The 144,179-nt window shown below is 36.8% G+C and overlaps 1 protein-coding gene and 1 non-coding gene across 2 annotated transcripts; both read left to right on the top strand.

Annotated features, from left to right (window-relative positions):
- The first annotated feature begins 55,465 nt into the window (after positions 1 to 55,465).
- On the top strand, positions 55,466 to 55,629 carry LOC145271545 (U1 spliceosomal RNA). Its single transcript, XR_013865955.1, has one exon. It is a non-coding gene; the product is annotated as a U1 spliceosomal RNA (small nuclear RNA).
- Positions 55,630 to 59,583: 3,954 nt separating this feature from the next.
- Positions 59,584 to 132,545, top strand: LOC145270340 (uncharacterized). The gene is made up of 4 exons (XM_080125988.1): positions 59,584 to 59,871; positions 67,229 to 68,533; positions 73,712 to 73,755; positions 131,603 to 132,545. Exons 2-4 carry the CDS (start codon positions 67,742 to 67,744, stop codon positions 132,543 to 132,545), a joined length of 1,779 nt encoding a protein of 592 aa, XP_079982114.1. The 5' UTR covers positions 59,584 to 59,871; positions 67,229 to 67,741.
- Positions 132,546 to 144,179: the final 11,634 nt, after the last annotated feature.

Here is a 144,179-nt window from a genome sequence, read left to right as displayed (position 1 = left end):
AATATTTACATAATTTACAAGTTTTTTTTCCTTTTTGTTTTATTTTACTTCAGCCGTAGTTATCAGAAATCAAGTGTTAGCCAATCACTACTACCTGGGGTTAACACTTGCATTCTTTATGAAATACATAGTTTAAATACATACATACATGTGTGAATTCGAACATGCTTCTTTAAACTTGATTTATAAAAAAAGAATATTCACATGAATATGGTTTTTTATCAGTTTTCAAATGTGTGTCGCATGATTTTGTGTTTTAAAAACTTGAATATTTTTATATTATGTTTTTTTTACTTCATTTTTCTTAAAATTTTTCTTCTAGGGGATGGGACATCCAACCAGATGTTTGACATTTTCCCCTATTTTAGTGAGTCCAACCAAGAGATCTTTTCAGGATTCTAGCCGTCCCTTTCAGTGCAATCGTTTTTATTTCACTTACACTTGGTTCACCGTGTATGCTTGCTATGTACTTTTTAAAGTTCTTTTTCATAAGCCCAGTTGCTCCTATGATGACTGGTATAATTGAAACGTTTTTTAATTTCCAATTTCGTTTCATATCATACATGACCTTGATAATTTGTTATCTTTTCCCTCTCAGCTCTGTTAAGCCCTGTATCATTGGGTACACTGACCTCTATTACGGTCGCTTTTTTGTTTGCTCTGTCCCAAATCACTATATCTGGTTAAACAGCTGCGTTTTCTAGATATGTAGCAGTAGGGATTATGTAGTCATAGTGAATAGTGTAGTTGTCATTCCCAACTGTTCGTTCGGGTATATGTTCCCAGGATTTTTTTTACTACACTGAATGTTGAGTTTCTTACATGTCTTCCAGTGAAGGTATTTGCAAGCTCCGTTATGGCGGTCTGTATAATAACCATCTCCAAGTAGGACTTTGCAACCAGAAATCAGGTGGCCCACACTCTCAACCTCAGTGCTACAGAACCTGCATTTATTATTGTTGCTTAGACCACACATCGTTTTGAAGGCGTTTGTCATGAGGCCCTGGTCTTGTGCAGCCAATATCAACCTCTCTTGGTCGTAATAGAGGGATCCTCTTTTGAGCCAGTCCAGGGAACCGTCCCTATCCATATATTCTTGGGATATTTCAGTTGGTAGGTATTTTGCCCGTTTATGGTTGGTCCATTCTTCTGTTTTAACATTATGGAACTGGCTAGTGTATTTTTTCCGACTTTTCTGGGCTGTGTCAGTGGCAGGCTTGTTTGGGTTCTCAGTATCATTTGTAAGGCAATCTTTTCCAAAATGAGTGGCAAGTTGTGTTATAGATGTTGTACTACTTGCTCGATTCTGATAATTCTCTTTAATTTTCATAAGCTTGGGGTTACAGGAACTTATTATGTACTGACCTATGCTGACGATTGTGGCTCTGTGTTGATGATTGACTTCCGAGAGTCCCATACCTCCTTCTCGCCTGGGTTGGTACAAACGAGGCATGCACTGGTTTCGATAAATAACTCGGTACAAGGTTAACATTTTCCTTGTCTTTGTGCCAAGCCAATTTATGTCTTTCTGAGGCCAGTCAATAATGCCAAAACTATATGTTAGTACTGGCATGGCAAGTTGGTTAATTGCCGTAAATTTCTTCTTGTTTGTGATTTCAGTTTTTCAGATTTTTCTTACTCGGCGTAAATATTCTTGGCTTAGTTTCTCTCTCATCTTGGACTGCTGGATGGACTCATTCTCATCAATGCCGAGGTATTTGTATGTTTCCTGTTCATCCAGTTCTCTGATTACAATATTTTCATCGTGCTGTATATTTTCAGTAGATATCTTCTTGCCAGCTTTCAGAGTACACATAGCACACTTATCCAGCCCGAGCTTCATTTTGATGTCATTAGAAAAAGTGTGGACAATTTTCAGTAGATGATCTAAATCCTTATCCGAGCTAGCATAGAGCTTAAGATCATCCATGAAAAATAAATGGTTTATTAACTTAGATTATAAGAACCTTGGCAGTTCTTTAGAAGCTTACTTAGAGGATCAATTGCCAAGCAAAATAGTAGAGGAGATAAACTGTCTCCTTGAAAGATTCCTTTTTTTATTCTTATATTTGGGATGGATATCCTTCCCCCGTTATGGTTTAAGGTAATGGATGTTTGCCACTCCTTCATTTGGGCAGCTAAAATTTCTCGTATGGTCGGGTGGATTTTATATAATTCAAGGCATTTTAGTATCCACGAATGAGGTACACTATCAAATGCTTTCTGATAATCTATCCATGCCATATTTAGATTTCTTTTTCTTTTCCTGTAATCTTCCAAAATGGTCTTATTGATGAGCAATTGATCTTTGGTGCCCAGGCAGTTTTTCCTACATCCTGTTTCACCGGATGAAAGGTGTTCATATATGCTGTTAGCTATTAATCCAGTGAATAGCTTGTAAGTTGTGGTTAGACAGCATATTGGGCGATATTTGCTGGGGATTTTGGTTTCTGTGCTTTTAACTATTAAGCTTGTATCGCCTTTTAATAGCCATGATGGTGTCGCTTCATAAGCTTTCAACATTCTGGTGAAACATCTGCTATAATGATCATGCAATGCTGTTAGCTGTTTTAACCAGAATTTAGATATGTTGTCGATGCCAGGTTTGTTGTGATTTTAAGCTCGTGCCAGCTTTGATCTTATTTTATCTGGCGTCATTTCTGGCTCTGGCATTTCTCTTTTATTTTTGTTTGCATTGATAATATCCCCGATCCACTGGGCCTCTTCGTTATGTACTTCCTCTTTTTCAAATAATGGTATTCAGTAATCGTCTAATTCCTGTTTACATGGAGGATCTTGGATTTTAACTTCCTCTTTTATTAGATTCCTGTAGAAAGTTCTGGGATTGTTTGCAAAAAGCTTATTCTGTGTCTTTGCATGAATCTTCTCCATGCGATGTTTAATTCTTTGGGCAATGGCTGGTATTTTGCCTTCCAGTTCCTTCACTATGCTTCTGATATTTTAAAAAATTGTCTTAAATTTCGCACAGATTCTTTTGACGATGTTTCTAAGTCTACCTTCCACTGTGGGATTATTCATGAACTGCTTTAATTGGCTAAGTTCCTTTCTACAGGTGTTTATTTTTTTATCAGCTTGGCTTTCCATTTTGGTGTTGCTGTGGTTACATTAAGTGTTTTATTTCTATTTTGGTGTTTATTCAGAGGAAGTATTCTGTTGCTAATGTACAGCCCAGCTGCATATGTGACGTTATTTAGCTGCCTAAGGTCTATTTCTTCTGTAACAAGCCTGTAAAGCAATATTGACTTTGATGATCAATGACTTAAAGAATCTTGAGGCTTGTATTTTAGGCAACCTCGGCCTTTCTTCCATGCTCATATTGTTAACTTTTTCTATTGTGTTACAGAGTTCCTCTTTTATTTCCAATTGCTCATCATCTGGTTCTGGAAGCTAAACACAAGATGGAGTTTTTCCTGGTGAAGGAGATATTTCACACATTGATGGAAATGCAGATGTGTTACCTGCTTTATAGTGAGAGTGAGCTGGTGTAGAGGATTCTGTAGGTATTTGAGTTCCTGATATAGAGTGATGCACTTCTGTTGGACTTTGTGCTGTAAGAGTTATCTGTTGGGTAGCTACCGACAACTGTTGCACTGATCTAAGGTGGTGGTGTTGCGGGCTCACATTTGCGGTCTCATCAAATTCGGTGGGATACAGAATAGGTGTCTCTAGTGGGTTAGCCTGTGTGTTTATTAGGACTGTTATTTCATCTTTTATGTATTTTTGTTCTTACTCATTAAACACTCGTTCTTTTAAGATATTATATTTTTGAGAGGTTAAATTACTCCGTGGGACAATCTTCTCCCATGGACAGAAATGGAAGATTTTCCTCCAGGTTTCTGTCCTTTGCTTCTGTTTTACACATTTACTCTTAGCGTATTCAATGCCCCAAATTTTCTCCAGTGTGAGTTCTCATATGACTCACTAATTTTTGATTTTCAGTAACAGAATATCCACACACTTTACAAGAATGTGGCTTTTCACTGGTGTGAGTTCTCATATGTCTTACTAATTTTGATTTTTCAGCAAAAGAATATGCACACACTTTACAAGAATATGGCTTTTCCCCAGTGTGAGTTCTCATATGACTCACTAAGTTGGATTTTACAGTAAAAGAATATCCACATACTTCACAAGGATGTGGCTTTTCCCCGGTGTGAGTTCTCATATGTCTCACTAAACTTGATTTGTCAGTAAAAGAATATCCACACACTTCACAAGAATGTGGCTTTTCCCCAGTGTGTGTTCTCATATGTGTAACTAATGTTGATTTTTGAGAACAAGAATATGCACACACTTTACAAGAATGTGTCTTTTCCCCAGTGTGAGTTCTCATATGACTCACTAAATTGGATTTATCAGTAACAGAATATCCACACATTTCACAAGAATGTGGCTTTTCCCCGGTGTGAGTTCTCATGTGTGTAACTAAATTTGATTTTTCTGTAAACGAATATCCACACACTTCACAAGAATATGGCTTTTCCCCAGTGTGAGTTCTCATATGACTCACTAATGCTGATTTTTTTAGTAAACGAATATCCACACACTTTACAAGAATATGGCTTTTCCCCGGTGTGAGTTTTCATATGTCTCAATAAATTTGATTTATGAGTAAACGAATATCCACACACTTTACAAGAATGTGGCTTTTCCCCGGTGTGTGTTCTCATATGTGTAACTAATGCTGATTTTTGAGAACAAGAAAATGTGATTTTTCATTAAACGAATATCCACACACTTCACAAGAATGTGACTTTTCGCCAGTATGAGTTTTCATATGTCTCACTAAATTTGATTTTTCAGTAAAAAATATCCACACACTTCACAAGAATGTGGCTTTTCTCCGGTGTGAGTTCTCATATGTCTAACTAAATTTGATTTTTTAGTACACGAATATCCACACACTTTACAAGAATGTGGCTTTTCCCCAGTGTTAGTTCTCATATGACTTTGTAAATTTGATTTTTCAGTAAACGAATATCCACACACTTTACAAGAATGTGGCTTTTCTCCGGTGTGAGTTCTCATATTTCTCACTAATGTTGATTTTTCAGTAAAAGAATATCCACACACTTTACAAGAATGTGGCTTTTTCTTCATATGTTTATTCATATTTAAACCAGTTGCTCCTGGAGCAAGATTATAACAACCAAGCTATAAACAAATTTTAATCTGGAGTTGTTGATGCAAGTTAGATTTTATGCTAAATAAATTTCAATTTGTATCACTTACTTTATATGATGAAATATTTCGTTGTGTAAAAGCTAAAATATTATATTTTTTAAATTAGCAGATTTTTCTGAAATGTTAAATTCGATAAAAAAACATTAAACAAAAAATTCACAAATTTAAATATGTGTGATGTTCTTATTACTATTTACTAAACAATCCAGATCAAATAACTCTTCACACATATATGTCTAATAAAGTTGTGTGCAGCCTTTTTATTGTCAGTCAGGTTAGGAAATAATTGTGTATAAAATACTGTTTAAGGAGAAGGATGGTCCCTTAATATTCATTAAAAACATTCAAGCAGGAACATCTGCAAATAAAAAATAAATGAAATTTAATATTTTAAATATCATTGTTTATTTAATCGTGCCAACAAAACAAGAAACATAACTTTATAAAACATTTAAAACCACAGGCATAAACACATAATTCACATTCATATTTTTAAATGTAAAATACTATTCATAGTATTTTGTAATAGATGAAGACATTATGCAATTAATAAAGTAGAATAAGCAATAATATAGTAAGAATTTGTAGAAACAATAAACATATAACTACCATGCTACTACTGATAATAATAAAAATATATTTCTAACAATAGAAATATAAGTGTTTAATACAGGAAAAATGATTTCAAATACTCAGCTTTCGTTTTAATTCATGTGAGTGCATTATTATCATTCCCATATTTTATTATCCAAATGATAAAAGCAGTATAATAATAGATTATCACAATTTCATTTTTTTTTAATTAACGTCTGATAATACATATTTGTATACGAAAAAAGCCACCGAAAGTTGTGAATTTGGTACCTTACCTAACCTTACAGAATTGATATTCTTAGTAGTTATTTTAATTTTGATTAAAATATTGTTTAATTTTTTAAATTCAACAAATTGTTACTAGCATTCAACAAATTATTTCATCCACGTTTTTAGTGTATTTTTATTATTTATATTTTTTTTTATTTTCTTTATTATTTTTTATCAGAATAATTTTCACCTTCTAATAGTATGCATTAGTAAAATGTATTAATGGTGAAATCTTTCTATTTTTTTCATTTTTCTTCATCTTTTTCTTCTAGGGAGGCGAACAATCAACCAGATGTGTAATATTTAGCCTATTTTAGTGAGTCCAACCAAGAGATCTTTTTATGATTCTAACCGTCCCTTTCAGTGCAATCGTTTGTATTTCGCTTGCACTTGGTAAACCAGGTATGTTTGCTTAAAGCTTAATATGAATTCAAATATGGCCTGTAAAATGAGTCTATTCAATTAATGGTCTACGAACTAATCTTCTTTCATTCTTCTGCATATTAATGTTGTATCTATAACCAGTAGATATTTTATTGTCGGTAAAGCTTTTTATTTCGTTTTAAAATTACGTTTCCTTTACTCTTTTCTTACTGGAATTTGGATTTTGATGTTTTTAAAACCTTTCTAACCAGCTTAAAAATTACGTTTCCTTTACTCTTTTCTTACTGGAATTTGGATTTTGATGTTTTTAAAACCTTTCTAACCAGCTTAAAAATTACGTTTCCTTTACTCTTTTCTTAATGGAATTTGGATTTTGATGTTTTTAAAACCTTTCTAACCAGCTTAAAAATTACGTTTCCTTTACTCTTTTCTTACTGGAATTTGGATTTTGATGTTTTTAAAACCTTTCTAACCAGCTTAAAAATTACGTTTCCTTTACTCTTTTCTTTACTGGAATTTGGATTTTGATGTTTTTAAAACCTTTCTAACCAGCTTAAAAATTACGTTTCCTTTACTCTTTTCTTACTGGAATTTGGATTTTGATGTTTTTAAAACCTTTCTAACCAGCTTAAAAATTACGTTTCCTTTACTCTTTTCTTTACTGGAATTTGGATTTTGATGTTTTAAAACCTTTCTAACCAGCTTAAAAAGTACGTTTCCTTTACTCTTTTCTTACTGGAATTTGGATTTTGATGTTTTTAAAACCTTTCTAACCAGCTTAAAAATTACGTTTCCTTTACTCTTTTCTTTACTGGAATTTGGATTTTGATGTTTTTAAAACCTTTCTAACCAGCTTAAAAATTACGTTTCCTTTACTCTTTTCTTACTGGAATTTGGATTTTGATGTTTTTAAAACCTTTCTAACCAGCTTAAAAATTACGTTTCCTTTACTCTTTTCTTTACTGGAATTTGGATTTTGATGTTTTTAAAACCTTTCTAACCAGCTTAAAAATTACGTTTCCTTTACTCTTTTCTTACTGGAATTTGGATTTTGATGTTTTTAAAACCTTTCTAACCAGCTTAAAAATTACGTTTCCTTTACTCTTTTCTTTACTGGAATTTGGATTTTGATGTTTTTAAAACCTTTCTAACCAGCTTAAAAATTACGTTTCCTTTACTCTTTTCTTACTGGAATTTGGATTTTGATGTTTTTAAAACCTTTCTAACCAGCTTAAAAATTACGTTTCCTTTACTCTTTTCTTACTGGAATTTGGATTTTGATGTTTTTAAAACCTTTCTAACCAGCTTAAAAATTACGTTTCCTTTACTCTTTTCTTACTGGAATTTGGATTTTGATGTTTTTAAAACCTTTCTAACCAGCTAAAAGATTACGTTTCCTTTTTTAGAGCAAGTAAAAAGTGAACATTTTCTTCTTTGATTATTAAAAGTCTATTGATTTGATTGGTTTATGCAATGAAACACGTGAAAGTGTAAATCATTTTCATTTAGTTTTAATAACCGTCGCAATTTTAAGATATGCTTATTGAATATATACATTATAAACGTATTTTGTTTTAAGGAAAATGTGTACATGCGCGCGTGTGTGTGTGACAATCTTGATGTAATATTTGTCATTGTTATAATATATCTAGGTTCATCAGAAAACGTCTGTTTCTTGCCTTTCTAATGCACATGCATATACTGTATATAGGGATACTTGATAATTTTGATAATGTTTTCACAAAGTTAAAGCATATTATTAAAATTTATTAGATTATTTATCATGGAAATTGTTGCTACTACATGCGTTTAACGCATCAGCGAGTTAATATTTAATCTTTTAACTATTGATTACAACAAAATTAACTTTTGGTTAAAACCAGATTGTTATTTAATAATTTGTTAATACACAATTAACATAGTAAGGATGTTACAAAGCCTGCTTAAACCTTGCTAGAAAATTACATAAGAGTATCCTATACGTAAACAAAGCTAAGATTACCATATGTATTGTGTATTGTTGCCAAATATGGCTTCATGCAACTACCAAGACCATATTTGTCTTAGAATTCTAAAAAAGTCTCAAGTATACGCTCTGCACCAACGTACTTACTCCTGACCAATCGGACAAACATCAAAATCCAACCATTCTCCTTTGTTGATGATTGTAAGGCTTCTATTGTTTGAGATGAAAATAGTGAAAATTGGGGTTGGAATGTTTTATCTGAAAATATTTGTTCATTCTTAATTCATCTGAACGTTAAAATTATTTGGAATCATAGACGTTTAACTTATAAGCGAGTTTAATGTTTTATATTTAAATATTAGTAAGACAAAATATCTAAATTATTATTAACATATTACAAACATTTATCCTAATTATATTATTTTGATATTTAACTAAACATTTGATAACAATACAACTACCACATGTAGATTGATATTTTTTTTGCTTGGGACAATTACATTTTCTATTTCTTCTCGTGTATTTCTCAATGTGTCAATTCTATCATTCCAAACCAATGAAGAAAAATACCTGTTCATCTCTAATTCAGCTTAACATATTTTTTAAAACTTAATCACATGTAAGATCAGCACATTTAATAATAAATCACTAAAATTGTTTTATATTTAGAAATTTAATTCTGTTTTCTATTTTTAAGGAATATAGTTTTTAGAGACTTTATAGTGAATTGTTATAAGCAATAAAAACGGACGGAGTAGAGCTCCACTTCTACAGCTTTGAACTGAAAGGTACTGGAATATGATGATGTATTATAACGAGGTACGGGAACGGAGAATTGATGAAGAGCAACACTAGATCAACAAGTCAAACAAGTTAATCTTTGTTTCTGTATCTTACCCATAATTAATGTACATCAGTTGTAAGCTGAACAGTGAATTAATTAACTCTATATCAACAAGTCACAAACTTATAATTATTGAGTTTTTTTATTTAATAAAACAAGATTTCATATAATTATCATTTCTTAACGACTTTTAAGCGTTTCTCCCTTTAACATCGAGTGTTTTCAGGGTTGTTACACCTAAAGTTTTATCTGCTGCAATCAATTTTGAATGTCGTTAATATTTATGTGTTGTATCAATATTAATCAATCTTTACTTAATAATCAGACAATATATATATACTGTGCGGTTGTACTTTATTGTTTGTATTGGATTAGATAAGCTTTGCTAACATTTCTGAGCTGGCACTATCCATTTTGTGTGTGGTTTATAAAGTGCAGACTTAAGAGATATAAAGTTATTTAATTACAACTAAAGTACAAATTGTTCACGGAAGAAACTTTATAGAATTTTATGATCTCTACAGAATATGTTTTTACAAAGTGCTGAAACATGTTGGATTTAAATTTTCGACCCCAGTTTTTGATAGTTTGTAACAGTTGTTATTTTTAAAAATTGATTTTTACACAATAATTAATACATTTTTTTAAGTTTAAGAAAAGTTTTAATTTATTATTTTTTAAAAGATGTTTTTACACAATAATTAATATATTTTTTCAAGTTTAAGAAAAGTTTTAAATCATATTTTAGAGTCTGAAAATGTTACGTTTGAAATTTTATATATCTACGTTTAACTTATGTTTTTTACAAAGGAATCACAATTTATCAAGGACAATATGCCAGTCGAGGATAAGTCTTAATAAGCATACAGTTGTCAATGGAACATTGTCGTTGTAATAGTAAATGGAAATTCGTTAAATGGGATTACTTAAGGGAAACGGCTCATTAAGAACGTGTTTACATTGGACTTGAAAATGACCGATATTGTAGTCAGCTGGAAAGCAGGCAAATGGAAAAGTCTCACTGGTGTGCATTCTAAGAAAGAAACATTGTTCATGGAATCTATGTTTTTGTTTAGGCACAGATAAAGAGTGAGGGAAATTATTGATAGTTTTTCAGCTAGACGAGTGTTTCTTGTGAAAGTTTGGCGAGAGAGACTATAGACTGGATCTCAGACGAGCACTTGCCATGGAAATAATGATAAAGCAGAGACAGGATAAAGAGATTACAGAGAAGGAAAATGGCACCCCCCCACTAGGCTACGGAGTCTACTATTAACTCTGTCAAGGCAGGGAACATAACTTGGAATAGATAAATCAAGATCATTGCCAAGACTGCTGCGAAGAAGGTGGGCTCTCTCTACCCTGCTAGAAAGTTACTTACACTTGAAAATATCCTATACCTCTACAAAGCTTCCATTCGCCCCTGTATTGAGCATTGTTGTGACATTTGGGCTGGTACATCTGCTACTAGCCTCTCGCTCCTGGGCAGGGTTCAAAAGAGAGTCACTCACGTGATAGATCATGAACTGTCATCTAAGCTTTAGTCGCTGTCCCATCGACGAAATATTGCATCCCTCCACTTGTTTTACAAGTATTTTAATGGTGGATGTTCTGACGAACTATAAGCTCTTGTCCCTCCTTAATGAAAATACCTTCGACAACCAGCAAAGTCTCACCCCATACACAGAAGAGATCCCTAGATATATGAAAGCCTATATATATATATATATATATATATATATATATATATATATATATATATAGACACCGCCAAAAATGTCCGAAAAATCAAGTTGTTTTTTAAACGAAATATCATTTATGAAAATCCATTATTTCTGAGTAACTTTTTTTTCCAGAAAAATAAAACCCTGAATTTTATCATATAGAAAGCAGAATAATATAAAACTATTTCTATTATTTTTAATTAAATTTTAAATGTAAAAATTTCCCCAAAAGTTAACAATTTACGTATATATATAGCTAAAAGCAAGGTTTTTGAAAGAATTAATTTGTTTTTTTCTTGTCTAACTAAGATTTAGGGTGATTTTCTACCAGAATATGCAAAAATATTATAATATAAGTACCTGGATTTCAAATTTCAACTTATTCATATAGACAAGCAGTTACTTCGCGTCGATTTGATTACAATGTTCACATTTGTACTTGATAAAAACTACCGAAGACCAAACAGGCCAAAAAAAAAACTTATTTTTCAGTGACGAAAATTTCAATGTATTATTAACACTGAGGCTGGGCAGTACCAGATGGGTGACCATTTGTATGAGTTTGGTTTTTAATGTGTATGTGTGTGGGGGTCAGGCTCCCCAAAATGGGGGGGGGCATTTAAAGAAAAATAAAAAAAAATATTTCAGCGTGTTTGGTCGACCGTATTCGAAAGATTCGAAACATTTTCAAACGGGTTCGAAAAAATGATGATATTTTTAACACAAAGGACACAATATTTATCGATGTTTTTTTGTATCGATTCTTTAAAGCATGCCCTGTTTAATAATGGTAATGCATTATTCGGCTTTCTAAAAAAAATTGTTAATTTATCAAAGAGTTTAAAATGGCCTTTTTCGTATAAATATTAAATTCTTTTGTTTTTGTTTTGCTTAACTTAAATTAACTATTTTACTTAACGCATTCACTGAATTTCACATTTCAAAACTCAAAAGAGGAATAATTAAACACAATCGAATTTCTGATATTCTGACGTCAACATAAGGTATACAAACAAGTTTTATTTTGCTTTGTTTAATCTATAATCCTGACTCTTACAACAAGACAATATGTTTTGTTCAGTTTCAGATGATTATTTTAAGCATATTTGGAACCCCCTCAAAACAAGCAAGAAATATGTATATGAAGAATAAAACATGTATAAATACATTTGAAGCCAAATTTTACTCAACGCGTCTGACGGATGTTATGTTACGAAGCGTATGGTGACAAGCAAAAAGAATAGACAACACAGGATTAAGATTTGAACGAACTCAACAATTTATTTTCTAATAAATAACACAGAATAATAACGAGCTGTCCTTGGGGTTAAGATGGCAGATTGTTGTTAGTTGTTGTTATTGTTGTTATAAGGCACGACGAAACCTTCGTTTATAATAGTAGTAGCAGCAGTGCTGGTCTGGTTATAATCCTGTGTCAATGGCGATAGTTGTTGTTAGAAGGCGCGACGAAACCTTTGTTCGTTATAGTAGTAGCAGCAGTGCTGGTTATAATCGTGTGTCAATAGCGATAGTTGTTGTTGATAGAAGGCGCGACGAAACCTTCGTTGGTAATGGTAGTAGCAGCAGTGCTGGTTATAATCGTGTGTCAATAGCGATAGTTGTTGTTGTTAGAAGGCGCGACGAAGCCTTCGTTGGTAATGGTAGTAGCAGCAGTGCTGGTTATAATCGTGTGTCAATAGCGATAGTTGTTGTTGTTAGAAGGCGCGACGAAGCCTTCGTTGGTAATGGTAGTAGCAGCAGTGCTGGTTATAATCGTGTGTCAATAGCGATAGTTGTTGTTGTTAGAAGGCGCGCCGAAGCCTTCGTTGTAGTAGTAGTAGCATTGGTCACGACAGCCGTAGCGTTGTGGTGATGGCGAGGCTGGTGGTCCTTCTTCTGTCTTTTCCTTGGCTTCGCTAAATATAGCAAGCACGCGGACGTAGTTGTAGACAAACGGTTAGTGATGAAGAAATTGCCTCCATGTCGAGAAAACTGTGTTTCTTTTGGGTTGTTGTTTTCGCTACGGTGTGTAAGGCATCTAAGCGTTTTGCCCGTAATTTTGTGGAGGTAACCATGATCATGTGCCTCGACTTTGGTGCCATGGTAGCGATCGTAGCGTGAATCCCTACGTAGTCAATTTCTCCCCAAAGCGGTCAGGAATCATGAAACTTGAGTGGTGGTTGTCACGGTGACACGTGGCAGACAGTATGACGGCGTCCCCAAGTCAAAACGAGATCTAAATCATAACATCATAACACGGATACACACAAAAATTACTACCCATATATATATATATATATATATATATATATATATATATATATATATATATAAAGTTGATGAAAAATGAATACTCTGTTATAAAGTTCATGCTTCTCTTAATCGCTGTAAATTTCGTATTGATTGGATAATTACCTGATTTTTGGTAGATTTTTAAAAAGACGATCTGTCAGAAAGTACTTACCTGCCCCCCCCCCCCCGGTTTTGGTGGTGCTTAAATAAAGTTTCGTGTTCAATTGTCTAATAATTCAACCAACTTGGAATCAAATTATTGTGTTTATGGTAAAGATAAGGATTTTCGCAAAAATCACATAAATGTTACTTAAATATACATATTTTTTATTCACGAAATCAATATTTTTTTTTTGATTGCAATAAAATTAAACCTTTTTTATGTTTAATATTATTTTAAGAATCAATATTTTTTAGGGAGATTGAAAAAAACTGTTTCAGATTATTTTAAAAGTTATTGAATGGGATATTTTTAAAGCGTAAAAAAATAACTTACCTTTCATATTGTAAACTTATTTTAATATTTAAATTTTACTTAAACGCATTTCGGTCAATGTCAAGTTTCTTTCCAACTCCTCAAAAAACTTTAAATGACGACGGTTTTTGGTGATGCTGAAAACGAATATTACATTTAAATTTGGGGCAAATAAGTAGTTTTCATGATATGGGGATCACTTTTCTATATAAAAGTAACGTGAAATGAGCACCCACTTTTTAGTCACTTAGTAATTTTTTCAGATCATAAAGCAATTTTTAAGTGTGATATTCGTTTTCAGCACTCCCCAAAACCGGCGCTGTTTTTTACTAAGAGATTCGTTTATTTTTTTTTTTTTTCAAGTTTGTTTTATATGACCAAATTATTAGGTGACCAGAAGGCGGGTGCTTTTTTTACGTGAATTTTACATAAGACAGTGATCCCACACTTTAAAAAAAAAGTAATTTCTTCATATCATGAAAACTACTTATCTGCCCCAAATTTACATGTGATATTCGTTTTCAGCACCATTGAAAACCTAGAAAAGTCGTCAGTTTAAAGGTTTTTGAGGAGTTGGAAAGAAACTTGACATTGACCCACATGGTCACATTTCATATATATTTTATTCACGAAACCAATATTTTTTATTGGATTGCAATAAAAAATAAATAAACTCATTTTAATATTTAAGATTATTTTGAAGTTGTTGAATAATATTGTTGTAAAGTGCAAAAAAAAAAAAATAAATAAAAAAAAATAAACTTACCTTCCATTCCAGGAATTTCATACGAAAAAAAAAAAAATCGTTTTTCTTTTGTGTCCAACGCAGAAAATTTGTTTGTTAGGATTTCTTAATATAATCTTTAGTAAATTGATACAAATTTTGTCTTGTGTGTCCAATTCATTAAGCAATTAAATATATGAAAATATAAAAGAATCAAAATTAAAAGACAAAAAAACACGATTTAAACGTGAAATTATTATAAGAAGAAAAATTCAACTGCTCCAGAACAAAGAACTTATGTTCATCGTAAAACGGTATAATCATTATTTTGTTCCTCGTGTAAAAGATTGAACATTTCATTATGATTTGGATTAGTCGAACTACTGTTTGAGAACAGTAATCCAAATAATCCAAATATAAAAAAATGCAAAACTGCACATTTCACATAAACAATTAAAAAAGGAAGGAATTGAACAAATAGCGAAGTCAATCAAATAACAAAAACTAGATTTGAACCAACAAGAAACAAAACAATAATCACATGATTACATTATGAAAATTGCGACTTATTTTTATCAGATTCGATTCCGTTAACTTTACGATAACCTTAACTTATAATTCCAGACTTAAACCTGATGTTTTACATGCAATCAACGACTAACGATGGAAGTGTAGTACCAGTTTCTAGTTTGTTTGCGCATTTTAGCCATGTGTCGCGTTGTCACCATTCTGGCTTTCCTTGTAATGTTTTGCGCCATCCCATGTATTACCTCCTCCTTTGATAAAGAAGTAGTGCAATGTTGTAAAATGACCCCACTCACAGATGGGAATATGAGAAAAAATATGCAGAACACAAATCAATACTGAACAACATTCAGTTCGCCTTGTAATTTGCTTGCACCCTACTGTCATATTATGAGTTATGCCCCCTTCAGTCAACTCTTTAATATAAAAAAAATACAAGAGTTGCGTCCCTTGTGGTTAGTAAAAATAAATACATGGGCTTGCTCCATAGCTTATCACGCTTAAATTTATCTTGTCTTCTGGTGTCTTTTTTTAATAAGGTTCATCCCATATCATATAATGAAACAAACATAATCGGACATGGTGGCAGCTACGGGGATTTTCTTTAAAAAAAAGAAAGAAAAGAAATCCATCCACAAATAGAATGAACGCAAAAGAAAACATCAGTCTTCGTGTTGCGCGTAAACGCACGTAGTGACGACGACAAGCACCATCTTAAAAAAAAAAAAATCGATGCACGAAGTAAGTTCGTCAATTTCATTCAGTCATTGTTTTGTTTTCTTTGTTTTTTTTATTAAAAAAGGTATAAGTATAATAATAATATAAAAAAAAAAACAATAATTAAATTAAAGTAAAATGAGTTCTAATGCAAGCGAACCCGTTATGCACTGGGGGTCTGAGAATCTATTTGAATCGTTCAGATTCTTCAAGCAACGGTGTGCATTATATTTCTCAGTAAAAAACATTCCCGTCGAGAAGCAGGTCGGCCACATTGTACTGCTTTCTGGTGAGGAAGGGTTACGGCGATATAACGCCTGGACATTTGACGATGATGCTGACCGGACGAACCCGAAGGCAATTTGGTGTAAATTTGAGAAGCGTCAAACCAATTTTCGTATTGCATGTTTCTATCTGTGTGAATATAAACAGAAGAATACGGAAAGCATCGACGACTTCATGGCGAGATGTAAACTACAGACAAAAAAAATGCAGGTTTAGGGATAACCAAGAGACTGAAGAACGTCTCATTGAACAAATGATTATCGGCACTAGACACCCGGAGTTACAAAAACTTCTACTTTTGAAAGGCATGGGGCTTACACTCCAAGAGGCCTTAAATAGTGGTAGAACGCACGAAGCGTCCCTTAACCACATGCGAAAAATGAATGAAATTCGAGGTGATTGTCAGAAAATTAGTGCATTAAAAACAAGCTAATGTCGACGTTGTGGAAATAAACATGAAAAAGAAAAATGTCCAGCCTGGGGCACCACATGCTCAGCGTGTGGCAAAAAAAAACCACTGGGCGAAAGTCTGCACTAACAAAAAGGAGGGCACAAGAAAATACAGCCAAACAAAAACGACGAACAGCCAAAAGCAGCCGCAAGAAAACAGATACAGAAAGCGGAACAGTAAAATCTGCTCAGTAAAATCTGAGCCCAAGGAGATGTATAGAGAATTTGAGCAGTTAAACTTTAATGCGATTCATCAGCCAAAAGACGAGCGTACTGAAACAATAACGGAACTTAAAATAAAGCTTCCCAATATACCAGGCACTCGTATACTCAAAGCAAAGGTGGATACAGGTGCAGAAGGGAATACGCTTCCTCTACGAACTTTTCAGAACATGTTTCCCAACAGAGTTTATGACCTAGGACAACCCATTCCAGGCTCCACAAAGAAAGAGCACACGATTCTGACAGCATACAACGACTCAAACATAATACAGCATGGATCGATCTACATACAATGCGGACACAAAGACAAGTTGAAAACTTTAAAATTCTTTGTTGTCACAACAGAAGGGCCTACAATCATAGGATTACCTTCTCTCAGAGACTTGGAGCTGATAAGCCTCCACTACTGCACCATTCAACAAAAGAAAGATCCGATTAACTCCGTCATCGAATTAAAAAATGCATATGCAAGTCAGTTCGATCGCATAAGACATTTTAAAAGTGACTACCACATCGTCCTAAAATCTGATCATCCCACAAAACACTGAACACTCATCCTGGAACTCAGAAATTATCCAGATCCGGTCGTATAATAAGCCCACTCAAAAATTTTTCTTATGATGAGAACAGCCCTTAGTTGGACTCTCACACTATTGTACTAGTGTCAACGTTCCTTCCTTATGTAATTTTTATTCTTTTTGTTTTATTCTTTTTGGGAAAAGAGGGATGTCATATTATGAGTTATGTCCCCTTCGGTCAACTTTTTAATATAAAACAATACAAGAGTTGCGTCCCTTGTGGTTAGTAAAAATAAATACATGGACTTGCTCCATGGCTTACCACGCTTAAATGTTTCTTGTCTTCTGGTGTCTTTTTTAATAGGGCTCATCCTGTATCATATAATGAAACAAACATAATCGGACACCTACTATATACACACACACACACACACACACACACACACACACACACACACACACACACACACACACACACACACACATGTGTGTGTGTTTATGTGTGTATGTGTGTGTGTGTGTGTGTGTGTGTATAGTAGGTGTCCGATTATGTGTGTGTGTACATTAAACTGTGTGTGGCGTACTGAGAAAATTTTTTTTTCTCAAAAATAAAAGTGAATAAAATTTATTTTTACAAAAATATGTATACATGATTCTAGTGTATAAAATAATTACACAGAAAAATTTGGTTATTTTTCATTTGTTTCTGAAAGATCGCTAGCAAATTAGCAGAATAAATAATTGGTGTTTTTTTTTCGTAATTACATTAAAATTGATAAACTAAACCTTTTTTCCTTCTGTCGGTACAAATACAACTTTTAAAAGTATATTTCATATCATTTACATTAATTATAAGCGTTGTTTGCCTTAAATAACTGTTATAGTAAAGCCAGGAACTATGCTATATTATCGATTACCTCGACGACGACGACGACGCAAATTATTCTATGAGATTAATATATGAAAAAAAAAATATAGCGTCTATTGGCATTTTTTTTAAATTACTGCTCATGTAAGAGAAAATAACTCTTTAGATCATAATTTTTATTTTATTTTTGTTTCATCCGTGCTTTGATATGATAATGGGTGCTTGTACACTTTAATCAAGACATCAAAAAATAAAAATATAGAAAAAAATATATTGTGTGTACTCGTTATGGATTAAAGTTTTCATGAAAAAAAGAAATCACTTGATTTGGTCCAGCAGTTATTTTTTTTTATTTTTATGCATTTTTTTTGTTTTACGAAGGAAAATCAAATTTTAATGAGATCGATCAGGTAACGGCCATCTTTTTTTTCGCTTAGGAGAAAGGAACGCCAGGAGAAGATAACTCCAATCATCGCTTAGTTTGTCAAATTTTGACGAGATTATTTTGTTTTGAAACATGAGCAGAAAAAATGCTTAGATATATATTTTTCACTTATTTTACAGAATTTCTGTGTTTTTTTAAATCATTTTTTCATTTTGTCATTTGTATAAAGCCACCCCTCCTCGTGTCCCTAAATATCCAAATGGCGGTGATAGATCGATTACAATTAAAGTTGATTTCCTCTATAAAAAAAGTAATTGATCAAATTAAGTTACTTTTTTCAGAAAACTTCATTCCATAACGGGTACGTACAATATAATTTTAGTTCCGTTAAGAATTGAGTTATTTTGTGAAAATGTTGGTAAGTTTAAATGATAGTAAATTATTTGTTATGATTGTTGTTATTAGTGAATGAAATGTTGTGATATACTAATATTGGTGAGAATTATGTGGAGGTATTTTAGTTTTTTATTGGTGTTTGTTGTTGGTTAGTATAGGAGTGTGATATAAAAACAGTGGTGGCCGCATAAAAAAATATACTTACCTTGCATAGAGGTTACGGAGTCATGATCAAAGTGTAGTATCTGTTCCAAGACACTCACTAGACCAGACAAAGTGCTCTATAGAAGGTGCCCACTTGGTCAGCCTTTTGACCACTTAAGGGTTTTATTTGTCCAGCCAAAAAGGACCGACCCCTTCTTTGGGAGAGTGGTCCTTTCGGCTCACTAACTGTTTGCTTTTCTTTCTTTTTTGCAGGTCCGTCCAGTGTCTGGATCCGACTTAAGCAGCCGGCAGGACTAGAGGTTACCCACGTACCCTTTTGTGGTGAAGGCCCTCTAGCTCCGAATCGGCGGGTCGGTGAAGGGCACTGGGCCATCTTTACCAGGAGGCAGGCCTCTGCCTTCTAACACCATGGGGGACGCCCCTGGTGTTGTGACGAGGAGGGGGAGTGCCACATCCGGTGGCACTCCAGTGACGAGAAGGGGGGGTGTCACATCCGGTGACACCCCAGTGCCGAGAAGGGGGGGTGTCACATCCGGTGACACCCCAGTGCCGAGAAGGGGGGGTGTCACACCCGGTGACACCCCAGTGCCGAGAAGGGGTGGTGTCACATCCGGTGACACCCCAGCGCCGAGAAGGGGGGGTGTCACATCCGGTGACACCCCAGTGCCGAGAAGGGGGGGTGTCACACCCGGTGACACCCCAGTGCCGATACCTGGGGACATCACCTTTGGTGATATCCCTGTGCCGATGACGGGGGGCACCACACCCGGTGGTGCTCCAGTGCAGTGGGCTGTCCCGGGGGTCGCCACCCCCAGTTCGAGAGCGGTACCAGGGGTCGTTAGGTCGAATGCTAGTTCGGGGGCTACTGCCTGGGTGGACCTCGACAGGCCAGAAACGTCATCCCAATCATCGGTCGACTCCACGAGGGAGGAAGAGCTGGCTGCGTGGAGGAAACTCGTCCAGGGCACACCTGGTGGAGAAGGCGCACCCGGCAAGAAGAGGAGACCAGTAAAGAAATGGTGGGCCCTGGACGACCAAGCAGCCATTAGGCCATCTCAGTCGGAAGCCAGCAGCCCCCAGAAAGTCGAAACCGACCTTAGGAAGACCAAATCACTGGATGTTATTGTGGTAGATGGGTGCTCCCCGGGGGGGTGGAAAGCCAAAAGCGTCGAGCCGGCAGGAAAGGAGGAGTGGCCAGCCCTCGCAGGCACAGATTCGCCTCCAATACCGCAGGAACAAAGGACACCACCGGCAACCCCTGCGGCGCCAGGGTGGACAACTCAACAACAACAACAAGAACAGCGGAGCTGGGGTCCCCAACCAAAGGAAACAAGATCCCCCCAGTATTACAAGCAGCTCTTCGATGAGAAATACAAGAACTACGTCGAGGGCAACAACATCTCAGTCATCCCGGAAGCCCTCGACAAGATCCGGGAAAGGTCCGTATCCCTGTTGACCTTAGACGCCAAGGGCAAGGGGTTAAAAGGAGTGCCCAAGGATAGGATGATGGTGCTGCTGGGCGAACTAAACATCAACGCCCAATATGCAGTCAGGCGTTTCAACGCAATGTGGGAGGTACTCTTGCCAACAAAAGAAGATGCCGAGAAATTGGCAAGAGGAGACGTCGTCTGGCAAGACATTAAGATTCGCCCAGAGTACCTCTCCAAGAGGAGAACCACCGTAACGGTAACAGGGGTACCGTGCTTCCTCATCGAGGAGCAGCTGGGGGCCATCTTATCCCAATATGGGGACGTGGAAGACATTCAACCCATAAAAGGACCCAGAAACATCCACACCGGGGACTACCGGCTCCAGATGCGGTTGACCCGCAAAGAATTCTTTGCAATTCCAGCACAATTTACCTGCGAGGGCTGGTCGATGGTCGTCATTGTAGAGGGCAGAAGGCCACAATGCTGGCAATGCCAGAAAACGGGCCACGTTGCCAAATTCTGCCCTCTAAAGAAGACAACGGCCGAGACGACCAAAAAGACAGAAGAAGCCGCTGGAAAAGAAGAAACACTAAAAGAGGCCAAAGCTAGCACCAGCAAATGGAGTACGGTCGCAGCAAAAAAATCGAAGAAGGCCGAGCCGGCTCCACAATCACCACCACGACCGACGGCAACCACGACAAAAAGAAAACAAAGGGGCAGCTCCTCCGGCTCCGAGAGTGAAGAAGACCAGCACCAGGAGAAAAGAGAGAGAAAGGAGGAGCAAAAAGACCAGCGCCCTGAGCTTCCTGATAAAACCACCCCCCAGAAAGAAGTTCAGCCCACCCCTCCCCTGTTCACCACCCAGGATTCAGAGATGGAGCAATCGGGAGCTCCTGAAAATCCGGAACCCAGCCTAGAAGCACCGAAAGAAAAAGACCTGACAAAGCCGGCGGCCCCGAGGGAGGAAAGGACCAGGAAACTCCCTTTCTGGCCCGGGGAAAAAATCTGCTCCGCCGACCTAAGCCACACGGTCAGTGACCTCAACGGCCGTCAGAAAAAATTTCTAAAAGAACTGGAAGCCCTAAAGGTCGTTGATGGGAAGGAGGTCACTGACCCAAAGAATTTCAGTGAGGCTCCATCTCTTATAACCTTCGTCCGTGTGAACAGGGGAGGCAGAGCAAAAGCTCTTTGGAAAATGATAGAAGAAGGCAAAAAGGCCTTCAAAGAATTTAAAATTGTCGACGGGGAGCACCCATCACTAGGCAAGATAGCCAAACAGTGTGAAGGGACGGTCCCACTTTATGTTCACCCTTCCTTTTATAGGGCACTAAAGATGACGTTCCCCCTGGACGTGGGAGGCCTGGCTCGAGACGGACGGCTTACGTCCGACCTGCTCACGGGCAGTCTCGGTCAGGCCTTCGACGTCCTGACCCCCGAGGACTTTAGACCCCTAGTAGAGGAATACTACTAGGTAGTGGAAACATGGAAACGAGCTTAAATTTAGCTAGTTTAAATGCGAGGGGCATGAGATCCCGAAGCAAGGCTGTTCGCGTGCTGAGGGATCTCGTGGCCCTTGAGGTAGACATAGCCACCTTGCAAGAGACCCACTTTGTTGGGGCCGGGGACTGCGATGTGCTGGTGAACGATTTTGATGTTTACTCAGCATATGGCAGTCTCTATAGCCGGGGGGTTTCTGTACTAGTGAGTCGCACTCTGTCTGCGACGGTTACACTTGTCCACGCGGACGCTCATGGGAGGTTGGTCGTGGTCGATGTTGCCGTTAAAAGCGGCGCGTTTCGGATCGTGGCAGTTTATGCGCCTAACATCCCCAGCGAGAGGGTTTCCTTTTTTCGGCGGGTGGAGGTGTTTCTCTCTTCGGGTCCGGAGCGGGTAGTTTTAATGGGGGACTGGAATGCCATCCTGGACCCCAGCATAGATAGGGTCGGGGGGGTTAGAGGGTCGGGAGGGTGTGAAAGCAGCCTGTCTGACCTGATGGCCTCGTGCGATCTGGTCGATAGGTTCCGTCTGGATCACCCCGGGAGGGAGATGTGGACGTGGCAATCTAGCTCGGCCGCCTTTACAAGTTCATACTTGGACAGGATGTTAATTAGAAGGGGCGACATAGATTTCCTATCTTGTCCCACGTTCCACTGGTTAGGTCATTCGGACCACAAACTTGTTTTGGCCCGTTTGAAATTAGGTAATAGGCCTAGGTTGGCCGGCTACTGGAAGATGAACGCCTCCTTATTGGAGTCGGTCGACTTCCGGGAGCAGCTGACATTACTAATTCAGAGGGAGTTAGTGGGGGCGGTTACCGGGAGTAGATGGTGGGTTAACCTTAAGGCTACCATTAGGCGCTTTTGTGTCCAATACAGCCAACGCCTCGCGTTAACTAGGGCTCGGACCAAAAGGCACTTAGAGGATAGATTGACCCGGGCGGTGGCAGGGGGGGATTCCCTAGAACTAGCTCTAGTTAAGGGGGACCTCAATCGCTTGGCTAGCGAGCGATATGAAGGTCAGTTAATTAGGGCTAGGTTAGAAAGAGTTTACAACGAAGCCGTGAACGTTGACGCTGTTGAGCGTAAGGCTGCCCTAAGACGTGGCTCGGACGGGTACATTCGGGAGGTGAATAACCTGGGAGGGCGTCCTCTCGTGTCGACACGGGAGATCTGCAATGGGTTTCGGCAACATTTGGAGGAGCGCTTCACCAAACTACCCAGACTCCGCAGCCAGGAGTTTGGCAGCTATTTAGCTGGCTCGCCCCGCCTTACTGCGGCCCGAGCGGCTAGCTGCGAGGGGATGGTTACGGAGCGTGAGGTCATTACTGCGTTGAAGCAGGTTGGCCGCAACAAATCTCCGGGGCTCGATGGTTTACCTTACGAACTGTTCTTGAGGCTGTCGCCCATGTTTGTGCCCCTTCTGACGGGCGTGTTTAACCACTGGTTTGCCCAGGACTCGATCCCGAGGCAGGTAACCAAAGGAGTGGTCACGCTTCTGAAGAAGGGGAACCAACATGGAGGGGGGAATCTAGATGACTATAGGCCCATCACTCTGCTTAACGCAGACTTCAAGATTTTGTCCCGCGTTCTTGCGAATCGACTGCAGGCTGTTATCGGCGACTTGGTCGAACCGGATCAGAACTACGCTGTGAAGGATCGATCGATTCAAAACAATCTGCACTTGATTCGCACGATCTTAGAGGGGGTAGAAGACGACACAGAAGCCGCGCTGATCAATTTAGATCAGTCCAAGGCGTTCGACAGGGTGGACCATGGGTTCCTGAGGGCTGTTGTGGAAACCGCCGGCTTTGGTCCGGACTTCCGCAAGTGGATCTCCGCCCTGTATCGTGATCCCGCGGTGGTGGTGCAAGTTAATGGTAGGTTGTCGGAGTCCTTTGGGGTCTCCCGGTCGGTGCGGCAGGGTTGTCCGCTGTCGCCTCTGCTTTATGTCCTGGCGTTGGAGCCTTTCCTTCGCAAATTAAGGGACGAGGCGGCGAGACCAGTCCTACGCGGCATAGCTCTGCCTGGCGGCAAAGTTGCCAGGGTGTCCGCGTACGCCGATGACGTCACCGTGTTCGTCGCACGACGAACCGACATTAAAGCGGTGGTAGAGGCGATCGCTGAGTATGAAGTTGTCACAGGGGCCGTGATCAATCGCAGCAAGTCCGTTGGCCTGCGGTTGGGCGCCTGGACCGGGGTAAACTCGCTTCCAGGTGCGTTCGGCTGGACAGATGGCCCAGTAAAGATCCTCGGTGTGTGGTTCGGGCCGGACCTCCAGCTGGACAAGAATTGGTCGGAAGTACAGACTAAGGTCGAGTCGTCAGTAGGGACTTGGATTCGGAGGAAATTGTCCTTGAAGGGTCGTGCGGAGGCATGTGCTACATACGTGTTTCCGCTGATCCTTTACCGTTTATCTGTTCTTCCCCTGCCTGCGGACCGCTGTAAGGCTTTAGAGCAACTCCTATTCAAACTTCTTTGGGTAGGAGGAAAGCCGTATGTCCGTAGACAGGTCTGTACACAGAAGCTTAGCGAGGGAGGCTTGGGGATGCCTGATCTGCTAAGTCACAAGCACGCAGAAAGATTGGCATTCCTGAGTCGGACACTGATGGAGGAAACGCCCTGGGTACCAGTCGTGGAGCAAGCTTTCCCACGGCTCATATCCAACCCTGCCGCTGAAGGTCGCAGAAGACCGGCGGGGGAAAGGTGTTTCCTGACCGAATGCCGAGCCGCCCTTAGGGCATTGCCGGGGTCCAGTGACCTTGCACGGCCTAGGTGGTTGCTATATAGGGATGTAGTGGAGGGGACTGCAAACGACCCGCTGGTGGAGCGGCTACATCTGTCGAGGGGGGAAGTTCTCTCGCTGTGGAGTTGGGCGCCTGCCAGTAGCTACATCAACAACGCTGAATTTTCTATTACGTGGAGGCTAGTCCGAGACGCGCTGCCACTCTTTGGCAAACTAGCTAGGGACGATCATGATAGGGATTATTACTATCCCCCGTGCCCACGCTGCAATGATGAAGAAGAGGAGGAGACGAGAGAACACGCGTTCTTTCTTTGCAGCGGGGTGCGGAGTCTCTGGGAGTATGTCGAAGGGGTAACGGCTCGCATCGACCCCGAGCGGTCGGTGCCACTTGATTTAGCGTACGTAGTCGATAATGTGGATCCGCCGTTTGACAGGGAGAAACGGTTGGGGTTTCTAGCGATCCTAGCGGTGGCTAGGTTAGTGACGTGGGTTTCACGTCTGGACATTGTCTATAGGGGGCAGTCTGTTTCCGATCACGATCTGGTTGTTCGTTTTAAGCATCAACTTAAAACGAAAATCAGATGTGATTGGAAAAGATTGCCCCACATCGACTTTGATAGAAGATGGGTGCACAACACTAGTTTGTGCATCCGACGAGGCGCTAGATTTAAGTTCGTGTTTCCACCCTAGTGGTATTGGTCCTAGGGTGCTGAGGTTTCTTTTTTCTCGGAACCCAGCCCAATCAAGACAAGTAATATAAGGTTTACCTTATAATATTGGGTAGTTTTAAGGCTAGATAGGCAGTAACCACCAAGAGTGGATAGCTTGTGCTTTTTATAGGGCCTAGATTAGGGTAGTATGCGTGTGGATCCTGTTCCCATAGCTTTTTATTTTTTTTTTTGATAGATTGGCACTAGGAGAGCTTCCAAAGATGCCCAAAAGTCCACTTGTTTTATTTTGTCCCAGGCCTATTTTGCCCATTACGTACATTATCTTGGAAGACGCCATCCATCCCTATTATCCCCGACCCTAATTTATTTTTCCATACATGTCCCTAGTTCCTCCACTCCCCTTTAGGGAACGACCTGCTTGCTTTCACCCTTTCCCCCCGGGGGAAGAGGACCGGAAGACAGTGGGCGTTTCATATGACAGACCAGCCGTTAGGTAGGGAGGGTCCCCTTATTAACCCGCCCCCATAGGCATTTTGTTAATTTGTTTTCTTTTTTTCTTTCTTTTTGGGTGTATTCTAGTTTGCCCCCCTCCCCATCATCTCACCCCCATTACAAAAAAAAAAAAAAAAAAAAAAAAAAAAAAAAAAAAAAAACCTCTTTAGTTTGTACATATTTTTCCCTTTTTATTTCTTGTATATAATGTTATATGTTCTTTTTTCCTTTATCACAGCGTGAATGTCGCCTGCCATCCCGTAAGCTGGGGAGCTGTTATTTTAAGTAGGTCCGGGTAAGAATGTTAGGCGAAACAGTGTATGATAGAAACTCTAGTGTAGGTTTTATAATAAAGTACTTGCTATCTTACGCAAGTCTAGCTAAGGACTAGAAAAGACCCCTTTTTTCCCCACTCCCCCTTACTGGCCTTTGTGCCTAAGCTTCCTCGTACCCCAAATGAGGCCTTGGCAGTAGATAATGCCAAGGCCGGGGACGAGGGGCTAAATATCATACTTACCTTGCATAGAGGTTACGGAGTCATGATCAAAGTGTAGTATCTGTTCCAAGACACTCACTAGACCAGACAAAGTGCTCTATAGAAGGTGCCCACTTGGTCAGCCTTTTGACCACTTAAGGGTTTTATTTGTCCAGCCAAAAAGGACCGACCCCTTCTTTGGGAGAGTGGTCCTTTCGGCTCACTAACTGTTTGCTTTTCTTTCTTTTTTGCAGGTCCGTCCAGTGTCTGGATCCGACTTAAGCAGCCGGCAGGACTAGAGGTTACCCACGTACCCTTTTGTGGTGAAGGCCCTCTAGCTCCGAATCGGCGGGTCGGTGAAGGGCACTGGGCCATCTTTACCAGGAGGCAGGCCTCTGCCTTCTAACACCATGGGGGACGCCCCTGGTGTTGTGACGAGGAGGGGGAGTGCCACATCCGGTGGCACTCCAGTGACGAGAAGGGGGGGTGTCACATCCGGTGACACCCCAGTGCCGAGAAGGGGGGGTGTCACATCCGGTGACACCCCAGTGACGAGAAGGGGTGGTGTCACATCCGGTGACACCCCAGTGCCGAGAAGGGGTGGTGTCACATCCGGTGACACCCCAGCGCCGAGAAGGGGGGGTGTCACACCCGGTGACACCCCAGTGCCGATACCTGGGGACATCACCTTTGGTGATATCCCTGTGCCGATGACGGGGGGCACCACACCCGGTGGTGCTCCAGTGCAGTGGGCTGTCCCGGGGGTCGCCACCCCCAGTTCGAGAGCGGTACCAGGGGTCGTTAGGTCGAATGCTAGTTCGGGGGCTGCTGCCTGGGTGGACCTCGACAGGCCAGAAACGTCATCCCAATCATCGGTCGACTCCACGAGGGAGGAAGAGCTGGCTGCGTGGAGGAAACTCGTCCAGGGCACACCTGGTGGAGAAGGCGCACCCGGCAAGAAGAGGAGACCAGTAAAGAAATGGTGGGCCCTGGACGACCAAGCAGCCATTAGGCCATCTCAGTCGGAAGCCAGCAGCCCCCAGAAAGTCGAAACCGACCTTAGGAAGACCAAATCACTGGATTTTATTGTGGTAGATGGGTGCTCCCCGGGGGGTGGAAAGCCAAAAGCGTCGAGCCGGCAGGAAAGGAGGAGTGGCCAGCCCTCGCAGGCACAGATTCGCCTCCAATACCGCAGGAACAAAGGACACCACCGGCAACCCCTGCGGCGCCAGGGTGGACAACTCAACAACAACAACAAGAACAGCGGAGCTGGGGTCCCCAACCAAAGGAAACAAGATCCCCCCAGTATTACAAGCAGCTCTTCGATGAGAAATACAAGAACTACGTCGAGGGCAACAACATCTCAGTCATCCCGGAAGCCCTCGACAAGATCCGGGAAAGGTCCGTATCCCTGTTGACCTTAGACGCCAAGGGCAAGGGGTTAAAAGGAGTGCCCAAGGATAGGATGATGGTGCTGCTGGGCGAACTAAACATCAACGCCCAATATACAGTCAGGCGTTTCAACGCAATGTGGGAGGTACTCTTGCCAACAAAAGAAGATGCCGAGAAATTGGCAAGAGGAGACGTCGTCTGGCAAGACATTAAGATCCGCCCAGAGTACCTCTCCAAGAGGAGAACCACCGTAACGGTAACAGGGGTACCGTGCTTCCTCATCGAGGAGCAGCTGGGGGCCATCTTATCCCAATATGGGGACGTGGAGGACATTCAACCCATAAAAGGACCCAGAAACATCCACACCGGGGACTACCGGCTCCAGATGCGGTTGACCCGCAAAGAATTCTTTGCAATTCCAGCACAATTTACCTGCGAGGGCTGGTCGATGGTCGTCATTGTAGAGGGCAGAAGGCCACAATGCTGGCAATGCCAGAAAACGGGCCACGTTGCCAAATTCTGCCCTCTAAAGAAGACAACGGCCGAGACGACCAAAAAGACAGAAGAACCTGCAGAAAAAGAAAAAGAAACACCAAAAGAGGCCGAAGCTGGCACCAGCAAATGGAGCACGGTCGCAGCAAAAAAATCGAAGAAGGCCGAGCCGGCTCCACAATCACCACCACGACCGACGGCAACCACGACAAAAAGAAAACAAAGGGGCAGCTCCTCCGGCTCCGAGAGTGAAGAAGACCAGCACCAGGAGAAAAGAGAGAGAAAGGAGGAGCAAAAAGACCAGCGCCCTGAGCTTCCTGATAAAACCACCCAGGATTCAGAAATGGAGCAATCGGGAGCTCCTGAAAATCCGAAACCCAGAATAGAAGCACCGAAAGAACAAGAACTGATAAAGTCGGCGGCCCCGAGGGAGGAAAGGACCAGGAAACTCCCTTTCTGGCCCGGGGAAAAAATCTGCTCCGCCGACCTAAGCCACACGGTCAGTGACCTCAACGGCCGTCAGAAAAAATTTCTAAAAGAACTGGAAGCCCTAAAGGTCGTTGATGGGAAGGAGGTCACTGACCCAAAGAATTTCAGTGAGGCTCCATCTCTTATAACCTTCGTCCGTGTGAACAGGGGAGGCAGAGCAAAAGCTCTTTGGAAAATGATAGAAGAAGGCAAAAAGGCCTTCAAAGAATTTAAAATTGTCAACGGGGAGCACCCATCACTAGGCAAGATAGCCAAACAGTGTGAAGGGAGGGTCCCACTTTATGTTCACCCTTCCTTTTATAGGGCACTAAAGATGACGTTCCCCCTGGACGTGGGAGGCCTGGCTCGAGACGGACGGCTTACGTCCGACCTGCTCACGGGCAGTCTCGGTCAGGCCTTCGACGTCCTGACCCCCGAGGACTTTAGACCCCTAGTAGAGGAATACTACTAGGTAGTGGAAACATGGAAACGAGCTTAAATTTAGCTAGTTTAAATGCGAGGGGCATGAGATCCCGAAGCAAGGCTGTTCGCGTGCTGAGGGATCTCGTGGCCCTTGAGGTAGACATAGCCACCTTGCAAGAGACCCACTTTGTTGGGGCCGGGGACTGCGATGTGCTGGTGAACGATTTTGATGTTTACTCAGCATATGGCAGTCTCTATAGCCGGGGGGGTTTCTGTACTAGTGAGTCGCACTCTGCGACGGTTACACTTGTCCACGCGGACGCTCATGGGAGGTTGGTCGTGGTCGATGTTGCCGTTAAAAGCGGCGCGTTTCGGATCGTGGCAGTTTATGCGCCTAACATCCCCAGCGAGAGGGTTTCCTTTTTTCGGCGGGTGGAGGTGTTTCTCTCTTCGGGTCCGGAGCGGGTAGTTTTAATGGGGGACTGGAATGCCATCCTGGACCCCAATATACATAAGGTCGGGGGGGGGTAGAGGGTCGGGAGGGTGTGAAAGCAGCCTGTCTGACCTGATGGCCTCGTGCGATCTGGTCGATAGGTTCCGTCTGGATCACCCCGGGAGGGAGATGTGGACGTGGCAATCTAGCTCGGCCGCCTTTACAAGTTCATACTTGGACAGGATGTTAATTAGAAGGGGCGACACAGATTTCCTATCTTGCCCCACGTTCCACTGGTTAGGTCATTCGGACCACAAACTTGTTTTGGCCCGTTTGAAATTAGGTAATAGGCCTAGGTTGGCAGGCTACTGGAAGATGAACGCCTCCTTATTGGAGTCGGTCGACTTCCGGGAGCAGCTGACATTACTAATTCAGAGGGAGTTAGTGGGGGCGGTTACCGGGAGTAGATGGTGGGTTAATCTTAAGGCTACCATTAGCCGCTTTTGTGTCCAATACAGCCAACGCCTCGCGTTAACTAGGGCTCGGACCAAAAGGCACTTAGAGGATAGATTGACCCGGGCGGTGGCAGGGGGGGATTCCCTAGAACTAGCTCTAGTTAAGGGGGACCTCAATCGCTTGGCTAGCGAGCGATATGAAGGTCTGTTAATTAGGGCTAGGTTAGAAAGAGTTTCCAACGAAGCCGTGAACGTTGACGCTGTTGAGCGTAAGGCTGCCCTAAGACGTGGCTCGGACGGGTACATTCGGGAGGTGAATAACCTGGGAGGGCGTCCTCTCGTGTCGACACGGGAGATCTGCAATGGGTTTCGGCAACATTTGGAGGAGCGCTTCACCAAACTACCCAGACTCCGCGGCCAGGAGTTTGGCAGCTATTTAGCTGGCTCGCCCCGCCTTACTGCGGCCCGAGCGGCTAGCTGCGAGGGGATGGTTACGGAGCGTGAGGTCATTACTGCGTTGAAGCAGGTTGGCCGCAACAAATCTCCGGGGCTCGATGGTTTACCTTACGAACTGTTCTTGAGGCTGTCGCCCATGTTTGTGCCCCTTCTGACGGGCGTGTTTAACCACTGGTTTGCCCAGGACTCGATCCCGAGGCAGGTAACCAAAGGAGTGGTCACGCTTCTGAAGAAGGGGAACCAACATGGAGGGGGGAATCTAGATGACTATAGGCCCATCACTCTGCTTAACGCAGACTTCAAGATTTTGTCCCGCGTTCTTGCGAATCGACTGCAGGCTGTTATCGGCGACTTGGTCGAACCGGATCAGAACTACGCTGTGAAGGATCGATCGATTCAAAACAATCTGCACTTGATTCGCACGATCTTAGAGGGGGTAGAAGACGACACTGAAGCCGCGCTGATCAATTTAGATCAGTCCAAGGCGTTCGACAGGGTGGACCATGGGTTCCTGAGGGCTGTTGTGGAAACCGCCGGCTTTGGTCCGGACTTCCGCAAGTGGATCTCCGCCCTGTATCGTGATCCCGCGGTGGTGGTGCAAGTTAATGGTAGGTTGTCGGAGTCCTTTGGGGTCTCCCGGTCGGTGCGGCAGGGTTGTCCGCTGTCGCCTCTGCTTTATTTCCTGGCGTTGGAGCCCTTCCTTCGCAAATTAAGGGACGAGGCGGCGAGACCAGTCCTACGCGGCATAGCTCTGCCTGGCGGCAAAGTTGCCAGGGTGTCCGCGTACGCCGATGACGTCACCGTGTTCGTCGCACGACGAACCGACATTAAAGCGGTGATAGAGGCGATCGCTGAGTATGAAGTTGTCACAGGGGCCGTGATCAATCGCAGCAAGTCCGTTGGCCTGCGGTTGGGCGCCTGGACCGGGGTAAACTCGCTTCCAGGTGCGTTCGGCTGGACAGATGGCCCAGTAAAGATCCTCGGTGTGTGGTTCGGGCCGGACCTCCAGCTGGACAAGAATTGGTCGGAAGTACAGACTAAGGTCGAGTCGTCAGTAGGGACTTGGATTCGGAGGAAATTGTCCTTGAAGGGTCGTGCGGAGGCATGTGCTACATACGTGTTTCCGCTGATCCTTTACCGTTTATCTGTTCTTCCCCTGCCTGCGGACCGCTGTAAGGCTTTAGAGCAACTCCTATTCAAACTTCTTTGGGTAGGAGGAAAGCCGTATGTCCGTAGACAGGTCTGTACACAGAAGCTTAGCGAGGGAGGCTTGGGGATGCCTGATCTGCTAAGTCACAAGCACGCAGAAAGATTGGCATTCCTGAGTCGGACACTGATGGAGGAAACGCCCTGGGTACCAGTCGTGGAGCAAGCTTTCCCACGGCTCATATCCAACCCTGCCGCTGAAGGTCGCAGAAGACCGGCGGGGGAAAGGTGTTTCCTGACCGAATGCCGAGCCGCCCTTAGGGCATTGCCGGGGTCCAGTGACCTTGCACGGCCTAGGTGGTTGCTATATAGGGATGTAGTGGAGGGGACTGCAAACGACCCGCTGGTGGAGCGGCTACATCTGTCGAGGGGGGAAGTTCTCTCGCTGTGGAGTTGGGCGCCTGCCAGTAGCTACATCAACAACGCTGAATTTTCTATTACGTGGAGGCTAGTCCGAGACGCGCTGCCACTCTTTGGCAAACTAGCTAGGGACGATCATGATAGGGATTATTACTATCCCCCGTGCCCACGCTGCAATGATGAAGAAGAGGAGGAGACGAGAGAACACGCGTTCTTTCTTTGCAGCGGGGTGCGGAGTCTCTGGGAGTATGTCGAAGGGGTAACGGCTCGCATCGACCCCGAGCGGTCGGTGCCACTTGATTTAGCGTACGTAGTCGATAATGTGGATCCGCCGTTTGACAGGGAGAAACGGTTGGGGTTTCTAGCGATCCTAGCGGTGGCTAGGTTAGTGACGTGGGTTTCACGTCTGGACATTGTCTATAGGGGGCAGTCTGTTTCCGATCACGATCTGGTTGTTCGTTTTAAGCATCAACTTAAAACGAAAATCAGATGTGATTGGAAAAGATTGCCCCACATCGACTTTGATAGAAGATGGGTGCACAACACTAGTTTGTGCATCCGACGAGGCGCTAGATTTAAGTTCGTGTTTCCACCCTAGTGGTATTGGTCCTAGGGTGCTGAGGTTTCTTTTTTCTCGGAACCCAGCCCAATCAAGACAAGTAATATAAGGTTTACCTTATAATATTGGGTAGTTTTAAGGCTAGATAGGCAGTAACCACCAAGAGTGGATAGCTTGTGCTTTTTATAGGGCCTAGATTAGGGTAGTATGCGTGTGGATCCTGTTCCCATAGCTTTTTATTTTTTGATAGATTGGCACTAGGAGAGCTTCCAAAGATGCCCAAAAGTCCACTTGTTTTATTTTGTCCCAGGCCTATTTTGCCCATTACGTACATTATCTTGGAAGACGCCATCCATCCCTATTATCCCCGACCCTAATTTATTTTCCATACATGTCCCTAGTTCCTCCACTCCCCTTTAGGGAACGACCTGCTTGCTTTCACCCTTTCCCCCCGGGGGAAGAGGACCGGAAGACAGTGGGCGTTTCATATGACAGACCAGCCGTTAGGTAGGGAGGGTCCCCTTACTAACCCGCCCCCATAGGCATTTTGTTAATTTGTTTTATTTTTCTTTCTTTTTGGGTGTATTTTAGCTTGCCCCCCTCCCCATCATCTCACCCCCAAATAAAAAAAAAAAAAAAAAAAAATAAAAAAAAAAAAAAAACCTCTTTAGTTTGTACATATTTTTCCTTTTAATTTCTTGTATATAATGTTATATGTTCTTCTTTTATCACAGCGTGAATGTCGCCTGCCATCCTGTAAGCTGGGGAGCTGTTATTTTAAGTAGGTCCGGGTAAGAATGTTAGGCGAAACAGTGTATGATAGAAACTCTAGTATAGGTTTTATAATAAAGTACTTGCTATCTTACGCAAGTCTAGCTAAGGACTAGAAAAGACCCCTTTTTTCCCCACTCCCCCTTACTGGCCTTTGTGCCTAAGCTTCTTCGTACCCCAAATGAGGCCTTGGCAGTAGATAATGCCAAGGCCGGGGACGAAGGGCTAAATATAATACTTACCTTGCATAGAGGTTACGGAGTCATGATCAAAGTGTAGTATCTGTTCCAAGACACTCACTAGACCAGACAAAGTGCTCTATAGAAGGTGCCCACTTGGTCAGCCTTTTGACCACTTAAGGGTTTTATTTGTCCAGCCAAAAAGGACCGACCCCTTCTTTGGGAGAGTGGTCCTTTGGCTCACTAACTGTTTGCTTTTCTTTCTTTTTTGCAGGTCCGTCCAGTGTCTGGATCCGACTTAAGCAGCCGGCAGGACTAGAGGTTACCCACGTACCCTTTTGTGGTGAAGGCCCTCTAGCTCCGAATCGGCGGGTCGGTGAAGGGCACTGGGCCAACAAAAAAAGAGGCAGGCCTCTGCCTCTAACACCATGGGGGACGCCCCTGGTGTTGTGACGAGGAGGGGGAGTGCCACATCCGGTGGCACTCCAGTGACGAGAAGGGGGGGGTGTCACATCCGGTGACACCCCAGTGCCGAGAAGGGGGGGTGTCACACCCGGTGACACCCCAGTGCCTAGAAGGGGGGTGTCACATCCGGTGACACCCCAGTGCCGAGAAGGGGTGGTGTCACATCCGGTGCCACCCCAGTGCCGAGAAGGGGTGGTGTCACATCCGGTGACACCCCAGTGCCGAGAAGGGGGGGTGTCACACCCGGTGACACCCCAGTGCCGATACCTGGGGACATCACCTTTGGTGATATCCCTGTGCCAATGACGGGGGGCACATCCAGTGCAGTGGGCTGTCCCGGGGGTCGCCACCCCCAGTTCGAGAGCGGTACCAGGGGTCGTTAAGTCGAAAGCTAGTTCGGGGGCTGCTGCCTGGGTGGACCTCGACAGGCCAGAAACATCTTCCCCATCATTAGTCGACACCACGAGGGAGGACGAGCTGGCTGCGTGGAGGAAACTCGTCCAGGGCACACCTGGTGGAGAAGGCGCACCCGGAAAGAAGAGGAGACCAGTAAAGAAATGGTGGGCCCTGGACGACCAAGCAGCCATTAGGCCATCTCAGTCGGAAGCCAGCAGCCCCCAGAAAGTCGAAACCGACCTCAGGAAGACCAGGTCACTGGATGTTATTGTGGTTGATGGGTGCTCCCCGGGGGTGGGGGGAACTAAGCATGTGGAGCCGGCAACAAAGGAGGAATGGCCAGCCCTCGCAGTGTCCGACTCCCCGATCCCGGAAGAACAAAGGACGCCGCCAACAACATCGGCAGCGGAGGTAGCAGCAGCAACACCTACAGGAGAGACATCAAAAGAACAGCTGAGCTGGGGACCAAAACAAAAACAGACCAAGTCCCCGGAGTTTTACAAAGAACTGCTGGAAACAAAGTACAAGGGACTCATAGAAGGCAATAACATCAAAGCCGTGCCACAAACCCTGGAAACGATAAGGGAGAGGTCGGTCTCTCTCCTTACGCTTGATGCCAAGGGAAAGGGATAAAAGGCGTCCCGAAGGACCGCATGATGGAGCTGCTTGGAGAGCTCCGAATTCCAGCCCAGTATGCGGTCAGAAGATTTAATGCGATGTGGGAGGTCCTCTTGCCAACGAAGGAAGACGCGGAAAAGCTGGCAAGAGGAGACCTCACGTGGAGAGACGTAAAAATAAGACCTGAATACCTCTCCAAAAGGCGAACAAAAGTAACTATTTCTGGGGTCCCCTGCTTCCTAATTGAGGAACAACTGGGGGCCATAATGTCCCAATTTGGAGAAGTAGAAGACATAGAGGCAGTAAGGGGACCCCGAAATATATTGACCGGGGAATACAAACTCCAAATGCGCCTCAACCGGAAGCAGTTCCACGAAATCCCAGCTCAGCTGACCTGTGAGGGCTGGACCATGATAGTAATTGTCGAAGGCAGAAGGCCACAATGCTGGCAGTGCCAAAAGACAGGCCACGTGGCACGATTCTGCCCTCAGAAGAAGACGAACACGGTAGAAGCAGAAGCAGGAAAAAGGCCAGAAACGGAAGTGGGATCCAAGAAGGCCGAAAAGAAACCGGAAGAACAAGACTCCACTAAATGGAGTACGGTTGCAGGAAAAAAAGGAAAGAAGCCTGAGCCGGCTCCACATGCCGCAAACAGAAGTATGCCCACAGCCGTTAAAAGAAAAGCCAGGGTCAGTGGATCCGGCTCGGAGAGCGATGGTGGAGACGAGGGCCAAAAAGGCAAACGAGAAAAGAAAGATAGAGAAAAGGATCCTGAACTCCCGGAATCACAACCCCCCCAAGAGGAAGTTCAGCTCACCCCTCCCCTATTCACCACTCCGATTTCCACGATGGAGCAAGTGGAAGCTCCTGAGGAAGATACTACCGTGGAAAAAACCCTAGAAAACCCGGAAAAAATTCCAATAGATTCCGACCAAGCGGAAAGTAGTAAGACCCAGGAGAAACAGGAGGAGCAAGAAAAGGCGGCGGCCCCGAGAGAGGAGAGGTCCAAAAAATTCCCCTTCCTGCCCGGGGAAAAGATTTGTAATGCAGACCTGAGCCATGCGGTCAGTGACCTCAATGGCAGACAAAAAAGATATTTGAAAGAGTTAGAAGGCCTTAAATCCATCGATGGCAAAGAGGTCACTGACCCAAGGAATTTCCGCGATGCCCCATCATTGATCACTTTCGTTAGGGTGAATAGGGGGGGTAGAGCAAAGGCGCTGTGGCGCATGATCGAAGCTGGAAAATCCGCATTTGCGGGATTAAAAATAGTGGACGGGGAGCACCCATCACTCAGTAAGATATCAAACCAGTGCGAAGGGAGGGTCCCCATTTATGTTCACCCCTCCTTTTATAGGGCACTAAAGATGACGTTCCCCCTGGACGTGGGAGGCCTGGCTCGAGACGGACGGCTTACGTCCGAACTGCTCACGGGCAGTCTCGGTCAGGCCTTCGACGTCCTGACCCCCGAGGACTTTAGACCCCTAGTAGAGGAATACTACTAGGTAGTGGAAACATGGAAACGAGCTTGAATATAGCTAGTTTAAATGCGAGGGGCATGAGATCCCGAAGCAAGGCTGTTCGCGTGCTGAGGGATCTCGTGGCCCTTGAGGTAGATGTAGCCACCTTGCAAGAGACCCACTTTGTTGGGGCCGGGGACTGCGATGTGCTGGTGAACGATTTTGATGTTTACTCAGCATATGGCAGTCTCTATAGCCGGGGGGTTTCTGTACTAGTGAGTCGCACTCTGTCTGCGACGGTTACACTTGTCCACGCGGACGCTCATGGGAGGTTGGTCGTGGTCGATGTTGCCGTTAAAAGCGGCGCGTTTCGGATCGTGGCAGTTTATGCGCCTAACATCCCCAGCGAGAGGGTTTCCTTTTTTCGGCGGGTGGAGGTGTTTCTCTCTTCGGGTCCGGAGCGGGTAGTTTTAATGGGGGACTGGAATGCCATCCTGGACCCCAGCATAGATAGGGTCGGGGGGGTTAGAGGGTCGGGAGGGTGTGAAAGCAGCCTGTCTGACCTGATGGCCTCGTGCGATCTGGTCGACAGGTTTCGTCTGGATCACCCCGGGAGGGAGATGTGGACGTGGCAATCTAGCTCGGCCGCCTTTACAAGTTCATACTTGGACAGGATGTTAATTAGAAGGGGCGACACAGATTTCCTATCTTGCCCCACGTTCCACTGGTTAGGTCATTCGGACCACAAACTTGTTTTGGCCCGTTTGAAATTAGGTAATAGGCCTAGGTTGGCAGGCTACTGGAAGATGAACGCCTCCTTATTGGAGTCGGTCGACTTCCGGGAGCAGCTGACATTACTAATTCAGAGGGAGTTAGTGGGGGCGGTTACCGGGAGTAGATGGTGGGTTAACCTTAAGGCTACCATTAGGCGCTTTTGTGTCCAATACAGCCAACGCCTCGCGTTAACTAGGGCTCGGACCAAAAGGCACTTAGAGGATAGATTGACCCGGGCGGTGGCAGGGGGGGATTCCCTAGAACTAGCTCTAGTTAAGGGGGACCTCAATCGCTTGGCTAGCGAGCGATATGAAGGTCAGTTAATTAGGGCTAGGTTAGAAAGAGTTTCCAATGAAGCCGTGAACGTTGACGCTGTTGAGCGTAAGGCTGCCCTAAGACGTGGCTCGGACGGGTACATTCGGGAGGTGAATAACCTGGGAGGGCGTCCTCTCGTGTCGACACGGGAGATCTGCAATGGGTTTCGGCAACATTTGGAGGAGCGCTTCACCAAACTACCCAGACTCCGCGGCCAGGAGTTTGGCAGCTATTTAGCTGGCTCGCCCCGCCTTACTGCGGCCCGAGCGGCTAGCTGCGAGGGGATGGTTACGGAGCGTGAGGTCATTACTGCGTTGAAGCAGGTTGGCCGCAACAAATCTCCGGGGCTCGATGGTTTACCTTACGAACTGTTCTTGAGGCTGTCGCCCATGTTTGTGCCCCTTCTGACGGGCGTGTTTAACCACTGGTTTGCCCAGGACTCGATCCCGAGGCAGGTAACCAAAGGAGTGGTCACGCTTCTGAAGAAGGGGAACCAACATGGAGGGGGGAATCTAGATGACTATAGGCCCATCACTCTGCTTAACGCAGACTTCAAGATTTTGTCCCGCGTTCTTGCGAATCGACTGCAGGCTGTTATCGGCGACTTGGTCGAACCGGATCAGAACTACGCTGTGAAGGATCGATCGATTCAAAACAATCTGCACTTGATTCGCACGATCTTAGAGGGGGTAGAAGACGACACAGAAGCCGCGCTGATCAATTTAGATCAGTCCAAGGCGTTCGACAGGGTGGACCATGGGTTCCTGAGGGCTGTTGTGGAAACCGCCGGCTTTGGTCCGGACTTCCGCAAGTGGATCTCCGCCCTGTATCGTGATCCCGCGGTGGTGGTGCAAGTTAATGGTAGGTTGTCGGAGTCCTTTGGGGTCTCCCGGTCGGTGCGGCAGGGTTGTCCGCTGTCGCCTCTGCTTTATGTCCTGGCGTTGGAGCCCTTCCTTCGCAAATTAAGGGACGAGGCGGCGAGACCAGTCCTACGCGGCATAGCTCTGCCTGGCGGCAAAGTTGCCAGGGTGTCCGCGTACGCCGATGACGTCACCGTGTTCGTCGCACGACGAACCGACATTGAAGCGGTGGTAGAGGCGATCGCTGAGTATGAAGTTGTCACAGGGGCCGTGATCAATCGCAGCAAGTCCGTTGGCCTGCGGTTGGGCGCCTGGACCGGGGTAAACTCGCTTCCAGGTGCGTTCGGCTGGACAGATGGCCCAGTAAAGATCCTCGGTGTGTGGTTCGGGCCGGACCTCCAGCTTGACAAGAATTGGTCGGAAGTACAGACTAAGGTCGAGTCGTCAGTAGGGACTTGGATTCGGAGGAAATTGTCCTTGAAGGGTCGTGCGGAGGCATGTGCTACATACGTGTTTCCGCTGATCCTTTACCGTTTATCTGTTCTTCCCCTGCCTGCGGACCGCTGTAAGGCTTTAGAGCAACTCCTATTCAAACTTCTTTGGGTAGGAGGAAAGCCGTATGTCCGTAGACAGGTCTGTACACAGAAGCTTAGCGAGGGAGGCTTGGGGATGCCTGATCTGCTAAGTCACAAGCACGCAGAAAGATTGGCATTCCTGAGTCGGACACTGATGGAGGAAACGCCCTGGGTACCAGTCGTGGAGCATGCTTTCCCACGGCTCATATCCAACCCTGCCGCTGAAGGTCGCAGAAGACCGGCGGGGGAAAGGTGTTTCCTGACCGAATGCCGAGCCGCCCTTAGGGCATTGCCGGGGTCCAGTGACCTTGCACGGCCTAGGTGGTTACTATATAGGGATGTAGTGGAGGGGACTGCAAAAGACCCGCTGGTGGAGCGGCTACATCTGTCGAGGGGGGAAGTTCTCTCGCTGTGGAGTTGGGCGCCTGCCAGTAGCTATATCAATAACGCTGAATTTTCGCTTACGTGGAGGCTGGTCCGAGACGCGCTGCCACTCTTCGGCAAACTAGCCAGAGACGATCATGATAGGGATTATTACTATCCCCCGTGCCCACGCTGCAATGATGAAGAGGAGGAGGAGACGAGAGAACACGCGTTCTTTCTTTGCAGCGGGGTACGGAGTCTCTGGGAGTATGTCGAAGGGGTAACGGCTCGCATCGACCCCGAGCGGTCGGTGCCACTTGATTTAGCGTACGTAGTCGATAATGTGGATCCGCCGTTTGACAGGGAGAAACGGTTGGGGTTTCTAGCGATCCTAGCGGTGGCTAGGTTAGTGACGTGGGTTTCACGTCTGGACATTGTCTATAGGGGGCAGTCTGTTTCCGATCACGATCTGGTTGTTCGTTTTAAGCATCAACTTAAAACGAAAATCAGATGTGATTGGAAAAGATTGCCCCACATCGACTTTGATAGAAGATGGGTGCACAACACTAGTTTGTGCATCCGACGAGGCGCTAGATTTAAGTTCGTGTTTCCACCCTAGTGGTATTGGTCCTAGGGTGCTGAGGTTTCTTTTTTCTCGGAACCCAGCCCAATCAAGACAAGTAATATAAGGTTTACCTTATAATATTGGGTAGTTTTAAGGCTAGATAGGCAGTAACCACCAAGAGTAGATAGCATGTGCTTTTTATAGGGCCTAGATTAGGGTAGTATGCGTGTTGATCCTGTTCCCATAGCTTTTTATTTTTTGATAGATTGGCACTAGGAGAGCTTCCAAAGATGCCCAAAAGTCCACTTGTTTTATTTTGTCCCAGGCCTATTTTGCCCATTACGTACATTATCTTGGAAGACGCCATCCATCCCTATTATCCCCGACCCTAATTTATTTTCCATACATGTCCCTAGTTCCTCCACTCCCCTTTAGGGAACGACCTGCTTGCTTTCACCCTTTCCCCCCGGGGGAAGAGGACCGGAAGACAGTGGGCGTTTCACATGACAGACCAGCCGTTAGGTAGGGAGGGTCCCCTTACTAACCCGCCCCCATAGGCATTTTGTTAATTTGTTTTCTTTTTATTTCTTTTTGGGTGTATTCTAGTTTGCCCCCCTCCCCATCATCTCACCCCCATTACAAAAAAAAAAAAAAAAAAAAAAAACCTCTTTAGTTTGTACATATTTTTCCCTTTTTATTTCTTGTATATAATGTTATATGTTCTTTTTTCCTTTATCACAGCGTGAATGTCGCCTGCCATCCCGTAAGCTGGGGAGCTGTTATTTTAAGTAGGTCCGGGTAAGAATGTTAGGCGAAACAGTGTATGATAGAAACTCTAGTGTAGGTTTTATAATAAAGTACTTGCTATCTTACGCAAGTCTAGCTAAGGACTAGAAAAGACCCCTGTTTTTCCCCACTCCCCCTTACTGGCCTTTGTGCCTAAGCTTCTTCGTACCCCAAATGAGGCCTTGGCAGTAGATAATGCCAAGGCCGGGGACGAAGGGCTAAATATAATACTTACCTTGCATAGAGGTTACGGAGTCATGATCAAAGTGTAGTATCTGTTCCAAGACACTCACTAGACCAGACAAAGTGCTCTATAGAAGGTGCCCACTTGGTCAGCCTTTTGACCATTTAAGGGTTTTCTTTGTCCAGCCAAAAAGGACCGACCCCTTCTTTGGGTGAGTGGTCCTTTCGGCTCACTAACTGCTTGCTTTTCTTTCTTTTTTACAGGTCCGTCCAGTGTCTGGATCCGACTTAAGCAGCCGGCAGGACTAGAGGTTACCCACGTACCCTTTTGTGGTGAAGGCCCTCTAGCTCCGAATCGGCGGGTCGGTGAAGGGCACTGGGCCAACAAAAAAAGAGGCAGGCCTCTGCCTCTAACACCATGGGGGACGCCCCTGGTGTTGTGACGAGGAGGGGGAGTGCCACATCCGGTGGCACTCCAGTGACGAGAAGGGGGGGTGTCACATCCGGTGACACCCCAGTGCCGAGAAGGGGGGGTGTCACACCCGGTGACACCCCAGTGCCGAGAAGGGGGGGTGTCACATCCGGTGACACCCCAGTGCCGAGAAGGGGGGGTGTCACATCCGGTGACACCCCAGTGCCGAGAAGGGGGGATGTCACACCCGGTGACACCCCAGTGCCGATACCTGGGGATATCACCTTTGGTGATATCCCAGCGACGATTACGGGGGGCACCACACTCGGTGGTGCTCCAGTACAGTGGAAGGTCCCGGGGGTCGTCACCCCCAGTTCGGAAGGGTCGCAAGAGTTCGGTAGCGTTGCGGATGAGGGGATCGCCACCCAGGAAGGCGCCCCCGGGACGAGCGAACGGGTCTCTGTGGTCGACACTAACAGGCCATGGATGCCGCCTACAACCGGGAGCCGCGAGGAAGTCGTCAAGGCCTGGAGTGATTTCATCAAGCAGACTCCAGGCGGAGAGGAGGATGATATATCCAAGGCAGCTGCGACTAAGAAAAAGAAAAGGAGGCCTGTAAAACGTTGGTGGGTGCTCGACAACGAGACACCAACAGTGCCGGACCAAACACAGTCGGCAAGGAGCAGCCCCCAAAAGTCGGCCACAGAGACCCGCAGAAGAACTAAATCAGCAGAGGTCATTGTTGTGGATGGGTGCTCCCCAGGGGGGTGGAAACCAAAAAGCGTGGAGCCGGCTAAGAACGAGGAGTGGCCAGCCCTCGCAGGAACAGACTCACCAATCCCAGAGGAGCAAAAAACACCACCTTCAACTCCTGTGGCAGCAGCGTGGGACGGAAAAGTTGCAGTGGAACAACGGAGCTGGGGTCCCCAACCCAAGGAAACCAGACGCCCCCAGTACTACAAGCAGCTCTTCGAGGAGAAATATAGTAGTTACGTCCAGGGGAACAACATCACAGTCGTCCCGGAAACCCTCGAAAAAATACGGGAAAGATCGGTATCCCTGTTGACCTTGGACGCGAAAGGAAAAGGACTCAAAGGTGTGCCGAAGGATACAATGATGGAGCTGCTGGGCGAACTCAACATCATGGCCCAGTACGCGGTCCGGCGTTTCAACGCCATGTGGGAGGTCCTATTACCAACAAAAGAAGACGCCGAAAAGCTGGCAAGAGGTGACGTCGTGTGGAGAGATATCAAAATTCGGCCGGAATATCTCTCCAAGAGGAGAACGACCGTAACGGTAACAGGGGTACCGTGCTTTCTCGTCGAAGAGCAGCTGGGGGCCATCCTGTCCCAATACGGCGATGTGGAAGGAATTGAGGCAATAAAAGGACCTAGAAATATCCACACCGGAGACTACCGGCTCCAGATGCGGCTAACCCGCAAAGAATTCCATGGGATCCCCGCCCAATTTACCTGCGAGGGCTGGTCGATGATCGTCATAGTTGAGGGCAGAAGACCACAATGCTGGCATTGCCAGAAAACGGGTCACGTTGCCAGATTCTGCCCTCAAAAGAAGTCAACAACAGTGGCGACCAAGAAAACCGAGGAGGAAGCAGGAAGAAAATCAAGGGAGGAGAAGAAAGAGGACGAAGCTGGGACCAGTAAGTGGAGCACCGTAACAGCCAGGAAATCAAAGAAAGCAGAGCCGGCTCCACAAACCGTATCAAGACCTACGGCCACTACTTCAAAAAGGAAGCTTAGGGGCAGCTCCTCGGGCTCTGAGAGCGAGGACGACAAGCATCAAGAGAAGAGAGAGAGAAAAGAAGAACAAACAGAACAGCACCCTGAGCTTCCAGAAAAAACCACCCCCCAGGAAGAAGTTCAGCTTACCCCTCCCCTTTTCACTACCCAGGATTCAGAGATGGAGCAACAAGGAGCTCCGGAAAACATCATAGAGGAAACAGAAGTCGAAATACCAGAACCAAGAAAGTCGGCGGCCCCTAGGGAAGAAAGGACCAGGAAACTCCCTTTCTGGCCTGGGGAAAAAATATGCACCGCCGACCTAAGCCATACGGTCAGTGACCTCAACGGCCGACAGAAAAAACATATGAAAGAACTGGAAGCCCTCAAGGTGGTCGATGGAAAGGAGGTCACTGACCCGAAGAATTTCAGCAACGCTCCATCTCTCATAACCTTCGTCCGGGTGAACAGGGGAGGTAGAGCTAAAGCCCTCTGGAGGATGATCGAGGAGGGAAAGACAGCCTTCTCAGGATTAAAAATTGTAGACGGGGAGCACCCATCACTCAGCAAGATAGCCAACCAATGTGAAGGGAGGGTCCCACTTTACGTTCACCCTTCCTTTTATAGGGCACTAAAAATGACGTTTCCCCTGGACGTGGGAGGCCTGGCTCGAGACGGACGGCTTACGTCCGACCTGCTCACGGGCAGTCTAGGTCAGGCCTTCGACGTCCTGACCCCCGAGGATTTTAGACCCCTAGTAGAGGAATACTACTAGGTAGTGGAAACATGGAAACGAGCTTAAATTTAGCTAGTTTAAATGCGAGGGGCATGAGATCCCGAAGCAAGGCTGTTCGCGTGCTGAGGGATCTCGTGGCCCTTGAGGTAGACATAGCCACCTTGCAAGAGACCCACTTTGTTGGGGCCGGGGACTGCGATGTGCTGGTGAACGATTTTGATGTTTACTCAGCATATGGCAGTCTCTATAGCCGGGGGTTTCTGTACTAGTGAGTCGCACTCTGTCTGCGACGGTTACACTTGTCCACGCGGACGCTCATGGGAGGTTGGTCGTGGTCGATGTTGCCGTTAAAAGCGGCGCGTTTCGGATCGTGGCAGTTTATGCGCCTAACATCCCCAGCGAGAGGGTTTCCTTTTTTCGGCGGGTGGAGGTGTTTCTCTCTTCGGGTCCGGAGCGGGTAGTTTTAATGGGGGACTGGAATGCCATCCTGGACCCCAATATAGATAAGGTCGGGGGGGTTAGAGGGTCGGGAGGGTGTGAAAGCAGCCTGTCTGACCTGATGGCCTCGTGCGATCTGGTCGATAGGTTCCGTCTGGATCACCCCGGGAGGGAGATGTGGACGTGGCAATCTAGCTCGGCCGCCTTTACAAGTTCATACTTGGACAGGATGTTAATTAGAAGGGGCGACACAGATTTCCTATCTTGTCCCACGTTCCACTGGTTAGGTCATTCGGACCACAAACTTGTTTTGGCCCGTTTGAAATTAGGTAATAGGCCTAGGTTGGCTGGCTACTGGAAGATGAACGCCTCCTTATTGGAGTCGGTCGACTTCCGGGAGCAGCTGACATTACTAATTCAGAGGGAGTTAGTGGGGGCGGTTACCGGGAGTAGATGGTGGGTTAACCTTAAGGCTACCATTAGGCGCTTTTGTGTCCAATACAGCCAACGCCTCGCGTTAACTAGGGCTCGGACCAAAAGGCACTTAGAGGATAGATTGACCCGGGCGGTGGCAGGGGGGGATTCCCTAGAACTAGCTCTAGTTAAGGGGGACCTCAATCGCTTGGCTAGCGAGCGATATGAAGGTCAGTTAATTAGGGCTAGGTTAGAAAGAGTTTCCAACGAAGCCGTGAACGTTGACGCTGTTGAGCGTAAGGCTGCCCTAAGACGTGGCTCGGACGGGTACATTCGGGAGGTGAATAACCTGGGAGGGCGTCCTCTCGTGTCGACACGGGAGATCTGCAATGGGTTTCGGCAACATTTGGAGGAGCGCTTCACCAAACTACCCAGACTCCGCGGCCAGGAGTTTGGCAGCTATTTAGCTGGCTCGCCCCGCCTTACTGCGGCCCGAGCGGCTAGCTGCGAGGGGATGGTTACGGAGCGTGAGGTCATTACTGCGTTGAAGCAGGTTGGCCGCAACAAATCTCCGGGGCTCGATGGTTTACCTTACGAACTGTTCTTGAGGCTGTCGCCCATGTTTGTGCCCCTTCTGACGGGCGTGTTTAACCACTGGTTTGCCCAGGACTCGATCCCGAGGCAGGTAACCAAAGGAGTGGTCACGCTTCTGAAGAAGGGGAACCAACATGGAGGGGGGAATCTAGATGACTATAGGCCCATCACTCTGCTTAACGCAGATTTCAAGATTTTGTCCCGCGTTCTTGCGAATCGACTGCAGGCTGTTATCGGCGACTTGGTCGAACCGGATCAGAACTACGCTGTGAAGGATCGATCGATTCAAAACAATCTGCACTTGATTCGCACGATCTTAGAGGGGGTAGAAGACGACACAGAAGCCGCGCTGATCAATTTAGATCAGTCCAAGGCGTTCGACAGGGTGGACCATGGGTTCCTGAGGGCTGTTGTGGAAACCGCCGGCTTTGGTCCGGACTTCCGCAAGTGGATCTCCGCCCTGTATCGTGATCCCGCGGTGGTGGTGCAAGTCAATGGTAGGTTGTCGGAGTCCTTTGGGGTCTCCCGGTCGGTGCGGCAGGGTTGTCCGCTGTCGCCTCTGCTTTATGTCCTGGCGTTGGAGCCCTTCCTTCGCAAATTAAGGGACGAGGCGGCGAGACCAGTCCTACGCGGCATAGCTCTGCCTGGCGGCAAAGTTGCCAGGGTGTCCGCGTACGCCGATGACGTCACCGTGTTCGTCGCACGACGAACCGACATTGAAGCGGTGATAGAGGCGATCGCTGAGTATGAAGTTGTCACAGGGGCCGTGATCAATCGCAGCAAGTCCGTTGGCCTGCGGTTGGGCGCCTGGACCGGGGTAAACTCGCTTCCAGGTGCGTTCGGCTGGACAAATGGCCCAGTAAAGATCCTCGGTGTGTGGTTCGGGCCGGACCTCCAGCTGGACAAGAATTGGTCGGAAGTACAGACTAAGGTCGAGTCGTCAGTAGGGACTTGGATTCGGAGGAAATTGTCCTTGAAGGGTCGTGCGGAGGCATGTGCTACATACGTGTTTCCGCTGATCCTTTACCGTTTATCTGTTCTTCCCCTGCCTGCGGACCGCTGTAAGGCTTTAGAGCAACTCCTATTCAAACTTCTTTGGGTAGGAGGAAAGCCGTATGTCCGTAGACAGGTCTGTACACAGAAGCTTAGCGAGGGAGGCTTGGGGATGCCTGATCTGCTAAGTCACAAGCACGCAGAAAGATTGGCATTCCTGAGTCGGACACTGATGGAGGAAACGCCCTGGGTACCAGTCGTGGAGCAAGCTTTCCCACGGCTCATATCCAACCCTGCCGCTGAAGGTCGCAGAAGACCGGCGGGGGAAAGGTGTTTCCTGACCGAATGCCGAGCCGCCCTTAGGGCATTGCCGGGGTCCAGTGACCTTGCACGGCCTAGGTGGTTGCTATATAGGGATGTAGTGGAGGGGACTGCAAAAGACCCGCTGGTGGAGCGGCTACATCTGTCGAGGGGGGAAGTTCTCTCGCTGTGGAGTTGGGCGCCTGCCAGTAGCTATATCAACAACGCTGAATTTTCTCTTACGTGGAGGCTAGTCCGAGACGCGCTGCCACTCTTTGGCAAACTAGCCAGGGACGATCATGATAGGGATTATTACTATCCCCCGTGCCCACGCTGCAATGATGAAGAGGAGGAGGAGACGAGAGAACACGCGTTCTTTCTTTGCAGCGGGGTGCGGAGTCTCTGGGAGTATGTCGAAGGGGTAACGGCTGGCATCGACCCCGAGCGGTCGGTGCCACTTGATTTAGCGTACGTAGTCGATAATGTGGATCCGCCGTTTGACAGGGAGAAACGGTTGGGGTTTCTAGCGATCCTAGCGGTGGCTAGGTTAGTGACGTGGGTTTCACGTCTGGACATTGTCTATAGGGGGCAGTCTGTTTCGGATCACGATCTGGTTGTTCGTTTTAAGCATCAACTTAAAACGAAAATCAGATGTGATTGGAAAAGATTGCCCCACATCGACTTTGATAGAAGATGGGTGCACAACACTAGTTTGTGCATCCGACGAGGCGCTAGATTTAAGTTCGTGTTTCCACCCTAGTGGTATTGGTCCTAGGGTGCTGAGGTTTCTTTTTTCTCGGAACCCAGCCCAATCAAGACAAGTAATATAAGGTTCACCTTATAATATTGGGTAGTTTTAAGGCTAGATAGGCAGTAACCACCAAGAGTGGATAGCTTGTGCTTTTTATAGGGCCTAGATTGGGGTAGTATGCGTGTGGATCATGTTCCCATAGCTTTTTATTTTTTGATAGATTGGCACTAGGAGAGCTTCCAAAGATGCCCAAAAGTCCACTTGTTTTATTTTGTCCCAGGCCTATTTTGCCCATTACGTACATTATCTTGGAAGACGCCATCCACCCCTATTATCCCCGACCCTAATTTATTTTCCATACATGTCCCTAGCTCCTCCACTCCCCTTTAGGGAACGACCTGCTTGCTTTCACCCTTTCCCCCCGGGGGAAGAGGACCGGAAGACAGTGGGCGTTTCATATGACAGAACAGCCGTTATGTAGGGAGGGTCCCCTTACTAACCCGCCCCCATAGGCATTTTGTTAATTTGTTTTCTTTTTATTTCTTTTTGGGTGTATTCTAGTTTGCCCCCCTCCCCATCATCTCACCCCCATTAAAAAAAAAAAAAAAAAAAAAAAAAAAAAAAAAAAAACCTCTTTAGTTTGTACATATTTTTTCCCTTTTTAGTTTTTGTATATAACGTTATATGTTTTTCTTCTTTTTTATCACAGCATGAATGTCGCCTGCCATCCCGTAAGCTGGGGAGCTGTTATTTTAAGTAGGTCCGGGTAAGAATGTTAGGCGAAACAGTGTATGATAGAAACTCTAGTGTAGGTTTTATAATAAAGTACTTGCTATCTTACGCAAGTCTAGCTAAGGACTAGAAAAGACCCCTTTTTTCCCCATTCCCCCTTACTGGCCTTTGTGCCTAAGCTTCCTCGTACCCCAAATGAGGCCTTGGCAGTAGATAATGCCAAGGCCGGGGACGAGGGGCTAAATATCATACTCACCTTCCTCCGGGTAACGGAGTCAGGATCAAAGTGTAGTATCTGTTCCAAGACACTCACTAGACCAGACAAAGTGCTCTATAGAAGGTGCCCACTTGGTCAGCCTTTTGACCATTTAAGGGTTTTTTCTTTGTCCAGCCAAAAAGGACCGACCCCTTCTTTGGGAGAGTGGTCCTTTCGGCTCACTAACTGCTTGCTTTTTCTTTCTTTTTTGCAGGTCCGTCCAGTGTCTGGATCCGACTTAAGCAGCCGGCAGGACTAGAGGTTACCCACGTACCCTTTTGTGGTGAAGGCCCTCTAGCTCCGAATCGGCGGGTCGGTGAAGGGCACTGGGCCAACAAAAAAAAGAGGCAGGCCTCTGCCTCTAACACCATGGGGGACGCCCCTGGTGTTGTGACGAGGAGGGGGAGTGCCACATCCGGTGGCACTCCAGTGACGAGAAGGGGGGGTGTCACATCCGGTGACACCCCAGTGCCGAGAAGGGGGGGGGTGTCACATCCGGTGACACCCCAGTGCCGAGAAGGGGGGGGTGTCACATCCGGTGACACCCCAGTGCCGAGAAAGGGGGGTGTCACACCCGGTGACACCCCAGTGCCGAGAAAGGGGGGTGTCACACCCGGTGACACCCCAGTGCCGATACCTGGGGACCACCTTTGGTGATATCCCTGTGCCGATGACGGGGGGCACCACATCCGGTGGTGCTCCAGTGCAGTGGGCTGTCCCGGGGGTCGCCACCCCCAGTTCGAGAGCGGTACCAGGGGTCGTTAGGTCGAATGCTAGTTCGGGGGCTGCTGCCTGGGTGGACCTCGACAGGCCAGAAACATCATCCCCATCATTAGTCGACACCACGAGGGAGGACGAGCTGGCTGCGTGGAGGAAACTCGTCCAGGGCACACCTGGTGGAGAAGGCGCACCCGGCAAGAAGAGGATACCAGTAAAGAAATGGTGGGCCCTGGACGACCAAGCAGCCATTAGGCCATCTCAGTCGGAAGCCAGCAGCCCCCAGAAAGTCGAAACCGACCTCAGGAAGACCAAATTACTGGATGTTATTGTGGTAGATGGGTGCTCTCCGGGGGGGTGGAAAGCCAAAAGCGTCGAGCCGGCAGGAAAGGAGGAGTGGCCAGCCCTCGCAGGCACAGATTCGCCTCCAATACCACAGGAGCAAAGGACACCACCGGCAACCCCTGCGGCGCCAGGGTGGACAACTCAACAACAACAACAAGAACAGCGGAGCTGGGGTCCCCAACCAAAGGAAACAAGATCCCCCCCAGTATTACAAGCAGCTCTTCGATGAGAAATACAAGAACTACGTCGAGGGCAACAACATCTCAGTCATCCCGGAAGCCCTCGACAAGATCCGGGAAAGGTCCGTATCCCTGTTGACCTTAGACGCCAAGGGCAAGGGGTTAAAAGGAGTGCCCAAGGATAGGATGATGGTGCTGCTGGGCGAACTAAACATCAACGCCCAATATGCAGTCAGGCGTTTCAATGCAATGTGGGAGGTACTCTTGCCAACAAAAGAAGATGCCGAGAAATTGGCAAGAGGAGACGTCGTCTGGCAAGACATTAAGATTCGCCCAGAGTACCTCTCCAAGAGGAGAACCACCGTAACGGTAACAGGGGTACCGTGCTTCCTCATCGAGGAGCAGCTGGGGGCCATCTTATCCCAATATGGGGACGTGGAAGACATTCAACCCATAAAAGGACCCAGAAACATCCACACCGGGGACTACCGGCTCCAGATGCGGTTGACCCGCAAAGAATTCTTTGCAATTCCAGCACAATTTACCTGCGAGGGCTGGTCGATGGTCGTCATTGTAGAGGGCAGAAGGCCACAATGCTGGCAATGCCAGAAAACGGGCCACGTTGCCAAATTCTGCCCTCTAAAGAAGTCAACGGCCGAGACGACCAAAAAGACAGAAGAACCTGCAGAAAAAGAAAAAGAAACACCAAAAGAGGCCGAAGCTGGCACCAGTAAATGGAGTACGGTCGCAGCAAAAAAATCTAAGAAGGCCGAGCCGGCTCCACAATCACCACCACGACCGACGGCAACCACGACAAAAAGAAAACAAAGGGGCAGCTCCTCCGGCTCCGAGAGTGAAGAAGACCAGCACCAGGAGAAAAGAGAGAGAAAGGAGGAGCAAAAAGACCAGCGCCCTGAGCTTCCTGATAAAACACCCCCCCAGAAAGAAGTTCAGCCCACCCCTCCCCTGTTCACCACCCAGGATTCAGAAATGGAGCAATCGGGAGCTCCTGAAAATCCGAAACCCAGAATAGAAGCACCGAAAGAACAAGAACTGATAAAGTCGGCGGCCCCGAGGGAGGAAAGGACCAGGAAACTCCCTTTCTGGCCCGGGGAAAAAATCTGCTCCGCCGACCTAAGCCACACGGTCAGTGACCTCAACGGCCGTCAGAAAAAATTTCTAAAAGAACTGGAAGCCCTAAAGGTCGTTGATGGGAAGGAGGTCACTGACCCAAAGAATTTCAGTGAGGCTCCATCTCTTATAACCTTCGTCCGTGTGAACAGGGGAGGCAGAGCAAAAGCTCTTTGGAAAATGATAGAAGAAGGCAAAAAGGCCTTCAAAGAATTTAAAATTGTCGACGGGGAGCACCCATCACTAGGCAAGATAGCCAAACAGTGTGAAGGGAGGGTCCCACTTTATGTTCACCCTTCCTTTTATAGGGCACTAAAGATGACGTTCCCCCTGGACGTGGGAGGCCTGGCTCGAGACGGACGGCTTACGTCCGACCTGCTCACGGGCAGTCTCGGTCAGGCCTTCGACGTCCTGACCCCCGAGGACTTTAGACCCCTAGTAGAGGAATACTACTAGGTAGTGGAAACATGGAAACGAGCTTAAATTTAGCTAGTTTAAATGCGAGGGGCATGAGATCCCGAAGCAAGGCTGTTCGCGTGCTGAGGGATCTCGTGGCCCTTGAGGTAGACATAGCCACCTTGCAAGAGACCCACTTTGTTGGGGCCGGGGACTGCGATGTGCTGGTGAACGATTTTGATGTTTACTCAGCATATGGCAGTCTCTATAGCCGGGGGGTTTCTGTACTAGTGAGTCGCACTCTGTCTGCGACGGTTACACTTGTCCACGCGGATGCTCATGGGAGGTTGGTCGTGGTCGATGTTGCCGTTAAAAGCGGCGCGTTTCAGATCGTGGCAGTTTATGCGCCTAACATCCCCAGCGAGAGGGTTTCCTTTTTTCGGCGGGTGGAGGTGTTTCTCTCTTCGGGTCCGGAGCGGGTAGTTTTAATGGGGGACTGGAATGCCATCCTGGACCCCAGCATAGATAGGGTCGGGGGGGTTAGAGGGTCGGGAGGGTGTGAAAGCAGCCTGTCTGACCTGATGGCCTCGTGCGATCTGGTCGATAGGTTCCGTCTGGATCACCCCGGGAGGGAGATGTAGACGTGGCAATCTAGCTCGGCCGCCTTTACAAGTTCATACTTGGACAGGATGTTAATTAGAAGGGGCGACACAGATTTCCTATCTTGCCCCACGTTCCACTGGTTAGGTCATTCGGACCACAAACTTGTTTTGGCCCGTTTGAAATTAGGTAATAGGCCTAGGTTGGCAGGCTACTGGAAGATGAACGCCTCCTTATTGGAGTCGGTCGACTTCCGGGAGCAGCTGACATTACTAATTCAGAGGGAGTTAATGGGGGCGGTTACCGGGAGTAGATGGTGGGTTAACCTTAAGGCTACCATTAGGCGCTTTTGTGTCCAATACAGCCAACGCCTCGCGTTAACTAGGGCTCGGACCAAAAGGCACTTAGAGGATAGATTGACCCGGGCGGTGGCAGGGGGGGATTCCCTAGAACTAGCTCTAGTTAAGGGGGACCTCAATCGCTTGGCTAGCGAGCGATATGAAGGTCAGTTAATTAGGGCTAGGTTAGAAAGAGTTTCCAACGAAGCCGTGAACGTTGACGCTGTTGAGCGTAAGGCTGCCCTAAGACGTGGCTCGGACGGGTACATTCGGGAGGTGAATAACCTGGGAGGGCGTCCTCTCGTGTCGACACGGGAGATCTGCAATGGGTTTCGGCAACATTTGGAGGAGCGCTTCACCAAACTACCCAGACTCCGCGGCCAGGAGTTTGGCAGCTATTTAGCTGGCTCGCCCCGCCTTACTGCGGCCCGAGCGGCTAGCTGCGAGGGGATGGTTACGGAGCGTGAGGTCATTACTGCGTTGAAGCAGGTTGGCCGCAACAAATCTCCGGGGCTCGATGGTTTACCTTACGAACTGTTCTTGAGGCTGTCGCCCATGTTTGTGCCCCTTCTGACGGGCGTGTTTAACCACTGGTTTGCCCAGGACTCGATCCCGAGGCAGGTAACCAAAGGAGTGGTCACGCTTCTGAAGAAGGGGAACCAACATGGAGGGGGGAATCTAGATGACTATAGGCCCATCACTCTGCTTAACGCAGACTTCAAGATTTTGTCCCGCGTTCTTGCGAATCGACTGCAGGCTGTTATCGGCGACTTGGTCGAACCGGATCAGAACTACGCTGTGAAGGATCGATCGATTCAAAACAATCTGCACTTGATTCGCACGATCTTAGAGGGGGTAGAAGACGACACAGAAGCCGCGCTGATCAATTTAGATCAGTCCAAGGCGTTCGACAGGGTGGACCATGGGTTCCTGAGGGCTGTTGTGGAAACCGCCGGCTTTGGTCCGGACTTCCGCAAGTGGATCTCCGCCCTGTATCGTGATCCCGCGGTGGTGGTGCAAGTTAATGGTAGGTTGTCGGAGTCCTTTGGGGTCTCCCGGTCGGTGCGGCAGGGTTGTCCGCTGTCGCCTCTGCTTTATGTCCTGGCGTTGGAGCCCTTCCTTCGCAAATTAAGGGACGAGGCGGCGAGACCAGTCCTACGCGGCATAGCTCTGCCTGGCGGCAAAGTTGCCAGGGTGTCCGCGTACGCCGATGACGTCACCGTGTTCGTCGCACGACGAACCGACATTAAAGCGGTGATAGAGGCGATCGCTGAGTATGAAGTTGTCACAGGGGCCGTGATCAATCGCAGCAAGTCCGTTGGCCTGCGGTTGGGCGCCTGGACCGGGGTAAACTCGCTTCCAGGTGCGTTCGGCTGGACAGATGGCCCAGTAAAGATCCTCGGTGTGTGGTTCGGGCCGGACCTCCAGCTGGACAAGAATTGGTCGGAAGTACAGACTAAGGTCGAGTCGGCAGTAGGGACTTGGATTCGGAGGAAATTGCCCTTGAAGGGTCGTGCGGAGGCATGTGCTACATACGTGTTTCCGCTGATCCTTTACCGTTTATCTGTTCTTCCCCTGCCTGCGGACCGCTGTAAGGCTTTAGAGCAACTCCTATTCAAACTTCTTTGGGTAGGAGGAAAGCCGTATGTCCGTAGACAGGTCTGTACACAGAAGCTTAGCGAGGGAGGCTTGGGGATGCCTGATCTGCTAAGTCACAAGCACGCAGAAAGATTGGCATTCCTGAGTCGGACACTGATGGAGGAAACGCCCTGGGTACCAGTCGTGGAGCAAGCTTTCCCACGGCTCATATCCAACCCTGCCGCTGAAGGTCGCAGAAGACCGGCGGGGGAAAGGTGTTTCCTGACCGAATGCCGAGCCGCCCTTAGGGCATTGCCGGGGTCCAGTGACCTTGCACGGCCTAGGTGGTTGCTATATAGGGATGTAGTGGAGGGGACTGCGAAAGACCCGCTGGTGGAGCGGCTACATCTGTCGAGGGGGGAAGTTCTCTCGCTGTGGAGTTGGGCGCCTGCCAGTAGCTATATCAACAATGCTGAATTTTCTCTTACGTGGAGGCTAGTCCGAGACGCGCTGCCACTCTTTGGCAAACTAGCCAGGGACGATTATGATAGGGATTATTACTATCCCCCGTGCCCACGCTGCGATGATGAAGAAGAGGAGGAGACGAGAGAACACGCGTTCTTTCTTTGCAGCGGGGTGCGGAGTCTCTGGGAGTATGTCGAAGGGGTAACGGCTCGCATCGACCCCGAGCGGTCGGTGCCACTTGATTTAGCGTACGTAGTCGACAATGTGGATCCGCCGTTTGATAGGGAGAAACGGTTGGGGTTTCTAGCGATCCTAGCGGTGGCTAGGTTAGTGACGTGGGTTTCACGTCTGGACATTGTCTATAGGGGGCAATCCGTTTCTGATCACGATCTGGTTGTTCGGTTTAAGCATCAACTTAAAACGAAAATTAGATGTGATTGGAAAAGATTGCCCCACATCGACTTTGATAGAAGATGGGTGCACAACACTAGTTTGTGCATCCGACGAGGCGCTAGATTTAAGTTCGTGTTTCCACCCTAGTGGTATTGGTCCTAGGGTGCTGAGGTTTCTTTTTTCTCGGAACCCAGCCCCATCAAGACAAGTAATATAAGGTTCACCTTATAATATTGGGTAGTGAGAGTGGAGAGCTTGTGCTTTTTATAGGGCCTAGATTAAGGTAGTATGCGTGTGGATCCTGTTCCCATAGCTTTTTATTTTTTGATAGATTGGCACTAGGAGAGCTTCCAAAGATTCCCAAAAGTCCACTTGTTTTATTTTGTCCCAGGCCTATTTCGCCCATTACGTACTTTATCTTGGAAGACGCCATCAATCCCTATTATCCCCGACCCTAATTTATTTTTTCATACATGTCCCTAGTTCCTCAACTCCCCTTTAGGGAACGACCTGCTTGCTTTCACCCTTTACCCCCGGGGGAAGAGGACCGGAAGACAGTGGGCGTTTCATAACGACAGACCAGCCGTTAGGTAGGGAGGGTCCCCTTACTAACCCGCCCCCATAGGCATTTTGCTAATTTGTTTTCTTTTTCTTTCTTTTTGGGTGTATTCTAGCTGCCCCCCTCCCCATCATCTCACCCCCATCACAAAAAAAAATAAAAAAATATTAAAACTCTTTAGTTTGTACATATCTTTCCCTTTTAGTTTTTTTTGTATATAATGTTACATGTTTTTTCCTCTTTTTTTATCACAGCGTGAATGTCGCCTGCCATCCCGTAAGCTGGGGAGCTGTTATTTTAAGTAGGTCCGGGTAAGAATGTTAGGCGAAACAGTGCGTGATAGAAACTCTAGTATAGGTTTTATAATAAAGTACTTGCTATCTTACGCAAGTCTAGCTAAGGACTAGAAAAGACCCCTTTTTTCCCCCACTCCCCCTTACTGGCCTTTGTGCCTAAGCTTCTTCGTACCCCAAATGAGGCCTTGGCAGTAGATAATGCCAAGGCCGGGGACGAAGGGCTAAATATAATACTTACCTGGCGTAAAGGTCAACGATGATCATTTAGGTCGTTCCTTCAAAGTGAGGCCCTTCCATTGCACTGCGGTTGGGTTGACCTTTGCGATCGTCTCAAATGTGGACGACTCGGACGCATTATTTCTAAGTGTGGGGTCTGCGTCCGCGCTCACCCCAATAATATAATCAAAATCAGAAATTCCACCATGTTTCTCCTTCTGAGCAGAAAACTACTTTAATTCCCAGCTACCTCCTGTCTGTATGTCCTCGGCTTTCACAGACGTGTGTAAGGACGTCCTTGTTTCTGTTTTCCCAATCGCCCGTCTCTATACACGCCACAAAAAGGCCAATTCTCTCGACCAGTTTATCATCCACTTCAATCGCAACGTTCTGATATAATCTAATCTGCATGTATACATTACCAACGTTTGCTCTGAACATATCAATCTCGTAAGCGTAAGAAATCTGCCGAGCTGTCGCCTTCAACAACTGCAAGTGTCTTCTTTCGATATTGATTGATGAATGAAAACCTCTGGAAAACTACCGCATAATTAGTGTGTCAATTGATTGAATCCCACCCATCACCTCGAAAATTGGTCATCCAAACAAAGTTGAATGATGTGCACGGGTATTTTTCGTTACCAAAATTATGAAAATGATTAAATATATTTTATTGGTACTTGTACAGTTGAACCAAGACATTAAAAAATGAAAATATCGGAAAAAGGTTATATTGTACGCATCCGTTTTGGACTGAAGTTCTCTGAAAAAAAATTCAGAGAAGTTATTTATTTATTTTTTTTTTTACAGCGGGGAAACATGTTAATATGACAGCGCGTTGAAGATGGCCGTGTTTGGATTGTTAGAATACGTCACGGGGAGATAACTCAGTTTAAAGTGCCGATACATCTTTTCGAATTTTAAATAATAGATTTTCTTCTTAAAAATCGAAACACGGCTACCTTTTGAGGCAGTGTTGTACTTTGTCCCGAAAATGTTCGATAACTCTTAGCGGTTCACAATTTACTATGACACCGTCTAAGCAGGTACGCGTTCATATTAATTTGATTTTATGCAAATGATATTGAATAAAATACACCGTCTAAACAGCACGCGGTCGCTTTTTCATTAAAGTTTCGATAAATTTGCACGTTTTTTTAAATACGCACGTTAAAGTTATTTCAATTTATTACAAATACACAATTAATTTATTTAATTTGCACGTTTTAATTTTTTAAGTTCTTTCTAGTTATTACAAATTAATTAATTTATCTTTATATTATTTATTTATTTTTTATTTATCTGTTCAATATGAGAACAGAAATTGTTAACCGTGTGTTAACAATTGCCGAAATACATGAAACGAGTTGGACATTTGCAAAGTTTACCGAAGTCATTGGAACTGATCAGACGCTGCAGCTTCTTTAGGCCTGATACAGAATACCAGCGTATGCCAAAGTTGCAACAATCGTAGGGTTCTGCATAAACGGTCAAAAACTTCTGATGGATATGTGTGGAATTGTCCCTCAGATTCTTGCAAATCCACAGCCACTGTCAGGAAAGGCTCCTTCTTCGAAAGAAGCCACTTGCCAATAAGTAAGTTGCTGACATTAATATTCTGGTGGAGTGGTGGAGCATGGAAATGATCCAGCGCAGAATAAAAGATGAATTCGGTGTATCGGAACATACAATAGTTAACTGGATGTCTTTCATCCGAGAAGTCTGTGAAAAAGATATCATAGACAACCCAACTGGGTGGAATGCAAATAGACAAATGTACCAAAAGAAGTTGAGATCGACGAGTCTCTATTCTTCAGAAGGAAATATAATAGAGGGAGAGCAAAAAATGGAGTGTGGGTTTTTGGAGCCGTAGAAAGAGGAAGTAGTCGATGCAACCTTACAGTGGTAGAACGAAGGGATCGGGACACACTACTTCCAATTATAAGATCTTGGATTCTGCCAGGGACCAGGATCATCAGTGACGGATGGGCGGCCTACGGAAGTATGCCCAGCAGCAGCAGTCACGATAAGGTGCTCCACGAACAAAATTTCATAAATCCAGTAGACTCATTAGTCCACACACAAACTGTGGAGGGATTTTGGTCCCACATAAAAAGAAAACTTAGGAGAGTTAGCGACAAATGAGAATTTGTTCCACTCATCTCATGGAAGAGTTGTGGAGACGACGTGAGAAGGAGCACGCATTTCCTCGCATCATTAAATGCATTCGAGAGCAATATGCTTAAACAAATGTTCTTAAATAATTATCATTTTATTCAATATTTTGTTTGTTCGTGTTAAATAAATTTTATTCAATATTTTTCATTTTTTAATGTCTATGCAAAACTGCACAAGTACCATTTTATTCAATATTTTGTTTCGAGAGCAAGATGCTTAATAAAAATGTTCCTGTTAAATAATTTTCATGTTATTCAATATTTTGTTAGTTCGTGTTAAATAATTTTTATTCAAAAACTTAATACAATTGTCATTTTATTCAATATTTTGTTTGTTCGAAATTAATTTATTTGTAATAACTTGAAATAACTTAAAAAAAATTAAAACGTGAAAATTAAAAATAAATTAAATAATTTTGTATTTGTAATAACTTGAAATAACTTTAACGTGCGTATTAAAAAAAAAGTGCAAATTTATCGAAACTTTAATGAAAAAGCGTCGGGTTATTTATTCAAATTCGTCTGTGTAAAATTAAATTAATATGAACGCGCACCTGCTTAGACGGTGTCATAGTAAATTGTGAACCGCCAAGAGTTATCGAACATTTTCGGGACAAAGTACAACACTGCCCCTTTTGATTGGTCTCATAACAAATTGTTTGTTTTTTTTAGCAAAGAAAAAAACAAAACAAAAAAACTACTTGACCAAATTAAGTGAAAGTTTTTCCAGAGAACTTCATTCCATAATGGATACGTACAATATAACCTCTTTTATTTTCTCGATATTTTCATTTTTAATGTCTTTAATAAACTGTACGAGTACACATTTTATTTTATACTTTAAAATGAAAAAAACATTGAGCAATAAAAATTAAATATTAGGTAGTTATGTATTTTTGGTGCCGAGCTGAAATAATACCGTTATTATTTTGAAAACCATTCTTAATATGAGGAGGTGATGGTGTTTTGTAACTAATTTATGCTTCCACATTACAACTTTATGTAATAAAAAAAAAAATCTTGAAACTTGAATTTAAACTGAAAAAATAAAAACTATATAAAAATAGCACGGTACCATTTGCCGACATATGCATCCGAGAAAAATATCTATTGTAAAATTAAATCAAAATTTGATGCTTGTGCATTTTTGTTACCGCGCTATTTTTGAATAGTTTTTCAGGTTTACTTAAAGTTTTACGATATCTTTTTTTTTTCTTTTTTAATTGTATGGTGGAATCACAGAATAGTTACAAATCACCCTCCCCATGTTAAGAATGGCTTTCAATAAAATAACAATATCATTTCAGCACAGTACTAACAATACATAAGTACTGAAAATGTTATTTTTATTGTTCAACGTTTTTCATTTTAAATTATAAAATAAAACACGTTTAATCATTTTAAAACTTCATCTTTCATTATTTTTTAAAATTTGTTTAACACCGTGGTTAAAAAAATTAAATTTTAATCACATGATCACATTTTCAATAATTACGTGATTATATTTTAGCCATTTAAACTTTGTGAAACATGTAAACAAACTTCTGCTCGATACCGGTGTTGACCTTTAAGAGTACCTTTTAGTGATTATATGGTTCGAGGCTATTTGTACAACTAAACGGTAAATCTACTGATTATTTTGACTACATTTCTCATCTTGGATGTTAACAGTAGTTTGACTAATTCAATTATTAATGAAATGTTCAGTCTTCCAAAAATAAATAAATAAAAATAAAATAAAATAAACCTGATTTTTAAATCTTCATGTATCTTATTTTTTTTTTATTTTAATAAATGAGACATACAAAAAAAAAACAAAAAAAAAAAACGAAAAGACATTTTATAAAGAAATTCCCAAACATTGACAAATACAATCTAAATTTGATATGGAAACAATTCGACACATGTAACTAATAAACGGACATTTTTTACACGAGGAACGAAATAATGATGACACCGTGTTATTACGATGACCTTAAGTTCTTTGTTCTTTAGCAGTTGATTTTCTATTTAAATAATTTCACGTTTAAATTATGTTTTTCCTCTTTTAATTTTGATTCTTTTATATTTTCATATATTTTATCTCTTGAAAATCTTGAATTGAAAACACAAAACAAAATTTGTTTCAATTTACTAAAGAAATCTTAAAAAAAAAAAAAAACAATTTTTGTGTTTTGAACACAAAAGAAAAACGAATTCATCCCGATGTTTTTTTTTTTCGTATTGAAATCCTGGAAATATACGTAAGTTTGTATCTTTTTTTCTTTTTTTTTTTCACTAAAAAATCCAATCTATAACTTTTGATATAATCTTAACCATCAAAATAAGTTCATTTATTTTTGTTTTTGCAATCCAATAAAATATGATAATAATAGTATGATTTTAAAAAAATATCTTTAAAATATTTTATTCAATGTGATATTTAGATTTTTCTTAAAAATATGATTATTTTTGTAAAACTTGTGTGATTTCTGAGAAAATAATTTAATTTGAAGTTGATTGAATTAAGCTTTTTGTTAATACATCTGATCACGAAAACTTTTTTTTTTTTATATTTCATTGTTTTAAGATTTAAAGAAATATATTATATCATTGGAGAATTCCGTTTTAATTTTTATGTTTCATCCAATATGTAATATTTTAAAAGATGCGTCATTGTCTTTTATAAAGTTCACACAAAATGATCAATTATCATCAATTAACACTTACTTAATATAGAAAACAATATTCGTAAGTCTTTACAATCTAACCCAGCATAGTTTAACCCTTTAAAAAAAATGAGTTTATTTTTTACTATTACGTTTATACAGCCTTAACAATATCCACTAAAGGAATTATAAATTAATAATACTTATTTCAGATTTTAGAGTGGGGATCACTTTCCTATTTTATTTAATGTAAAATTAACACTCACTTTATGACCAGTTACCAGTCAATGGTACTTGTAATCGTTCGCAGTTTCAAATTTTTGTTGCAGGGGAGGAGACGGGGGATTCATATTAGTTTTTGGTTCCTTACGTTTTTTAGATGGGGATTAGATGACATATGATGTTAACTATTCTGTACTTTCACTTCATAATTTGAAAAAAAAAAGCAAAAAAAAAAAAAAATATTGTAAAAATCGTTTGACATAACATTTTGCAAAAACTGTCATCCTGATTCTTATTGTTTTCTATAAGTATTTTTTGTTTTTGCAATTTTTTGGACGATTATCGGGACTTCCGAGATGATCATTTTTGTATCAACCATTTTTTCTTCTAACGTAACGTAAAGTACTATTAAAAAAAATAAATAAGTCATCACACAGAAAATGTCCGTATATTTATTTGTTGGGTGAAAGTATAAATTAATAAGCAAGGACCTCCTTTTTCGTGGTAAGAATAGCTTTCTAAATGATAACATTATTACTAATGAGAGGCGCTGTTTTTTTTTTTTATTGAAAACAGAAAAAATAGAATTTATTTAAAATTTATTATTAATGAGCGGGGTGTTTTTTATATTTAAAACCACAAAAAGTAGAATTTAAATTGAAATTTTATTATTAATGAGGGGGGTGTTTTTTTTTATTTAAAACCACAAAAATAGAATTTAAATTGAAATTGTATTACCTATGAAGGGAGGTGTTTATTTAAAACAATAAAAAATAGAATTTAAATTGAAATTTTATTATTTATGATGGCATGTGTTTTTTATTTAAAACCACAAAACATAGAATGTATTATTAATACATGCACTCTCTCCAAACAACACACAGGCTGTTATCCCTCCTTAAAAAAACAAAGGAAAGCCAAAAAGATAAAATTTTAAGATGAAAAAACCAAACGGTTTATCTATTAAATTTAATTTAAACTGTTTATCTAGCCGCATGCACGTTAAGTGTTTCACATAAAAACCTGTTTACATTGGTGATCGTAAAAAAAGTGGGAAACAATTTTTTACATTTAGTTTAATTACTTACGGTGCCTTCATTTGTATGCCTCTCTCTCACATAGCATCCAATTATGTCTCAATGCTCTTTATTTGGTGTGAATGTAAATTGTTTATTAAGTAAATAACAATGTATTAGAAGTATCTTATTAATGATTAACTATTTTAATCAGCAGTTGTTACACTAACGTTTAGATTTGAATCCAATAAAATACGTATTAAAAATATATAACATTATCAGGATTGCATTACATTTAAAAAATGATTTTAATTCTAAAAAGTTTCAGTTTGAAATTACTTCGTCAAGTAACTTATCTCTATATATGTCAATATATTCATTTAAATCTTAAAAGCATCATCATCATCGGTACACAACTTTGCACATTGGCTCCTAATTTGTTCGCACAGTTTAGGTGTAGTATCTCTTGCGCATCCAAAAAACATCCTCTGAACCTCCAATGCTCATTTTCAGGTGAGCAAAACCGCAACGAATGGCAGCAGAGGAGGCCACAGCTTCTGGTCGAAAATAATCTCAGTGAGCTAGACAGCCACCCTATCGTGTCCGCTACTACGCCTTTTCTTTCTGGATGGAGTTGGTAGTAGGGGTTGGTAGTGTGCCATGGCATGCCCATACATCGGTGGGCCATAACACACTATCTCACGGGTCCCCTACTATGAGATATCCTACAGGTTTAGCCTGGGGCCGCAAGGAACACAGTTACCGTGTGTGGCTAACATGGAGGCACTGTAGGAGTCTTGATGAGCGAGAGGATATGTACTAGCTATGCAGAGCTGCTCCCATGAGTTTAGCCAGTGGTGTTAAAAGTATATAAATATTATAAAATATAACATCACGATGTTAGTTTGTGTAGGGATTGAGTTATGTTTGATAAAAGTCCATTTTAATTGTTTTAATTAACTTTGCAATAAACACATCAATAATCTATGTTCTACAATGTCGTCTATCATTTTCTCCCTCTCTCCCAAATTTTTGAATAATTGCATACAACACAAATAAGACGTTAAACGTATTTTTGTGTTCAACTAATAAATGCAAGTTCTATAAACTTGAGCGTTTCAAAATTAACGTTATTTATTATCAGTTGTAAACTAACATTTTAATTAATGAAAATGCTTCAAATATTTTTTGGAAAATACAAAAAACGTCTTTATGCTGTGATAAAAGGATTGAAAACAATTGACAACGATATACCAATCTTCGTGTAGGATTTAGAGTATTTTTATAGAATAGGAATAAACTATTTACAAGTTTAAAAAGCTTTTAAATTGATATAATTTTTTGTTTGGGGTTCATAGATTAACGGTTACTTGATGCTCACAAAACAAATTATAAACAGAAGCAGATATACAGGAATATATGAATGGAAATAACAAAGATCTAACATAGATGTGTAAAATTACAAACAGAAAATTATTTCATTCGCAAAAATATATCAGAATTACAATTGTCTTAAATTTACTAAAACGTTTTAACTGTTCTTTAAAAAGTAACTATTAAAATGTCCGTTTAGCTGGTGTCACAAATTTGATTGCAACATATTTCAACATTTCCTGAAGACATGATATGTGAAACGCATACAATTCTCAGTCACATAATCTTAATTTAATGAGTGATTAAGTGTTCTGTAAGAGGATAATAAATTACAATATGGGTATTCAGTGTTTGTTGAATTTTGAGAGTGTTGCTGAAACTGTCTTGCAATATCGTTGCGACACCAGGTCCCACCTCTACCCAAAGCACTGGTGTCTATCCTGAATAATTTGTGCTCTACTTCGAATCAAATAATTTTATACATTCGCAGTCTTATAAATCACACACATAGTGGCATATTCAAATTTGTTATGTAAACCTGTCTTAATCAATACACATTACATAAGGTAATATTATTATTACGTGAAGGAGACACAATAATTTAATACATTTCAAATCTTATAAACAACACACAAAATAGTGGCATAGACAAAAATTGTTATGTAACCCTGTCTTATCCAATGCACACTACATACTGTATTATTATTATTATGTGAAGGGGAAACAATAATTTCATATGTTTGAAGTCTTATAAACAACACACAGAATAGTGGCATGTACAAAATAGAAAAAAAAATCTTGAGACAATACTTAAACAAGTATTGATGGGACACAAACAAAATATTGTAACGACACTTTGAATCATACCTTCAAAGTGAATTCTAAAAACGCAATGATCTAATGAATTAATTATTACAATCTACTAAGAAATATGGGAGTAGAGAGATGTCATTTAAATTGCTTCGTTTTAACCAGAGAAGCCAGAAATAGGAAAGGAATTTAAAATCGTTTTTGAGCGAGGGATGTAGCTATTTGTGTAAAAGGATTTCCGGAAAATTTAGACATCAACAAGGAAGGTGTGTGCTTTTGCTGCTTGTTGGGTTATTAGGAAGTATGTACATAGAGGGGTACAATTACTATAAATTCATAAGAGCAAATTCTATAAAATTGAAAAATACACTTTTCAATACGTTTTGTAATATTCTCAAATTATTTGATAATTAAAAAAACACAACTGATAAGATAAAAGTATGCAGTTACAAATAATGTATATTCAAGTGAATGAACGAATATATTTCATCAAAGAAACCTAAGACTAATACAGTTAAGAAAATTGACAAATAGATGAGACAAACAATAAAACAGTATAAATAACTACCTTCCTGAGAATTATTCCTTAAAACTTCTTGGCTTAATATGTACAAGAAATATGAACGTGAACATATACATTGAGCACATTGTGAAGGTTGCCACAAGGAAGATGGCTCCTTCTATCATGTTTAGGTGTAGTATCTCTTGCACATCAGATAAACACCCTCTGAACTTCCAATGCTCATTTCCAGGTGAGCAAAACCGCGACACCTTCTCTTTCTGGATGGGGTTCCATAGCCTTTTAAGGAAAACTGGAACAAATACATTGAGCACATTGTGAAGGTTGCCACAAGGAAGATGGCTCCTACTATCATGTTTAGGTCTAGTATCTCTTGCGCATCAGATAAACATCCTCTGAACCTCCAATGCTCATTTCCAGGTGAGCAAAACCACGACACCTTCTCTTTCTGGATGGGGTTCCATAGCCTTTTAAGGAAAACTGGAACAAATGCATTGAGCACATTGTGAAGGTTGCCACAAGTAAGATGGCTCCTTCTATCATGTTTAGGTGTAGTATCTCTTGCGCATCAGATAAACACCCTCTGAACATCCAATGCTCATTTCCAGGTGAGCAAAACCGCGACACCTTCTCTTTCTGGATGGGGTTCCATAGCCTTTTAAGGAAAACTGGAACAAATACATTGAGCACATTGTGAAGGTTGCCACAAGGAAGATGGCTCCTACTATGTTTAGGTCTAGTATCTCTTGCGCATCAGATAAACATCCTCTGAACCTCCAATGCTCATTTCCAGGTGAGCAAAACCGTGACACCTTCTCTTTCTGGATGGGGTTCCATAGCCTTTTAAGGAAAACTGGAACAAATACATTGAGCACATTGTGAAGGTTGCCACAAGGAAGATGGCTCCTACTATGTTTAGGTCTAGTATCTCTTGCGCATCAGATAAACATCCTCTGAACCTCCAATGCTCATTTCCAGGTGAGCAAAACCGTGACACCTTCTCTTTCTGGATGGGGTTCCATAGCCTTTTAAGGAAAACTGGAACAAATACATTGAGCACATTGTGAAGGTTGCCACAAGGAAGATGGCTCCTACTATCATGTTTAGGTCTAGTATCTCTTGCGCATCAGATAAACATCCTCTGAACCTCCAATGCTCATTTCCAGGTGAGCAAAACCACGACACCTTCTCTTTCTGGATGGGGTTCCATAGCCTTTTAAGGAAAACTGGAACAAATGCATTGAGCACATTGTGAAGGTTGCCACAAGTAAGATGGCTCCTTCTATCATGTTTAGGTGTAGTATCTCTTGCGCATCAGATAAACACCCTCTGAACATCCAATGCTCATTTCCAGGTGAGCAAAACCGCGACACCTTCTCTTTCTGGATGGGGTTCCATAGCCTTTTAAGGAAAACTGGAACAAATACATTGAGCACATTGTGAAGGTTGCCACAAGGAAGATGGCTCCTACTATGTTTAGGTCTAGTATCTCTTGCGCATCAGATAAACATCCTCTGAACCTCCAATGCTCATTTCCAGGTGAGCAAAACCGTGACACCTTCTCTTTCTGGATGGGGTTCCATAGCCTTTTAAGGAAAACTGGAACAAATACATTGAGCACATTGTGAAGGTTGCCACAAGGAAGATGGCTCCTACTATGTTTAGGTCTAGTATCTTTTGCGCATCAGATAAACATCCTCTGAACCTCCAATGCTCATTTCCAGGTGAGCAAAACCGTGACACCTTCTCTTTCTGGATGGGGTTCCATAGCCTTTTAAGGAAAACTGGAACAAATACATTGAGCACATTGTGAAGGTTGCCACAAGGAAGATGGCTCCTTCTATCATGTTCAGGTGTAGTATCTCTTGCGCATCAGATAAACACCCTCTGAACCTCCAATGCTCATCTCCAGATGAGCAAAACCGTGACACCTTCTCTTTCTGGATGGGGTTCCATAGCCTTTTAAGGAAAATTTGAACAAATACATTGAGCACATTGTGAAGGTTGCCACAAGGAAGATGGCTCCTTCTATCATGCTCGAAAACTACTCACACCAAAGAGAATCCTGTACTTTTACATTCTTGCAATGTTGCAGCCTAGTGCCTGTTTTATAAGCATGTTTAATGGAATGTGCTCTGATGAACTCATTACATGTGTGCCCTTTCGACGTTCATATCCACAACAAATCCGCTTCACAACAAAATCACATCCTTTCACTGTTGAGGTTCTTGAATGCCAGAAAGCTTCCTACTTTAATAGCTTCTTCCTTAGAACAGCTAGTCTTCATGCTGCCTGTTTCACTAACTGTACTGATAGACAGAAGTATAAATGTAATGTAAATCAACATCTTTATTATCCGTGTGTTCTCAATCACTAATCCCCTTACGTCCAAGTGCTTTTTTTCAGGTGAGAATTAGTAAAAAAAAAATTAAAATTATAATTTATAGAATGTCAAAAAAATTACTGTCATATATTTATATTCAGATGAATAAACGGCTTTATATACTCGAACAAACCTAAGATGAACTAAAAATTTACAAATATATACGAAAAAATAACACAAAAATAAAAAAAATAAAAATTTTCACAAGTGGGGAAGTATAAAACAAACACAGATTAAGGAAATGTTTCAATATATTTTTTATACTTTTGCATATTCATATATCAATTATGTTCTTGGACAAGGCACATTTTCATGGACTTATTGTAATTTACACTTATTGTATCATTAATATATATATATATGTGTGTGTGTGTGTGTATGTATTCTCACTAAGATGAAATACAACAAAACGCTAGATACAATGTCAATTAGACTATTATAGCGTAAAAAAGCGATTAACTCTGTGCCAAATTTGAAAATATCCGGTCATATTTGTCATGTTATATTAATCATTAAGATTAAATTAATCTACATGTATTGAGTTCAATTTAATAATACTGACAACAATAAACAAACACATATCTGAATGCAAATACTAAAAATATTGAATTTATTTATATTTTCCAGATGATCCGGATTGAACCCTATTATTCAATGTGAATGAAGTATCATGACCCATAAACATTAAGGTGTAAACATCTATTACTTTATTTGCAACACTACAGTAACATCTGTGAGAAAATTATTATACTGGACATTACTTTTTAAGGAATTTTTGAAAACAACGAAATGGTGAAAACAAACCACGGCATGAAGGTAACATAAATGTTTGTGAAAAAGATATTTAATGTTCAAATAAATCAAAAGGTAATAAGAAATCGAATCACAAATTACAGACAAGTAATGTTTAAAATTACTATTTCAAAGACAATATATAATTTAAAAAGAAATATCTCGGTGTAAATATATGTAATAGTTATAGGTGTTTGGCATCTGTATAGTGCCTCAGCTTGAATTATAAAAAAAATTAAAATAAAAAAAGACGTGTGTGTGGAAGAAAACTTTTGCAATAAAGATAGATACACAAGCTGGTGAAAAAACCTACATTCTTGTTTTTATAAATAGACATTAGTAAGCAATATGAGAACTCACACTAGAGATAAGTCACATGCTTGTGAAGTGTGTGGATTTTCTTGTTCTCGAAAATCATATTTAGTGAGGCATATGAGAATTCATACTGGAGAAAAACCATATTCTTGTGGCGTGTGTGGATATTCTTGTTCTGATAAATCAAATTTACTGAGACATATGAGATCTCACACTAGGGAAAAGCCACATTCTTGTGAAGTGTGTGGATATTCATTTTATCGAAAATCACTTTTAGTGAGACATATGAGAACTCACACTGGGGAAATGCCACATTCTTGTAAAGTGTGTGGATATTCTTGTCATCAAAAATCAACATTAGTGAGACATATGAGAACTCACACTGGGGAAAAGCCACACTCTTGTGAAGTGTGTGGATATTCTTTTTCTCTAAAATCACTTTTAGTCACACATATGAGAACTCACACTGGGGAAAAGCCACATTCTTGTGAAGTGTGTGGATATTCTTTTTCTCAAAAATCACAATTAGCGAACCATATGAGAACTCACACTGGGGAAAAGCCACATTCTTGTAGAATGTGTGCATATTCTTGTTCTGTCAAATCAAACTTAGTGAAACATATGAGAACTCACACTGGGGAAAAGCCATATTCTTGTGAAGTATGCGGACATTCTTTTTCTCAAAAATCAATATTAGTGAGACATATGAGAACTCACACTGGCGAAAAGGCATATTCATGTGAAGTGTGCGGATATTCTTTTTCTCAAAAATCAAAGTTAGTGGAGCATATGAAAACTCACACTGGGGAAAAGCCATATTCGTGTGAAGTATTTTACTAAAAAATTAACATTAGTTTGACATATGAGAACTCACACTCACCAGACTTGATAAATTCTTGTCATGGAATCCAGTATAATCAAGAGACCAAAATCAAAGATATAATACAATGTATGAAAATGGTAAATTGGGGAGAAGAAAATTATGTTCACAATTCCTTAACTAACTTTACTAACTTTGAGAGAAGTTTAATGGAACATTCGAATATCTAAGTATCTCATATAGAGTTCAAGTGTTGGCCCCAGGTCGTGGGCCTGTTGATTTCTGAGAACTTCGACTGAAGTAAAATAAAATAAAAAAGGGAAAAGTCATATTCTTGCGAAGTGTGTTGATATTCTTGTTTTGATGTGAAATGTGTGTATATTCTTGTTCTGAAAATTCGACATTAGTGATACATATGAGAACTCACGAATTAATATTGGACTCTGGTATGAGGATACTTTCAATTTTCAATTTAAAGTAAACTCTGAACAAATATTCGAATTTAAATGAAAATGAAAAATAAAACTAAATCAAGCAACTGGCAGAATGTCGCCCGGGATAAACAGATCCTTCAATATGGTCATATGAGGAAAATAACGGTGAGACATATGAGAACTCACACTCACCAGACTTGATAAATTCTTGTCATGGAATCCAGTATAACCAAGAGACCAAAATAAAAGATATACTGCATAACCAAGAGACCAAATGAAATATACAACTTATAAAAATGGTTAATTGGGGAGAATAAAACTATGTTCTCAATTTCTTTACTAACTCAGTGTTTGAGAGATAAAGAACTTTAATGGAACATTCGCATATCTATATATCTCATATAGACTTCAAGTGTTAGCCCCAGGTTATGGCCTCTTGATTTCTGAGAACTTCGACTGAAGGAAAATAAAACCAAAAAGGAAAAAGACATATTCTTGTGAAGTGTGTGGATATTCTTATTCTCAAAATTCGACATTAGTGACACATGAAAACGCACACTCGGGGGAAAATTGAATGCCTACGAGACACCAACCTCGGGTGTCTTCAGTCTCTCTGTATAAGGGATTTACACTGGACTCTGGTATGAGGACATTTTCAATTTTCAATTTAAAGTAAATCCTGAACAAATATTCGAATTTAAATGAAAATGAAAAATAAAACTAAATCAAAAAGCTAGCAGGATGTCGCCCAGGATACAAACGTACATTCAGTATGGTCATGTGAAGAAAATAACGGTGCACCCTCTAGTGATGTTGCTATAAGTAACAACACTAAGCTGGACACTTCACCAGACCAATCAAATTCTAGTCCTGGAATCCGGCAAGACCAAACAAGAACCACTAAGAAAAGACACTATAACCAAGTAAAGTGGTCTCTTGAGGAGAAAAAATATTCTTCACTGTTTCGCATACTCCAGGAATGAGAAATAGGGGAGGAATAAAAAACAGTATTTGAGGCTCAAATAAAATCTTCACCCTTGATAAAAGAAAAACCATCGCTAACTACAACTAAGAACTTTCAATTGTATCTGAAGTACATCAATATCTCCCAAAAGATGTTAGAGAGTCAATTGAGAAGAAAGCTCTTAGTGAAGTGACGATTGATTTCACCAAATCTAACACTGCTGAATTTGCCCAAACACAGTGGAATAGGAAGAAAAATGGACATTGATTTGGTCAATGGAATATGTAAAAATAAAATATCAAAAATTAACAGAAGTTATAAGCAATGGCAAAAGATTTTTAAGCACCACTGCCCAAATAAGAAGTAGATTGAGAAAGAAATCTTACTACGTCAGAAATTTAATTTTCTGAGGAACAATGTGTGAAATGTTTTTGACTCCTGATGGGGGAGTATGAGACCAATTATTTTGTTTCAGTCTCTATATTTTTATTTACGTCGATTTCAATGGGAGTTGTCCGCGGTTTGCAATCTTGCATTTCGAACTTGAGCAGAATTTTTTCAATGTATCGTGATTGATTCATGGTTATCGTTTCATTTTCACAGGTAAATTTTATACCGAGGAACCACGACAGTCTTCCAAGATCGACCATTTTAAATTTTTTATTTATTTATTTTTAACATCTTTTAAAGTATTGTCACAGTTTGAGGCGAGTAATATATCGTCAACCCAAAAAACCAAAATCAATAGTTTATTACCTACATATTTTCTACATATGCACGAGTTTACGGGACATTGCATGAGTAAATTCCAATTATGAGCACTTTGTCTTAGTCCATATAACGATTTTTTCTGTTTCTACACGAAATTTTTATTTTTCATTTTAAATCCCTCTGAAGGGTGAATATCGATTTCATAGTAATCGGAGCATTATAATAACAATTTTTTACATCCATTTGATGTATTTTTAAATTGTATTGAGCGACAAGTTGTAATAAAATTCTAATTGTCGTTAAATTTGTCGTTGGTGAAAATGTTGCAAAATATTCCACTCCAGAAATTTGTGAAAAACCTTTTGCAACAAATCTTGCTTTAAAAGTGTCACTGTCAGAAGCTGTTAAGTTTTTGGAAAAAACTCAGCATGAAGAAATAATATTTTAATCAGTTGGTTTTGCCACTATTTCGTAGGTGTTATTTTCAGATAAAGTTTTCAATTCGGACATCATAGCTTGTTCCCATTCTTGATGATTTTCTGAATTAATCGCCTTATTATAACTTTCCGGTGCGTTTTTCAACGAGTAACAGTCATCCACTGCGTAGTCTTGTATCTTTCATGTTGTTCATCCACTGAATCGCCATTTTTAAAATTTAATGTATCATTGAATTTTACACATCTAACCCTTTTATGGCATTTTAGGCTGGAAAGTAGATTAAATATGCTGGACTCTTTTTATCGTAACCTACGAAAATAACTTTTTCGGTTTTAGTATTTAGTTTACTGGTATTTTCTATAAATGCAAAACAATCTGAACCAAATATATGCATTCGGTTGATTTTGGGTTTTACACCGCAAAACGCTTCACACAGTGGTTTGCCTAATATTCTATTGAACGATCTATTTCTTATATATGCTGCTGCTATTAAAGCGTATGTCGATAAAGTATGCACTAATTTCGATTCGATAAATAGACATTTTGTCATCTCCAAAAGGGTTCGCCATGCCATTTTGGAAAGGGGAATACAGCGCAGATTTCTCGTGTTTAATACGGTGGTTAATTAATAGAAGTTTTAAGTCTTTACTAGTAAATTCAGTCCCATTGTCTGAGCGAATACATTTTACTGAACCGTACGGGGCAACATCAGCTAAATATTTCTTAGTGGCGAGGATAGTGTCGGATTTGTTTTTTAGAAAATAAACTATAATTAAACCGGAAAAATCATCAATAAGGTTTAAAACGTACCTTAGATTGTTTCTCCCCATCGGATTGATCGGACCTGCTAAGTCACAATGCACAAGTAAGAGAAGTTTCGTAGTTTTTTTGTCTGGCGTTCAGCTTATATCTTTTGTCATTTTCCCCTGTGCACACACATCACAATTTGAGAGATCGTCTGAAGGTATTATTTTCATGCCTTCGACTACATTTGGTTATTTTTTAATATCAGATGTATTGCACTGTCCTAAAATTTTATGCCAGGTTTCCAAGTCGTGACAGGCAGTTTTTGCGGGAACCATACATTTTAAATTATATAGTCGGCCATTTTCTTTAATGTCAAATACAGTTCCATTGGGGTATGCCAATTTTGATTTATTTTGGCCAAATTGTATATTCGCGCCTTGTTTAATTGCAGACTGCACGGAAAATATGTCTTGCTTAAGAAAGAGCATTTTTTAGTTACAGATTTCGCCTTTATTATTTTTTAGGAATATTTTAGCATCGCCTCTTTTCAAGACTATATCATTTATTTCACTGCCGTCGGCAAGTTCGGCAAAATGACTTTGAGGATTAAAGTTTGAATCAAAATTAATAAAATCAGATTCCTTGGTGATAACGTGCGCTGTAGCACCACAGTCTACAAGGAGATTTTTTCCGTTTGTGTCAAAGTTACATGTGAATAGAAATGTATGTTCTTCCTCAAAGTTTTCAACGTTTTTTACCGAGTCCATTTTAGAGCGTTTATATTGGCATTGGAGATTTTTGTGGTTGGGTCGTCCACAATTATACCAGATAATTTTCTTTTTCTTGGGAAAATTACTTTTGGAGAATACGTTGCGGTGAGTTGCGTAATTTGGTGGTGTCTGCTTTCGAGAAGCATTTTTGAACTTCATAATATTGCTGGAGTTATTATTGTCCACGAGCATACAATTAGTCTCTTCGTAACTGCGCAATGCCACTTTAAATTTGCTGAAATTTATGGGTTTGTCTTTCTGAGTTATAACAGTTGTAAATGGTTTAAAATCGGCTGGAAGTCCCTTGAGGGTCATCGATATCAAGAAGCTATCGCTTATTATTCCACCTGAGAGTTTTAAGGCATTGGCGATTGTTTCTGCCCTTATGACGTAGTCGGTGATCGTTTCATCCTCGTTACGTTTCAGAGACGTTAGTTCGGTATATAAGGATATAATTTTCATTTTCCCTTTTGATAAATAATGTTCTCTTAATATGTTCTATGCTTTTCGTCCATCAACCAAGGCGTCTCTTATAATCAGAGAAAGACTACTATCGTCTAAACATTGAATCAGTTCTGCAAAAACAGTCACGTTCTTTTCGAGAAATTCGGCTCGTTTGAGATTGTATCACTTTGTGTAGTTTTCGAATCCTTAGATATCCCGGAAATTTTAACTGCCACAATTCGATTTTAGATTCCGATCCGTCAAAGAAAAGATGATGGCTGGGCCCATAACCTGTTAAGTTTTAAGACATTGTGTTGAACAAAGATGGCGGCGTTGTTCAGATCAGTAACCAAGATGGCGGTCAAGAATCAAATGCGGTCTGTGGCGTGGTTAACAGCAAACTGATTGAATCCAAAATTCGACAATTTTTATAATAATTTTGCGACGTTTTGATTGGTTGTTTAGCACAGCCGTTGGTTAAAAAAATGATTGGCGAATCCATTCGTCTCATACCCCCATCACAAGTAAAAAACATTTTACAGGTTAAATGATACTCCACTCTAAAATGTTTGTCATTTTTTATCAATTATTTATTTTGTGAATAAATTGTGGCTTTTTTTAAACGTAATAAAATCGATTTTTATTTATTCAGATTTACCATTTTTTTACATTAAGTTTCTGCTAATTGGTTGTGACAGATACAAGAATGCTCAGTTGATGTAAATTTTATAAAAGAAAGTGATCAGCACTCTAAAATATACAATATTGGATGAACTATAAACAAGCTAATTGAATTTTTAAGCCACATAATAGATAAGTGTAAACAGAAAAAAGCTTTTAAACATGTTAAAACAAATTCATTTATTTTTTGTGTTCAGTTTGTTTATAATTCGACTAACTTTGAATGAAATTATTGTGTTTATAGTAAAAACACACACACACACATATATATATATATATATATATATATATATATATCAAATATTCTACAATAATATATTTTTAGATTTTTTTGAGGAGATATTTAGGTAAGTGTAAAAAACATCAAATTATTTTTTCTACTTAATTGACTAACAATTCGAGCAACTTAAAATTAAACTATTTTTTATGGTAAACATTATTATGTTTGATATGTAGTTTGCTTGAGCATTGTGTGGGATAGGTATGTAATAGAGGTTTCGAAGGCTGTCACGATGCGAGAAATGAATTATAGTCGTTGTTGGTAAGAGGAGACGAGAACAAGTGGCGATTTACAAATCAATAAGTACATATATATATTTTTTAGGCTCTCGCTCCTGGGCAAAGTTCACAAGAGAGTCGCCAACCTGATAGGTTGTGAACTGTCATCTAAGCTTCAGCCTCTGTCCCATCAACGACATGTTGCATCCCCTTGCCTGTTCTACAAGTATTTTAATGCCGAATGCTCCGACGAACTACAAGACCTTGCACCCCTCGACGTAAATACCTCCAACAGATCAATCAAGCAGATAAATCTCACCCCTACACAGAAGAGATAAGAAGGCCGTCTACTATAATAGTTTCTTCCCCCGGAACTGCTAGACTTTTGAACTCCCTTCCGGGTTTTTGCTTTCCCAACTGTACTGACCTGCAGAAGTTTAAGTGTAATGTGAACAGATATTTTGCTGCTCAACTCCCTACATAGTATCTCTGAAACATATTGCCCCTACATCAAAGTGGCACTGTACCTTGTTTGGGGTGAAAATGGAAATTTAAAAAAAGTTTTTTTATATCTTCATATAATTTATTTTTTAATGAAGTTGACACACAAAAAAAATTCACTGAAGAAATTTAACAAATATCATTCAAACTTGATAGGAAAACAAATCCGAACACTGAACTAACCTAATAAGCTTTAATCATTGGCAAATATAATTTTAACTTCATATGGAAACAAATTCGGCACACTTACCTAATGAACGAACATTTTTACACGAAGACCGAAATCATGATTACACCGTGTTGCGATAACCTAAATTCTTTGTTCTTTAGCAATTGATTTTCTCTTTAAATAATTTCACGTTTAAATCGTGATTTTCATCTTTTAATTTGGATTCTTTTATATTTTCATATATTTTTTTTCTTAATGAATTAGACACACAAAACAAAAGTTGTATCAATTTATTAAAGAAATCATAGCAAGAAAAACAAATCGAACAAAGAATTAATTCCGATTTTTTTCGTATTGAATTCCTGGAATGAAAGGTAAGGTTTTTTTTTACAATTTAAATACATTCAATTAAGTAACTTTTAAAATAGTTTTAAATATTATAACAAGTTTGTTTTCAATGTAACCGATCAAAAAATAATATTGCTTTATAACAGACGCCAATAATAATAATAATAATAATAATAATAATAATAATAATAATAAAAAGCTTCTAGTGCACTTATTGATCCGCAATAATTTTTAGATAGTTTTTTTTTGTATTAGAGTTTTATGATATCTGTTTTTATTATATATATATATATTTTTTTTTTTTCAGTTGTATTGGTAAAATGTCTTACTTGTTAGTCTCTGCGACGTATTCCATTATTAATGTCGGAAATTTTCCCTTTTCAAATGGTGTGCGTAACAGGTCGATTCAAAGCATGCTGGATGATGGAGCGGAAATTGTGTAGGACTCGGGGCAAATGTGAGTAAGGGATTTGTGTAAGGTATGGTGTGGTAATTAATATGTTTATGATTTTATTATTTTTATTTATTTGTCTTTATTTTTTGTTTATAACTTGTTGTTTTAGCGTGAGCTTTTTTTAATGTTCTCTGTTATGTTGTCTTTATTATTATTACTATTATTTATTTATTTTTTCTGCTGACGTGTGCGGTGTCTCTGCTTTTCTGCCTCACGTAAATCGCCACTGGACTGTGTCCGGTCGACTACTGTAGGGGTCGGATGTGAGAGAGGAGGGAGGTGGGGTGCGGGGTGATGTGTTCTCGGTCGGCAGCTGGGTGTTTAGGTTAGTGTTGCTGGGGGTAGGAAAATAGGTGAGGGGAAGGGGAGTGGAATAGGGATGACATTCCTTGGGAGTTGTTAATTTATTTATTTTCATGAGTGGTAGATTTTTTTTTAGTTGGTTTGTATTACTTCAGCTAGCTATATTTTAATTTTAATTTTTTTTTCGTTTAAATATATACTGCTGTTTATTTATTAAGTTTCTAGAGTGGGCTAGTTGCATATTGAGACCCTCTCTTCTGATAGCCCTGCAGATAGCCGTTGTGATCTTGTCGCTGAGATGGGGCATTTTAAGGAAGCAAGTATTAGTGGAGAAACCTCTTACATGTTTTCTCGTGTTCCAAAGGTGTTTAATGACAGTGCTGGGTTATCCGTTAGCCTCTAGGACCTGGTGGAACCGTTTTGTGCATTCTGTCTTGTTTTTTGGCTTGCTGCATTTGCTTTGGATGCGGGTTATCTCATTCCTAGCATATTTGATGATGACCTTAGTAGGGAGGGCAGACTTGTAGTGTATAAATATACTTCGGCTGGCTGGTTTTCGGTAGAATTTAGTAATGCTGGCCCCGTCATCTGATATTTTTAGGTTGAAGTCTAGGAGTGATAGGGATCCGTCATCGCTGGGGTATTCGATGGTGAATTCTATGTGTTGGTCAGAATCAGAGAAGATAGCGTAGATGTTCTCAGCGTCGGTGCGTGATGATGTGAGGATCAGAACATCAACATATCTCGAGAGGAATATGATAGAGTTGCACGTGTTGAGGGCTCGGCGTTCGAGTCTGTCCATGTATGAGATGGCCAATATTCCTGAGAGGCTGGAACCTATGGGCAGCATTGTAATTTGTCTGTATTTTTGGCGTTGGTAGGTGAAGTATGTGTTGTCTACTATTATAAGTAGGAGTTTGCGGATGTCTGAGGGAATCAGGCCGAAGCAGTGTAAGTTGTAGGAGGAGATGTGGTCGGTGATTAGGGCTACTGCTGAGGCTCTTAAGTGTGCAGCGTTGTTTATATGAGATGTTTTGTCTAACGCTTCCTTGTTCGTGTTTTATAGTGTCGAATATCCTTCTATGTAGGGAGCTGAGTAGCAAGATATCTGTTCACATTACACTTGAACATCTGCATGTCAGTACAGTTGGGAAAACAAAAACCCGGAAGCGAGTTCAAAAGTCTAGCAGTTCCGGGGGAAGAAACTATTATAGTAGACGGCCTTCTTATCTCTTCTGTGTAGGGGTGAGATTTATCTGCTTGATTGGTCTGTTGGAGGTATTTACGTCGAGGGGTGCAAGGTCTTGTAGTTCGTCGGAGCATTCACCATTAAAATACTTGTAGAACAGGCAGAGGGATGCAACATTTCGTCGATGGGACAGAGGCTGAAACTTAGATGACAGTCCACAACCTATCAGGTTGGCGACTCTCTTGTGAACTCTGCCCAAAATGAGAAGTAGCTAATTTTAATATACTGAGGGTCCGTAATGCTAACATGCCCTCGTTTTTTTTTATTTCGAATGAGAATGCCCCTTCGATTAAGTATCTATTCCCATATTAATAATATCATGATCTTATGTTCCCTTATCATATATATATATATATATATATATATATATATATATATATATATATAATATTTTCTGGTTTGCCCTTTTCAGATGCTTGCAAAATTATATCTATACCTGACAATTCTTTTGTTGTTCTCAAAATCAAAGCAGACAACTGTTTTCACTTTACAAGTTTTTATTGTTCTTTATTTGGCATTAAGCAATTCTAACTTCCCAACCTGAAATGTAAGCTTTTCTTTGTTTTCGGTGATAATTACAATTCAGGTCATTTTTATAGGCCAGTAAAAAATCTGGCGTGTGCATACACCTTCGATTTTACCGGCGTCGCCCCGGCTCAATATCCACCATTCGAAACCCTCATTTACAAAAAAAAATATTTTATATTTTTTATCATTCCAATTTTTAAATATTTACATCAACAAAACAAATAAATTATTTAAAACAAGGCATTCCATATTTTCAAAAATAATACAAAATATCACATTAGTATTTTTTCCAATTGAATCGATGATTTTCTGTCTTTTTCTTTGTTTTTCTGTTTTCTGTTATACAGTTTTATCTTTTTTCCTCGTGTGTGTGTGTGTGTTCATCACAATTTCTATAACGGGTTTTAATTTAAAAACACACCAGTCTTTATATTTTACAGACAATAAAACAAGTCCAGTTTTTTAGGGGAGGTGGTTATTTTCGTACTTTGTTTGTTTCTGGAGATATCTCTGACGTATATTCATTAAGCATCAATAGTAACCGCGTTGCATTTGTTAAATTTATACCAGTTAAATAACATTTGATATCCGCAAGTTAATTTCTGTAATGTCTATCTTAGAATAGAGAATAATATAGAATCAGAATTTATAATCTTTACCCATCCTTAGCAATTCCCTTTCTCCGGATCCTTCCCTTTCTCCTGGTCTATCTGATTCCCTCTTTCTCAGTGCCACTCCTATTTATCTCCGTTTGAACCATAATACTATTGCTACATGAGGAGGGGACAGACCCCAGTAATTAAATAGATATGTTTGAAGATGATATTTGAAAAGGATAGAATCGAACCCAGTAAGCAAAGTTTAAACAGATAATGGATATTCAATTTAGGAATGCAGCGATTGTTCATTCTTTTAGAAATAACTGGATATTAAATATGTCAGTTAAAAGAATGGACAATACGAGGTTAGAAATAATGATTAACAAAATAGGTTAAAAACGATACAATTCAATTTAGGAATTTCTTTGTTTACCAAAGGCATGTGAATGCATGTTCAAAGCACACGTGTAATTTGAAACGTGAAGAAACCACACTGATGCCGGAAAATGGAATTCCCAATATATTGAGATGTGTTCGAGTCAGTTGAAAGACAGGTTAGGAGAGAGCAGGCAAGATCGACCAGAGGAGTCCGTCAGACTGGGAGCTGATGTCCGTTGGAGGCGAAGGAGGGAAAATGAGACCATGTAGCCATAAAAGCTTGAGTTTCTGGCATCATCTCATCCGGATGAAGAATAAACTTGTCTATAATATACACTCTTTCGTTCTCTATGCCCCCGCCAATATAGACACGAATAATATATATAAACACTCTGAAATATACATGCACACACGAATGACGGTTCTCAGTATGGAATGACTATTTAACGCTATCAATTTGCTCTGATAATGACGCAAATAGGAGACAACTTACATCTAAGTTATTTACCGAAATGCTATTTACCGTCATGAGTTTTTATTCCGTAATCAGATTAATATAATCAACAAAAAATTACGACCAAAGAACAAACAAATAATATACGACTTCGTCTACTATAAAGTTTTTTGTTCCATGTTGGACGGTTTCCCAATTTTCATTCGTCTTTTTAAATCTCGAATTTTATTATCGTCCTCCTTTTCCCTAATTAATACTCGATAACGTTATTGCTTTACCGCTGCATTCTTATTCATGCAAACTTCACATTCTTATAAGATGCAAACCCCATCGACGAGATTCGAGTGTATTGCTGATTTGACAAATGACGTTTTTAGCCATTTCATGGATATTTTTTTAGTTGGAACATTTGCTAAACAGGACAGACATTGTTCCTCAAAGAATTAGACTTCTGACATGTTAACTTTTCCTTCTCAAAGCTTGCTTACAACTTTCTGCGAATTTTTGATATTTTATATTTGCGTATTCCATTGACCAAATCACTGTCCAATCTTTCTCCCTATTCCACTGGCTTTGGGCAATTTCAGCAGTGTTAAATTTGGTGAAATCAATCGTTGCTTCACTAAAATCTTTCTTAATGTACTCTCTAACATATTTTTGGAGATATTTATGTATTTTAGATATAATTGAAAGTATGTTCTTACTTGTATTTAGTAATGTTTTTTCTTTTGTCAAGGGATAAGTTTTTAATTGAACCTCAAATACCGTTTCTTCCTCCTCCATTTTTCATACCTTGAATATGCGAAACAATGAAAAATAATTTTCGTCTCCTCAATAGATCACTTACTTGGTTATAGTGTCTTTTCCTAGTAGTCTTTGTTTTATCTTGCCGGATTTCAGGACTAGAATTTGACTTGTCTGGTGGAGTGTCCAGCTTAGTGTTGTTACTTGTGGAAACATCACTAGAAGAAGGTGCACCGTTATTTTTCTCATATAACCCAGTAAATAGCAAAGCTAAAGGGATTTTTCTTTATTTTGGACGACGTCCTGCCAGTTTATTGATTTAGTTTTATTTTTTTTATTTTCATTTAAATTTTAATATATGATCAAGGTTTACATAAATGACAATTGACAGTTTCTCCATACCAGAGTTCATGGTAGACCCCTATACCAAGAGACTGAAACCCGAGGTTGGTGTCTAGTACGCATTCAATTCCCCCCAGTATGAGTTCTAGTATGACTCACTAAATTTGATTTTTGAGAACAAGAATATCCACACACTTTACAAGAATGTGGCTTTTCCCTTGTGTGAGTTCTCATATGTTTAACTTAGGTTGATTTTTTAGAACAAGAATATCCACACACTTTACAAGAATGTGGCTTTTCCCTTGTGTGAGTTCTCATATGTTTAACTAAGGTTGATTTTTGAGAACAAGAATATCCACACACTTTACAAGAATGTGGTTTTTCTCTTTTTTTTTATTTTTCTTCCTTTGAAGATTGTAATGCTGGGTATGGGGCAGCCAAACCAGCTGCCAACATTGCCCCGCTTTTTTATTGAAACCAACCTAGAGCTCTTTTTAGTGTCCTCGCTGTTCCCTTAAGTGCAATTGTCTGAATCTCTTTTGCACTTGGTTCACCAGGAATATTAGTTAGGTAGGACTTCAGGTTCTTCTTCATAAGTCCTGTGGCACCTATGATAACTGGTATGATCGATATCCCCTTAGGTTCCAGTTTCTTTTCATATCATACATGAGACCTTGGTATTTGGTCTGTTTCTCTCTTTCAGCTCTGTTAAGACCGCCATCATTAGGAACACTCACTTCAATCAAGGTTGCAACTCTCTCTGACTTATTCCATATAACTATGTCAGGTTTCACAGCAGCATTTTCAAGGTAGGTGGCTGTAGGGATTACATGGTCGTAATGTATGGTATATAAATCATTACCAACTGTTTTTTCAGGTTGGTGTTCCCAGGACTTGCTGCTACACTGGATGTTTAATTTTTTACAGATGATCCAGTGGAGGTACTTGCATACTCCATCATGTCTCGCTGTATAGTAGCCGTCCCCTAGAAGAACTTTGCAACTTGATATCAGATGACCAATACTTTCCAATTCTGTGTGGCAGAATCTGCATTTATTGTCATTACTGATCCCTGCCATCTTCTTGAATGCATTGGTCATCAATCCCTGGTCTTGGGACGCGATTATGACCCTTTCCTGATCGTGGTGGAGGGATCCTCTTTTGAGCCAGTCCAAAGAACCTTCTTTATCTATGTATTCCCGAGAAAGTTCCCCCAGAAAATACTTTGCACGCTGATGTTGTTCCCATTATTTAAGGTTCATCTGTTGAAAGGTCTCGGTATATTTCTGACGGCTCTTTCTTGCTATTTCTGTGGCACACTTGTTTGGTGTTTCGTCCTCATCTGAGAGACAACTCTTACCAAAATGTTTGGTCAGCTGGGTGACTGATGTTGTTCTGCTGGCTCTTGTCTCCTGATGTTCATATACTATTGAGAGGGTGTCATTCTGGGAGCTTCTCAGATACTGACCGGTGCTCACAATAGTTGCCCTATGTTGATGATTAATCTCTGAGAGTCCCAGACCTCCTTCTCCCCTGGGCACATACAGCCTTGGTAGACACTGATTTCTATATATTATTTTATGAAGCGTTAGTAGCTTCCGTGTCTTTACATCTAGCCGGTTGATGTATTTTTGTGGCCAGTCAATGATACCAAAGCTGTATGTTATTACTGGCATAGCAAGCTGGTTTATGGCAGTAATTTTATTTTTATTGGTGAGCTGGGTTTTGCATATTTTCCTCACCCGGCGTACATATTCTTTACTAATCTTCTCCCTCATCTTGGCATGTTGTATGTTCTCGTTTTCCTCAATGGCAAGGTACTTGTAAGGCTCATCTCCGGTGTGAGTTCTCATATATCTAACTAAATTTGATCTATTAGTAAAGGAATATCCACACACTTCACAGGAATGTGGTTTTCCCTTTTTTTTAATTTTTATTTTTCTTCCTTTGAAGATTGTAATGTCGGGTATGGGGCAGCCAAACCAGCTGCCAACATTGCCCCGCTTTTTTATTAAAACCAACCGAGAGCTCTTTTTAGTATCCTCGCTGTTCCCTTAAGTGCGATTGTCTGAATCTCTTTTGCACTTGGTTCACCAGGAATATTAGTTAGGTAGGACTTCAGGTTCTTCTTCATAAGTCCTGTGGCACCTATGATAACTGGTATGATCGATATCCCCTTAGGTTCCAGTTTCTTTTCATATCATACATGAGATCTTGGTATTTGGTCTGTTTCTCTCTTTCAGCTCTGTTAAGACCGCCATCATTAGGAACACTCACTTCAATCAAGATTGCAACTCTCTCTGACTTATTCCATATAACTATGTCAGGTTTCACAGCAGCATTTTCAAGGTAGGTGGCTGTAGGGATTACATGGTCGTAATGTATGGTATATAAATCATTTCCAACTGTTTTTTCAGGTTGGTGTTCCCCAGGACTTGCTGTTACACAGGATGTTTAATTTTTTACAGATGATCCAGTGGAGGCACTTGCATACTCCATCATGTCTCGCTGTATAGTAGCCGTCCCCTAGAAGAACTTTGCAACTTGATATCAGAATACCAACACCAATGTTGATTTTTCAGTAAAAAAATATCCACACACTTCACAAATATGTGGCTTTTCCCCAGTGTGAGTTCTCATATGACTCAGTAAATCTGATTTTTCAGTAAACGAATATCCACACACTTTACAAGAATGTGGCTTTTCCCCAGTGTGAGTTTTCATATGTCTCACTAATTTTGATTTTTCAGTAAAAGAATATCCACACACTTTACAAGAATGTGGTTTTTCCCTTTTTTTTATTTATTTTACTTCAGTAAGTATTAAGAGATCAAGGGACTCCCTCCTGGAGCTAACAATTGATTCTGCTATGATTTAAATTTATATCTGAGGGCTCTTTTAAGAATAGATGCTGTTCCCTTTATGGCTGCTATTTGCTATTTTCACAGTGTGAGTTCCCATATGTCTCAGTAAATCTGATTTTTGAATAGACGAATATCCACACACTTCACAAGAATGTGGCTTTTCCCCAGTATGAGTTTTCATATGCTTCACTACGTTTGATTTTTCAGTAAAAGAATGTCCACACACTTTACAAGAATGTGGCTTTTCCCCAGTGTGAGTTCTCATATGTCTCACTAATTTTGATTTTTGAATAGACGAATATCCACACACTTCACAAGAATGTGGCTTTTCCCCAGTGTGTGTTCTCATATGTGTAACTAATGTTGATTTTTGAATAGACGAATAACCACACACTTCACAAGAATGTGGTTTTTCCCCAGTGTGTGTTCTCATATGTCTAACTAATGTTGATTTTTGAGAAAAAGAATATGCACACACTCTACAAGAATGTGGCTTTTCCCCAGTGTGAGTTCTCATATGCCTCACTAAATTTGATTTTTGAGTAAACGAATATCCACATACTTTACAAGAATGTGGGTTTTCCCCAGTGTGAGTTCTCATGTGTATCACTAATTTCGATTTTTCAGTAAAAGAATATCCACACACTTTACAAGAATGCGGTTTTTCTCCGGTGTGAGTTCTCATATGTCTTACTAAATGTGATTTATTAGTAAAGGAATATCCACACACTTCACAAGAATGTGGCTTTTCCCCAGTGTGAGTTCTCATATGTGTCACTAAATTTGATTTTTGAGTAAACGAATATCCACACACTTTACAAGAATGTGGCTTTCCCTTCAGATGTATATTCATATTTAAACATAAATTGCTCCTGGTGCAAGATTATAACTTCCAAGTTATAAACAACATTTTAATCTGAGTTGTTGATGCAAGTTAGATTTTATACTAAAGAAATTTCAATTTGTATCACTTACTTTATTTGATAAGATATATGTCGTTGTGTAAAAGTTAAAATATTCTATTTTGTAAATTAGGAGATTCTTCTGAAATGTTAAATTCGATATCTTATGATTTATTAAAACATTAAACAAAAATTTCACAAATTGAATTATGTGTGATGTTCTTATCACTATTTGCTAAACAATCCAGATAAAATAACTCTTCACACATATCTTTCTAATAAAGTTGTGTGCAGACGTTTTCTGTTGACAGCTACGTAAAGATATAATTGTGTAAAGAATACTCTTTAAGGAGTAAGGTGATCCTTTAATATCCATTAAAACGTTCAAGCAGGAACATCTGTAAGTAAAAACAAATTAAATTAAATATTTTAATATCATTGTTTATTTTAATCGTACCAACAAAACAAGAAACATAACCTTATAAAACATTTCCAAATCACAAAAACTCTTAATTCACATTCATATTGTTGTAATATTTAATACTATTCATAGTATTTTGTAATAGATAAATGAATTATGCAATTAATAAAGTAAAATAAACAATAATAGTAAGAATTGTAGGAACAGTACCCATACAACTACCATAGTTGCTACTGATAATAATAAAAATATATTGCAAACAATAGAAATATTATAAGTTTATATTACAGGAAAATTGAATTTAAATACTCATTAAATTAAAGTTAATAATACAAATCAATATATAATCTAGTTACTTAGCAATGGATACTAATATGGTCTTTTAAAATAGCTTTCGTTTTAAGTCATATGTGTGGAAATATAACCGCTTATTTCTAATGTGTTTGATATTAAACTGAATATTTTCATAACATTACATATTTATTAATATTCATAATAATTTAATGCAACAGAATTAGGTTCTTATTTTTTGTACTTTTTTTAGAAATCAACAGTTTTTCATTCAACGAATTATTTTATCGAACGCTTGTGAATGCATTACTATAATTCCTATATTTTATTATCCCACTGATATAAACCGTTTTAATAATCGATTAGTGCAGTTTTATTTATTTATTTTAATAATCGATTAGTGCAGTTTTATTTTTTAATTAACGTCTGATAATACATATTAATATACCTTAAAAAGCTCTCGAAGCTGTAAATTGGTTACCTTACCTCCATTACAGAACTGATATTCTTAGTAGTTACTTTTTTAATTTTTATTAAAATAAGTATTTTTGTATTGCAATTTAAGAAATTATTTAATTCAACTTTTTTAGCATATTTTTGTTATTCATATATTTTTTGTTTCTTTATGATTTTTTATTCTGATTATTTTCACCTTCTGATAGTATAAATTATTAAAATGTATTAATGTTGAAAGTTTAGTATAAATTTAAATATGGCCTGTAAAATGAGTCTATTCAATTCATGCTCTACGAACTAAACGTCTTTCTTCTGCATATCAGTATGTCTTTAATGTTTTATATATAACATGTCTTACTGTCTTTAATGTTTTATATATAACAAGTCTTACTGTCTTTAATGTTTTATATATAACAAGTCTTACTGTCTTTAATGTTTTATATATAACAAGTCTTACTGTCTTTAATGTTTTATATATAACAAGTTTTACTGTCTTTAATGTTTTATATATAACAAGTCTTACTGTCTTTAATGTTTTATATATAACAAGTCTTACTGTCTTTTAAACCTTTTTATTTCGCTTTGAAGTTACGTTTCATTTACTTTTTTTACTGGATTTTGGATTTTTATGTCTGTTAAACGTTTCTAAGCAGCTTTTAAAATATATTTCCTTTTTGAACCAAGAAAAAGTGAACAGTTTCTTCTTTGATGAACTGATAAAAATGTCTGATAATTTGATTGGTTTATGCAATGAAACACGTGTAAGACGCAGTAATTTAAACAATATGAATGTGAATTAAATGCTTAATAAAGTTACATATGCTCTGAAAGTGTAAATCATTTTCATTGAGTTAAATAAACCGTTGCATTTTAAGATATGTTTATTGAATAAATACATTATAAACGTATATTGTTTTAAGGAAAATATGCATGTGCGCATGTGTGTGTGACAATCTTGATGTAATATTTTTCATTGTTATAATGAGAGAAATATATCTAGGTTTATTTCTGCCTTCCTAAAGCACATGCATATACTGTATATAAAATATGTAAATTTATCAAAATTATCGACTATTTCTTATAAAGGATTTATTTAATGCCGAAAACGTTACTAATTCGGTTCGAAAACCTACATTAAAATCTGTACATTTATTTTTTATTAGTTATTTTTTGTTTTCCGTATATATATTTATCAAATTTAAAGCATATTATTAACATTTATAGATTGTTTAAGGATATCCGTTTATCGCTAATTCATCTGAACATAGAAATTGTTGTTACTACGTGTTTAACTTATCAGTGAGTTAATATTTAATCTTTATGTGACGAATTATAGCTGGACTTACCAGCCCATTTAACGTCATTTTAACTATTGGTTAAAACAAAATTGTTATTTAATAATCTGTTAATACACAATTTACATAGTAAGGATGTTACAAAGCCTGCTTAAAACTTGCTAGAAAATTACATAAGAGTATTCTATACGTAAACAAAGCTAAGATTACCATATGTATTCTAGCCAAATATGGCTTCGTGCAACTACCAAGACCATATTTGTCTTAGACTTCTAAAAAAGTTTCAGGTATACGCTCTGCACCAACATACTTACTCCCGACCAATCAGACAAACATCAAAATCCAACCATTCTCCTTTGTTGATGCTTGTAAGACTTCTATTATTTGAGAAAAAAAGTTTAAAAATGGGGTTGAATTGTTTTATTTTAAAATATTTGTCCATTCTTAATTCATCTGAACGTTAAAATTATTTGGAATCATAGACGTTTAACTTATAAGTGAGTTTAATGTTTTATATTTAAATATTAGTAAGACTAAATATTTAAATTATTATTAACATATAACAAACACTTAACCTAATTATATTATTTTGATTTTTTACTAAACATTTTATAACAATACAACTACCACATATAGATTAATATTTTCCTTGCTTGGGACAATTACATTTTCTATTTCTTCTCGTGTATTTCTCAATGTGTCAATCCTATTATTCCAAACCAATGAAGAAAAATATTTGTTCATCTCTAATTCAGCTTAACATATTTTTTAAAACATAATCACATGTAAGATCAGCACATTTAATAATAAATCTATGAAAATGGTTTTATGTTTAGAAAGTTAATTCTGTTTCCTATTTTTAAGGAATATAGTTTTAAGAGATTTTATAGTGAATTGTTATAGGCAATAAAAACGGACAGAGTAGAGCTCCACGTCTACAGCTTTGAAGTGAAAGGTACTGGAATAATATGATGTATTATAACGAGGTACCTGAACAGTGAATTAATTAACACTAGATAAACAAGTCAAACGAGCAGAAACTTGTCATTATTATTGATTTTTTTGTTGAATAAAATATTATTTCATATGATTATCATTATTATTGAACACCATTCATACATTCATATGATTATCATTATTTTTGAATAAATAAGATTTCATATGATTATCATTATTATTGAGTTTTTTATAGAATAAAATATTATTTCATATGATTATGATTATTATTGAGTTTTTTTATTGAATAAAATAAGATGTCATATGCTAATCATTATTATTTGTTTTTTTTAATTAAATATTATTTCATAGGATTATCATTATAATTGAGGTTTTCATTGAATTAAATAGTATTTCATATGATTATCATTATTATTGAGTTTTTATGATTATCATTATTATTGAGTTGTTTATTGAATTAAATATTATTTCATATGATTATCATTATTATAGGGGTTTTTATTGAATAAAATAAGATATATGATTATCATTATTATTGTATAAATAAGATTTCATATGATTATCATTATTATTGAGTTTTTTATTGAATTAAATATTTCATATGATCATCATTAAATTGAGTTTTTTATTGAATAAAATATTATTTCATGATTATAATATTATTGAGTTTTTATTGAATTAAATATTATTTCATATGATCATGATAATTATTGATTTTTTTATTTAATTAAATATTATTTCATATGATTATCATTATTATTGAGTTTTATTGAATTAAATATTATTTCATATAGTTATCATTATTATTGAGTTTTTATTGAATAAAATATTTCATATGATTATCATTATTATTGAGTTTTTATTGTATTAAATATTATTTCATATGATTATTTTTATTAATGAGTTTTTTTGTTTAATTACATATTATTTTATATGATCATCATTATTATTGAGTTTTTATTGAATTATGATTTTCATGATTTTTGAGTTTTTTATTGAATTAAATATTATTTCATTTGATTATATTATTTCATTATTATTGAGTTTTTTATTGAATTAAATATGATTTCACATAGTTTTCATTATTATTGATTTTTTTTATTGAATTCAATATGATTTCTTAGTATTATCATTATCTTTGAGTTTCTTATTGAATTAAATATTTCATATGATTATCAGTAATATTGAGTTTTTTATAGAATTAAATATTATTTCATATGATTTTCATTATTATTGAGATTTTTATTAAATTAAATATGATTTCATATGACTATCATTTGTTAACGACTTTAAAGTGTTTCTCCCTTTAACATCGAAAGTTTTTAAGTGCTATATTGAAAGATATGCTAATTCAACGAACCCATAGTATCCATATTGTCATTAAATATCATCTTTACTGTTTGTATAGCAGACTTTACCCGGACATTAAATTGTATTATGTGTAAGGAATGTGTAACAACTCACCTGCCAATCGATTGGCCTAAAAACGTTTGTGTGTTGTATCAATACTAATTCATATTCACATAATAATCAGACAATATATATCTCATCAGCAAGTTTATATTTAATCTTTAACTATTGATTAAAACAAAATATTTTTAATACACAATTCACATAGTAAGAGAGTCTCAAATATACGCTCTGCACGAACATACCTACTCTCGACCAATCGGACAAACATCAAAATCCAACCATTCTCCTTTGTTGATTGTAAGGCTTCTATTGTTTGAGACGAAACAAATTTAAAATTGGATTGAAATGTTTTATCTTAAAATATTTGTTCATTTTTTTATTCATCTAAACGTTAAAATAATTTGCAATCATAGACCTTTATATTAAGCGAATTTAATGTTTTATATTTAAATATTAGTAAGACAAATTTTGCATGTCGTTTATATTTTACGCATTTAACATGATAAACAATATGGTTACAATTTATTGTGGTAGAGAGGAAGTTGTATCGGTTTCAGTTTTCTTGTGTTTGTTGAGGGAGAATAAGAGCCAAGTGTCGTTAACTATTCTACAAATTCATGTAAAAATTTAATAAACAAAATATACTGAAAAAGTATCCTTATTGGCGTTTCAAAAACAACACACATTGCAACTGAAACATAATGAGATACTATGGATTATGGGCCATATCAGCAGAGGTTTTCCCTGTAAGTTGTGATGTGATATGTCTGTTTACATCACATTTAAGTTTAGCATGTCTATATAGTCAGGAAAACAGGGAACAGGGAGAGAATTACAAATGTTTTCATGAACTTTTTTTCTGTCATTGTTAAGTCAAAATTGAAAGGGAGAAACAAAAAAAACTCATATAAGTTTACAGCTTTGAATAGAAAGGTACTGGAATATGATGATGTATTATAATGAGTTACCTAAACAGAGAATTGATGAAAAGTAACACTAGATCAACAAGTCAAACGAGCACAAAATTAATTGTCGGCCATGGTTTGTGTTTTGATATTATTATTATTATTGAGTTTGTTATATTTAATTAAATATTATTTCCTATAATTCTCATTACTATTGAGCTTTTATTGAATTAAGTAAAATTTTATATGATTATCATTATTGAGTTTGTTGTATTGAATTAAATAGGATTTCATATGATTATCATTAGTATTGAGTATCCATATTGTCATTAAATATCATCTTTACTGTTTGTATAGCAAACTTTACCCGGACATTTAATTGTATTATGTGTACGGAGTGTGTAACAACTCACCTGCCAAATCGATTGGCCTTAAAATGTTTATGTGTTGTATCAATAGTGATTCATCTTCACATAATAATCAGACAATATATATATTGTGCGGTTGTACTTCATTGTTAGGTGAGCATTGGATTAGATAGGCTTACCTAACATTTCTGAGCTGGCACTATCCATTTTGTGTGTGGTTTATAAGATGCAGACTTAATAGGTATGAAGTTATTTAATTAGAACTACAGCACAAGTTGTTCACAGGAGAGACTTTATAGAATTTTATGATCTCCACAGAATATATTCTTACAAAGTGCTGAAACCTTTTGGATTTAAATTTGTGACCCCAGCTTTTAAGAGTTTGTAAGAGTTGGTATTTTTTAAAAGTTTTTTTTACACAATAATTAATATATTTTTTTCAAATTAAAGAAAAGTTTTTAATTATTATATTTTTCAAAAGTTGTTTTTACACAATAATTAATATATTTTTTCAAGTTTAAGAAAAGTTTTAAATTATCATATTTTTTAAGTTTTATTTACACAATAATTAATATATTTTTTCAAGTTTAAGAAAAGGTTTTAATTATTATATTTTTCAAAAGTGGTTTTACACAATAATTAATATATTTTTTCAAGTTTAAGAAAAGTTTTAAATTATTATATTTTTTTGTCAGTGAAAATTTTATGTTTGAAATTTTATATACCTACGTTTGACTTATGTTATTTTACAAAAGAGTCCGCATTTATCAAGGCCCAGATGCCACTCGAGAATAAGGGTTAATAAGCATACAGTGGTCAATGGAACACTGTCGTCTTAATTGTAAATGGAAATTTGAAAAATTCGATTACTTAAAGGAAACGGCTCATTAAGAACATGCTTAGGTAGGACTTGAAAATGACGATATTATAGTCAACTGGCAAAGAGGCAAATGGAAGAGGTGTGCATTCTAAGGAAGAAACTTTGTTCATGGAATCTATGTTTATGTTCAGGCACAGATAAAGTGTGGGGGAAATTATTGATAATTTTTTTCAACTAGACGAGTGTTTCTCGTGAAAGTTTGGCGAGGGGGCTATAGACTGAAGCTCAGACGAGCATGTACCATGAAAATAATGATAAAGCAGAGACAGGCTGTGAGAAAGAGTTTGCAGGGAAGAGAAAATGGCATCACCCACTAGACTATGAAGTCTACTTTTAACTCTGCCAAGGCAGAGAACATGAGTTGGAATAGATACATCGAGATCATTGCCAAGACTGCTGCAAATGTGGGCTCTCTCTACCTTGCTAGAAAGTTAGTTACACTTGAAAATATCCTATACCTCTACCAAGCTAACATTCGCCCATGTATGGCGTATTGTTGTGACATTTGGGCTGGTGCATCAGCTACTAGTCTATCGCTCCTGGGCAGGGTTCAAAAGAGAGTCACCAACTTGATAGATCCTGAACTGTCATCTAAGCTTCATCCCCTGTCCCATCAACAAAATATTGCATCCATCCGCTTGTTTTACAAGTATTTTAATGGTATATGTTCTGATGAACTACAAGCTCTTGAACCCTCTTAATGAAAATACCCCCGACAAACCCGACAGGCAGCAAAGTCCCACCCCAACACAGTAGAAATCCCTAGATGTATGAAAACCTTCTATTCTAATAGTTTCTTCCCTAGAACTTCTAGACTAGGTGTGTCAGAAACTTTGTGAAAAATATTGAATAATTCCACCCTTGTCTTTCCAAGCTTATAACTACTCGAAAAATGTAATTAAACGCCTAATGTTTTCTTAATTAAAGGAGCAAGGACCGAGGTTTCAGTTAAAAAACAGAAACAAACAACGTGTTAAAAAAAAGGTTTTAAACTTCGGACTTCAAAGGTCAATTTCTAAAAAAACACTTTTTTTGTTTTAAAGTTGAATATATTATTTATCGATCTTTTATCTTCAATTTGTGATATATAACACTTTGATGAGTAAATTAATTATTTACTTTTTAATAGACATTTCAAAATAGGGGCGTGAATTAATTAGACCCCTGTCTTTCCAAGTTATAACTACTCGAAAAATGTAATTCAACCCCTATTTTTTTTTCAATTAAAGGAGCAAGGACCAAGGTTTCATTTAATAAAAAAAAACAACGTGGTTTAAAAAAGGGGTTTTAAACTTCGGATTTTACAGGTAAATTTCTAAAAAACACTACTTTTTTGTTTTAAATTTGGATATATTATTTATTGATCTTATCTCCAATTTGTGATATATATATAAACTTTGGTGAATAAATTAATTATTTACTTTTTAATAGACATTTCAAAATGGGAGTAGTGTGAATTAAAAAAAAACGTTTGTCTAAAATATTATATTCGGTTTATTGGAAAGAGCATAAAATTTCAATTGATCCTGAAAATATCGTAAAAATAGAATCAATAGAAAAATTTTGATAGATTTTTAAAGTTTAAAAATTGAAAAATACTGAACTCGTAAAATTCAATTGATTTCATTACTGTTTTTTTTAAATTAAAAATATTTCTATGACTTTTTATACAACTTTAATAATTTATTTTTGAAGTATAATCCATAAAGAAAATAAACAACCCACTTTTAAAAGAGAAACTACGAGTTTTTTTTTAAATATTTTATACAGGGTTTCGTGTTAGGGGTGTCAAAAATTCCTACAAAAATTCTGATACACCTACTGTAAACACACTCTTTGCTGCTCAACTCCCTACATAGTATCCCTGCAACTTTGGCACTTTGATGTAGGGGGCTACTATCAGGGACCTATGTGCCGTGTTTTGTATAATTAAAAAATAACGGGTAAAACCAAACAGGAGACCCATATAAAAAAGTAAATTTATTGGACTTAAGGAGTCGGAGTTTGATAAAAAAATTCCGACTCCGACTCCTAGTACTCTTAGAAATCCAAATCGAATCAAATTATTGTGTTTATGATAAACATTATGATTTAGCTACATAATAGATAATTGTTGACATAAAACTACATCTAAAAGAAACAAATAAAAAAATCTCTAAAAAAAACCCCGAAAAACTATACTGGTTGTGATTGTAAATATTTACAAATTATTTTGTTCTATATAAAGTTTCTGTTAATTAGTGATGCCCAATAAATGAAGGATCATTTTATGTAAACTTAAATAAAATTATCTTTATTCGAAAATCCCAAATATTGAATAAAATATCAAAATTCAAACAATTCTCTAGTGACATATTAGGTAAATGTTGACAGAAAAGTATTTGTAAAAATATTTTTAAAAAAGAATAAAAATATAAAAAAAAAACATTTTGTGCTCAGTTGTCTGACAATTCGACAAACTTTGGATCAACTTATTTTGTTCATGGTAAACATTATTATTTTCTCAGAAATAACAAAAATAAATAAACTCATTTTTGATTAAAAAAATCCAAGTATCAGATTGAATCATCTATTATTAAAAAGATTAGGAAGGGGTGGGTGCTCATTTTCACTTGAATTTATGAAACAAAGGCGTCAGTATTAATTTTTTTTTTTTCATTCTATTTTTCGGAATATTTTTAATGGCTTTTCAGACGTAATGGCAAACAAAAAATTTATTTTATTTAATTTTTTTTATTAAAACTATGTTGAATTCGATTGTAAACATTTATCAATTATTTTTTTCTTTATTAAGTTTCTATTATATGCTTATCTTATGTAAACGTAATAAAAAGAATCATTTTATGTAAACGAAATAAAAGAATCATTTTATGTAAACGTTTTATGTAAACGTAATAAAAGAATCATTTTATGTAAACGAAATAAAAGAATCATTTTATGTAAACGAAATAAAAGAATCATTTTATGTAAACAAAATAAAAGAATCATTTTATGTAAACGAAATAAATTAATCATTTTATGTAAACGAAATAAAAGAATCATTTTATGTAAACGAAATACAATAATAATTTTATGTAAACGAAATAAAAGAATCATTTCATGTAAACGAAATAAAAGAATCATTTTATGTAAACGTAATAAAAGAATCATTTTATGTAAACGTAATAAAAGAATCATTTTATGTAAACGAAATAAAAGAATCATTTTATGTAAACGAAATAAAAGAATCATTTTATGTAAACGAAATAAAAGAATCATTTTATGTAAACGTAATAAAAGAATCATTTTATGTAAACGAAATAAAATAATCATTTTATGTAAACGTAATAAAAGAATCATTTTATGTAAACGAGATAAAATAATCATTTTATGTAAACGTAATAAAAGAATCATTTTATGTAAACGAAATAAAAGAATCATTTTATGTAAACGAAATAAAAGAATCATTTTATGCAAATGAAATAAAAGAATCATTTTATGTAAACGAAATAAAAGAATCATTTCATGTAAACGAAATAAAAGAATCATTTTATGTAAACGTAATAAAAGAATCGTTTTATGTAAACAAAATAAAAGAATCATTTTATGTAGGCACCGCCAAAACTGGGGGGGCAGGTCAGTACTTTTTGACGGACCGTCTTTTTAAAAATCTACCAAAAATCAGGTAATTATCCGATCAATACGAAATTTTCAGCGATTATTAGGAGAAGAATGAACTTTATAACAGTGTACTTATTTTTCATAAACGATATATATATATATTTTTTTTTTTTGCTTACAAAACCCCCCTTGTTTTGAAGTGGGAACAAATATGCTTAAAATAATCATCTGAAACTGAAATCAACATATTGTGTTGTTGTAAGGGACAGAATTATAGATTCCAAAAAAAAAAAAAAAAAATTGTTTGCATACCTTATTTTGACGTCTGAATATCAGAACTTCGATTGTGTTTAATTATCCCGCTTTTGAGTTTTGAAGTGTGAAATTCGGTGAATATGTTAAGTAAAATAATTAATTTAAGTTAAGCAAAACGAAAAAAAAATTTTTTTAATATTTATACGAAAAAAGCTATTTTAAAATTTTTGATAAATAAATTAACAATTTTTTTTTAGCGAGCCGAATAATGCATGACCATTATTAAACAGAGCATGCTTTGAATAATCGATACCAAAAAAAAAAAAATTCGATAAATATTGTGCCCTTTGTGTTAAAAATAGCATCATTTTTTTCGATCCCGTTTGAAAACGTTTGCCGCCTTTCGACTACGGTGGACCAAACGCGCTGAAATAATTTTTTTTTATTCTGCTTTAAATTGCCCCCCCCCCCATTTTGGGGAGCCTGGCCCCCACACACATACACATTAAAAAGCAAACGCATACAAATGGTCACCCATCTGGTACTGGCCAGCCTCAGCTTAATAATACATTGAAATTTTCGTCACTGAAAAATAAGTTTTTTTGGCCTGTTTGGTCTTCCATAGTTTTCTCCTGATCAGACGCAAACGTAAACAGAGTCGCGAAATCGACGCGAAATCTGGTTAGCTATATGAATAAGTGGAATTATTTGAAATTCAGGTACTTATATTATAATATTTTTGCATATTCTCTTAGAAAATCATCGTAAATCTTAGTTAGACAATAAATAAATTAATTAATTATTTCAAAAACCCTTTTTTTTAAATATTTAAGTACGTTTTTTGTGCAAGACAAAAAATGTCAATTGTTAACTTTTTGGGAAAATTTAACATTTAAAATTGAATTAAAAATAGTAGAAAAAGTTTTACATTATTCTGTTTTCTATATGATAAAATTCAGGGTTTTATCTTTCTGGAAAAAAAAAGTTACTCAGAAATAATGGATTTTAATAAATGTAATTTCGTTTTAAAAAACAACAACAACTTGATTTTGCGGCCATTTTTGGCGGTGCCTAATTTTATGTAAACAAAATAAAAGAATCATTTTATGTAAACGTAATAAAAGAATTATTTTATGTAAACGAAATAAAAGAATCATTTTATGTAAACGTAATAAAAGAATCGTTTTATGTAAACGTAATAAAAGAATCATTTCATGTAAACGTAATAAAATAATAATTTTATGTAAACGAAATAAAAGAATCATTTTATGTAAACGAAATAAAAGAATCATTTAATGTAAACGAAATAAAAAAAATCATTTTATGTAAACGTAATAAAAGAATCATTTTATGTAAACGTAATAAAAGCATCCTTATTCCATTATTCCCAAACCTTAAACATTGAATATAGGTACGGGCAAAAATATGCGGAAAATGGAGGACAGTTTTGAAAGCAGGTTTATCATATTTTTTTGTAGGTTTCCGATTACTTTATGATTGTATTTGAAAGATTAATTTACAAAAGGGAAAAAAAATATTTGTACACGTGAAAAAGAAGTTATGAAAATGTTCTCACGGCGAGCTACCCAATTCAGCTAAATTTTGAAGTTAAATAAATTCATCGTAAAAAATCCTTTAAAAGATAAGTATAAGTTTTCTGGGTCTATTTCAAAGATAATTAGTAAAGTAAAGTCGTAAGATATTGAATTAAAATTAAAAAAAAAAAAAACAAACACCTTGTTTGTACAAAACATAAATTAATTAGCCCCAAACTTGGATTTCAATAAAAAATAAACTTATTTTAATATTTAAGATTATTTTAAAGTTGTTGAATAATATTGTTGTCAAGTAAAAAAAAAATAAAGAAAGAAACTTACCTTCCATTCCAGAAATTTAATACGAAAAAAAAAAACGTTTTTCTTTTGTGTCCAACAACGCAGAAAATTTGTTTGTTTGTTAGGATTTCTTAATATGATCTTTAGTAAATTGATACAAATTTTGTTTTGTGTGTCCAATTCATTAAGCAATTAAATATATGAAAATATAAAAGAATCAAAATTAAAAGACAAAAAACACGATTTAAACGTGAAATTATTATAAGAAGAAAAAATCAACTGCTTCAGAACAAAGAACTTATGTTCATCGTAAAACGGTGTAATCATTATTTTGTTCCTCGTGTAAAAGATTGAACATTTCATTATGATTTGGATTAGTCGAACTACTGTTTACATCCACAATGAGAACAGTAATCCAAATAATCCAAATATCAAAAAATGCAAAACTGAATATTTCACATAAACAATTCAAAAGAAGGAATTGAACAAATAGCGAAGTCAATCAAATAACAAAAATTAGATTTGAACCAACAAGAAACAAAACAATGATTACATTATGAAATTGCGACTTATTTTTATCAGATTTGATTCCGTTAACTTTACGATGACCTTAACTTATAATTCCAGACTTACAAAATTCCCACCGTTTACATCTGGCTTTATTTGTCATGTTTTGCGCCCACCCATGTATTACCCCTTCCTTTGATAGAGAAGAAACGCAATGTTGTAAAATGTCCCGCATCCAAGGTGTGAATATGAGAAAAAAATCGATATTTAACAACATTCAGATCGCCGTGTAATTTGCTTGGACCCTACTTGTTTATTTAATTTATATATCTATATATATATATATATATATATATATATATATATATATATATATATATATATATATATATATATATATATATATATATATATATATATATATATTGCAAGGGAAAGGTAACTCTTCTGAAAGTTATGTCCCTTTACTAGTAAACATTACAATTCTCCAATTCGGGTTGGAATGGATTGTTCTATCTATCCTTACTTTAAATAAAAATACAATAATAAACAAAGGGGTTTATTTACAAGGGAAGAGTTACTCGACATCTTGTCTTATTCTCTTCCTGTCTTTTTCCTTCTATCTCAGTCACGTCAGAGGGTCAATATATCTCTAGTTCATTTCATTTATGGAGGGATGTTAGGTTATTCCATTACATCAATATATATATATATATATATATATATATATATATATATATATATATATATATATATATATATATATATATATATATATTGGCTGTGTGTGTGTGTGTGTGTGTGTGTGTGTGTGTGTGTGTGTGTGTGTGTTTACAGAAAGCTTAGATTAGTTCAAGGTCTCTCCAACCAATACTCATCTGTTTTATAACGAGAAGTGGAAACATATATATATATATATATATATATATATATATATATATATATATATATATATATATATATATATATATATACATAAGGAGTTCACGTTTAACTCTCGTTTTGTGAAATACACCCCCACCCCCACCCATATTTATCGGATGCGCCTTATTAAGTTTAAAGTCTAATTTCATTTTTTTTAAATATTAACTCTAATATTTATTTTAAAATTAACCTTTTAAATTTAAAATTTATCTCAATATCTAATTAAAATTCCATTTAATTATAGAAATGCATTTGAAAATTTCAAGGGCTGGGCGGTACTTGCCTTGCCTAAGGCATTTTTCTGCTATATTAATCTCGATATTATTGTATTCCTTTTTTTTAAATGGTTTTAAAGTGAAATAATTTGAGAAATACATTTTACAAAGTAGGATTAACAAAAAATACAATTTAAATCCATATTTACAAAGCTAAAAAAAATCAAATTTAGAAATCTTTAAAAAAAAGTGTAGTTAGTTTTTATTTAATTTTAAATTCTCCCCCAGTTTATATGTTTCTCAGCATTAGTTATAAATGTCTCTCAGCATCAGTTATAAATGTTTCTCCCAGAATATAAATGTCATTCCCGTTAAAAATGTTTCCCCCGTTATCTCTCATCCCGATATACACTCTGAGATATACACACGGTATATGCACACGCACTGATATATGTACACACGGTATATACACACACGCTGATATATGTACACACAGTATATACACACACAAACACACACACACACTGATGTACATAGATATGCACACACACTGATATATGTACATACGGTATATACAAACACACACTGATATATGCACACACGATACACACACACACACTGATATATGTACACACAGTATATATATATATACACACACACTGATATATGTACACACGGTATATACACACACTGATATATGTACACACGGTATATACACACACTGATATATGTACACTCGGTATATACACACACACTGATATATGTTAACACGGTATACACACACTGATATATGTACACACAGTATACACACACACACTAATACATGTACACACGATATATACATACACACACTGATATATGTACACACGGTATACACACACACACTGATACATGTACACACGATATATACATACACACACTGATATATGTACACACTGCTACATAACACTATCTCTTGCCATCGCCTAGGCTTATTGAACATTCTCTAGTAAAACACGAATATTTCCAAATGAACATTTCTTAACTGAGAATTAATTAGCAGATTTATCATTATGTAAAATATTATTTGTTCAATTAGTGTTTATTACTTGATGGTAATTCAAAGCATCGTAGTAGATACGTGTATAGTACAGTATAGTATGTCTTTTGGTAATCAATCCAAGCAATGCTTAGATTTCTCCGCAGCTTCTTACAACGCACAGTGATTTTCTTTTTAATCAGCAACCGATTCTTGATGCCAAAACACTTCCTGCTTCATACTGTTGGTTATTTTATAATAGACGATGTAGACAAGAATGGTTCATAGATGAAGTATGCAACTAGGAAAGTGAAAACTTATATATTGTAGAGGCACAGCAGATTTATGTGGACTTGTTGTGGCATTATGTCTCAATATTATAGACTTTTTTCTTTGTTTGAATTTACCAGACTTAGTAAAAGATTATGCATGTTTCCCCAAAATATGGCTTTGTCAATTTTTAACTTTTACAACACTTTACTGGAAATTAACAATATTAACATAGTGTGAAAGTAATATAAACATAATGAATTTGCTACAGAAAATATATTGGTTCCATATGCTAATCAATACATGAGAAAGTATTAACAACTGCACTAAAACTGCCAACTATGTAATAATCTAAGATTTTCAAGGTTTTAAATACAACATATTGTGTAACAATGAATCTGCTGGTCAATAAGTGAGAAGATGTAAACAACCTGAGCTAAAACTTCCAACAAAACCAAGAGAACCACCTGTTCCTTTGAATACCTAAGAGAGAATGCTGGCTGTAAATACTTCGTAGTTAAAGAGTATATAACGAGTCAAATGATGAACCATAATGGTCCAAAAAGTACATCAGTCTCGAATGATGAGAGATAAGGTTCGGGGAGAATTAATCAACCGCCATAATAAAAGAAATCTCACTTAAAATAACTGCCATCTTTTGAAGACCTAGGATGCTATCTGGCGGATTATGAAACAAGGTTCAAGAAGATTATATCAGTCTTGGATGTTTAGAAATAAGTTTTAGTGAAAATATATGAAGCGTTTAATCAAATTCTCACATTGGAAATATCACTTAAAATATATAACGCGCCTTAATCAAATTTTCACACCTGAAATATCACTAAAAATATATAAAGCGCCTTATTACAAATACCCTCATAAGAAATATTACTTAAAATATATAAATATATAAAACGTAAGGAAGAGGTGGCTGGTCACTTTTAATGCATCTAAAACCAAGCTTCTATCTTTACATCATCAACGCTCTGATCTCATCTGGCATCAATTGAAATGGATGCCCTCGTCTTGGGAAGGCTCCATGTTTTGATAAGCGCCTGGGTTTGACCTTTACTCCTGATCTGAAATGGAACACGTACATTAAATCTGTTGCCAGGGTCGCTGGAAAATGATGAGATACTTTTACCGCTCCAGTAGATATCTCACTCCTGATGCAATTTTCTATCTATATAAAAGCCAAATACGTTCAAGGATGGAGTACTGCTGCCATATCTGAGCAGAAGCTGCGAAAAATAGTCTATTCTTCCTTGACAGAGTACAAAATAGACTTCGTAGCCTAGTGGGGGATGCCCTTTTCTCTTCCCTGCAACCTATATCTCACAGAAGGGACATTGCGAGCCTGTCGTTGTTTTATCCTTATTTCCATGGCAAGTGCTCGTATGAGCTCCAATCTAAGGTCCCCCTCGCCAATCTCTCATGAAAAACACCCGTCTAGCTGAAACTACTGTCAGTAATTTTCCCCACTATTTATCTGTTCCTAAATCCAAACGTAGATTCTATGAACAAAGCTTCTTTCTTAGAAGTGCACGCCCGTAGAACTCTCTTCCGTTTGCCTGTTTTCCACCTTACTACAACTTGGATGTCTTAAAGTCCAACATAAACAAATTCCTGATAAACCGCCCCCTTAAGTAAGGCACTTTATTAGATTTCCATTACTAGCGATTACTACGATATTTTTCCATTGAGTACTGTACACACAATAACCCTTATCCCCGAGTGGCCTCCAGGCCTTAAGAAATAGTGACTTCTATGAAAATAAGCGCCTTATTCAAATTCTCACATCGAAATATCACTTAAAATAAATGTAATCAATTACCTGACAAAAACTGTCGTCTAATGGATGTTGCATTACTGACCACCATGCTACATAAAAACCGGAAATATGCTGCCTTAACATAATATCATTTACCAATATACAATGTAATACAGATGTGTACTTAAGAGTAATTTCAATCTGTACTTAATATGAACAAAAGGTAAGTTATCCTTTAAAGAACCTATAGATATAAATTAATCTCGAGAATCAAATGGTACAGAAGGACTTGAAAACAAAGTAAACTATGACGGAAGAAATACACTTGTTGTGGTAGGGATAATTTTCCCAACGAAAAATTTTTTGAAATTATGCAGAATCCTTGCAAGTGTATCAGAACTTTTGTATATGAACTATACTATATATAGTGTTTTTGCCTTTTCAACTAATACATATTTGTTATCCACATAATAAAAGATTAAATATACATTTTATCATGAAATCTGTTTATATTTTTAGATATTGCTTAATCTGCGGGAGACAACCTTGTTAAAGACAAGTGTTCATCAATTTATTAATATTTACATTTTTTCCTTTATTTTTTCATAAACTCTGAATAAAATTAACATATGAACTTCATTAAATTTTGACATTAGTAAATTAACAATAAAATCATAGCGAACTGTTTACACCTGCTAAATTCGCTCTGCCGCCCAGGCATTCCAAAGATTCACATATTAAGTCCTTCATGAACTACTCTTGGTCTATACATGCATCGCCGACATCCTGATCGCAAGCTCCACACAAGTAGAACACCGAGTCTCCCAATCTTTACAATCCTTTTGATTAAAAATCAATGTTGCAAATTCAGTGGCAGTTCTTCAAAAGTGCAAGCAATCCAGGATTTTCCCGTACCCACTTCATTGTGTAAACTTTGTTATTACATTCCAGTTGTGAACTACTACCGCCAGTTCATAGCCAACTGTTCACATAACCTGTCCAAACTCAGAGACTGACTAGGTGTGTCAGAAATTTCGTGATAATAGTGAATAATTCCACCCCATCTTTCCAAGCTTATAACTCCTCGAAAAATGTAATTCAAGCCCTAATAAAGGAGCAAGGACCAAGGTTTCATTAAAAAAAAAAACAAAAAAAACAACGTGTTTTTTAAAAAAAGGTTTTAAACTTCGGACTTTACAGGTAAATTTCTAAAAAACAGTTCTTTTTTTATTTTAAATTTTAATATATAATTTATTGACCTTTTCTCTTGAATTTATGATATATAAGACTTTGGTACATAAATTAATTATTTATTTTTAATAGACATTTCAAAATGGGAGGCGTGAATTATTCGACCCCCTGTCTTTCCAAACTTATAACTCCTCGAAAAATGTAATTCAAGCCCTAATTATTTTTCAATTAAAGGAGCAATGACCAAGGTTCCATTTAAAAAAGAAAAAAAAGAAAAAACAAATAACGTGGTTAAAAAAAAGGTTTTAAACTTTAAACTTTACATGTAAAATTCTAAAAAACACTACATGTTTTTTGTTTTAAATTTGAATATATTATTTATTGACCTTTTCTCTTAAATTTGTGAATAAATTAATTATTTACTTTTCGGTGAGTAAATTAATTATTTACTTTTTAATAGAAACTTGAAAATGGGGGGGGCGTGAATTAAAAAAAACGTTTGTCTAAAATATTATATTCGGTTTATTGGAAAGAACATAAAATTTCACATTGACCCTGAAAATATCGTAAAAATAGAATCAATAGAAAAATTTTGATAGATTTTTAAAGTTTAAAAATTGAAAAATATTGAGTTCGGAAAATTCATTACTGTTTAAAAAAAATTCTATTACTTTTAAAACAACTTTAATAGTTTATTTTGGAAGTATAATCCATAAAGAAAATAAATAACCCACTTTTAACAGAGACATTACGAGATTTTTTTGTATTTTATTCGCAGTTTCGTGTTAGGGGTGTCAAAAATTCCTACAAAAATTCTGATACACCTAGAGACTGACTCTCTCACGAAACCTCACATCTTTTCACGCATCCAAAATTGCTCTGGTGAATTTCACAAAGACATTTTACCTTTATCCTGACCCGACAGCTTCTGTGACCTCAAAGCTAAATCTTTCTTTCTACAGATGCTTCTAGTGTAGCTGTTGGTGCCGTACTCAACCAGGTGATAAATGTTCAAACAGGACCACTGTCTTTCTTTTATGTTAAGCTGAGCCCAATACAGCATTTTCGGTCCAGAACAAATCACCATGTATTTATCAGTAAAGTATTTTTGTTTTATGTTGGAAGGGAGACAGTTCACAATTTTTTCCGACAACAAACCTCTGATCGCTTACCTTACATCTTCCACCCCTAGAAAACATACACCCAAAGAATTGTGACGCAATATCCTGCTGACAGTCAATATTTACCAGGAAAAACGAATAATGTAACTGACACCCTTTCCCGCTTCTGTGACCTCAACAGTTTTGACAAACATCTGGATTAAGATGATATCGCGACTGAACAGGAATGACACACGTCATTGACAGACTTCATGTGAAAATCAAACATTTTTTTTCAGAAAGCTAATCTGGTGCGAGATGTCTGTTGCATGAAAAACCCTACTTACCTCCTTCTTGTTGTAAGAAAGTATTTCGACACTTTCAGGACTTGACACAACCCAGCAAGCAGGCAACAGTCAAGCTTATCACAGCTCATTTTCTTTTGGGCCTAGCATGACTGGTAATATACGTCGATGAAGTGAGGCACGTATTTCACGCAAAACTACAAAAGTTCATCGTAATATAAACTCTACCCCAGGCAGCTTCTCTGTATCTGACGCACGTTTCTCCCTTGATCACCTGGACATTGTTGGACCACTGCGACCTTCTGATATCGTCATCGCCACATGCTCACCATGGTAGACTCTTTTACACGTTCGCCAGTAGCAATTTCTTTGTATGACATTTCAACAGACGTCATAGCCAACGCATTTGTAGAGAACTTGATCTCTAACTTTGGTGTACCAAGACTGTTACCACTGACAAATGTTCCCAGTTTACATCACAAACCTTCCGAGACCTTTGCCAATCCTTCAAACCTTTAAAGTTTCTCACATAGCAACAACCGCCTATCATCCTTCTGCTAACGGGATGGTAAAGAGCTTTCACCATCGACTTACAGCTGCATTAACAACTTAGACCAAACTGCATTGCTGGAGCAAACACGTGCCGCTCATGCGCAAAATAAGGTCATCAGGCAGAAAAAATTTGAAACCCCCCCAATCCTCTACCTATATAAAAGTCAGGTACATTCAATGATGGAGTACTGCTGCCACATCTAGGCAGGAGCTGTTAGAAGCAGCTTATCCTGCCTTGACAGAGTTCAAAATAAACTTCGTAGCTTAGTGGGAGATGCCCTTTTCTCTTCCCTGCAACCTGTTTCCTACAGAATAGACATTGCAAGACTGCTTTATCGTTATTTTCATGGCAAGTGATCATGTGAGCTTCAATCTATGGTCCCTCACCAAACTTTCACGAAAAACACTCGTGTAGCAAAACCCACTATCAATAATTTCCTACACTCTTTATCTGTGCCTAAACCTAAATGTGCATTCCATGAACAAAGATTTTTTCTTAGAACTGCACGCCCGTGGAACTCTTTTCTGCTTGGCTGCTTTCCAGCTGACTACAATCTGTAAACAAGTTTTTGATAAGCCGTCCCCCCTAAGTAGTTCAATTTATAAAATTCCTACCATTTATGTTTACTACGCTATAATCACATTGACTAATGTATACCCATTAGCCATTATCCTCAAGTGGCCTCCGGGCCTTGATAAGTGGTGATTTCTGTGTAAAAAATACTTGAATATTTCTCAATAAAAGATATTCTAATAAAATATTTAATAACATAATCTGTTATTGTCTGTTCAAATATTTTTTTTCATATTTGTAAACAAGTTGATCATGCAAAAAGTAAGGGAAGACAATTAACAATTGATTTGTTTTATTTATTTATTATAAGAAAATAAAAGGAAAAAATATATTTAACCACCACCTATTAATATTAAAGAAAACATTTTACTTTAAACATCTTGACATTAACATATGTAGACATAATTCATTAATCATTATTTCAGTTATAAATATCTGACCTGAATCACTTCCCTTGTTCTCATTTCAATTTTCATCTAAGAAAGGTGGTTCGACTGTACATATTAGTAGGCCATAGGACAGGTAAAAGCATGCATTGTAATATACTGGTGTATATACTTATATAGATAACGTGCATACGTGTTCATGTAAGTTTATCTCTTTTATGTAAGTGAACTCGATTACGTTTGCCAGAGTGTCGCATTGTTGCTATATGCTTTCTATAAAGTCACGTGGCTGTGTAGTGGAACTGGATTAGGCTTCAAAGAATGTGGCATTGATTAAATATATATATATATATATATATATATATATATATATATATATATATAGTATAATAATATAAAGTCACATTGCTCTCCTGGTGTATACATTAAGCATATTTTTCAGTTATTATATCTGAAATAATGCTTGAAGCGACCTTAATCATCTGTCTTGTTCTCATTTCAATGAGCTGTAAGAAAGGTGCTCTCTAATGTGATATGTTCGACTGTACATATTAGTAAGCCATGGGACAGATAAGAAAGCATGTGATGTAGTATACTAGTTCATATATACATATACATAACGTGCATATGTACGTGTCAGGTTGTATTGTGTCTATGTAACCGTGTTCATGTAAAATTATCTATTAATGTATGTATAATGTTTTCTTTTCATTTTTTGTTAGTATACAGTCTCTGTGGTTTTCCCTGTGTGTGGAGATACACACATAAACATTGTTTACAACCGGAACAAGAACCGTATGCGAGACAGTTCTGTTAACATAACGAATAGACATCTTTGCATTGCACATCACACAAAAGGGAAACATACCTTATCCCATTGACCTTCGCTCTCTTGGTGGTTTTTATCTTACAAGAAATACATCTTCTTCTGAACAAAACACTATAACACAAATATATACTGTTATATACTTTTATTCCATGTCTGTGACTTTTCACTCAGTTGAACCCAATTATAGTCTTTGTGATTATTTATTTACTAATATTATATTCTCTTTTTCTCTTTATTATGACAATATTCATTTAGAATTGTTGCATCAATCATGAGTCATTTCAAATGTGTTACATGTAATGTTGTCTTGTTTGAAGTTCTCATGTAAATAAATGCAAATTCTTAGAAGAAAAAGGCACACATTTCACAAGAATGTGGCTTTTTATCTTATCTTTGTTTTTGTTGGGACCAGAGCCTTCCACCAGATGCCAAACATTCTCCAATTATTTTAGTGACTCAAATTGAAAGATATTTTTATGATTCAACCGTCTATTGTGGTGCAATTGTATTTATCTTTTACTTAATTCACCGATAGTTTTTTATTTCTTTTTCAGTAGCCTGGTTGCTCCTATAATGAGTGGAATGACAGATCTTTTGATTCCAGTTTCTTTTCATGTCGTACATAAGTCCTTGGTATTTTGTTATTTTCTTCCTCTCAGCTCTGTTCAGGCCAGCATCATTAAGGACGCTTACTTTAACTTGAGTTGCTACTTTCTCCCTCTTGTCCCATATCAATAGGTTCGGCTTAATATCCCGTTTTCTATGTATGTAGATGTTGGAATTTCGTAGTCATAATGGATGGTGTATAACTTATTACCAACTGTTGTTTCTGGCACATGTTCCCAAGACTTTCTAATACATGGAATATTCAAGATTTTACAATTGAGTTATTTACACACTACATTATGTAATATTGTATAATAGTCGTTCCCCAACAATTAGATGTCAAGAAGCTAACATTCTCTACTTCTGTGTGGCAGACTCAGCAATTGTTTGTTATTGCTGAGTGAGTTCTCACGTGTCTCACAAAATTTGTTTGTTATTGTCTTCAGGGAGGTCAGAATTCTTGATTGTCTCTTGTAGGATCTCATTCAACGTTCTGCTCCATTTTTCAAACTTTGAATTATGGTAACAATATAATAATACCTTCTTTTGTGCAACTGTCCAGTGTTGGGTTTTTAGGCCTCTTCTGTTTCCTTTTCTTTGTTTGTATTTCTTTTTCACTTGGTTCACCGAGTATGTTCGCCAAATAGTTTTTGAAATTCTTTTTCAATAGCCTGGTTGTTCCTATAATGAGTGGAATGACAGATCTTTTGATTCCAGTTTCTTTTCATGTCGTACATAAGTCCTTAATATTTTGCTGTTTTCTTCCTATCAGCTCTTTTCAGGCCAGCATCATTAGGGACGCTTACTTTAACTTGAGTTGTTACTTTCTCCCTCTTGTCCCATATCAACATGTCCGGCTTAATATCCCGTTTTCTATGTATGTAGATGTAGGAATTTTGTAGTCATAATGGATGGTGTATGACTTATTACCAACTGTTGTTTCTGGTACATGTTCCCAAGACTTGCTAATACATGGAATATTCAAGATTTTACAGTGGAGTTATTTACACATTACATTATGTAACATTGTATAATAGTCGTTACCAATATGACATTACAATTAGATGTCAAGAAGCTAACATTCTCTACTTCTGTGTGGTGGAATCAGCAATTGTTGTTATTGCTGAGTGAGTTCTCATGTGTCTCACTAAATTTGATTTTTTAGAACAAGAATATCCACACACTTCACAAGTATGTGGCTTTTCCCCAGTGTGAGTTATCTTATGTCTGACTAAGCTTGATTTTGTAGTAAAAGAATATCCACACACTTCACAAGTATGTGGCTTTTCCCCAGTGTGAGTTATCTTATGGGTTACTAAGCTTGATTTTGTAGTAAAAGAAGATCCACACACGTCAAAAGTATGTGGCTTTTCCCCAGTGTGAGTTCTCATATGTGTAACTAAGACTGATTTTTGAGTAAAAGAAGATCCACATATTTCACAAGTATGTGGTTTTTCCCCAGTGTGAGTTCTCATATGTCTGACTAACCCTGATTTATAAGCAAAAGAACACCCACACACTTCACAAGTATGTGGCTTTTCCCCAGTGTGAGTTATCTTATGCCTGACTAAGCTTGATTTTGTAGTAAAAGAAGATCTACACACTTCACAAGTATATGTTTTTTCACCAGTGTGATTTATCTTATGGGTGACTAATCTTGATTTTGTAGTAAAAGAACATCCACACACTTCACAGGTATGTGGCTTTTCCCCAGTGTGAGTTCTCATATGTCTGACTAACCCTGATTTATGGGCAAAAGAACATCCACACACTTCGCAAGCATGTGGCTTTTCCCCAGTGTGAGTTATCTTATGCCTGACTAAGCTTGACTTTTTACAAAAAGAAGATCCGCATACTTCACAGGTATGTGGCTTTTCCCCAGTGTGAGTTGTCATACGCATGACTAAGTTTGATTTTGTAGCAAAGGAACATCCACACACTTCGCAAATATGTGGTTTTTCACCAGTGTGGGTTCTCATATGGATGAATAAGCTTGAATATTGAGAACAAGAATATCCACACACTTCACAAGTATGTGGCTTTTCACCAGTGTGAGTTCTCTCATGTGTCAGTAAAGTTGATTTTCGAGAAAAAGAAGATCCGCACACTTCACAAGTATGTGGCTTTTCCCCAGTGTGAGTTCTCATATGCATGACTAAGTTTGATTTTTGAGAAAAAGAACGTCCACACACTTCGCAAATATGTGGCTTTTTCCCAGTGTGAGTTTTCATATGCATGACTAAGTGTGATTTTTGAGAAAAAAAAGATCCACACACTTTGCAAATATGTGGCTTTTCCCCAGTGTGAGTTCGCATATGGATCACTAAGAAGGATTTTTCAGAACAAGAATATCCACACACTTCACAGGTATGTGGCTTTTTCCCAGTGTGAGTTCTCATTTGTGATACTAAATCGGATTTTTTAGTACAATAATATCCACACACTTCACAAGTATTGTTAGAGAACATGTCGCCTGTTATTGTAAGTAAAAATGAGACAGGATAGTCCGAGAATTCGAACCTGGGAAGCTATGTTTGGAATTAAGATTCAGGAGAATTCTTATCGAGAGTTTAAAATAAATAAGCAGATGTTTGGTTAAAAGAGATTCGTTGTTTACTAATGTCATTGAAAAAGGAATTTGATGATTAAGTCTGCTTATTTTAAAAGGAATTTTAAACGAAATATGAAAAATGTTATAACATATTTGAAAGTTGGTTAGGCCGAAATAGGTTAGAGAACTCTTGTTGTAGACATGTGAACAGTGTGTTTTAGACAACGTGAGCACGTCGTTTTGTCATGCAATGACGTCATGGCTAAGAGATGAGTTGTCGGTATAGTTAGAGTTTTAGTGAGACAGAGTTAGAGAGAGTCGAGTCAGTGCCGTGTCAGAGGTCGGATTTGGTCGGACAGACAGAGCTGACATCCACCTTGGGAAGCAAAGGTTTAGAAGAATGAACTCATGTAAGATGTTGAACTCATTGATGCAAAACCATTGACCAATCGAAGAAATTTAGGATGTCATCATATTTTGTAACAGCTGTCTTGTGTTGGTTCATTCAACAAAGGTATTTATAACAACTTGTGTTCAACTCATGTGTATAAGATTCATATAAGTAATGTGTCTATCATCTTAAGAATGTTTCTCCCGTCATCTATTATAAGTAATGACTGCTTCCTTCTTTATGATAAAAGAACTGATAATCATCATCTCAAAAACATTTGTGTTAAAGAAATATGTTTATAGAAACACTCCCAGAACTGTCAGAACTGTATAAATGTCGATATCTCTTCTATCTTTATATCTATCTCCCTCTCATTGTGTATTACATGTTCCCGGCTCTATATTAAAATGTACCCTGACTCTATCTCACTAATATGAACACTCTAAAATGAAAACGCAACAACAAATATATAATTTGTCATCTATATTAAAATTAATACATAACAGTATGTGGCTTGTTACTCTAGTGTGAGTTCTTATATGTATGATTAAGCCTGATTGATTAGAAAAAGAACTGTGTGGCTTTTTCCCAGTGTGAGTTATCTTATTTCTGGCTAAGCTTGATTTTTGAAAACAAGAATATCCACACACTTAACATGTGGCTTTTCACCAGTATGAGTTATGTTAGACTAAGATATGAGAAAAAGAACACCCACCCACTTCACAAGTATATGGCTTTTCCCCAGTGTGAGTTCGTATATGTATTAATAAGCTTGATTTTTCAGAACAAGAATATCCACACACTTCACAAGGACTTTTAAGGACTTATCTTATGTTAAACTAAGACTGATTTACTTGAAAAAGAAGATTCACACATTTCACAGATATGTGGTGTTTCCTCACTGTCAGTTCTTATATGTTTCACTAAAATTGATTTTTCAGAACGGGAATATCCACACACTACACACAAATGGCACTTTTCCCCAGTGCGAGTTCTCATATGCATGACTAAGTATTTATTTTGTAGAACGAGAATATTCACACACTTCACAAGTATATGGCTTTTAAGGAGTGTGAAGTTTAATATGCATTACTGTGATTTTTAAGAAGTATATTCACGCACTTAACAATTATGTGGCTTTTCCCTTTTTTAGTTTTCATCCTTTGAAGATTGTAACGCTGAGTATGGGGGTCTAAAACACCTGCCAATATTGTTCTGTTTTTACTGAAACAAACCGAGAGCTCTTTTTAGTATTCTCGTTGTTTCCTTAAGTGCAATTATTAATTTGTTAAACTTGAAGATAATAAGCTTATCAGATAATTATTAATTTGTTAAACTTGAAGATAATAAGCTTATCAGATAATTATAAATTTGTTAAACTTGAAGATAATAAGCTTATCAGACAATTATTAATTTGTTAAACTTGAAGATAATAAGCTTATCAGATAATTATAAATTTGTTAAACTTGAAGATAATAAGCTTATCAGATAATTATTAATTTGTTAAACTTGAAGATAATAAGCTTATCAGATAATTATTAATTTGTTAAACTTGAAGATAATATGTTTATCAGATCATTATTAATTTGTTAAACTTGAAGATAATAAGCTTATCAGATAATTATTAATTTGTTAAACTTGAAGATAATAAGCTTATCAGATACCTTAAGTGCAATTATTAATTTGTTAAACTTGAAGATAATAAGCTTATTAGATACCTTTAGTGCAATTATAAATTTGTTAAACTTGAAGATAATAAGCTTATCAGATAATTATTAATTTGTTAAACTTGAAGATAATAAGCTTATCAGATAATTATAAATTTGTTAAACTTGAAGATAATAAGCTTATCAGATAATTATTAATTTGTTAAACTTGAAGATAATAAGCTTATCAGATAATTATTAATTTGTTAAACTTGAAGATAATAAGCTTATCAGATAATTATTAATTTGTTAAACTTGAAGATAATAAGCTTATCAGATAATTATAAATTTGTTAAACTTGAAGATAATAAGCTTATCAGATAATTATTAATTTGTTAAACTTGAAGATAATAAGCTTATCAGATAATTATTAATTTGTTAAACTTGAAGATAATAAGCTTATCAGATAATTATAAATTTGTTAAACTTGAAGATAATAAGCTTATCAGATAATTATTAATTTGTTAAACTTGAAGATAATAAGCTTATCAGATAATTATAAATTTGTTAAACTTGAAGATAATAAGCTTATCAGATAATTATTAATTTGTTAAACTTGAAGATAATAAGCTTATCAGATAATTATTAATTTGTTAAACTTGAAGATAATATGTTTATCAGATCATTATTAATTTGTTAAACTTGAAGATAATAAGCTTATCAGATAATTATTAATTTGTTAAACTTGAAGATAATAAGCTTATCAGATACCTTAAGTGCAATTATTAATTTGTTAAACTTGAAGATAATAAGCTTATCAGATACCTTTAGTGCAATTATAAATTTGTTAAACTTGAAGATAATAAGCTTATCAGATAATTATAAATTTGTTAAACTTGAAGATAATAAGCTTATCAGATAATTATAAATTTGTTAAACTTGAAGATAATAAGCTTATCAGATAATTATTAATTTGTTAAACTTGAAGATAATAAGCTTATCAGATAATTATTAATTTGTTAAACTTGAAGATAATAAGCTTATCAGATAATTATTAATTTGTTAAACTTGAAGATAATAAGCTTATCAGATAATTATAAATTTGTTAAACTTGAAGATAATAAGCTTATCAGATAATTATTAATTTGTTAAACTTGAAGATAATAAGCTTATCAGATAATTATTTATTTGATTAAACTTGAAGATAATAAGCTTATCAGATAATTATAAATTTGTTAAACTTGAAGATAATAAGCTTATCAGATAATTATAAATTTGTTAAACTTGAAGATAATAAGCTTATCAGATAATTATTAATTTGTTAAACTTGAAGATAATAAGCTTATCAGATAATTATTAATTTGTTAAACTTGAAGATAATAAGCTTATCAGATAATTATTGATTTGTTAAACTTGAAGATAATAAGCTTATCAGATAATTATAAATTTGTTAAACTTGAAGATAATAAGCTTATCAGATAATTATTAATTTGTTAAACTTGAAGATAATAAGCTTATCAGATAATTATTAATTTGTTAAACTTGAAGATAATAAGCTTGTCAGATAATTATAAATTTGTTAAACTTGAAGATAATAAGCTTATCAGATAATTATTAATTTGTTAAACTTGAAGATAATAAGCTTATCAGATAATTATTAATTTGTTAAACTTGAAGATAATAAGCTTATCAGATAATTATTAATTTGTTAAACTTGAAGATAATAAGCTTATCAGATAATTATTAATTTGTTAAACTTGAAGATAATAAGCTTATCAGATAATTATTAATTTGTTAAACTTGAAGATAATAAGCTTATCAGATACCTTAAGTGCAATTATTAATTTGTTAAACTTGAAGATAATAAGCTTATCAGATACCTTAAGTGCAATTATAAATTTGTTAAACTTGAAGATAATAAGCTTATCAGATAATTATTAATTTGTTAAACTTGAAGATAATAAGCTTATCAGATAATTATAAATTTGTTAAACTTGAAGATAATAAGCTTATCAGATAATTATTAATTTGTTAAACTTGAAGATAATAAGCTTATCAGATAATTATTAATTTGTTAAACTTGAAGATAATAAGCTTATCAGATAATTATTAATTTGTTAAACTTGAAGATAATAAGCTTATCAGATAATTATAAATTAGTTAAACTTGAAGATAATAAGCTTATCAGATAATTATTAATTTGTTAAACTTGAAGATAATAAGCTTATCAGATAATTATTAATTTGTTAAACTTGAAGATAATAAGCTTATCAGATAATTATAAATTTGTTAAACTTGAAGATAATAAGCTTATCAGATAATTATTAATTTGTTAAACTTGAAGATAATAAGCTTATCAGATAATTATTAATTTGTTAAACTTGAAGAGAATAAGCTTATCAGATAATTATTAATTTGTTAAACTGTAAGATAATAAGCTTATCAGATACCTTAAGTGCAATTATTAATTTGTTAAACTTGAAGATAATAAGCTTATCAGATACCTTAAGTGCAATTATAAATTTGTTTAACTTGAAGATAATAAGCTTATCAGATAATTATAAATTTGTTAAACTTGAAGATAATAAGCTTATCAGATAATTATAAATTTGTTAAACTTGAAGATAATAAGCTTATCAGATAATTATTAATTTGTTAAACTTGAAGATAATAAGCTTATCAGATAATTATAAATTTGTTAAACTTGAAGATAATAAGCTTATCAGATAATTATTAATTTGTTAAACTTGAAGATAATAAGCTTATCAGATAATTATTAATTTGTTAAACTTGAAGATAATAAGCTTATCAGATAATTATAAATTTGTTAAACTTGAAGATAATAAGCTTATAAGATAATTATTAATTTGTTAAACTTGAAGATAATAAGCTTATCAGATAATTATTAATTTGTTAAACTTGAAGATAATAAGCTTATCAGATAATTATTGATTTGTTAAACTTGAAGATAATAAGCTTATCAGATAATTATAAATTTGTTAAACTTGAAGATAATAAGCTTATCAGATAATTATTAATTTGTTAAACTTGAAGATAATAAGCTTATCAGATAATTATTAATTTGTTAAACTTGAAGATAATAAGCTTGTCAGATAATTATAAATTTGTTAAACTTGAAGATAATAAGCTTATCAGATAATTATTAATTTGTTAAACTTGAAGATAATAAGCTTATCAGATAATTATTAATTTGTTAAACTTGAAGATAATAAGCTTATCAGATAATTATTAATTTGTTAAACTTGAAGATAATAAGCTTATCAGATACCTTAAGTGCAATTATTAATTTGTTAAACTTGAAGATAATAAGCTTATCAGATACCTTAAGTGCAATTATAAATTTGTTAAACTTGAAGATAATAAGCTTATCAGATAATTATTAATTTGTTAAACTTGAAGATAATAAGCTTATCAGATAATTATAAATTTGTTAAACTTGAAGATAATAAGCTTATCAGATAATTATTAATTTGTTAAACTTGAAGATAATAAGCTTATCAGATAATTATTAATTTGTTAAACTTGAAGATAATAAGCTTATCAGATAATTATTAATTTGTTAAACTTGAAGATAATAAGCTTATCAGATAATTATAAATTTGTTAAACTTGAAGATAATAAGCTTATCAGATAATTATAAATTTGTTAAACTTGAAGATAATAAGCTTATCAGATAATTATTAATTTGTTAAACTTGAAGATAATAAGCTTATCAGATAATTATTAATTTGTTAAACTTGAAGATAATAAGCTTATCAGATAATTATAAATTTGTTAAACTTGAAGATAATAAGCTTATCAGATAATTATAAATTTGTTAAACTTGAAGATAATAAGCTTATCAGATAATTATTAATTTGTTAAACTTGAAGATAATAAGCTTATCAGATAATTATTAATTTGTTAAACTTGAAGATAATAAGCTTATCAGATAATTATAAATTTGTTAAACTTGAAGATAATAAGCTTATCAGATAATTATAAATTTGTTAAACTTGAAGATAATAAGCTTATCAGATAATTATTAATTTGTTAAACTTGAAGATAATAAGCTTATCAGATAATTATTAATTTGTTAAACTTGAAGATAATAAGCTTATCAGATAATTATTAATTTGTTAAACTTGAAGATAATAAGCTTATCAGATACCTTAAGTGCAATTATAAATTTGTTAAACTTGAAGATAATAAGTTATCAGATAATTATAAATTTGTTAAACTTGAAGATAATAAGCTTATCAGATAATTATAAATTTGTTAAACTTGAAGATAATAAGCTTATCAGATAATTATTAATTTGTTAAACTTGAAGATAATAAGCTTATCAGATAATTATTAATTTGTTAAACTTGAAGATAATAAGCTTATCAGATAATTATTAATTTGTTAAACTTGAAGATAATAAGCTTATCAGATAATTATAAATTTGTTAAACTTGAAGATAATAAGCTTATCAGATAATTATAAATTTGTTAAACTTGAAGATAATAAGCTTATCAGATAATTATTAATTTGTTAAACTTGAAGATAATAAGCTTATCAGATAATTATTAATTTGTTAAACTTGAAGATAATAAGCTTATCAGATAATTATAAATTTGTTAAACTTGAAGATAATAAGCTTATCAGATAATTATAAATTTGTTAAACTTGAAGATAATAAGCTTATCAGATAATTATAAATTTGTTAAACTTGAAGATAATAAGCTTATCAGATAATTATAAATTTGTTAAACTTGAAGATAATAAGCTTATCAGATAATTATTAATTTGTTAAACTTGAAGATAATAAGCTTATCAGATAATTATTAATTTGTTAAACTTGAAGATAATAAGCTTATCAGATAATTATTAATTTGTTAAACTTGAAGATAATAAGCTTATCAGATAATTATTAATTTGTTAAACTTGAAGATAATAAGCTTATCAGATACCTTAAGTGCAATTATTAATTTGTTAAACTTGAAGATAATAAGCTTATCAGATACCTTAAGTGCAATTATAAATTTGTTAAACTTGAAGATAATAAGCTTATCAGATAATTATAAATTTGTTAAACTTGAAGATAATAAGCTTATCAGATAATTATAAATTTGTTAAACTTGAAGATAATAAGCTTATCAGATAATTATTAATTTGTTAAACTTGAAGATAATAAGCTTATCAGATAATTATTAATTTGTTAAACTTGAAGATAATAAGCTTATCAGATAATTATTAATTTGTTAAACTTGAAGATAATAAGCTTATCAGATACCTTAAGTGCAATTATTAATTTGTTAAACTTGAAGATAATAAGCTTATCAGATACCTTAAGTGCAATTATAAATTTGTTAAACTTGAAGATAATAAGCTTATCAGATACCTTAAGTGCAATTATTAATTTGTTAAACTTGAAGATAATAAGCTTATCAGATACCTTAAGTGCAATTATTAATTTGTTAAACTTGAAGATAATAAGCTTATCAGATACCTTAAGTGCAATTATTAATTTGTTAAACTTGAAGATAATTAACTTATCAGATACAAAATTTTTCGTAATGCTATTGTTTCTGTTGTTGTAGAAAATTTGTCTTACTGATATAGGTTCGGGTGCTGTAAAAAATACTATTTTCTTAAAAACACATATTTTTCTTTCTATAAAATTTTTCTTACTTTTATATTTTCGGGTGCTGTAAAAATATTGTCTTCTTAAAATCACATATTTTTCTTTCTACAAAATTGTTCTTAGTTTTATATTTTCTGGTGCTGTAAAAAATATTGTCCTCTTAAAATCACATATTTTTCATTCGACAAAACTTTTCTAAGTTTTATATTTTCAGGGGCTGTAAAAAATATTGTCTTCTTAAAATCACATATTTTTCATTCGACAAAACTTTTCTTAGTTTTATATTTTAAGGTTCTGTAAAAATATATTGTTTTCTTAAAATCACATATTTTTCTGCAATTTGATTTCTTATTACCTTTTGTTCTATTCAACAAAAATATTTTACCTTTAAGATGTTTTATGTTTTCACCAATGTTTCACAAAATTCATCAAATATTATTGTCCAGTATAATAAATCTTGTTGTAGATGTCGCTGTATTATCCAAATGAAGTATTAATTGTTTAAAAGATTATGTTTACAGAAAATGATACTCCATTAAAATTGAATAATAGCGTCCAATCAGGAACATCTGTAAAAATAAAATTCAATATTTTAGTATCTGCAATCACATATTTGTATTGTTTGTTTATTGGGGCATAATCCAAAAAAGTTACATGTTCTTTTATTGTTGTTGATATTATTGGATTGAACACAATATCTAGATTAATTTATTCTAAAAAAGTTATCTGTTTATTGTCTTCAATATTATTGGATTGAACACAATGCGTTTATTCAATCTTAAAAAAAATTATTAGCTTATTGTTGTAAATATAATTGTTTTTGTGTTCAATATTAATAGATTAAATACATTTTATCTAAGTTATATGTTTGTTTACTGTTGTCAATATAATTGGATTGAACACAATATCTAGAATTATTTAATCTAAAAAATTATCTGTTTATTTATTGTTGTAATATTATTGGACTGAACACAATATGTTAATTTAATCTAAATAATTATCTGTTTATTGTGTCAATATTATTGGATTGAAATTATAGACAGGCATAAAGATGGAAAGGGGTGCAGGAAAATAGCTTCAGAACTAAATTTGCTGGTGAGTACAGTTGGGGCTATCGTGTCAAAGTTGAAAGCAATGGATGGTAATAATAAAATTCTATGTAGTGTGCATTGGATAAAACAAACTCACATAATAATTCACCTAAGACAAAGTTACCTAATAATTTTGAGATTCCACTATTTTGTGTGTGCTTTTTAAAACTTTAAAAGTATGAAATTATTCGATTCGAAGTAGAACACAAGTTGTTCAGGGTAGATACCAGTTTTTTGTAAAGAGCTGCTGCCAGATGTTGCACCGATATTGCAGGACAGTTTCAGCCACACACTCAATATTCATTAAACATTGAGGACAAATATTGTCATTTATTTTCCGCTTTGTTATTTTACAGAATATTTTAGTAAACAGTTAATTTTCCATATCCTTTTTAATTATTTAATTGATTATTTCAATTTTGTTAGCACATTAGCAATTAAAAAATAATAAAACGAAATTTAAATTTCCATATCATTTTTAATTATTTAATTGATTATTTCAATTTTGTTAGCACATGAGCAATTAAAGAAATAATAAAATAAAATTTAAATTTCCATATCATTTTTAATTATTTAATTGATTATTTCAATTTTGTTAGCAAATGTGCAATTAAAAAAAAATAAAACGAAATTTAATTGTCCGTATTATTTTTAATTATTTTATTAATTATTTCAATTTTGTTAGCAAATGTGCAATTAAAAAATTAATAAAACGAAATTTAAATTTCCATATCTTTTTTAATTATTTAATTGATTATTTCAATTTTATTAGCACATGAGCAATTAAAAATTTAATAAAACGAAATTTAAATTTCCATATCATTTTTAATTATTTAATTGATTATTTCAATTTTATTAGCACATGAGCAATTAAAAAAATAATAAAACGAAATTTAAATTTCCAAATCATTTTCAATAAATATGTGTTGATTTTATGTAACCTTTACGAACCAAATTGATCCCCATTGTAAAATCTAAAATATTTTATGTAATATCTTTTCTACATCAAGCTACTGCTAATTGGTGATGGTCAATATATGTGTTGATTTTATGTAAACTTTACAAAAGAAATTGATCCCCATTGTAAAATCTAAAATATTTTATGTAATATTTTTTCTATATTAAGTTACTGCTAATTGGTGATGGTCAATAAATATGTGTTGATTTTATGTAAACTTTACAAAAGAAATTGATCCCCATTGTAAAATCTAAAATATTTTCTGTAATATTTTTTCTACATTAAGTAACTGCTAATTGGTGATGGTCAATAAATATGTGTTGCTTTTATTTCAACTTTACAAAAGAAATTGACCCCATTGTAAAATCTTAATATTCTATGTAATATTTTTTTCTACATTAAGTTACTGCTAATTGGTGATGGTCAATAAATATGTATTGATTTTATGTAAACTTTACAAAAGAAATTGATCCCCATTGTAAAATCTAAAATATTTTATGTAATATTTTTTCTACAATAAGTTACTGCTAAACGGTGATGGTTAATAAATATGTGTTGACTTTATGTAAACTTTACAAAAGAAATTGTCAAATCTAAAATATATTATGCAAAACTTTTTAAAAGAAAGAGACTCATATTATTAAAATTAAATATTTATCCAAAATTTAATGTTTAACAATATGAATAAAATTAAAACAGAATTCTCTAACGATGTAATAGGGAAGTGTAGAATGATTTTTTAAATCTTAAAACAATGAAATATAAAATAAAATGTTTTTGTGATCAGTTGGTATTAATTCGATCAATTTTGAATTAAATTATAATTTTCTCAAAATCACACAACTTTTAAAAAAAAAATAATCCCATTTTTAACAAAAATTTAATATCACATTAAATGATATAATTTTGTGATATTTTTTTTTAATCATGCTTGTTTTTTTTTAATTTGCGTCTATAATAAAGCATGGCAGAAATAAACTTATTTTAAGGTTTAAAATGTAAAATCCTTTTTTTTACAAGGTAGTGACCACATATCAAGGCCCGGAAGCCAATCGGGGATAAGGGTTATTGTGTGTACAGTACGTTAATGTTTGAGATTTGATAAAGTGTCTTCCTTAAGGGGGCGGTTCATCAGGAATTTGTTTACACTGGAATTGAAGACATCCAGGTTGTAGTCAGGTGGGAAACAGGCAACCTGAACCGAGTTCCAAAGGCATGCATTTCTAAGAAAGAAGCTGGAATCTACGTTTTGATTTTGGCACATATAATGAGTGGGGAAAAGTTTTGATAGTGATTTCAGCTAAGCGGGTGTTTATCGTGAAAGATTCGCGATGGGGGATCAGAGATTGGAGTTCAGACGAGCCCCTTGGAAAGGTAGTAACGATGAAACAAAGACAGGCTCGCAACGTCTCTCCTGTGAGAGAGGTTGCAGGGAAGAGAAAAGGGCATCACCCACTAGGCCACGAAGCCTATTTGTACTCTGTCAAGGCAGGATAGGCTGTTTTTAGCAGCTCCTGCCCAAATGTGGCAGCAGTACTCCATCCTTGGACGTATTTGGCTTTTATACAGATAGAGAATTGCATCAGGGGAGAGATATCTTCTGGAGCGGTAGAAGGATCCTAGCATATTTCCAGCGACCTTGGCAACTGACTTGATGTATGTGTTCCATTTCCGGTCAGGAGTAAAAGTCAAGCCCAGAAGCTTATCAAAACATGGAGCTTCCCCTAGACGAGATCAGAGCGTTGATGATGTAAAGATAGGAGCTTGGTTTTAGATGCATTAAAAGTAACCAGCCACCTCCTCCCCTGAAATACATATTATTTTTTTCATTCCGTTAGCGGATATTTTTAAGGCTGTTGCAACGTAATAGTCAAAATAAAGTAATTTTTTAACAAAAATTTTAAGGGGATAAACTAGACTGTGTTAGATTGAAAAGACTTACGAATATTTTTTCTACATGAAATAATTGCTAATTGGTGATGACCAATAAAAAAATTTAAAAATGAAATACAAAAAATTATTTTTGTGACCGGTTGTTAATAATTCAATCAATTTCGAATTAAATTATTATTTCCTCAGAAATCACACAAGCTTTAAAAAATATGTTTAACATAGGCACCGCCAAAAATGGCCGAAAAATGAAGTTGTTGTTTTTTGAAACGAAATTACATTTATTAAAAACCATGATTTCTGAGTAACTTTTTTTTTCCAGAAAGATAAAATCCTGAATTTTATCATATAGAAAGCTGAATAATGTAAAACTTTTTCTACTATTTTTAATTAAATTTTAAATGTTAAATTTTCCCCAAAAGTTAACAATTGACATTTTTTATCTTGCACAAAAGGCGTATATAAATGTTTTTAAAAAAAAAGGTTTTTGAAAGAATTAAGTTGTTTATTTCTAGTCTAACTAAAATTTAGGGTTATTTACTATGAATATATGCAAAAATATTATAATATAAGTACCTGGATTTCAAATAATTCCACTTATTCATATACGCAACCAGTTACTTCGCGTCCATATAGAGTCCAGATCGAGAATATTTACGTTTGTGTTTAATAAAAAGCAAACTATGGAAGACCAAACAAGCCAAAAAACCCTTATTTTTCAGTGACGAAAATTTCAATGTATTATTAACGCTGAGGCTGGCCAGTACCAGATGGGTGACCATTTGTATGAGTTTGGTTTTTAATGTGTATGTGTGAGGGTTAGGCTCCCAAAAATGGGGGGGGGTAAAGCAGAATAAAAATTAAAATTGATCCAGTCTAGAAAGATTTCTCCTTCATTGAACGAGGAAGAACTGTAGGGTTTTTTGACTACATAAGCAACCCCGAGGCTGGCCAGTACCAGATGTGTGACCATTTTGATGAGTTTGGTTTTTAATGTGTATGTGTGTGGGGGGTCAGGCTCCCCCAAATGGGGAGTGGAATTCAAAGCAGAATAAAAATTAAACTAAACTACATAAGCAACCCTCAGGCTAGCCAGTACCAGATGGGTGACCATTTTGATGAGTTTGCTTTTTAATGTGTACGCGTGTGGGGGACTCAGGCTCCCCAATATGGGGGATGGGTGATTTAAAACAGAATAAAAACTAAACTACATAAGCAACCCTGAGGCTGGCCAGTACCAGATGGGTGACCATTTTGATGAGTTTGGTTTTTAATGTGTATGTAGGCTCCCAAAATTGGGGCGGGGTAAAGCAGAATAAAAATTAAAATTGAAATGATATGCAATGAAAAGAGAAATGTCTCGTTTCTATGTGAGTGTTGACCAACATAAATTGTACTGATTCACGCTTGCACCGGTTTTGGCAGTTATGAAGATCCAACAAAATTATTTCAGCGCGTATGGTCCACCGTAGTCGAAAGGCGGCAAACGTTATCAAAAGGGATCGAAAAACTGATGATATTTTTTTATTAACACAAAGGGCACAATATTTATCGATTTTTTTTTGTATCGATTCTTCAAAGAATTCCCTGTTTAATAATGGCCATACATTATTCGGCTCGCTAAAAAAAAATTATTAATTTATTTATCAAAGATTTTAAAATTGCTTTTTTCGTATAAATATTAAAAAAAAATTTTTTATTTTTTTTTGCTTAGCTTAAATTAATTATTTTACTTAACATATTCACCAAATTTTACACTCCAAAAGTCAAAAGCGGAATAATTAAACACAATCAAAGTTCTGATATTCAGACGTCAAAATAAGGTATGTAAACAAGTGTTTTGTTTTTTTTTTTAATCTATAATCCTGTCCCTTACAACAACGGAATATGTTTTGTTTAGTTTCAGATGATTATTTTAAGCATATTTGTTCACACTTCAAAACAAGGGGGGGGGGTTAAGCAAAAAACAATATATATAAATATCGTTTATGAAAAATAAGTACACTGTTATAAAGTTCATTCTTCTCTTAATAATCGCTGACAATTTCGTATTGATTGGATAATTACCTGATTTACTTACCTGCCCCCCCCCCCAGTTTTAGCGGTGCCTAGTTTAACAATAATCTAAATATCACGTCTATTATAAAGCATGGCAAACTCATTATATTTTATTGGATTGAAAAACAATAAATAAACTTATTTCAATTGTAAAGATTATATCAAAAGTTATAGATTAAATTTTTTAGCGTAAAAAAAGAAAAAGATACAAACTTACGTATATTTCAAAGATTTCAATACGAAAAACATCGGGATTAATTCGTATTTCTTTTGTGTTTAAAACAGAAAATTTGTTTTGTTTGTTATGATTTCTTTAGTAAATTGATATAACTTTTGTTTTGTGTGGTCAATTCATTAAGAAATAACATATATGAAAATATAAAATAATCAAAATTAAAAGATGAAAACACGATTTAAAAATTAAATTATTTAAATAAAAAATCAACTGCTAAAGAACAATCAATTCAAGATCATCGTAATCCGGTGAAATTATTATTTCGTTCCTTGTGTAAAAATGTTCGTTCATTAGTTGGATTCTTTAATAAATTAAAGTTCTCTTCTTATTTTTATGTCTAATTTATTAAAATAAATAAGATACATGAAGATATTAAACTAAGGTTTATTTTTTACGACTGAACATTCTATTATTATTTGGATTAGTTGAACTACTGTTTACATCCAAGATGAGAACAGTAATCCGAATAATCCAAATAATCCTCACATAAAAATATTTTACATAAACAAATCAAATAAAAGAAGAATTAAACGACTCAAAAAAAAAAAAAAAAAGGAAAAAATTACACAAAATGTAAAGTCAAACGAAAAAAATAAATTTGGATTTAAAAAGAAAAGCAAATTATAACTACATGATTACATTATGAAACTTTAAACTTATTTTAAACTTCCCTTATTATTTCAAACTTAATTTGCTAATTAGTTTGCCTGTAAGACATACAATCAGCAAAGAAACTGCAGTTACACTCATGCCAGCCATGTTTTCATATTAAAAGTTAAATAGCTAAAATTCTACGCAGAATCCCAAACTAAAAAAAAAGACAGTAATAATGAAAGTGTAGTACCTGTTTCTGGTTTACGTATGAAAAAATAGAAGTGTTTTAGTATTTTGACTTTTTTTTCACATTATTATTATTACGGCAATTTAAAGGCATAATTTTGTTGTTGACATTAATTATAATTCAGCTGACTTTCATGAGTTGCATTATATCGTAATGTTTCCATCAAAGGGACATTATTTCCAAAATAGTTACCTACCCTTTAAACGATATATAAAAAGGCAAAAAAAAGTGATTTAATTAATTATCGATTTGTGTTCTATTCTATTTTCTCGCATACTCACACTCACGAGCGTATTTTACATTTCATCTGGTGATGAGGATGAAAAGATAGAAGGATTTAAAATCAACTGTTTCATGAACATATACAGTTTTTAACAGCAAGAATCGGCACTTATACATGACAGTATTTTTTAGATATAACACTTACATGTGGCGAATGTTTGTATTTTAGTTTCAAGAATCGCGACAGATGTCGCTTGTCAGGGATCGATAACTCTTCCTTTTCTAAAAGTTAGTGCAAACAAAAACTATATTTTTTATATATTTTTAGGTACTCTTGAATAATCTGGCCCGAATACTTGTCAATTCCGGTCAAGCATGAATCGGACGAGACCGGCAATCATTGGTGACGTCGTAACACAAACACCCACACACACACACACACACACACACACACACACACACACACACACACACACACACACACATATAATATATATATATATATATATATATATATATATGTTTGTTTTGGTTTTAGCGATATGTTTTTGACTGAATTCAATTATTTACGAAAATGCATTTTTACCTAAATGCGAGTTGGGATTAATTTTCCCTGTTAAACAATTTGGTACCCCCACTTGGGGAGCGGTATATATATATTATTTTTAAATATAATTATCCACTGACACGTGTTTCGTCGTCTACGACTCATCAGAGTGGCTGAATCTAGCGAGATTCGAAATCGGGACCCCACGGTAATGAGCCGCAGCCCGCAGCCGCACCCCTTACCGCTTACCCATCTCGCACGACCGATTTGCTTAGATGTTTGTTTTGGTTTTAGCGATATGTTGTTGACTGAATTCAATTATTTACGAAAGTGCATTTTTTACCTAAACACATAGGGTTCAAGCAAATTACACAGCGATCTGAATGTTGTTAAATATCGATTTGTGTTCTGTTGGATTTTTTCTCATATTCACATCTGCGAGTCGGAACTTTTTACAACATTGCGTTACTTCTCTATCAAAGGAGGAGGTAATAAATGGGAGGGCTCAAAACATGACAAGTAAACCCAGAATGGGGATAACGCGACACATGTCTGAAATGCACAAATAAACTAGAAAAAGATACTACACTTCCATCGTTAGTCGTTTGATGCTGATTACATGTAAAACATCAGGTTTAAGTCTGGAATTATAAGTTAAGGTCATCGTAAAGTTAACAGAATCGAATCTGATAAAAATAAGTCGCAATTTTCATAATGTAATCATGTGATTATTGTTTTGTTTCTTGTTGGTTCAAATCTAGTTTTTGTTATTTGATTGACTTCGCTATTTGTTCAATTCCTTCCTTTTTGAATTGTTTATGTGAAATATTCAGTTTTGCATTTTTTTATATTTGGATTATTTGGATTACTGTTCTCATCTTGGATGTAAACAGTAGTTCGACTAATCCAAATCATAATGAAATGTTCAATCTTTTACACGAGGAACAAAATAATGATTACACCGTTTTACGATGAACACAAGTTCTTTGTTCTGAAGCAGTTGATTTTTTTTCTTCTTATAATAATTTCACGTTTAAATCGTGTTTTTTGTCTTTTAATTTTGATTCTTTTATATTTTCATATATTTAATTGCTTAATGAATTGGACACACAAGACAAAATTTGTATCAATTTACTAAAGATTATATTTAGAAATCCTAACAAACAAACACATTTTCTGCGTTGGATACAAAAGAAAAACGATTTATTTTTTGTTGTAATTTCCTGGAATAGAAGGTAAGTTTTTTTTGTGATTCTTAAAATAATCTTAAACATAAAAAAATGGTTAATTTTATTGCAATCCAATAAAAATATTGATTTCGTGAATAAAAGTGTGTTTATTTAAGTAAAATTAACGTGATTTCTGCGAAAATCCTAATGTTTATCATAAACACAATAATTTGATTCGAAGTTGGTTGAATTGTTAAACAACTGAACGCAAAACTGTTTTTTCGGTAATTGATATATATATATATATATATATATATATATATATATATATATATATATATATATATATATATATATATATTGTGAGAATTTTGAATGTGTTGACTTGCCGAGGGTAGGTCGGTAGGGAAGGAAGGAGTGCTGCTAGCTGTGACCAACACGGCCGTTGGTCCGTTAATCAAAGAACCTGAGTGCCTATTCCTTACAAGTTAAATAGACATTTCAGTCACGCGTGAATCTCGTTGACTGAGAGTTGGGGCAAATAAAAGGGGTGGCCGCTCTACTGTAGTTGTAGTTGTCTTTTAGACAAATTACACTTCCACCATCGTTACCCACTTGTTATTTTACAAGGAAAGACTGCTTGTAAGCAACGTCGACATTTCGTTACAAGACTTAAACCGTCTTTTCTTCCCCTCCCCTCTACTCGTTGGTATGCTAATTTCGACAATATATATATATATATATATATATATATATATATATATATATATATATATATATATATATATATATATATATATAGTTCTCTATAATTTTGATATTGTATTCAATGTTTTAGGTTTTGGAATAATGGAATATGGATTAATTTATTACGTTTACATAAGATTATTATTTTATTACGTTTAATAATTCGTTTGGCAATAGTGCCTCTCCTCAATTAATTCTCTGGAATTTGTAACGCTAAACTTGGATTCCACCAAAAATGTGTTTATTTACTTTTGTCATGTCTCTATAACAGATGTATATAAATAAATAACAGATGTATATAAATAAATAACAGATGTGTATAAATAAATAACAGATGCATATAAATAAGTAACAGATGTATATAAAACAATGAATTTCCTATTTAACATTTTTTAAATATCGTATTCAATCTGACAATAAGATTTTTTTCCAAAAATGGGTTTATTTAAGTTAAACTTACGTGATTTCTGAGCAAATAATAATGTTTACCATAAACACAATAAGTTGATCCTAAGTTTGTCGAATTGTCAGACAACTGAGCACAAAATGCTTTTCTTTTTATTAAATTATTTTTACAAATACGTTTCTGTCCACATTTACCTAATATTTCGCTAGAGAATTGTTTGGATTTTGATTTTCTTTTTCAATATTTTAGGTTTTAGAATAAGGGTCATTTTCTTTAATAAAGTTTACATAAAATGAGGACTCATTTATTGGCCATCACCGATTAACAAAAATTTAATATAAAAAAAAATAATTGGTAAATATTTACCATCGAAACCAGCATAGTTTTTCAGTATTCCATTTTTTTTTTAGTTTTTTTTTTCAAAACTTTTAGAAGTAGTTTTCTGTCCAAGATTATCTATTATTATTATTATTATTATTATTATTATTATTATTATTATTATTATTATTATTATCATTATTATTATTATTATTATTATTATTATCTGTATTATTATTATCATTATTATCTATTATTATTATTATTATTATTATTATTATTATTATTTACATGATTTTCCTGTTTGGTTTTACCAGTTTTTTTTTTTTACACCAAACAAGGCACATTGCCACTTTAATGTAGGGGGCTACTATCAGGGACCTTAGTTACAGGGGTACTGTTACATGATAAGGGCTGTCCCCTTTTCATGTAAGTATAAAAATAGAGAGATCTACTTAAAATGAAAATAAAATGAGAGAAAGCAGAAATCGAACCCTGGATATAAGTTTTAAAGAACAATAGGTTTAAATGGAATGTCCAGTAAATTGTGCATTCTGATGAAATAAATAATAAATAAACTATTCAATTGTTAGAAAGAATGTGGATAATAAAATATGGATTAAATGAATTAGATATGTAGGTTGAATTCCTTTGTGAAAAGAACAAAAGAAAAATAGGTTATTGAGAATCAGAATGTTCGGAAACGTGCAGGTCGCGCATGTTGATGGCACGTGAATTGTGGTCACGTGGCCGGACATGCATGGATTTCTCAATATAGGAAGTGAGAGTTAGTTAGTTAGAGTTAGTGAGAAACTCAGAGGGAGTTTGAGAACGACAGACGATAGTCTGGAGTTTGGAATTCGAACGTCTAGGAAGCGAGATGGTCACTTTGAAACTTAATATGTGAAGCTTTGAATTCTTGGGCGCAAAGCCCCCAACCGGTCAGGGAAGAATAAATGTTCAATGTGTTTTTATAACTGCCGTCTCCTGTGTCCATCATTACATGAAAAAGGTATTGTCTATTTATGTGTACAAACTATTTGAAATTCATCATCTAAAAAATATATATGTGTTAGAAAGTAAATGTGTCTATTTATGTTATACAAACACTCCCGTTCATACGAACTGTCAAGGCATTAATGCAAACCTCTCAATTATCGGTCTGTCTATCTAGATAGCGAATCACCTCTCAAAGTTTATTTATATGTACACACTCTCTCTCTTTATATACACCTGTTAATGTCTCCATATCTCACAACATGATTACACACATGAACCTTCAAATATCTCTTACTAAGCATGAACACTGAAGACTCGTATCTTTACTAATAAGAACTCACGTAACATACGCGCACAAGTGGAACCTTCGTCTAATAATAACATTAGTATATAACAGTACTATGTAGGGAGTTTAGCAGCAAAATGTTTGTTTACATTACACTTGAATTTTTGCATGTCAGTACAGTTGGGGAAGCAGGAAGCCAGAAGAGAATTTTTAAGTTTAGCGGTTCTGGGGAAGAAACTTTAGAGTAGAAGGCTTTGTAGTTAGGGGTGATACTTCAGTGCTTGTTGGGTTTGTCGGAGGTATTTTCATAACGGGGGACAATTGTTAATGATAATGTAAATATTTTGTCTTACTAATATTTTGATATAAAACGTTAAACTCGCTTATAAGTTAAACGTCTATGATTACAAATAATTTTAACGTTCAGATAAATTAAGAATGAACAAATATTTTTAGATGAAACAATCCAATCCCAATTTTTCACTTTGTGCCTAAAAAAGTAGAAGTCTTACAATAATGTATATAATCAATAAGCACATCTTAAAATTGCAACAGTTCAATGAAAATGATTTACTCTTTCACGTGTTTCATTGCATCAACCAATCAAACCATCAGACTTTTCATCAGTTCATCCAAAAAAGAATGTTCCCTTTTTTCTTAGGTTTAAAAGACAATAAAATATCTACTGGTTAATGTGCAGAAGAGAGAAGTTTAGTTCGTATAACATGACTTAATTAGTTGGATTTTACAGGCCCTATTTAAATTCATATAAAGCTTTGAGCATTAATACATTTTAATAATTTATACTATTAGAGGTGAAAAGAATTAGAATTAAAATTCATAAAGAAACTAAAAAATATGTGAATAATAAAAATACGCTAAAAAAGTTGGAAGAAACAATTAGTTGAATGTTTACTATAAAAAATTATTTTTATCAAAATTAAAATAACTACTAAGAATATCAATTCTCTAATGTTAATTCACACCTTTTGATGGCTTTTTTCATATACAAACATATATATTATAAGACTGTTGATTTCTAAAAATAAAAGTAAATAAATAAGGAACTAATTCTGTTGCAGTAAATTATCATGCGTATTAACAAATATATATTAATAAATATGTAATGTAAGGAAAATATCCAGTTTAATATCAAACACATTATAAATAAGCGGCTATATTTTTCCACACACATGACTTAAAACGAAAGCTATTTCAAAAGACCATATTATTATCCATTGCTAAGTAACTAGATTATATATTGATTTGTATTATTAACTTTAATTTACTGAGTATTTAAATTCACTTTTCCTGTAATATAAACTTATTATATTTCTATTGGATGCAATATATATTTAATCTTGTCAGTAGCAACTATGGTAGTTGTATGTTTATTGTTTCTACAAATTATTACTATATTATTCGGTGTATCAAATAATGTGCTGAATGCAAGTAACAATTTGTTTAATTTCCAAAATAAAAAATATTTTAATCAAAATTAAAATAGGTATGAAGAATATCAATTCTGTAATATTGGTCAGGTAACAATTAACAGCTTTCGAGAGCTTTTTGGTATACAAATATGTATTATTAGACGTTAATTTAAAAAATGAAATTGCGATAATCGATTATTAAAACTGTTTATATCATTTGGGAATGATAATAATGCATTAAAAAACTGTTGATTTCTAAAAATAAAAGTACAAAAAGTAAGAACCTAATTCTGTTGCATAAAAAAATTAAATTATTATGAATATTAACAAATATGTAATGTTAGGAACCTAATTCTGTTGCATAAAAATCGCTATTAATATCAAACACATTATAAATAAGTGGTTATATTTCAACGCATATGACTTAAAACGAAAGCTATTTTAAAAGACCATGTTAGTATCCATTGCTAAGTAAGTAGATTATATATTGATTTGTATTATTAACTTTAATTTACTGAGTATTTAAATTCACTTTCCTGTATTATAAACTTATTATATTCCTATTGTTAGCGATATATTTTTATTATTATCAGTAGCAACTATTATTATATTATTGTATGTTTATTGTTCCTACAAATTATTACTATATTATTGTTTATTTTACTTTATTAATTGCATAATTCCTTTATCTATTACAAAATACTATGAATAATATTAAACATTTAAACAATATGAATGTGAATTACGTGTTTATTTCTGTGATTTTTAAATGTTTTATAAAGTTATGTTTCTTGTTTTGTTGGCATGATTAAAATAAACAATGATATTAAAATATTAAATTTCATTTATTTTTTATTTGCAGATGTTCCTGCTTGAATGTTTTTAATGAATATTAAGGCACCATCCTTCTCCTTAAACATTATTCTATACACAATTATTTCCTTACGTGGCAGACAACAAAAACGGCAGCACACAACATTATTAGACATATATGTGTGAAGAGTTATCTGGATTGTTTAGCAAATAGTGATAAGAACATCACACATATTTAAATTTGTGAAATTTTTGTTTAATGTTTTTATAAACTATGAGATATCGAATTTAACATTTCAGAAAATTCGGCTAATTTACAAAAGAAAATATTTTAACCTTTATACTACGAAATATGACTTATAAAATAAACTAAGTGATACAAATTGAAATTTCTTTAGCATAAAATCTTACTTGAATCAACAACACCAGATTAAAATTGAAAAAGTCAGGATAGCAAGACATATTTATAACTTGGGAGTGATAATCTTGCTCCAGTTGCAATTTAATTTAAATATGAACATACACATTAGGGAAAAGCCACATTCTTGCGAAGTGTGTGGATATTCTTGTTCTCAAAAATCCAAATTAGTGATGCATATTAGAACTCACACTGGGGAAAAGCCACATTCTTGTGAAGTATGTGGATATTCTTTTACTGAAAAGTCAAATTTAGTGAGACATATAAGAACTCACACTGGCGAAAAGCCACATTCTTGCGAAGTTTGTGGATATTCTTGTTCTCAAAAATCCAAATTAGTGATGCATATGAGAACTCACACTGGGGAAAAGCCACATTCTTGTGAAGTTTGTGGGTATTATTTTTCTAAAAGATCAAATTTAGTGAGACATATGAGAACTCACACTGGCGAAAAGCCACATTCTTGTGAAGTTTGTGGATATTCTTTTACTGATAAATCAAGCTTAGTGAAACATATGAGAACTCACACTGGGGAAAAGCCACATTCTTGTGACGTGTGTGGATATTCTTTTTCTGTAAAATCAACATTAGTGACACATATGAGAACTCACACTGGGGAAAAGCCACATTCTTGTGAAGTGTGTGGATATTCTTTTACTGTAAAATCAAAGTTAGTGAGACATATGAGAACTCACACTGGCGAAAAGCCACATTCTTGTGAAATGTGTAGATATTCTTGTTCTGAAAAATCAACATTAGTGACACATATGAGAACCCACACTGGAGAAAAGCCATATTCTTGTGAAGTGTGCGAATTTTTTTTTGCTCATAAATATAATTTAATGAAGCATATGAGAACTCATGCTAGGGAAACTTCGAATGAGAGAGCAGAACTTCGAATGAGAGAGCAGAACTTCGAATGAGATCCTAAAAGAGAAAATCAAGAACTCTGACCTCCCTGAAGAAAAAAAAGCAGACAACAGTTGCTAAGCTGCGATCCCTTTTATCACAAATCAAGAGACACATAACAGAAGACGAAAATAGCATCAAGTATAAAGCCCTAAAAGATGCTGAAAATGATTACCTCCCTATTCAGGAAGGGGAGACTGAGAAAAGACTAAAGTCCAGATGGAGTAAGGACGAAAAGTGGACTTTAATTTGGGCTATGGAATATGTGAAAAGAAAATATGCAAAACAAAAGTAAAGGACAGAATTCTGGAGGGAAATTTTCTTCTATGTCTGTCCATGGAAGAATAATAATCCACATTGTAATTTAACCTCTCAAAAGAACGAGTGTTCCATGAGGAAGAACATAAACAGAAGAGAGAGGAAGTAACAGTTCTACTGAACACAGTGCAACATTTATCGGAAACTACTCAACAGATAACCCTTACAATGTAAAATCCAGCAGAAGTGCATAACTCCATATCAGGAACCCAAATATCCTCTCCACAACATCACTTTCACTATAAAGCAGATTACACATCTCCATCCCCATCAATATGTGAAATAACTCCCTCATCAAGAAAAACTCTATCTTGTGTTTTGCTTCCAGAACCAGATGATGATCAATTGGAAATAGAAGAAGAACTGTGTAACACAATAGAAAAAGATACCAACTTGAGCATGGAAGATAGGCCTAGGTTACCTAAAATACAAGCCTCAATATTCTTTAAGTCATTGATCATCAAAGTCAATATTGCTCTTATAAGGCTTGTTCTAGAAGAAATAGAACTTAGGCAGCTAAATAACGTCACATATGCAGCTGGAATGTACATTGCAACAATATACTTCCTCTGAATAAACACCAAAATAGAAACAAAAACCCTAATGTAACCAAAGCAACTGTTATGTAATGGATGACCGGGACCATCCGATACATAACTGTGAAAATAAACTTCTTTAAAAGAAAAAGACGAAAATATTTGAAAGGTGGGCATCGAATAATCGATTGTCTACCAGTCGAAGCGAAAAAATAATTATGTTGTAAACAGTAATCGGACGACGATTTTTTTTACAAAAAATGAAAGTTTGTGGGGGAGATGGAGGTTTGGAATGTCATATGAAGCTAGCAGGAGGTTGTGGACTCACGTGTGTAAACAAAGTCAATAGTCGGTCAGCTGAAGAGAAGTGGGTTACGATGTCTCTGGGTCAGATGCAGAAATGCATGTGTACAACGAAAACTGAGAAACGTGACCAGGAAATGCATGATCCATTATCGATAACAGAGTGATCGACCAGTGGCGTGGAAAATCACCGAGCAAAAACACATGCTAATATAAAGAGGTGATTTTTGGAGTCCAGCAGAAGAATAAAAAAAGGAGGGAGAGAGAGACGCCGATACATGAGATGTGCGTTGTTGAGAGCATAACGATTCCCCCCTCTCCATCACTGAAACAGAACAGTAAGCCGCACCATTAAATTGTGAACTGTTAAAAATCTCTATGTACAGAACGAGAAAAATAATTCTAACACAAAATATATTTTTATATAAAAAGCCAGCGTGTCTTACGTCTTGATTGGTATGCTGAGTTACGTCTGATCTTTGTGCGCATGTTAATTTTCTTTCAGCCGTTAACATTGACAGCTGACGGTGGAAATAACATAACATAAATATAACAATCAGAAAACTAAACAAAATTGACGATCAATAAAAGATGGCTGCTTAGTTTTGTTGCAGCGGGGAACTTACTAACTATGACTGTTCCCAACCTGGGGTCCTCGCGCTATAAAACAAAACCTATTTGGTGCCCGTGAGCCAGTTTGCATCAGCGATGCAAAACCGAACCTGGGGTATATATAATAAAAACTATTTGGTGCTGTTCGACCAGTTCACTCCTCAAGAGTGATAGGTAAGACCTTTAAAAAAAACTCTTACACGAAAAACTATTACACAAAAAACTCTTACACGAAATAACTCTTACACGAAAACAACGGTTACCACACAAACAAGAACTAATTCTACCAAAACAAAGAGAAAAACGCACGCAAGGAAAAGGCAAGGTCAGTGATTTTTTTCAATATTTTTCGTAACCTCGGCTCTAAAACTTGTGTTGAAAAAAAATGTTTTTCTTTAGTTCTTTCTCATAATTTTAGGGTATCGAGTAGATAATTTTCGAAGATGGAACAGCAGTTCTTTACAGATTTCGCTCAGATCCTAGGGGCTGAACTATGTAGGGAAGGCCATTTCGAACTCTCTGAGGGGAGAGGCGTTATTAGCGAAAATAAAAACTTTAGACTCTCGACAAGCGCACGAATATAGTAGGTGGCTTAGCAATATAGATAAGTATACAGGAATAATTAGACAAACGTAGGAAGAGAAATGTCAGTTAGCATTATTAACTACGGCTGGCCCAGTGGGACAGTTTGTTTCAAGTCTGCTAACCAACAATGCGAGTTTGGCATGGGTAGACTTGAAACGAGCTTTAGATAATTATTTTGGAGTCCAGGCAAATCCTACCAAATTTATGAGGGAGTTGGCAAATATTAGTCTAAAACCGTGGAGTTTCCCGATAGTACTAGTAAAAAAGAAAGACGGAACGAAGAGGCTCTGTGAAGATTTTAGGGCCCTGAACAAGATAACAAAGAAGTATGCCCGAGCGCTACCAGTAATTGATGATATACTAGCTTCGTTTGGGTCAGCAAAATACTTCTCAAAGTTTGATTTGAAATCAGGGTATTGGCAGGTAAAGTTGAACGAAAAGGATAAAGAGAAAACCGCGTTCACCTGTCATTGAGGACTGTTCCAATTTAATGTAATGCCATTCTGACTTGCTAACGCTCCAGGAGTGTTCCAGGAGCTAATTTCCGTAGTATTACAGGGACAGGAAGAATTCGCCGTGCCTTATTTGGATGATATTTCAATATTCTCCAAAACAAAGAACGAACATGTTATGCATATAGAAAAGGTGCTAGGTAGTTTACGTAAGTTTACGTAAGCATAACCTCGCGTCGAAGTGTGAGATTTTCGCCAAGGAAGTGCAATATCTGGGATTCAGAGTGAGTGAGAAAGGTATCCAGCCGGATGGGGACAAAGTTAAAGCGATTCAAGCAATTTCGACCCCGACCACTGTGAAGCAGGTTCGATCCTTTATAGGCATTACATCCTATTACAGGCGGTTTATCAAGGATTTTTCCATAATTGCCGAACCATTAATTCGGTTAACTAGGAAGCATGCACGTTTCTGTCAGTCTGCTTTTAATCGATTGAAATTGAAGCTTGCAGAGATGGTGACGCTGGCATACCCGGACACTAGCAAAGGATACAGACTATACACAGATGCCTCTGATTATGCGATCGGAGCATCCTTGTCTCAAATGGTCTACGAACTAGAGGAGGGTCGGGAGATAGAGAAACCCATTTATTTTCTATCTGATAAGTTGTCAGATATCCAGACTAGATGGCCAACAATAGAGAAGGAAGCATATGCGATTCACTATGCCTTAAATAAGTTGAATCACTACTTGCACAGTGCTACGTTCATCTTTTACACGGATCACAGACCATTGGAGTACTTGCTGAAATCTCTGATACAGAATAGAAAAATACAGACGTAGGCTTTAAGTATGGCTGCCTACGATTGCACCATACAGTACCTGAAAGGAAAGGATAACGTCTGTGTGGATCTCTTATCCCGGGCGGTAAATGCGAGTCGGGATGAAGACCATCCTCTAGTAGAGATAGACGATAGGAATTATACGGTGAGTGTGATAAACTCGAATCGTTTTGAACGAAGAGAGTTTGTATCGCATAGGGATGACGAAGACTCACCAGTAGAAAGCGAGCGTCCTACACTATCAGGTTTGGATATGTGTAAAGAACAAGATGCCGATAGTCAGATCGTCGAATTAAACAAACGGATGAGGAGCGGTAAAACGTCCAAGATGGAAGAAAAAAAGTACATCATAATGGACGATATCGTATATTATTTATCACAACCCGACGATGATCCAGTAGTTAGATTATATATCCCGTCACATTTGAGGATGAAGGTACTGAATCAATACCATGATGAGAATGGTCATATGGGCGGGTAGAAAACGTTCCATGCCATTAAACAGAAGTATTTCTGGTCTGGTTTGTTCAAGAAGGTGAACGAACACATACGGAAATGCGTCCCATGCCAGACCAGAAATGTGAGGAGGCAACAAGCTCAAATGCAGGAGACCGACATGCCTTCTTTTCCTTTTGCTAAGATTGCATTGGATATTTCCAGACCCTATCCGAGGACTTTGTCAGGCAATCAATACATAGTCACGTTCATCGACATGTATAGTGGTTGGCCTGAGGCTTTTGCTGTGCCTAATAAAAAGGCAGAGACAGTGGCGCATCTCTTAATTGAGGAGATATTTCCCAGATTTGGTGCACCATTGCAGTTACTTACGAATAACGGACCGGAGAATGTTAATGGAATCATGAAAAGGGCTTTAGAAGCGCTTAATGTTGATCAGGTGACCACCTCATTTTACCACCCGCAAAGTAACGGGAAAATAGAAAGATTCCATAGGACGATGCATGACGTACTAGCAAAGAAAATATTGGACAATGATCGTTCGTGGGACATGTACTTGAACCAGATGCTGGCTGCTGTAAGGTTTCATGTCAGCGAAACAACAATGTTCTCCCCCTATTACTTGCTTTATAATAGAGACGCTGTCTTGCCGTTAGACAACATACTGAGGCCTCATAGAATTTACTACGGGGAAGAGGATCACGAGATCGCTCTGCAGGACATGCATCGGACCTTTACATTAGTCAGAAACAATGAAAAGAGAGCTAGGAAGAAAATGGTAGATAGGGCCAACGAGAAAACGAAAGCAGTCGATTTTCAAGTTGGCGATTTAGTTTATTATAGAAATCATAGGAAAAAGGGAAAGCTAGACGTAAGATGGTCTCCATTTTATGTAGTAATAGAGAAGACGGGGCCAGTCTCGTATAGGATTAGAAGTCAACTGACAGGGGCAGTAACAAAAGCCCATGGGAAACACCTTCGAAAAGCAGAACTGGAGGAATGGAATATCCCCAACGAGCAAGAGGGCTGTAGAAAAACTACCCTGTCAGCACCGGTAGAGGAAAGTAGTTCCGATACTGAATCCTCTAGTGGGGAGGAAGAAAATTATCCCCAATAGAGCTGTCGCCATCAACGGAAATCCCCAAGTCAGGAAAACAGGGTCCCGTTGATGGAACGGAAAATAATAACATGCAGCATGACGGCTGAAAGGGCTAAGGAAGTTAACGAAATATCTAAGGACGATATATTGAACTTAGTGCCCAGGTCGTGCGGTGTTGATTATGATAATAGGGACCAGCCAACCGTAGCTAGGGCTAGCACGGGGGTTGGGAACTCAGATTATAATCAAGCTGCGGGTTGGGAGCGCGAAACAGGATGTTTAGACTGGGTAAGGAAGTTACTCTGTGGATTTTAGACAAAATCCTTATTGTTAACCTACTAACGGGGGGGGGGTTCTCGTTGCAGGAAAATGGGAAAAATTATATGGTGGTTGGTGTGGCTTCCAATATTAGGGAGTTCGATGTTGCTACTAACATTTAGGATCCTGGCGTTCTGATCGAAAATTTGTACTATATGCTGCTCACATTTTAAAAAAGTAATTAAAATGTTAGACTCATATTTAATTAATTAGTCATTATTAATTAAAGGGCCGAGGTAGTAGAGAATATTGGACAAATTGACCACTTCGTAAATTTGCAGCATATATTTCGCTGTTAAGTTATACCGAAGAAAGACCTTATGCTTTCTTGTGTTGCTGTTTTATTATTATTATTTTTTTCTCTTTTTTTCCGTATGGAATCCATCGGAAAAATTTGTGACATTTGTAAAAGAACGTTGTATTGTGAAAAAAAAACAGAAAAAAGGAAAAAAAATAAATGATAATAAGGGAGGAATGTTATTAACGGATGTCTGGGACCATCCGATACATAACGGTTAAAATAAACCTTTTTAAGAAACTCGAAAGGAGGGCATCGAATATCGATTGTTTACCAGACAAAGTGACAAAAATAATTACGGCGTAAACAGAAAAATCGGACGACGATTTTTTGTTTACAAAGTAAAGTGACTGTGGGGCAGATCGCATATTTTGCTGGAATGGGACATTCCTTTGCGAGAACAAAGAAAGATTGGAATGTCCTGGAAAAAAACAATTATGGTCAAGGCTGGAACGTGTTGTAAAGACACGTGCAATAAACAAAAACAATAGTCGCCCGACTAAGAGAAAATGGGTTACTGGAGATCTGGGTCAAATGCAAGCAATGCATTTTGTAAACAAAGCTAAAATTTGCCTGGGAATTGAAGAATCAATTAACGACAATAAATGAATTAACCAATCAAATACAAGCCAGTGGAGACCGTAATATTGGAAAAATACGGGAACAAAAAATCCTGTGAATATAACGATGTGATTATTGGAGTCAGAGAGCAGAAGTAGGTCTGAGGACCACCGAAGGACGTGCGATTGTCGAAGTGAAATCGCGTTCTCCCCTCTCCTATCGCTCAATGAAAGGAAAGCCAAGCCGCAGAACTGAACTATTTGATAAAATGCATGTAAGGCTTTAGTTAACAATACACTTTTATACGAAAAGCAACCGTGACTTACGTCTATCCTTTATGTTCTGAGTTACGCCTGATCGTTATGTGCATGTCAAAACTTTGTTTCAGATACCGTCGTTTTTTTGACAAGATGGACAATTGATAAGTCAGCTTGAATGAAAAATGCCCGGGCAAGGGGGAAATAACCATGCTGTCTTAGCAGTTGCTATGACAACCGTTTAGCTCGGGTCGTAAACAAGTTAAACTAGCGGACGATCAATGAAATTGACGGCTACTACGTTTTTGTTACAAACCTACTAACTACGACCGTTCCCAACCTGCGCAACGTAACATGAGTTCAAGCTTTATGCCACCTGAAATACACAATAGTTAAATTACTACGAAACAAATCTAAAATCTATAATCTGGCAAGGTGCCGACTAAAATTAAAATATCTCTTCAGCATGGCTAGCTACAAGGTCATATGAGCTAATGACTGTGCAGCTACTATTAGTAAGGTTTACAAAATTAACAAGCTGGAGACGCCATTAGACCAAACCAAATATTGTCCTGGAATTCACCAAAACAATAAAGTCCACAAAAAGACATAATATAGTTTAATAGTTTATTGAGAAAACGAATTAGTTACTACCAATTCGCTTACTTGAAGTATTAGAAGTTGGAAATAATGAAATATAAAATATTCAGAAATCAAATGCAATCCTTTCCTTCCCACTAGAACGAAAAAATTATATTTGATTTTATCACACGAATGTAAATAACTTTTTAAAAGATATAGTAAATAAAGTAAACAATCAGTTTATATGAACAAACCTTCATTTGCACAAATCCAATTGAATTGAACGATAAAAAAGTTGATGCTGATATCGAAAATTTAATGTCTGAATAAAACTCATTAAGTTGATAGAAAGAATTACAATGTAATGCCCATTCAATAAAATACAATTGTTTTATATGGTTTCGCTTTTCAAGATATGGAGGAACGAGAAATTCTATATTCGAGACTGAAAGACAATTGTTTTATATGGTTTAGCTTTTCAAGATATGGAGGAACGAGAAATTCTATATTCGAGACTCAAATACAATTGTTTTATATGATTTCGCTTTTCAAGATATGGAGGAACGAGAAATTCTATATTCGAGACTCAAGTACAATTGTTTTATATGGTTTCGTTTTTCAAGATATGGAGGAACGAGAAATTCTATATTCGAGACTCAAATACAATTGTTTTATATGGTTTCGCTTTTCAAGATATAGAGGGACGAAACATTCTATATTCGAGACTCAAGTACAATTGTTTTATATGGTTTCGCTTTTCAAGATATGGAGGAACGAAAAATTCTTTATTCAAAACTTAAATACAATTCTGCTCCAGAAGAAATAATAGCTATTTCTACGACCAGCAAATTACTAATAAAAATTAGTTTATCACCAAAAATTTACATATCTCAAAAGATGTGATAGAACTCAAGTAAAAGCTGCCATTTTAAAACAAATGATTAATTTACAAATAAATTTCCACAAAACCTATTTAATAGGTAATAAAAATTGACGTTGACGTGAAAATTAGATTTTTTATCTTTAGAGATCTATAAAAATAAAACAGTTTTACATATCAAAAAGTATGATAGAACTCAAATAAAAGCTGCCATTTTCAAAACATTAAAACAATTGATTACGTTACAATTAAATTTCCACAAAACCTATTTAATAGGTAATAAAAATTGACGTTGACATGAAAATGAGAGTTTGTTTATCTTTAGAGATCTATAAAAATAAAACATTTGAAACAAAAAAAATGCTGCCAAATTCTCAAACAAGGATATTTGAATCGAACAATAAAAAAAATTCATGCTGATATCGACAATTTAATATGTCTGAATAAAACTCACAAAGTTTATAGAAATAATTACAATGTAATGTCCATTCAATAAAATACAATTGTTTTATATGGTTTCGCTTTTCAAGATATGGAGGAACGAAAAATTCTTTATTCGAAACTCAAATACAATTCTGCTCCAGAAGAAATAATACCTATTACTACGACCAGCAAATTACTAATTAAAATTAGTTTATCACCCAAAATTTACATATCTCCAAAAATGTGATATAACTCAAGTAAAAGCTGCCATTTTCAAAACATTAAAACAATTGATTACTTTACATTTAAATGTCCATAAAACCTATTTAATAGGTAATAAAAATTGACGTTGACGTGAAAATGAGAGTTTGTTTATCTTTAGAGATCTATAAAAATAAATCATTTTTAGAGATTATAAACTTAAATTATTTTTAGAGATTATAAACTTTAACATTTACCTTAGTTATGACAGTATGTTTTCAAGCTGAAAATTTGGTTATATTGTAAAGCTTATCAAAACTAAGTATTTTATATCTTCTACAATAATTTAATGCACATATTTTAGAAATGAAATATTTTTATCACTATTTAAAGCATTGTAATTTGGATTTTATTTCGGCAAACACATATTGAATTTTCTTATTAATATCATGAATATTCTGATAAAATTTTTATTCAATTATTTAATGTTATTTGATTTGGATTTTATTTCAGCAAACACATATTGAATTTTCTTATTAATATCATGAATATTCTGATAAATTTTTTATTCAATTATTTAATGCTATTTGATATAGATTCAATTTTAACAAACACATATTGAATTTTCTTATTAATATCAATATTCTGATAAAATTCTTATTCAATCATTGAATGCTATTTGATTTTGATTTTATTTCAACAAACACATATTTAATTTTCTTATTAATATCATCAATATTCAAATAAACACATATTGAATTTTCTTATTAATATCATCAATATTCAAATAAACACATATTGAATTTTCTTATTAATATCATCAATATTCAAATAAACACATATTGAATTTTCTTATTAATATCATCAATATTCAAATAAACACATATTGAATTTTCTTATTAATATCATCAATATTTTAATAAAATTTTTATTCAATTATTTAATGTTATTTGATTTGGATTTTATTTCAACAAACACATATTTAATTTTCTTATTAATATAATGAATATTCAAATAAAATTTTATTCAATTATTTACTGTTATTTGATTTGGATTTCATTTTTACAAATACTATTAATTTACTGAATTGTCTGTTGGATACCATTAATATTCTTGCAATAATTTTTTACGATTATTGTAATATGTTCATGTTTTCTAATTTCATTGTCATCCTTCAATGGGTTGGTATTTTTTAAAATTCCATATTTTCAATTAGATTGGTATAAGTATTTCTCGGCTGAATAACCTCGATATTCTGAAAATAAAGTTATTTATCACCGTATTAGTTTGTTTTTTTATTGATCATAATCAACCCCCACCATAATAATAATATAATTTATAAATTTAAATGTAGTTGCAGTTTGGACTACGTGGGTCGGATGTTGTTATGCCTTTATAGTAGAGTTCAATTGCACGTACCTAGAAAAATCAGAAATAGAACTTATCTACAGATTTTTTTAATAAAAACAACCGGTTTTTCTATAGCTGAACATTTGCTTAAAAAGCTGGCATGTGCAACGATTTTTAGCACTGACTTATTCACAATTCTGAGCCATGCTAATTCGATCTATCACCTGGAGATCTTGGAGACTATTCACGTTCGTTTGAAGAAACCTTATCTCTGCAAGAAGAGGGAATGTCTCTTAGATTTGAACGTGATCAGTCTCAAAGTGATATCAAAAGATAATTTTAAAAAGAGGCAATGCAGATGAGTTTTAAAAGAAGGGGTAATTCCTCTAAGGGAAGTAACTCTATTTTACAAAATACGACGGTTGAAAAGAACTTGCTTGTGAAGAGTGCGACGTTTGCGAGAAGAAAGACCTGATTGAAAGAATTTCAAATATATACGTGTTAAATATAAGGCTTAACACAAATTAATTAGCTTTCTCGTGATTCGTTCAACTTTGAAAAAGAATTTCTGGCGTTTATATCACTTAACACAAATTAATTAGCTTGTCGCAGCACGAGGGGGGAGAAAGCTATCTCGGCTATTATGGCTTTCGGTCCAAAACTCATACTTTTTGTGCGCTTTTGCGCATGCTCGTCACATATTCAATACTAGCAAGGATACCCGGAGTAGATTGGGATCGTATAAGACAATGAGAAAAATTTTGAACATACCTGCTATTCTTAAGACGGAGGAAGTTTTTATGACTATGTATCATTTGCCATCTATAGCAAAAGAATATTTTACCTACCTGTTTTCTTATTAAGGCAAACTACAAATAAGTTGTGAGAGCAGGTATCCAACACTTTTGTTTCGGTTTTGTTGTTGGAGTGGGGGATTCCTGATTGTAGATGGATTCCCTTTATCAGAAGGCTGTTGATTGTCTGACTGATTATTGTGGTAGGTAGCGTCTAGAAGGTCGTCATTTGCAGATCGTACAGCTTAATGAAAACGATCAATGATAAGGGCATGTTTTATGAGCACATTTAACACATTAAAAGGAAGCACGCCAAAAAGCAGGTTACGAACATTATATATATACAAAGAATATTTATTTACACAGAAGATTACGAACATTACATATATACATGAATATTTATTTACACAGAATATTACAAACATTACATATATACAAGGAATATTTATTTACACAGAAGATTACGAACGTTACAGAGTGTTTGTATGCATGTGAACTAACATGAACGTAGATAAAATATCCGTTGCATGCTTGTGTGAATGAATTTATGCAAGAGTTCATATTATATGTTGGAAGTCCATTGTATGTTTAGGAGTTTTAATTATACATAATTCTACCTTGTGGAAGGGAAACAATTCTGTCGAGGCGTGTTTAAGGGGGTGTGTCCCTTACCTGAACAATAAGAAACATGATGTCATGCTGTAGGCAAGCGAGGGAAAAATGAGACATATTGTCATCTCGATGTCTCGGATGGAAAGATGAAGAGAGAGAAAAATGGAAGA

Source organism: Euprymna scolopes, chromosome 46 (genome assembly GCF_053919585.1).
Source record: "Euprymna scolopes isolate OS-2025 chromosome 46, ASM5391958v1, whole genome shotgun sequence".
NCBI classification, from domain to species: Eukaryota; Metazoa; Mollusca; class Cephalopoda; order Sepiida; family Sepiolidae; genus Euprymna; species Euprymna scolopes.
The sequence above is the reverse complement of the archived record's forward strand: the minus strand, read 5'-3'. Positions and strand labels throughout refer to the sequence as shown.

What these genes read in the sequence shown, in the direction of transcription:
- LOC145270340 (XM_080125988.1), top strand. Translation starts at nt 67,742, where the DNA reads ATGAGAACTCACACTAGAGATAAGTCACATGCTTGTGAAGTGTGTGGA. An exon ending in GGGAAAAGCCATATTCGTGT is followed by an intron (nt 68,534 to 73,711) that starts GAAGTATTTTAC and finishes TTTTACATTAAG; the next exon opens with TTTCTGCTAATTGGTTGTGA. An exon ending in TACAAGAATGCTCAGTTGAT is followed by an intron (nt 73,756 to 131,602) that starts GTAAATTTTATA and finishes AAATTTCTTTAG; the next exon opens with CATAAAATCTTACTTGAATC.